Source organism: Rhopalosiphum padi, chromosome 1 (genome assembly GCF_020882245.1).
Source record: "Rhopalosiphum padi isolate XX-2018 chromosome 1, ASM2088224v1, whole genome shotgun sequence".
In the NCBI taxonomy this organism is placed as follows: Eukaryota; Metazoa; Arthropoda; class Insecta; order Hemiptera; family Aphididae; genus Rhopalosiphum; species Rhopalosiphum padi.
The window spans coordinates 68067871-68212049 of NC_083597.1; the positions used below are offsets into that span (position 1 = coordinate 68067871).

Consider the following 144179-nt stretch of genomic DNA (forward strand, 5'->3'; position numbering starts at 1 on the left):
CAAATTGTCGCTGGATTTACTCAACATAAACTCTGCTAAATGTAAACTAAAAACAAAATCGTATTTTTATTAGGTACATTAATTTTGGGCGGTTTTACCAAATATAAAATACAGATCTAAAAATATATTAAATTATAATAACCATTTTATTTTCTGTAAACAACAAGCAACCTTATAAAAAAAAAACAAAAAAATAAATTTTCTATGAATCAACAAATCCATGTATTCATCGCCTCTCTTTAAATCGCAAAATTTAAAAATTCGGCTTCGAGGTATACATCCTCGTGTACCTACTGTATCAAATTTTGAACTACGCGCGAGTGCAATAGACTTGACTGTGTTTATTAATATAGAAAAATGAGACTATATTCGTCGAGTTTATAAATCAAAAATATTCAAATTAAAATCCGTACGTAGAAACGTATAAAATTATAATCTTTGATGGGTATAACAAAAGATAAATTTTCAATTACGACGGATTATTTACAATTGACTTTTAAAGAATAACGCGGAATCTAATTTGAATTTCCACCGTCAATGAGTTTTCCATCGAGTTCAATAAGTAGAGGAAATGAAGTAGTGTCTGTATTCTCGCATGCAAGAATGCAGTTTTGCATAATCCGTCTTTAATATATGTACTATAGAGTGTAGACCCACACTCGTTTAAATTTCGTCTATTACAGCTCAGTCATCAATTCATTTTCTTTCCTTAACTTCGTCGACACGACATTAACGCCACACGTATTTCAGTACTTGGGATTATTGTTATGGTCATTTAGAAATTCTCCATGCACATTGCGTATAAATATATATATATATATATTATTATTTATTATTACGAGATAAAAACCACGTAACGATTATAATAATATTATAATTTATAATCGTATGATGAGTTTTGAGAATATCGATTTTAATTATGGTCGTTATGTATACACCACTGCAGTGATTAGAAATTAATATCAATAATTTATGCATTGCAAAGTGTTACAGTGATAAAGTATTTATGGTGTTTAGGTATATACAGTATAAACCTATAATATTTAGTGAAAATGTTTAAAAAAAAAAACTAAAACAGAGTACCTATTGATAGTGTTGTATTAAATAGTATTTCAGATCAATGTAAATAATTAGACCCAAAACCCGATGTTTGGTGTTTTTATTCAGAGCTTTCATTTGTACTAAAGAGAAAAATACCTATTTAATAATATACAAACTTTAAACGTATGATTTCAAATAACAATTTCAGATGTCTTTTAATTGTGCATCTAAAACCAAATTATTTAGATTATTATTTAATTTGTAATTCTTAAATTCTTTCAACACATTTCCACAAATGTTACCATTTTATGAGGAATTAAAAATGTTATAACTCGTCTGTAATACTAACGGAAATCCAAATATTTTATAGGCAATGAGTAAATGACAATCATAAGTCTCCAAGGTTGTAATATACATTAAACATTAAGTCATCAAAGAAGTGACACATAATAATTGTAGACAAACGAAAAATATGAATACTATGTATTTTATTGTTATTTTTTATATTTATATTTTATTATATTGTATTAAAACATCGTTGAAGTAAAAATAGCCTATAGGTAAGTACCTATATTAAAACATACTAGCCAGTGGGTAACTGTAAGTAAATATTTTATTTTTAATTCATATTTTTTATTTTTAAATATATTTCGTAGAAAATTACTTGCGATTAAAATCTAAGAATTTATCAAATAACATAACGATGTTTTGTGCATTTATTATATTATTTTTATAAAAAAATAACGAGTTTAAAGGAGTAACGTGATTTTATATTTTTTCTGACTTTCGTGTTAAAATTTTTAAAATTATTAGTTAGCTTATTTTTCTGAGAAATAATAATATTTTTTTACACACGATTTTTTGCCACAAAGTAATTATTACATTTAATATTTTATATTAATATCGCAGATATTGCTCGTTTGAAGTAAATAATAAGGTGTATTGATTTATAGACTTTCAATAAATGGATATATAATGTGCAGCATATCAATATAATATTATGATTAATGATTAAATCTGTGTACAAACTGTAAATCTGTAAAATATAATTGACTTTAAGACTATAGCTGTTAAACAATTTAAAAAAAAAATCACAATCTTCTGCTTCGTATACGCTTAACGTACCTATACTGTACCAATATCATTATATTATTATTTATTATATTTCAACACATCAAATAATTATCTCTGATAAAATTGTTATTACATGTAACCAATACGTATATACATAGATTTAGTACATTTGTGTATTGCATGTATTTTATTATCGGAATATTTTATAAGATTAACATATATTTCAGGGTAGTTTTAATTTAATTTAAATCTCTATTGTTCATTTAACGATTATTATTTCGTAACGCTTTTTTTCTGGGTCAACGATGAGTATTATATTTCATTTATTTTTATGTTAATTTAATTTCTAATTATTTCGTGTATGCGTCGCTATTGTCCTGTACTCACCCTTACCCAAATATAATAAAAATAAATGCGACGAGGTGTAAAAAATTATAAAGTTATAAAAAAAAAGTTTCAGATAAAAACTCGTAAACGAGATATAAACTTCTGTTACTGTTCAATTAACTAAATTACCTATTATTACCGTACTAGGGGTAATAAATGATAATTAGGTATACACCAAACCATATAAATCGTTAACACGTAATATTTTTAATATTTTTTTTTTCATCAAAATCCAAGTCAAATTTAACCCTGGTGTTTAATTAGCGTTCATGGTTTTTAAATTAGAAACGAAACAAAATTAATTGGCCAAATGAAACTAAGAAATACAATATGTTTTAAACACATTTACTGAGTTTTAATAATTTTTGGTCGAGTAATAAGTAATCATATTGCATAAACATTAGTAATAGAATGAATACAAATTCACTATTATTATTATTAACCGATACTAAGATCAATAAGTTAAATTACAATCGGATCAAAATTTTAAATTGGACTTTGAAAATTATTTTACAATAGTTTAACTGCACCATTTACATTAAGAGTTTATAATTGACAGAACAGTCGATATTAGGGAATATCATAGATCAAACTATAGAAGCTATATATGTATGAAAGATAAAAATTGAAAACAATAATCTGTAATACTCGTGTGTTATTTAGCACTATTATATGCATTCATTCAGACATTCAGTCGAATCCTTGTTAAAATGTTAACACCGACAAAAATAGCAAAAATATAGTTTATAATTACTTCAAATATTGTAAAAAACATATCTTCAATTACGTTTAATTTTTTTAGAATATTAGTGTTTACTCACCTGGTCATGAGGTGTACCACGCGGAGGATTTGGGAATTTCCCAAAATAATTAAACTGTCAAGCCTTCCAGATAGGTTCCTTGGATCTAAATATAGGGCTTCGTTCGGGGGTCGTGGCTTCTTTTCTAAAACGTTTTCTCCAAAAACAACATATAAATTTGTGTGACCATTTATCGTTTTTACTCATCATCCGACGCGTTGTGGACAGCAGACGCGCTGTAGGTATAGAATACCTTTGCTACACACGCACTTCTCTATATTATATTGTTTATGGTACATTATAGATACATGTGAGCTATAACTATAGTGCGTATATATATATATAAATGTATATGGCTGTATACTGTATAGGTATGTATATATATATATATATATACACATTGCACACCGTCGTCGTTTTCTAGAAAGTAGAAAGACAAATTGGGAAATCCAATTACTCGTGTGCTTTATTGCTTCCTGCACGGAGAGCTTGGCAACGTCCATTTGTCACTCTGTCACACACGCCATGTATACAATATAGTATATACATATACATGTCGTATATATACCATATACCGCACGGCACAGCAAGTATATTTTGTCGTCGAACTTCGGTTCACATACCCATCTATATTCCAAGTCACCCTGCACAATATCTTAAGTCATTACAGTATATACTACATATATTCTACGAGTATATACCTGCGCATACTTAATAGGTATGGGGAGTTTTTAATTTGCACCATTCCATATATGTAGTTCCAAAATGTATTCTATGCATTCGATTATCAAGTATATAGTTTTTTTCACTGCCTTTTATGGTGAAAATTACATACATTTATTTTTGTGTAAATTACAAACGCATTTTAAAAATATTAGTGCAAATAACACATGTTGTACATATTTTGTTGTAAATTGGCTCCAGTCAAATTATACTTGGCTTTGTTCGGTTTTTTTTGTCCCATTTGACATTATATAATAATTAATTAATAATATAAAAGCATTTAAATGTCTGATTACTAATCAATTATTATGTACATCGTGTTTAATTGCTATAAACATACCAAAAGACTAGTGAGCAAGAAATTATCTATAGTTACATATTTTAAACGAATAGTCATTTCGTTTAATAAAATAAACGCAACCTGCTATGCATCTGGCGTAAAGACACGTGAACACGTGGATATAGATATTTCATTCAACTTCCTTTTATGTAATATATGTCTATATACAATATACCTAATAATAAAATATTATAATTTTATCGGAAATCGCAGTTACTCATCGGCGACTGCAGTTTAATATGCAATTTGTGTAAAGAAAAAATATAGATATAAAATTCTGAACGCATAAGTGCGCCTATTTATAACCGGTGCATCCATGATCTACGTATTTCATTGCTAATCGCCAAAATTTCGAAGTGAGAATTTATCTGAAGTGATGAATGTTTTTTGGGGCACGAACCTCTACGAGAAAAGTCCTTTCCCATTATAATAATACGAACGACTCCATCACAATATACTGTTCTGATCTAAATATTATATTAGATGATCGATGATCGATGAACGAATGTGTCTGTTACTCTAATTAAATGTACTACATTTAAAGAAACTATACTTTTATTTTGAAATCAACAAAAAATCAATAAAAAAAATCATTTTACGCTAAGAGTAAAATAGTAAATATACGTGTACATATTATAGATAATGTGTATATTGTGTATAATGTGTATTATTTATGTGTAATGAAAGTAATTAGGTATTTAAAATTAAAATAATTCTAAGAGCGTAAAACGTTAGCCTTGTAGTACGTATTATGTATATCATCTAAAAAGTGATAACTTTAAAAATCATAAGGGGTACTTATAATAATTTAATTTTATAAATTTAGGAATAATTACTAATTACATGAATTGTTACCTTAATAAGATTATGTTTACGTTGAGACTTGAGACTTCAAAGAATCGGAAATTCATTACTAGACAATTTCTGTAAATTATAATCAATGTGGTCAGTGCCATGCATGTATAACAATGTTTAGAAACAGAAAAGATTTGAATTGTCATAATCATAATTCATAATATAGACAATAAAGTGGACGAATCATATAAGCTTGTCCAAGGGGGGTGCGGTGCATTCACCCTGCGATTTCAGATGGCACCATGAACTAAGGAAAATTGTTCAAAAGGGGGGGGGGGGCTAAAGCCACTTAGCCCCCCGAGTACGCACCAGGTTGCTCGCTCTGCTTCAAAGGTCTGGACCCGCCTATGAGACGAATACATATCGAAATCGAACGTTTGGTCAAATGATTTGCAAATTACGTCTGAAATCTGAAACAACACAATGATTTATCTACCTTAGTGACGGGACTATTATATAGGTACGGTATATTTATATAAGACATATAGTGTCTAAATAGAATAGGTACGTTCATTTTTGATGATACAATAATATATTATAATTTATAATAATTGTAAAATACATAATAATAAACAGAGCTTGCGCTAAAGAAATATTAAAGCTGAACACCCTGCTTGTTTTTCAGAAGTGAAAAAATTTGATGCTCGCTTCTCTCGCGTATACTACATAACACATATTATCATAAATATTATGTAATATATTATACATCATAATGTATAAATATTGTCAGTTTAAATAACAAAATTCCTTAAATTATATTTTGTAAGAGCGCGGCGCTCACTCGATTTATATTTTAGCCACTACTGACTTGAATTTAATTTTAATATTGTTGATATCTATTTAAACCTTATGTTATCATACCTCGGAATTTTTCTATAAACAATATAACCCAATCCAAAGTCTTGTGTTGAAATAACGATGGATTAAAAATTTAAAATGGCCATTCCCGACAAAAGTGAGTGCCACGCTATATGTGCTATAATGTAAATCCCGTCAATCGGGTTCAGAAACAAAATCAGATTCAGAATAAATAACTGTAACTGATCTGTGCCTATATATTGGAATTTTTTAATAATAAATAATCATAGTGATCCTAATTAATTATTCATACTGAAATGTTCGCTTACACTTCAAATAACCACTTTTAATAGTAAAAATAGGAGAAGTGAGCACCTAATCATGTTACTAATACTAACGCGTCTATTGACGGGTTTTAATAACAATTAATATTAATCTAGTTTTAAAATGTTTTTTCTTTTTTATGACAACCTATTCATCAATAACACTATTTTCAATTTGTTGATGGTTATTAATTTGAGCACAATCACAATATTTGGCGGCATAACGAAATGGTCATGACCACGGTTTATCTTAAAGAACATAGATTTAATCTCTTGATATTCATAGATAAATTATCAATGTTTCAATCATAATTTCTAATAAATTCAGAAAACAAAATAATGTCAAATTATATCTATGTTATATGCACATAGACATATAGGACTAATTATTAAAAATTCAAAACATATTAATTTTTATGAACTTCACATTTTATGCACAACTGCACGTTAGCGCAAGCTCTGGAGGGCAATATATATAGATATCGTTAAATAATTAATGGGACGTCAAACTCAAAACAGTGCAACACACCTATTTAAATTTAACTATAATAATTATTCAAATTATATAATATAAATATATTTAACATAATTATTTTCCATTGCAGTACTAAGTTTCTCAATAATACTCTTGAGTCTATGGCTATATACTAATACACTATACGTCACTACCTGTGTACAATTACAATACAAGTGTATGGTACTTGTGGAATGTAAAATATAGATATTCCTACACTATATTATACACTATATGCTTATATACATTACACATAGTGGGCCGCCATGTTTTCTTGTTCCATATATAGCTATAACACATAAAAAGGGAAAACCTAGTGGCCCACTCTGCAACCTGTAGATAATAATTTATGATTATTATGGTAAATTTGTATATAACATTTTGTATAATTGATAATGCCCATACAAGTAAAATAAAGTGTCTTTGATCTCTGAACATTTTATAACAATAACTGATACGCACGTTTCGTTTTCGTGGATTTTTCGTGACAAAATAAATACAAAATATACATAAACACAATAATTAATAATGATTATGAATATTAATACATATTATATACACATATATAAGAAAATTATGCGCGAAGTGAAATGTCCGCGTGGAATGCAAATGTTCGTATTATTAAATTGCAAATTATTTAATAAATATTTATGCAGTAGCAGTACAATCTATTTAAAGGTGCATGTAATTAAAACCGAATAGCTTCTGCGGACGGGATAACGACGAATCATTGCTATCATTGTAACAAATATAATAGTAATTAATTATCAATACGATTAATTATTATTTATTATTTTCGTCTAAAAAACAAACGACAGAATATTTTTTCTATAATATATCATTACTATTTTAGATACTGTTATTACTTGAAGTATAGTGACTTACAATATAGTTACAATTCTAAAACAGGCACAGACACTGAATAAGAGTGTAGCATACTGTATAATATAGTGATATAGTGCACCACTTGTCGAGTAGTTTAATGTTTGTGATCGAAAAATAAAAAAGGAATCGCGCCTGCCCGGATGACTGACAGCAGTATAATTATGTATCATGTATATATATATATATATATATATATTAGTAAATTTATTATTATTTATTAGAGTTTTTAAGTTTTGATTAGAAAAGTTGACCTTACGTACTTCGATTACGTTTAAGACGTAAAAAGTGTTTTAAAACATTATTTACATTTTAAAGTGATGTTTGCGTAGGTATAATATTATCGACGAGGAAATCTGTCGACGATTGATTCGAAATTAAAAAAAATAAATAAATAACCTGCGACCCACGTACACGCGTATATCGAAACACCGGGGTGATAGGTATCTACGTAGGACGCATTTTAAAATTCCGGACGACCCTTTTTTTATACGCTACTGCTGCGAAAATCGTCTTGTAAATCTGCTCGTATATAAATGAAAAATCCGAAGGGAAACCTAATGCGCGCCCACAAAGTCCACGAACTTGTCGATGTCGCGTGCATGCGTATATCATATTATATCAATTCTCTTCACAAACACTATTAATGATTATCCTTCGCATTCTAAAGCCCTTCTGTTTGCTGATGACATTAAAATTTATTTTCGTATCTCTTCGCTTTCTGACTGGCTCCAATTACTATCTGATCTCGACTCTTTCTGTGAGTGGACTCGACGTGTTGGTCTAACCCTCGTCCCTCAACCTTGATAAATGCCACATTATAAGCTTAAGTAGGGAGCGAGTTCCAATTATTCAGCACCTGTACTCGTTTAATGGTCCTTCACCTAAGCGTGTACTCGTTGGTGTTAAAGATCTAGGATTCTATACCTTACTCCAACTCTTTTTTTTGATTACCATATCAACACAACTATTGGTAAAGCATTGTAATAGTGCGGAACTTTATAAAACGCAATACTAGACTTTATACATCCATCTTCTGCCTTCGTTCACTCTGTTACCTAACTTTATAATTTTATAATTTTCATATATTATAATTACCAAATATCTTTTGTTATTAGGTACTTCAGTTCAATTTTCCACATTCTACGTTTAGCTTATCTCCGTACCTATATATTTGTCATAATAATACCTATTCGTAAGAATATTGTTTTATTATAATTTTTTTCTTTTTAAATATTATTTACTATTATATCTTTCTATATACCAGAGTACTGTGCACTCTTATTAAAATTATGTTCTATAACTTGTATATATTACCTGATTTTGTAATTGCTACCTAACATTAATTAGTCAAATAAAATAAAATATTAAATTATCATTATTATGATATTATGAAAGTCATGCACGCGTATATAAGGCGTAATGAGTGTATTTAGTAATTTTAGACACGCGACAGTGCTCAAAATAATAAAAAATTGACTTTGAGCTTAAAAAAAGGAGACCGAAAAATTATTTATTTCATCATCTTTAACAGACTATAATTTAGAAAATATCTCTACAAGATTGTGCCGGACGAAATTGACATCCTCTAAGTTGAGAATTTAACTAAATTTTTAACTGCACGTATGTATATGTAAGCATAACTTCCGAAAAATATATTACCTAAATAATCTGGTCAAAACTCAAAAAGCATTATCGAGTAGTATAAATTAAATGTTGAATTTCACTTAGATTGAAAATAAATAATAGTCCTAACTGTAGATGGGTCTGAGAAATTCTGCCAATGCAGGCTATAATCGATTAATTTAATATAAATCTTGGTTGATAAAAGTTTCATTACATTTCTGTCACATGAACATTATTATCATATTTTCTATTATGAGGTTTTAAATTTGGCATTTATATGATAATATTATTCACACGTGATTCCCTAGAGCTAGTGCCATAAGTTAATAACAAAAATAAAAAATGGTGAATATTAATCACGGTAAATTAATGAAGTATGAATTAAGAATATCACGATTTTACTACGATTATTAAGAGTAAAAACTAAGTACTAAAAACATAAAACTAAAATTAAATTAATACTTAATAGGCAAAGCGGCAAAAGTATTTACTATAAACATCGTTGGTTCATTGGTTGTATCAAGAGAATTATGTTGATTATTATTGATTGTTGATTTTATAATAAAAATATACTCATATATATTAAAATCGCTGATCTAATATCATAAATTATAATATATTGTACACACAAAAAATAAACTTTTATTTCTCATAAATTGAAAACGAATTTTTTTATTATTATTTATTATGGTAAAAATGTTTTGACATATTGCATGTCCTTAAAAGTTTGATACATTTTTAATATATGTATATATAAGCTATTAACTACCTATTTGTAAACAACGTGTGATATGTTTTAGATATTGAAAAATAATGCTTGTGTAAAAACTGCCTGCGGTTTGATATGTAGTCCAAAAAAAATCATCAAAATAAAAAAAATCACACAATTTGTAAATTATAATTTTATTTCTATCACTGCTATCCGTTGTTATACTCCCACTTCCTCATCACTAGGCACGTTCGTTAGTTTAACGTAACGTAACGTGTAGATACCAACTCTATTATGTGGCCTTACAAAAAAAAAAAAAGAACTTAAAAGGTTGAAAATTAATGGATATATTATGATTACGTAGGTTCGTAGGTAAAATGGCCTTTTTCACTATTACGATTGCGTAACTGATTACGATTATACCCGAACACAGTATAGGCAGCGTTGCTTAAAAGCATGACAATTTCTTTTATTAAAATAACTAATTTTGTAACGAACATCATTTCTATGCTTTAATAAAGTTTGATTAACGTTTTTGTGACTATTATTTCCAGTTCAATACTTTTCGATACAAGAGAAACCTGTCGATTTCTATACAGGATTTCCCGACGTGCCGCGCTTCGGCATTGTGATATTTTATTAGTATATAAGATACAACCGTCTGATGTTAAATAACTGATTTTTATTAGTGAATCAAATGGTTTAAAATATTTCTATAATATGGCTCGGTATTAGTGGCAATAATTAAATTGTAATGTCTAAACTCGAGAAAGAATATTAATTATGGTTATTGTATTCATAAACATCGACCGATTGTAGTTAAAATACTTAAGGCTCTAACAAAAGTTGCAACGCCATCATTTTAACGGGTATCAAAAACTCCCTAGTCAGTGCGACATTTGAACATTAAGTTCAAAAAATAATTTGTAAAGAAAAGCTAGCGATTCAATTTAAATTCGACAAATAAAAGTTATACACACTATTTTTAAATACCTATTTTTTACTACCTTCAAAGATATATAATGGTTAAAAAAAAGTTAAGTTATATATTATAATTAATAACAATAAATAAGCTGGTAATTGGAGTATTGCATAATATGTTTTTATATTTTTAATAATTTTTATTAACTTCATCGCCATAACAACCAATAGTCCAGAGAGCAAGTTTCCACAGAACGCTCAATTTTATAACGCTTATCCATTAATATATTTTGTCTATATAAATTTAAATTTAAATTAATATTAAAATATCCACCATGAAAAAAACTATAACTAATGCTATTTCAGTTAAAGATATTCAAAAATTCACCATCCAAATTCAATAAAACTAAAATAATATACGACCAATTTGAAATAAGCAATAATTTATTAAACAATTTTCATAAGGGACTGGTTATCAATACCAAGGTTTTAAAAGTTTTAATTTATAAAAACTTGTACTTGTTTGTGTATTTATATTGAGTATCTACTTTTATTTCATTTTTATTTCTTTATTTTTAATTAACTTTTTATCATTGGTTTTATTTAAATTAGTTTTAATTCTATGCGTTATAAATATTTCAATTATATTACCTATAAATATTATTTATTATCGTGCATATATATATAAATTAATAAAATAAACATAAGCACGTACATTTAACGTCTTGACAGATAAATTACAAAAATATTTTATTTACAGTAAATGCTAAATTCTAATTAATGCATGTGTTGACAGTATAGGTACACTTATTTTCTTACGCAATCGTAATATCACATATCGCCGGTATGAATGATTGTTATTATTATACGCGGTTTTACGTAATCTATTGTTTTTGGAAATAGTACCTACCAAAGTGGCAAAGTATGTCTATATCTTAGCGATAACGAATACGAGGATGCAAGTTCAATTGCAATTCACTTTCAGCAACTTACGTCTCAAAAATTATAATAAAATATGTTTTTAAAATAAAAATAATATTAATGATCGTTAATGAATTTATTTATTACAATTTTCATCATAATTCAATAACCTATTAACTTAAAAAGTGATCTATGCTCATCACATTTGATATACAGATTTTTTAAATACATCCACAAAAACAGGTTTTACAATAAAATTCTTATAAGTATCTCTACAATTGAAATTATGATATAATTTATAAACATACAGGTACCTATAATTTATATTATAAACTATATATTGTCTTAGATATTAACATTAATTTTATAGTTATAACTTTATGTCTTTATAATTTTATAAGACATAAGTTGAAAAATTTGGTGACCATTTGGTGACCCATGTCATCATAGACCATACTACCATAGTATAATATGGTATATGAATACTTATTAATTTGTTATTAGTTATGGGTCGTTCCTTCAAAATTCAGTATTGTACCTACTTGCATTCATATGTAATATCATTTAAATCTATATTACTTACTAAAAAAACTTATATACTTACTTCGGCAGCCGTGAAAACATTACAGTTGGGCGTTGAATTCCGTGTCTATAAAAACTGATGTTTTTAACTAAACTAAAATTGTTGCGGAGATCTGTTCTTCTTGCATTGTCGTATACAGTCTTTGCAGTAGCAACCGCGTCAACCGCGGACGTTTAATATATATTATACATAATTCTACGCGCTATTGGTTTTCCTCGTCAAGCTCAAAGAGGTTCTAAGAAGGACTACTATAGTTCGATTTTGAAACTAAGAGGACAATTAGGGCCGTCCTCATAATTTAGAAGTCTCTCCCCCCATAAAAGGGTTTAGGGACGCTATTGAGAACAACATGGATATATCCATCATGTAGGTTCAATCATACCAGAATAATCACTTGTTTATTTCCAATTAGATACAGTGTTCTTGTATTAATGATACAAGAAAAAAAGTCATATAAAGTTATATTTTTCCTGGATGTACTAAATGCAAATGTTTTATTTTAACGACATTATATTAAGCTTCAATATTCATGATAGTATGAAACATTTAAAAAGTTTAGAACATTTCAGCTCTATTTCGTCTAAATTAATTAGAGTTACTACATATAGACCTACCACCTACGTCCTACTTAATGACTAATGAGCTCCAATTTTTCAGATACTAGATGATAAATAGATGACCTATATAATATAATGACGTTTCTAAATGTTTAATTACAAACATTTTACCCTATACTTGTAGATCTTTATATAACAACAAATACTTTACTCCATACATCTAAACGTCCTATAATGTAATAATATTATTAATAATGTCTGTGCCTGCTTTTACGTGTATTATATATTAATTATATTATTCGTCGCATTATTATACATGCGCGCGCGCACACACACACACACACACACACACACACATAAATTTACGCCCACGAATCACTTAACAATATGCGCTTTTGAAAAGGATTCCTTTAAGTAAAAAAAAAAACCCTGATGAAAAATTCGAGGAAACCAATCACCACGGCGTGGCGTACTTATAGAGAGTGGGTCGTTATTTATAAACGCGAGTATTATGTATTATAATATATTATATATAGGTATATTAAATTATATAATGTACGAGGGCGTTCGATATATTATTTCTTCGAATAGCCACAGAGCGGCAAAAATTTTTTATTTATTTTTTTTTAATTTGTAGTATTATATACTGCAACACGTATAAATATATTACCAATGCACGCGTACACGCGCGCACATTGATATAAAACTGTAAAAGGTACGGTGAGTGGATTTACCCGGAATTCAAATTAATATCCAAGGGACTGCATGTTTCGTAAGTCGTATATTATTATTTTTAATTCTTTGAATTTGCATTATTATTTATTATTATATCTGCGACAGAGTGGTTCGGCTGCTGCGAGAGTAAATAGCTGTCGTTATTATCGCGGTATGTACCTACCTATATACCTACACTATACAGTGTGTATATGATGACGTACCTATAGAAATATTATTCGAAGGTAATTATTTTACAGAAATGTCAAGTTTCTCGTTTTGAAGGTTTCAATTTGTCGATTTCGCGAAACGGTAATTTTAAAGTATAAATAATAAATTAAGTTTTAATAAATCTATTACGTTCAGTAATATAAATAGCAGCGAAAGAAATTCTGTTATAGTGTTGGGTGAATATTAGTTATCTGTAGTCATCAGTTATCAATCGAGCATCTGTGAAGAGAGAAAAAAATATTACATTCTCAAAATGTATTCTACATACATTATAACCTGACATTAGCGAGATAAAAGTATAAATAGAGCAATTTAATGATTGAGCGAAAATCACGTACAATTTTTTTGGAACACAATTCCTACTAACTAGTAACTATAGATTCTAGTAACTAGCTGAAGAACCATCATTGTTTGTAGGTAAGTACCTCAAAAATCTGAAAATAGAAAAATATTTGCAACATAATCATCATAATATTAATTTAATATTATTATTATTTTGTATGCATTAACTTGTCTAAATTTTATTAAATGTTTACAAATACCTATAAAATGGTGTCTCGTTGTCCTTGTGGCTTGTACATACCCATCACTCACCAATACTGGATAGACGCAGTGCGCAGACAAAACCGAATTAAGTATCAGAGCCGCCCTAGAACAATATATATTTGACATTTGGTACTCCGCTACTCCTTATCAATAAAGAGTTATTGAAACGATGTATTATATTTTATGTATACTAATAAATGAATGTCACCCTACAGCAAAATTCACCTTTTCACTTACATTAATCCGATCCTGGACGTAGAACTATTATTATAAGTAGATATAAACTAGTCTTGACTATAAAAATTGTATATTATTTATTATTACACAATCTATAAATATTTTAATACTTTTAATATTTATTATTTAATTTTTAAAATATTAATATAAATTAACTCCAATAGGTATTTGGAATTTGGAAAGCTTTATCAATTTAGAATTAGGAATTTGGAAACCGCAAATTTAAAATTCAGATACACCAACGATATGACACCTACTTATAAATTAATGGTTTTCTAAAATCATTTTATTAAATAGAAAACAATTATTATATAAACATGATGAAACATCTGCTTTTTCCATAAATAATGATGAAATTCTGATTTTAGAATATTTAAGTTTAATAACGTCTTTAAGACCATATTTTCAGTTGCCTACTTTGATTATTAATATTATAAATTAAAAACTTCTTGCAAACTTCTTTTTTTAAATAATAACAAGAACCATTCTTTTTTCTGTAAAATTTTAATTAAATGATAATTTTTTTTTATGAGAAGTTTAACACATTTAAATCGAAATTAGTATTAGTATTTTCTGAGTTATTAAGCTTTATATATTATACCAGGGGTGGCCAACTTTAATTGACTTGTGATCGACCTCCAAGATTTTTTAGGTTGTCGCGATCGACCAAAAAAAAAAAAAAGGTTGTCAATATAGGTTGTGTATAATCTCGTTTTTAATAGTTATATTTATTGCTTTTTTCTAAATATAATTTTTATATTCGTAGGATATATACAAATATGTATATACTATATAGGTACAAATTTACAAAAAAAAAAAAAATATTTTAATTGTTTAAAAATTTAAGAAAATGCGAAAGGATGTCGCGATCGACTGGTTGGCTACCGCTGTATTATACAAACCACAAGGATAATTTATTGTCCTTAATAACGATTAACGACTATACATTGACATACAATATAAAAGAAGTAAGCAAAGGCCAAGTGAGTACTTCTCTGCTGTACATTAGATGTCGATTGGGTCAGCATTGTGGGTATATATGTTCAATTTGAATTCAATGATATACGAAATTTACAAAAATTGTATACGAAAAACGATTCTGAGCGCCGAGTGGAGACAGTATTTTCCAAAAATATTACATTTATTATATTATTAATATTTATTTATAATTATAATATATTATATTTATACCATATTACGTATATCAACTTACCTATATAACTTAAAATGTAATAACATCTTTCTATAAATACCGTATAACAGTAAAAATAGGTTCATAGTATAAATAGATAATATATAAAAGAAATCGAAACTGCCATTACGTATAGTAAAATTCATAATAATATAATGTAGGTACATAAAAGTTTTAAGCTTTTACGAATAATATTTTTAAATTATAACAGAATAATTAACATTGTTATTTATCTTTAAAAATTAGTAATTTCGTCCAAATTAGAACTTAAAATGTCTGTAAAAGAAAATTGAACCACTCATCATGTGGGACCTTGTTTTGAATATTCAAGTGTTTTTACCCAATGAATAATTTTTAATTGACATTTCTTGAAAAATTCTTAAATTGATAATTTCTCGTAATTATAAATAGCTGAAAAATGACAGAAATATTTTGAAAATGTTATAGTAAATAAAAAACGATGATTTAAACATTTGGTGAGAATATCAAGTATCTACGGTTGTTCGCTTTTTAGTAACATCAAAAAAAAAATAAATAAATAAATAAAATTGTATCTCCGTTCATTCTAATTTTTTTGTTTTTCATGATTATAAAATTTACTTATGACTCCCATAATATATCCGATTTGGCGCTGAAACATTATTAAAGAAAAAATGTTGGCGATGGGCACACTTGGTGAATTTGTAGAGGGAATACGATTTACGAAACCGTATATAATTTTTTATTATATATTGTGAAATATATGAATATGATAAAAGCTTTTTTAAATAATATTTTAAACAATCATTTTATGGGGATACAAAAAAAAAGAAAGATACCTACCATTACACATGTGACTAAACCGGCCCTATTGCAGAAGCTCGGCCGTCCGATATATATTACACGTCATATGATATTATATTATAATGCAATGGTCCGGGTTCTTGCGTATATATGTATAATAATAATATAATAATACGTTTAGCGTCGGGAGCTCTGTCGGGGTTAGAATCGTTAAGTGGTGGTGAAGGACGGGCAGGAGGGGGGTGGGGGGTAGAGGTCGCGAATTCTTCAGTGGGTGGACGAGTTTTCCGGAGAAGAAAATAATCCACTGCGGTCGTACTTACTGCACGTATATATGCGTAATACGCATTTATTATTCGCTGCCGAGTGCACACGCGCGTATATGTATATGGTGTACAATATATAGATGTGTGTGCGTATTATATGCCCGATTTTTTATGTTATTCGCGTCTGAGCGGTGGAATGCGCGGGCCCAGTCGAAAATTGTTCGGGACGACCGAAAAGATAATATAATAATATAATTAAGACGCGAGCGTTCCGGCCCGGGGTGCGGAAGTTCTCCGAAAGGGGATATATTGTTTTACACGCACACAAACACACGCGTCTCACGTCCGTGCAGCAGCAGCAGCAGTAGTGTGTGTGTGTATTGTATATAGTTGGAAAAGCTTTGGCTCCGGCAGTCGGCGGACTTGATTGCGTACAAAGAATCTTGAGTGTATATATACGGCACGGTTGCGTCCTACGTAATAATAAAGACGCATAATATGTATATAATATTATTAAGCGATTAACTGCAGCTGTAGCGGCGGATCGTATAGTCGTAAATGTATCCCGCCGCCCGGAACCGAAGATTTTGTTAACGCGCACACACGGACACGGATATATGTATATGAAATCTAGAAATCTACACACGCGGAAGACGACGACGGTTTCCTAGTATGTTGTATTGACAATTAATATGACATCATGTGTGTAATCATGCACATAAGATACGACTGTGTTGTGTATGGAATCCTCATATATTTTTTTTGCAATGCGAACAGTCGTAAGTCGTAGACAGTTTATCACGGTCAATTTTCTTTTTCAAATGAAAAAACTTCTCATACCACCCAACAGAACAGTACCCATAGCGAAACTGATTTTTTTTATTTTTTTTTTTTTAGGTACTTCTTAGCACACCAGATGGGTATAATATTATTCTTGCATTTCGATTATAGGTACCTAAATATAATTTGCTCACTGACTGTAATTGATTTTTTTAACATTGTACATAATATTATGTGATATGCGAGTCCAGTGTTCTGTCAGTAAAAATTTGTTTTTGTTTTCGTCGGAACTATTTCGCTGTTTTATTACATTCATCAAATATACTATTTACCTCATGCAATCTGTACTCTCTGCAGGTCTGACAGCATTGTTAATCTTGTTCTGCAGCTTATTGAACTGTTGAATTCCTATTATTTATCAAAGCTTTATGTTAATTTAATGATAAAATTGACTAATGCATTGATTATTCTATTGGAAGACAAAAAATTAAATAAATATTTAAAAAAAAACTTTGACTAGGAAAATACTAATTTACTTTTTCGAATGGGATGATAAAACATTTTTAAAGATTAATTTGATATTGTGAAAGGATATCGGTGAATGTTTTGATTTGCAAAATTGTAAAACCATAATATTTATGGTAATAATCAGTTCATATTATTTAATATAGGTAAACAATACTATAGTAGAGATAATATATGATTGTACAAAAATAATCAAATTAAACGTATGTGTAAAAATAAATGATTAATAATAACAATAATTTATCATAAAATATAATAGAAAGGTTAAAAAAAAAAAGATAATAATAAACAATATTGTAATAAAGGTATCTAAAATTATTAAATGGATTTAAATGAAATTAAATAATGAATACAATAATAAACGAGTACCTGAAATTAATTAAATATTTTAAAGCCTTATTGGATAATTATTTAGAGTATAAAACTGAAAAGTAAAATATTGAATTGAACTTTAGGTCACATTTGGAATATTGTAATAATACACCAAAATGATCAAATTGGTGTGGTCACAATGCGTATAGATTTCACTCAGTATTCTTTAACCGCCTTGTAACACTTGGAAACAAGACACACACACTCTAACTGCTTTTACTAGCCCATACTTTATGATAGGAACTTCTTGACTGGAGCATTTGCTACATAACAATCTACCACAGTGACGGCTAGGCAATAATAATAAAAAAAAATTTATCAGTTTATGAAAGAAAATAAATGAAATGTACTTCATTATTTCTTTAGTTACTTACCAATGATGCTTACGCATTGTAAAACCGAATTTCAATCCACATTCTTGACACACTTCACATCCATCCACCCATGGCGGCTCTTTTGTCAAACTATCAAGCAATCTAACAAAAACAAAAAGTGAATAACAATGATCGTCTTAATAACAAAAAAAAAAAAATAATTTTATACCTAAACAACAATTGAGAAGTTGCCATTTGACAGTTAAATATTGTGATACCGTCGTTATTCATCGCTCCAACACAAGCACCAGCTTTTACTAAAGTTCTACATAAATTTCCATTACCTTTTATATATGCCAATAGTAATGCTGCAAAATTTAAATTTTTTAAAGCATTAATATTTAAACATTATTTTAATTTTCTTTATCAAATAATATTTTTATACCTGTGTTTCCCTCAGCATCTTGTACCTCAAGAGGATATTTTGGCATGTACTCTAGAAATACTTCACATATGGCTGCTGAACTCTCTTTGCTGTACTTGGCGAGTTCATGAAGTGGATTCCGACCCTTCAATGTCAAAGCTTCAGCATTGATTTCAGATTCGCCCAGTAAAGTTTGCACCACTTGTAAATGACCCTCCCGGCAAGCAATATGCAATGCATTTTGACCTATGGCAATAAACAATCTCAATAAATATATAATATTAACAACATTCAAATTTAAACGTAAAATGTATAAACATTTTAACAAAACACTTGATACTTATTGTAAGTAATGCGTGTTAACTGACCTTCACAATCAACTGCATCAAAATTTGCATTATTATTCAACAGCGCGACCACAATTGAAGCATGTCCAGCTTCACTAACTACATGCAATGCTGTTCTCTTCATTGTATCCTGATCATTTACCTAATGTACGCAAATAGTTATAGTAAATAAATATAATCAATAGTTTTAGGTATAAGTAATGAATAGGATGAATAATGAATATTTACCCTGGCACCGGCTAAAATGATACTGCGCACTAACATTTCATTGCCCGTAGCGACTGCTAAATGAAGCGGGGTAGTCTGTAATTCGTTTTGAACTCTTGAGTTGACGTCGACACTGACAGACAACAAGAACAAGACACTTTCAATGTCACCTTTTTGGATAGCCATGTGCAAAAAGTTGCACCCTTTATTATCAAACTTAAAATACAATCATAATTAAAACATTTGTTACAGATTTTATTGTTTATAAAGTTTACTTGTTCTGCAGCTGCTGGTAACTTATCCAATATTGATCGAGCAGCTTTGTCATTACGACATGTCAAAGCGGCTGCAAATGGAGTCAGACCAGTGCGATCTCTCTTAGTAAGATCGATGGACGGATGACAGAGTAGTAATGTTATAATGCCTGCATGCTGGTTTTTAATTGCCACATGAAGTGGAGTTTTGTGTTCAGCATCCTATAAATCAATGTACATGTAATGACATACATAAATTAATAATTTACCCTATTATTTAAATTTAACGTAGAATCCTTAGTTAAATCTAAAGAACTACAAAAACTGGAAATCATAATTGTTTTACAATTTTAATGTTAAATTTAAATTAGTAATTACACAAATTAATTTGTAACTGTAAATAAAAAGCTTAAAAAAATTTGAAAAGTACTAAGTAAAAACTAAAACTTAATACATTTAGTTTAAATCATAAAATATGTTTCTTCATTTATTAAATATCAAAAACAGTATATTCTATAATATAATACAGTAATATCATTAATTATTAGCTTAAAAGGATGTCAGTGTAGTATTTGTTATTTTTCTCTAACTATGCGCAACATAGCAAATTTTACGTTCACAATAATGACATAACCAGTGTAACCATATTAATTTCTCAAATTAGAGTGAAATGACCTATTATAAAATTAAAAGTTAAAAACATTATCTATGGTATCTCATAAGCATTTTACTATATTTTAATTTTAAGATGTATAAAATTTACAATTTTAAAATACTCATAACTAGCTTAAAGATTAAAATATGATAAAACGCTTATGAGATGTCCTAGATAATGTTGTTAACTCTAAATTTTATAAGAGGTCATTTCCTCTAATTTGAGAAATTAATATGGTTAGTCATTATTGTGAACATAAAATTTGCTATTTTGTGCGTGGGTCAGAGAGAGAAAAAAAATAGTGCGCAGACATCCTCTTAAATAATGCTTAAATGCTTTTTAGTATTTAGCACTGGTAAATTAATAATTATAAATTAACTTTGGTAAAATAAACGTTTAACAAATAAATGTATAATACAAAAAAGTAAAAAAAAAAAATTGAGTTATTTGTTTATACTATATTTTATTATTTGATTAAGAATGATGCACATGTACCAATATAGACACATTTTAAATGTTGAAAAATATAATGTATTTTTTACATTTTTAGTTAAAATGAATTTGTTTATAATAAAAATATAATTCATCTATATATTATGCTTTTAATTTATTAAAAATATATTTTTGATGTAAAAAATATTTGAAATGTCGGTATAGTCCCCCAACATATTTTATATTTTAGAATTGTTATATTTTTTATTTTAATTGAATTACTTGGACTAAGCCTAAATACTTCTTATTAAGTTACAATGTGCAAAAATATGTAAATTAAATTAAATCAGACATACAATTAAAAATTATATTGTTCATTTTTAGTATTATGTATAATATATTTATAATTATACATATATAATAAAAATATTAATTTAAATTTATACAAGGAATTTCAGTTTCATTATAAAAAAAAACAATTGAGTGTAAAGAATATTTCAATGAGAATGAAATATAAATCAAGTTGTTTGAATTTTAGATTTGTAGAAAGTTTGAATTTCTAAATTATAACAATAATAGTTGAGATTTACTTTATTCTCGTGTAAATATCAATTGTTTGATTTATAAACTACTATTTCAGTAATGCATTTATTATTTACCCAAGCATTGACATTAGCTCCATGTTCTAACAATGTTTGAACTACACTTTGCAGGCTCCATTGACAGCATAAATGTAATGGAGATGATTGATCCTTAGACTCATCTCCACCACGACCCCCTGGTCCAGGCTTACGCGGACTGTTAATATCACAGCCACTGTACAAATTTGAAAAATATATCAATATTGTAAATTATAAATTAACACAAAATTATAATATGATTTTACCTTCGAATAAGAAAACGAGCAGCACTTTCAGAATTTTCATCAATTGCCCGATGTAGAAGGGTTTGTAGACATCCCTCTGGACCTTCACTCCACGAGTCTGTGTCAACACCATACCTTAAACCAATAAGAATGTTACATATAATTATGTTCAAATTCGATTATCAAATACTAAATGACTTACTTAACAAGTGTAGAAGCAATATCTTCTTGGTTGGAAGTCAAAGCAAGCCATAGTATAGGATCACCACTTGATGATGGGACTGCCATATCAACACCGCGCTTGCATAATTCTTCAACCACAATATTTTGGCCATTTATCGTGGCTAGTTCCAATGGGGTTTGATCATCTTGAGTTCTACAATAATGATTATGTAATTAATAATCTTACCATAGTATTTATATTATAAAGTATAATACTTGACTTACTTAGCATCAAAGTTTGATCCTTGCTTCACTAAATATAAAGCAGTTTTTTCATCACCCTTCAATATTGCTTGATGCAAAAGTGTCATTCCTTCACCATTTCTCATGTCGATATCAGCACCACCTGTTATGCAATGATAGTTATAATAATGACTGAATAGTGAATGTACAAAATGTAATGTGCATTAAGCTTACCAGCAATGAGATCGGGCACAATGTGTTGCATATCAGACTTTAATGCCAGCGATAAGGGTGTATCTCCTAGTGAATCGCGTAGATTCAAATTGACCGCGGACAATCCATCTTTGGGTTCAGCAGTGATAGTATCTAAAATTTAAGCCATATTTGATAATGCGTTGTATTCAGGGGATGAAAAAAAAAAAAAAAAAAAACGATTAACTCACTGTGGTGGTGTAACATGGCGTTAACGGCACCTTCCTGTTTGTTAATTATGGCCATATGTAATGGCGAAAGTCTATACGAAGTCTGAAGACCATCATCCGTGCTCAATAAAACACCATCGGGTGGTAATGTTTGTAGGTTCGGGTTTGCACGAAACTCGAGTAAACGTCTAACGAGACGTGATAGTCCTCTTTTGCATGCGATATGTAACGCGCTTTCTCCCTAAAAGCATAACACAATCGAATGTTTTTAACACATAACATGAAAATACAATAATAAAAAAAAAAATTAATTTCATTACTAGTTTATTTGTGTAGTTTATGTTATTGCAACGAGCCGTAATGAAGAGAGCTGCTTCTTCGAGGCTCTCATCGGAGACGATGTGTAACATAGAATTAGACGTCTTCTTGTAAATCTAAATAATAAATGAGGGAAACGAATATAATATATGTTTAATTTCTCATGTCGAGAATACGGCGACATGACAACTACTTACGGGATTGGGATTAGCTCCTGCGGTCACCAAACGGTTGGCGAAGCTGTCGTCGGTGTCAAGCTTGAGAGTGTTGATCAGCGCATAGTACAGCGGTGTGTGGTCGTCGACCGTCTGAGCGTTCAAATCAATCTTGCCCGACCGGGTGTGTTCGTCCAACAAGAGCGTGAGTATGTCGTCGTTGTGCACCAAGACGGCCAAATGTAAAGGCGTGCTGAAACAAAATATGAAAATCAATGACGTGATAATTGGACACGTGCTACAGATATCGAATGTCGTATATGATTCATCATAGACGATGATCGAAGGGTGCTTGGGAAGGCTATAGTCTCTCACCCCAATTTTTTTTTTTTAATAATTTCTACTTTCCAGACACGAAATATAAAAAATGTATCTTACATAAAATCGTCAAATATTTCAAAGCGTAACACATTTTTTTATTAATAAATAATAATTTTTTAAATCAATATTCAGTTGTAGACGACTGTAACCAGAAACAGTATTATATAATAGAAAAGTGAAAACGGCCGATAATTAAATAAATTGTATTTTAAACTATATACATAAACTAAAAATATAATTTTTAACTAATTTTAACATGTACAAGTATGAAGTGCAAAAGTAGTTTCTCAAATATTATGCACAAAATCAGGTTTATAAAAAATATATGAATTTATTGAAAATCAATGAAATGCAAATGTATATAAAAAAAAAAATAGTATAGACACATATTCATTTAAATATAGATATTATATTAAAAAGGTTTTTTTATATAATGATATTCATGAAATCTATATTTGTTAAAAAAAGGGGACAACTGATCTCATTTGAAAAAAAGAAATCAAATATAAGTATATGCATTGCACATTCTATTACAATAGGTTACTACAAAACTGGGTACACTCACAATCCCTGACTGTTGGGCAGGTTTGGATCCAGACCAGAGTCGAGTAGCGACCGGGCTACGGCCGTCATGGCAGCGGCGGCGGCGACGGCTGTCGTCGGTTCGTCTGGCGTTCCGTAATGTTGCGGCGTCGAGCTGGCGATCAAGTGCAGCGCCGTGTCGCCTTGATCCGGCGTTACCGAACTTACGGATGCGCCGTGCTCCAACAGGAAGTTGGCCGCGTACGAGTCACCCCTTTGCACGGCCAAGTGGAGCAAAGTGTGTCCGGTCCGGTCGCGCGCATCTGGGTCCGCCTCGTTCTCGCACAGCATCTCCGCGATACTAGTCTGGTGGTCGCGTAGCGCCAGGTCCAGCGCCAACTCGCCTTTGTTGTCCCGCTCGTTGATCTTGACGCTCAACTACAACGAAAACAATAAAAAGTTATTATTATATCGTATGAGTCGAAATCATGTGCGGTGATCCATTCAACGTAAAAAACTTATTACCTACGAAAACGCAAACGTTTTTGAAAAAAAATTAATTTTTAATATTCTTTAATGTTTTCATTTTTTTGAATAAAAACACGTTACGTTTTAAATTTCATATTCCAACGCAGAATATTATTCGGAATATTTCGATTTATAAAAATCAAATATGAGACAAGTATAGTTTATTAGTTATAATAGACTTTAAAAATTAAAATCAACTATATTTAACTATACTTTAAATACTTATTATACTAAAATATAACTTACATGACTCATAAACTAAAAGCTCAAAATTCGTGTATAGAAGTATTTCAAAAAAATTTTGCTTGGAATATGGAGTTAAAAATGCATGTTGTCATAATTTTTTTTAGAAAAATGTTTAATTTATACGACACACAATGTAAATTAAATTTAAATATTTTCAAAAACTATTAACGTTTTTGAAATTATAAGTGTCTTATGTTAAATAGATCATTCAGTATATATATATACATGTGTGTAATACATAATTATAAGCGATATAAAAACGATGGCGCGAATATGTTGGGGACGAGGTTGAAAGAGAATAGTCAAGTGCCGCTAGGAAAAAAATATTGAAGTCATAGGACGACATCATGGGAAGTTGTACAAATCTGCACTCTGAGCTACAATTAACATGTTCAGTGTGCGTGGTAAGGTGTGTTTATTAGGAATACACTTTTCTGTTAAATATAATGTTGAAAAAAATTATAATAATATTATTAATTCGATTTGTTTAACATTTATCGTAACAGTGGGCGACTATGACTTTTTTGTGCCATAAAATGTTAATCCCGCGGACTTGAAATCTGTTGACAGCACTGCTAAGGAAGCTTAAGACTAAGTTCACCCTCCACATCTAAAATGTATTGTTCATATTCGCGCCACTATTATAGAAAGACAATACCGAAATATATACAAACAGATCGTCCGAACATAATATCGTTCAATGATTTTTCAAAAACAAAACGCGCGACAGCGTAAACACATCTCACGGTATACTGAATAGAATTGCAACTTTACACTGTATAGTGTATAATGTATATACATATATATTATATATGTAGATATGCATGTATATTATGTATACTGTATACATCGGGTGAATAATATTACAGTACCTACAGTATTTATATTGTACGTCATCGCAATAATTACGATGCAATAATAATATACATTTCTAAATACGCGCACCTACTTAAACACGTCTGCGCCAAGTCAATAACGAAACGATGTCACGATGAAATACTGTTTTGTTTTAAAACAGATATCGTTTGTTGTAAAATAATAATAATATATTATAGGTATACTATAACATACACACGGTTATATAAAAAAAAATACTCAAATGACAAGTTTATACACTAATAGACTCGTTGATTTTATTTTTTACATCAGTTTATGTTTTTTATTCGACCTTCGAAATCGTATAATAGTGCCAAAAACAACTATATAGTTCGCTGCTTTATTCATTCCGGGGTTAGATTAGTAAAATACTATAGTTAGTAATATTTATGATGGGGGTCGTAACTCGTCATTACGATTAGTGAAGACTTTATTTAATAAATGACAAAAAAAAAAAAAATTGTCTCGTTGCACCCAAATTATAATAATTATATGGTTTTATCTTAATTTTTAGTTCTAAAATTATTTACAAATTTAAATAAACATCAACAAATAAAACAGCTACAATATAATTAGTGAGATAAAAAAAGAAAGAGAAATTATAAACTTAATTTTAAATAAGCGGTTTTGATTCCATTGAATTGGTTAAATAAAACATATATCAATAACTTTATTAATATTATTAAATGATATAGAAAGATTAATTTTTTTTTTATTTAATAATTATTTTATTTAAAGAATTGATTTAGTTCTCGTATTAGTATAAAGCAGGATGTAAGGTTGATAAAAGGTTTTATTAGACAATTTGTCATTTAACCTTGACTAAATTTCAACTTAAAATTATATCAAGCTATAATAAATATCTATTTTGTAGTCGTTTACCTATCTATTTAATTTTAGAATAAACGATTTTGTCAATATTTTCAAAAAATTATTCAATTTAGAAATGAAAAAGTGAGTTCTCATTTTAAAAATAGAACTTTGCTTTCACGTGTCATTCTATTAATATTAAGTAAATAAAGTAGTACAAAAAAATTTCAAGAAACTATATTTTGAATAACTAAATTATTGAACAAAAATAGGGGATGAGCTATATATACTATAAATGAGTAAATGACTCATGCAATCGAACGCAAATCATGTATAATATAATATACAATACATGAGTTTCTCATAGCGAACTCATTGGACGAATCATAATATATTATATTTCATCAATTAATTTTTATACAACGTGATAATTTTATAACAGCGTTGTTAATATTCATTATATTTCGAAAAGTGATTTTTCTAAAAAACTTGTTGACGACACATTTAGGATAAACGCTACTGTTTTAACGATTTACCTACATAATGTTTTAAACACAATCAACAAAATTGATTTTTTTAAACAGCGATTTTATTTATAAATTGTAAAGAATCTGAAAAAGAAAGAACAAATAGGCAAGCATTTAGATAATGTAATTTTAGATGAGTGAGGTGGAATGCTGAACAATTTTGCGGGATACCACACCCCTTCTGTATAATTATAAGTAGCACAATAACGATCAACGGACCATAGAAAAGCATCATAGAAAGTTTATAATTATAAGTAAATGCATTGAAAATCCTAACCTAACCTAATTTAATAAAATACAATATATATATAACATCTCGTTCCGAATATTTGTCGAGATAATTATATTTACTACTCAACTATACGAGTATAATTCATCTTTAACGTGCATGTGGAAATATTATATCGTATATATGTATATTATATACAGTGAAACCTCTCCTACGGATACCTTCCAATAGCAGACGATTTCTTGGGACTGGGGGACATTTTCATTACTTTTCAATATAATTATAAAAAAAAAATAGGAATAATGTGAATTTTTATGCAAAACCAGTGTTTTACAAAATCGATTTTTTTTTTTTTTAATTGTACTCAAAAATGAATAATTATTAATTATTAATTAAAATTTTCACAAATTATTTATGTTAACATTTCACAAATATATATGAAATAATTTTATAAATATTTTCTTTTTTAGCTATTTACATTATTTACATATTATAGACATTTGGGATTTTCAATATTTTTTTTCTATAGATGTTGATAATACTTTTTTTGGCTCAGGATACTTGAAAATGTAATATAAGTTTCTTTATAAGTTGTTCATTTCAATTTCATATAAAATGATATAATAATGAATTTCACAACACATCCATTACAATGGTTCACTTAACACTTTCCCATCTTTTTTGTCTTTTGATTTCTTTAAAAGAAAACTGGGTATTTTATTGATATTATATTTTAAACATTAACAGTGATATTCGTTTATATTTTATTTTACTAATTTGTCAATTGTTAAAACATTATAATTAAATTTAACATACCTAGTGTATATTTTTTCATATAAAAATTTACTTTTTATGAATTTCAAAAATGTACCACTTCTGAATAGCGGTTAAACTTCACCGACCGTGAATGTCCGTTATACAGAGGTTTCACGGTATATAATATATATTATAAAATAAATAATTTCAGATTAAATCAAGATAATAAATATTTCGATTTTGTAATCAAATGCGGTAAAATTAAAGTTGCGCATTTAAAACAAATCGATTACCGTGGATCTCATAGATAACATTCAACTATACACATATTATGTACACTACGATCAAAAACATTGGCGTGTTTTATAATGTATTTTTTTATTTTATACTTTAAATTCGATAAAACTGCATTTAAAAAATTATTATTCGTTGATCTGAATTAGGTAAAACGAACAATTATATCGATAATTTAATTTAAAATATAAAAAAAAATCTATTCACTTTCCTAAAATTTTTCCCCAGAGACAATACATATTTATTATTATTTTTACAATATATATTATTTGTACATTTGAAAAATTTTAATTATATAAAAATAATACGTCAATACTTATCACCAAAACATAATGCTCATTTAATTGAATTGGATTTGCATATCTCATTATAATTAAAATTTAAAAAAATAAAATTGATAAAGTCACAACATTAAAATACCATATGATTATAAAATGTACACCACCTATGAAGATTTTATATTCTTATCGTCACAGGAAGTACATATTTATTATAATTTATCATAATATAACATACGTATTATGACGACACACCCATAATTTATTTGAAAAAACAGTTTAGCACAAAAAAAAATAGTTCATTACAGTCATAACTCATAATTAAATCAAATCTATGCATGATATAGAAGATACGATTGTAGTTTTATTTATAAGATTTAATTAAAATATATAAAAAGTTATAATAGGGACCTATAGGAGTTTTCATATTTTCTAATGTCCGTTCAAGTATAGCTTGATTATATAGAAATCTATTTCATAATATCAGAAGTCCAAGGCAATTTTTTTGTTGCATATCTTATTTTTTTTCACGTATTACTGCATATATTACATATATTTTTAAATTAATAATTAATTTTATTTAAATTGGTAAAAAAAAAACTACTATAACTATACCTAAAAGAATATTCAAAGAAATTAGAATCATATTTTACACATCCGCGCGACTATTTATAATCGAAAATTAATCAAAGAAAAATAGATATAAAATCGATAAAAAGAATCTTCGTATTTTTTCAAATAAGCTTGAAAAGAGCTGAAGTCTAAAGAAAAAAATGTAGTTTTACATAGACTTAATAAATGTATTTAATTTTTGTAGAACGTACTTATTATATATATATTACAAATTAAATTAATTATATTACCAATACAAATATTTTTCTAATATATAGCGTTGTCAAAATATTTCGGTTTTTAAGGAATAAATAAATGCATATTTTAAGTTTTTTAAGGGCATAAAGTCCTTAGACCTAGTCAATAGCCTTAGTTATAAAAATTATTAAAACTTATATAATTTTTATTTTTATATTTGTATAAAATTTAAATAAGTACCTAACCGTTTTTACATTAATATACTTGTTGTTACACAACAACCAACAATGATTATGAGAGTAGAAGAACGCAAACTGCACTTGTAAGTTAATTACAAGAATTATTTATAATATTTGAACATATTATTTGAAATTTAAAACTAAATTTTCCCATAAATTTTTATCAAAATGTCATTAAAATTGCCTACATAAAACGCCTTAATATGTTATTGTGTATGACAGCCTCTTAATTTTAAGGCATAAAGTATGCAAGTTGAATTTTATAAACTTAACATTTTACAGTTAATTCAGTTAATATTCACAGAAGTGTAAATAGTGTAATACTTACAATATTTTTTTTAAGGAAATACGGTAGCAAAATGTTTTTAGGCGAATTTACGTAAGTGTAATACATTAATAATATGTTTTTAAGGAAATTTACAATATTTTAGAAGAATTAAAATTTACCTGTACAAATGTATATTATTATAACAACTGTTGAGATTAAAATGTATACAAGCAAAAAAGTGTATTTTACTATATTTAGAGGAAAGATATACCAAAAAACGCATTAACAATAACAGACACGAATTTACGTCTTATGTTTTAAAATTCTATCAAAAAGTGAGTATATATTAATGTACAATACGCCTAAATGCAATCTTCAAATTACGAGAGAAAAAATTATGTATATAATATAGACTCTATATAGTAATATACTATAATATATATATATATATGCTGATTTTTTGAAAACATCTTTATAATTTAATCAAACGTCGAAATTGTTTATTTTTAGTAATTGCTAATAACTACAGATTTACAGTTCAGAAGAGCAAACGTAATCGTTTTTTGATCCAATCAAGTATCTTTATGATAAATATAAGCTCAAGCTCATATTTATAAATTTATAGTATATATGTGCGAATTATATAAACTTAAATAATCCATTTTTCTTTCCAAAAATATAAAATAACGGACAAAAAATAAGCGACGCGTTTATTCGTCCAAAAAATAATCACATGTATAGTTATAGTACCTATATCAGCTATTTGGTACTGCACATATTACGTCACACCCCCAAGAAACATAATATTATGTCATGTGATCCAAAACACGCCGCGAGATACATCACGTTACAAATTAGATCCTCATTGAACAGCATCCTGTTTCAGAACCGTTTACATTGTCATACACATTATTTTCATTCACAATATATGGGCCCTATAGTCGATTTTGTAAATGTATATAGTATGTTATAAATTATAATAGATAATTATAAACGTTGAAGCGACAACAACCTATGTATAGTATAGTATATATATATTATAGGTAAGTGTGATCTTCGTTTATCATATTCTATAACTGATTTTTTAATTCAAAACCATATTACAGTGAATTCTTGATAAGTCGAACGGCGCTTATCTCGAATCTTTTGTTATCTCCAACTGAATTTAAATCCCCTTGAAACTATCATTATAATCAATAGCGTTATAACTCGATATGTAATGAATCGTTTTACGTTATCTCAAGTACAGAAATATTATTTTTATTGCGATAAGAACATGAATAAATAAGGAAATTTTATCGAAAATCTCAGCCAGAACGAAGACGAACTACAAAATGAGAAATAAGTCACAGTAGTTACAATTCAATAAGCTAAACACGCTTTAAAAATATTTTGTTGAGACTAACAGTATACACTATACAGGTAAGGAAGATTGAAGGTTGCGTTTTTTTTTGCAATTTGAAAAGCATCATAGCAGAACTAATAAAAAATAAATTTTAATGACAGATTTAAAAAAAAAATGTTTTATTGAATATTTTATTATAATTGTATTATTTTTATAGAACATTTGATAAAAACTCGATTTTCTGATCCCTTTGAGATTTGACATAAGAAAAATTTACTGCATTATGTAATTATAAAATATATACAAGATGGTTTTTTTTAAAGGCAAACACTTAGTGTTTGAAAAAGTATAACATTTACAGGCAATTTTTTCAGATAATTCAGATTTCAGACTTACATTTTATTTTTTCTTTATCATTTTTAATTATTTTGAATTACAGCATACATATTTAATTTCAATGCAGAATATTTTACTAAGAATTTCAATACATATATTAATTCTTGGAAAATTATTCTGCTATACATAATAAGAAATTAAAAATGTGTGCCGTCGTTCAAAAAGTAAAATAATTTAAAATAGTAAATACTTTTGTTTTATAATGACTTTAAATTATCATTTAAAAAAATATTTCCAAAACCGTTAAAACATTTTCAGAAAATAAGAGTTTACCTTTAAAAGAATCATTCTGTATATTATATTATGAATTATGAATACTGTAGTATAATAATTTACGAGTTTCATCAATACGGCAATATATGTACATTTCACCCTGCAGTACTTGGAGAAATTGCTATTTTTTTGAACTACGGAAATCGATTTTCACTTTTCAGACAATCATTTTGTTTCACGGAAGAATATTTAAAGTTAAAATCACAATATAGGTCATCTCACCAATTAAAAATATAACAAAACCTAAAAAATCACTGTCGCGTATCATTGGCCGGTAAGATAAGATTCAAATAATTATGAACAATTGGTCGACTGCGCGAATTCGGAAAATAACTTTATCGTCGGCACGCTGCATTAAGCAATGTTCTAATAGTTTATAAAAAATGATTTGTTTTGCAAACGGTCCAGTATAATAACCATGATCCGCCACTGTACGACAATCATGGAAAGGAGCATATACTATTGCATGTTATAACACTCTTACATATTCACATATACATCGATCCGGTGAAAACGAAGAAGAAACCATAAAATAGATTTAGCCTTTAATGCACAACAATATGGCCGAGAAAATGATTCACGTCGTTTTTTGTCCAGCTAAGTATTTTATAATGAGCCCAGACCACGAATATACACGATTTCCCTTTACACATAGTATATACAACTAAATAACATTTCGAGCAAGACAAACAATTTTAAACGTCTTATAGAACCTGCCTGTTTAAAAAAAATAAATCAGTAATCGTATTCACTTAATATCTCTGTACAAGATCATGGCTGGTCTGCAACAATAAAATCATTGCTGTATACATATTATATGAGGTGATGTTACACCGCAGTTTGTATTATAATTTATAGGTAGACATTACGCTGAACTAACACGACAACAGTGTATAGTAAATCGACGCATTTCAACGCGCGTGCCAAATGTACGATTCGACGACGACAAAAATTCAAAACGAAAACAAATTTTATACATGCCAGTGGTTATAATAATATTATATTGAACGGTACGTGATTTTTCAAGAGTATAAACGAAGAACACGAAAACTTTAGAAGATCGAATTTCCATTTGCCGTCTCGCGAATTTTCTAACATAAATACAACGATAATATTCGTACATAATCGTCATATTGTAATATTATATTATCTTAGATATGACTCTCGGTGAGAGGTCTTAACTTGAAAATAAAACAACATGCCCGGGCTCACAACAGGTGGTAACCACGCACGATCTCAAAATATACTATATATTAACAATAATGACTAGGCATATAAAAAACCTATAAGCACGGACGATATTTCGATTGTTATGTTATTATAGGTGAACGCGCAGTAAATTATTATAGTAAAATTATTATGATATTATTATTATAAAATAGTCTGCATTGATGACCCCTTCGCGTTGAAAAAAACAATCGAATTTAACGATTATTATTTCGCGGCTGGGTTCAACGACAGTAAACATGCACAATCAACATAATTTTTTTTTTACATAACATCATCTTATGGTATGAACGATAAGCGAAATACTGTGGCTGATAAGTGTAAAATTATCAATTCTATATAATATAATAATTCACGATCGTAACCTCGAAATAGTTTAGTATTTTTCCTCTTTTCATTTATTTTATTACAATTTACAACAAATGATGAAATATAAAATGAGTGAATAAATGATACAATAATCAAATAAATAATTCACAATCATCGTTTTTTAACGACGACGACGAGTGACATTGGGGGACGCGTGTGTGTACGTCAAAATAATACAATTAAAAGACGACAACAATAATAATAAGAGATATGATGTATTAAATATGATAATACAGTGAATACACCTAAAAAAAGACTACAAGGACGTCAGCGTTAGAATGCACTTCATGTGCATTTCCGACGTGAGTTCCAGCGGTCGGTACATGAAAGCGATGATTGCAATATTTTTATACTATATTATTGCCTGGCCGGAGAATAACAACGGCAACGAAAGTATAATATATTAGACACTACATAAAAATATTTGTCGGAACACGCGATGGAAAAATCGCCGTTTAACCTATATAATATACAATAATTATACGCGTAGTAATGTACTATTACTATTGTACGTCATGTATAATATATAAAATTACTATAAAATGACGATGACAAAAGAAAAACATATAAAAAGCGTAGTGGGCCAGCACTGCATAGTGGGGGATGACCGACAAAACGGATGTTTTCTACGCGTGGTCCGGATCGGTGCGCGTTGTAGGCGTCACGCCGTTTTACATTTAATGTTTTATTTTAAACACACAAAACTTCGTTAATATAATATACCTAATACAATAGTATATAACCACAATATTTGTAATATATATACAGATACGGGTAAAATGACGAGTCAACTTTCGGTAAAGAGGAGAAAACGAACAAATTTTCCACTCGTGACTCGACTATAAGTACAAAATACCATCAAAGCACTAGAAGACCGTCTAGAAGTCTAGAGTTGTCAAAAGCGTCAATTCTACATTACGGAAAGCACTAGCAATATGAATAAACCATGTTTCCGTCTAATTATAGAATTTTACCTATAAGACATTTTTGTTTGATGAAAGATTATATAGCTAATTTATTTAATAACTATACTAATAACATTTAGGAAGACAGCGGGAATAGTAGATACGAGATCGTATAAAAAAATGTTCATAATGAATTATAAGGATTATATACGAAGAATTTTCGACTTTTCATATTATATATTTCTTAGAGTGGTACAATTTGTCTGCAAGTCTCTCATCTCAAATGAGGCACGTGGACTAGTCGCTCGACTCGTTATAAGACAGTCTTTGTTTGAAAATTATGAACCAGTCTGTAGACCAAAAGATGATATTATGCGCGTTTACAAAAAAAAAAAAAAAATCGACAGCGATGCGAATACGATCGTAGTGTTATAGTATACGATTATAATTATTGTTGAAATAAGCAAGTGACGTTTTCTACATATCATAATATTATTATATTGTTATCATCTGCACATCACGACGGTTTATAGAGAACAAACAGAAACGATTTATATTTGATTTATACGCCGCAAATATAATAATAAACCTAATGGGAATATTTTTTTGAAAAGACACACTTAAAACATTGCAGCATAATGTGTAACTATCTGAACGAACACGTACATATTATAATACGGAATGGCGAATTGGAAATATTGCGAGATCAAAAAATTTACGTAATCGCAAGTCTCGGCCGGTGCGGAAAACAGTCCGATAAAAATGCGTATACATTTTATGTTATTATCATGTATACGCGTAGTGATGAGGTGTGTATAATAATATAACTAACGTACGCAAAATCATGCTAACCGTGGAGAAAATTCAAATCGAACAAAGAAAACAGGTAAAAAAATTATTTAATAAAAAAAGTTAGATATACACGCTATTATATGACAACTGTGCGGAAAACGTATTACGTTATAATACAGCTGCAGCAGATATCAATAACAGGTAGACCGTATTTATAATAATATAATGTAAAACAAAAATCTTACTATTATTAGAATACTTAACTCATATAATATATAAATACCGATCAAAAAACGCCAAACTATGCATATATATAATACTAATTTTATATGTAAATCACGAATAATTATATATTAATAATATAAAACACTTAAAAACAAACTATTCGTGTGTTCTATACTAGGCGTTTTCTGTCATTGGCCTTGGTACCTCCTGCACTGTTTACGCATTATACATACATACACATAAAATCAGTTGTATCGGAGAGTAATATAATATGATTCGTACCATAATCGACTGATCGTTTTCGATAGTACGACGTCACAACTATTTATAATATTATAATAAATTATATAATATATACTTATAACATTATAATATAATCATATCCTATGTCTACAGGGAATAGGCATCAAACAACTAGTTCGAAATCGTAACTATCGCTTTAGGCTAGTCCAGCTTCGTTAGATTCTATATGTGGAATGACAATGGTGTCAATGGTTTCGTTTACTCGACGCGATAGAAGAGACTGACCGAAACACAGCTGTGAGACGATTTTTTCGGATTACTGCACCCATTACAGCATCAGGACTCTTTGGATTGGGAATAAATCCCCATCCCCGTTATGTTTAAAGAGTAATAAGCGTTTTATATATTTGCATATAAATATTTACATTTTATTTTACTAACTTAACAAACAGTATGGGTGTATGCCGTATGCATACACCTGTATGCGTTGTATGTATAGAGGAACGCGGAGTAAACAAAAAAAAATTTGGCGCGCTTAAATAGGACAATCATTTATCATCGTCGACTGCGGACTGAGATCTGATATTATTTAAAAACAACCCAGCAATATCAGTATGTTGGTACCTGTTTTTTCCACTAGATAAACTTTATCTTGATCATAATACATGGCTGTTGTATTTTAAGTGATAGTAGGTATATATACCAATAATAAATCTAATTTTCATCTGATTAATTAACAATTGCTGTTGAAATAAGTATTCAAATTTATAAACAAACAATAATTTTGCAGATGAATTCTCACAACATCGTCAACATGACGACAATAAAAACATCACAAAACTAGGGGCCCACATGACCACAAAAAAAAAATATATTTAACTGAGGATAGCAACCGTAGTTCGAAGTAATTAGACAAATAAGCGATAATCTACTTAAATATTTTAATCTTAACTATACATAGCCGGGTGATACTGCTAACTGCTTAGTGCCTGCCGACAAATATTAATCTCCTATCACTAAGTATCTCACCTATTAACTAACGTGTTCGTAGACTTAAAATTAAGATTCACGAAGTCAAACTTTACAATTCAAAACTCTCTATTAAATTACGAATGCCTCTTACTTTGTCACAAACTAAACCATTCATTCTAATATATAAACATCCATATTCGAATTAACAACCATAAGTTGATATACACTATAGATACTGCTGTTCAATCCAAAATCATCCCAATCGTCTAATCAAAAAATAAGTTGCTAGAATAATAATAAAAACTGTTACAATAAAGAGTATGTAGAAGTGTCTTCTCCATGGGAGAATTGACTTGAAATTATGGTTAACAAATGGCTTTTTTTTTAACTATACATTTTTATAGTTATATAGTTGTATAAATTGTATAGTTTAAATAATATTTAAAAACACATTAAGTTAACCTAAGTATTAATTTATGGACGACTGTATATCACGAACAATATATATATATAAATGCAAATTATTGTAGCTATTATACAATATACATCATGTCATTTATCAATTAATACACTCTTGGTCAAAGTAAAAATACTGTAAGCTTTCAAATTTCACTATCGTCCACCGGGGAAAAACATCCTCGTTGTAAAATGGCACCTAGTCAAATCTACATACACCAGATTTTTACACCAGTACTATATATATGTACTTTTCACTCGTACTATTAACAAGTAGTTATATTTATCGAAGGTATACAATTATTAAAAAATATAGATTTACATAGTTTGATATATCGATAGAATCAGAATAAATATGTGATCATATGGGTCCATTGAAATGGCTGCTGTCGTCTTATAATAAATTATTATCGAGATTAGACACATTATTGCGTAGGAACATACAGCGTTTCTCCATATACAGGCCTACCCAGGTGTACACTTTACAACACCTCTTATTTATGGTATTAACCGGAAACAGGAAACACTATAAATATGTAGTATTTTATGCATATTTTTTAATTGGGTCTACAGAACGTGATAATAAACTATAATGTCCCATTAATTATTATTTGGCTTACAATATTTCAAAACATGAAATGTATCAATAAATATATTCTAAATCAAAACTTGACTAAATAAGAGAGCTAGCTCAAATTGGGGGTTTGGTTTGTACGATGCAGGCCAAATTTTCGAAAAAAAAAGTTATCGCTAATAATAAAAATAAAAAATAATTTTTTTATTAATAACTCAGGTCAAATTGGTTAAGTGCATTAAAAATATTTTAATTTAAATATAATAAAGCAAATTGTTTTAATTTTAAATTACTCCCATTTAGTAAGTTTGTTATTAGAATACTAGTTAGTACATCAAAATGGATTTATAAAATGAACCAATCCAGGTACACATTATTAAAAAAAAGGGTTTTCTTTAAAAATATATGTTGCAAATACATAGAATACATAAGTTAAAAATATTGGAAATAAAAGATATTGGTGGCCCATCATAGTCTATAGTTTAAGTAAACCGAATTCATAAATATTCTTAAGATACAGAGATCTGAGTTATCTATAGCATTTATGTTTGATGATTCTGTGTATATACATTATATATTAATACATATATAGCTATATGAAATACCAAGCTATCAACATTCAACACAACACATCACGCAAATATTATAATGGACTTCCTAATTCCTATATTATGTTCTACACGTTTCAAGGTTTTTCATTTGGTATGAGCCGAATTAATTGTTTTTTACATAAGAAAAAAATATTTAATGATATAATATAGCTGTCCTATACTCGATGATACGCGCGCGAAGTCCTAGACCAACTCAAGCGGAGTGTTTCAGCTGTTTGAGGGGTAGTTATTATCCTCCTTACCTATTTGATAACTTGGTTCATTCCGTTAAATATGTAAATATTAAAAAATAATATTATTTATGGTAATTATTAATAGTAAATAGGTATTATAAAATCCGTAAGATAATTTTTAAAAACATGTATACAATAAAATCGCTTGGACGATCTTTCGTAAAAGAATGAAAATCATTATTTTTGCATATTGATTGTACCATGACACTAAATTCCTTCCCCCTCGAAGTTTTATCAGAACCAATCTACCCAAAGTTCGTTAAGACGACGATTTAATGGATCAACATATGTTATAGTAAATATTAGTACCTATGTCCTATATATATACATTATACATATATACTATATAGTTTATATTTAAACAATAAAACGTAATTTGTTTATACACATATCAGTGGCGGCGTGAATAGCTATTTTATGCAAAAATGAGAATGCGTATCCCAATGATTCCAGTCTCTAGGACTTAGACGGCTAGACTATAGTCTATATATCATAGACTCTATAATTTATACTCCCATAGTCACACCTAACGACATACCTAGGTATACCTAAGTAAATATTAGGTATCCCACGTTATGGTTATTTTATTGAGAAATCGTTTAAAATATGAGAAAAAATTAGTGGATAGTTAGTGAAAAAATTTCACACCACCACTGTAGATACATTTATAGTCATTATGCAGTTACGCAAATCCTATAGAATATTGGTCAGTTTAGTTAAATTAACAAAATTATAAAATTATTCTCGTCATCTATTTGTGTGTGTGTGTATATATATTTTAAATCACGTACGAAAATAATATGATACACGCATAACACATAAGTATTATATGTTTTTAACGTACTACCAATATAAAAGCTACAAGGAATCTTAAACACTGTAAGTAATAATAGGAATTAGGAATTATATGTACGTATAAAAGATAGAATTATCATAACGAGCTATTATTATACTATATAAATAATTTTTCCAAGGAGATATCGTTCTAACTCGACTTGCTCGTGTAAAATACGTTATAGCAGAGCGTTGTAAATAATATTACCTATTTTATAAGTTGGCATTAGGTCTCGTCTGAATTAATAGATAATTTATAACTATTTATTATACCATTAATATACGTAGATAAATCAAATTGTACATGCAGAGCATAAAATAATTTTTTAAAAGTAATTAACAACAAAAGTATTTTATGTAGGTAATTATATAAATTCTAAACAGATCATTATTCTGGATTTCAGACATTTTTACACAGATCGATGCAAATGAGCAACTATAGGTTAGGTTAGCTAACTATATAAACATATTGATACATATAAGATACATAATCACATAGTTTGTAAAGGCATGTAGAGTTTAAATTAATTAATATGAATACACATATGGACGATTACTAGCTATTGTTTTCTTTGGAATCATAGACCTTCAATGTCCCGACAATTTAAATTAAACAACAAAAACGACATAAATTATATTACATAAAGCAATAAAGCAATAAGGGGACAAGTCAACTCTGTAATATAAAAATTCTTATATATTATAAAATTGAAAAACAAATATATTAGTAGGTATATATAACTATAAAATCATATATAACCAACTTACATCATCATAGAGTGTAATAATGATAATAACAAAATATTATTCTTTTGTTTTAATGCAACTTGTCTTATATTTATATTTTAATAGCAATAATTAGACCTTTGAATACTTTATCTTATATAATTTACATACATTTCAAAATTATAAATTGATTTACTGTTATCTCATTAATTTCTAAATAATTCATACAATTCGTCTAAACTAAAAATAATAATATTTGCCTAAATGGCTAAATTGTTAATGATTACTAAATAATAAATTAAAAAAATATTTTACTTACATTAAGAACCATATTTATTATGGCGGTAGGGAAATTATATACATATATAAATATTAATAGATATTAATGATAAACATAATTAATAAAAAAAACGCAAGGAAAAAGATAGATATTATATACCATTGTGCAGCGTTTATTCGGATTCTGATTTTTGGAATTTTCAATAACTTTAGATAATATGATCTTTAATCTTCAAAAAAATATTTTCAGGTAGCCAAAGTACTCAAGTATGATATAAACTTATATTTTTTAAATCAGAACTTTAATTAGAAATGAAAAAGAAAACGATTTAAAAATATTACGGTAGTTAACATTAATCTAATAATATTTTATTATTTGTAACCATTGAATACAAAATAAGTACAATATTTTCAAAATAATCTAATTCTTAACAATATAGGTACAATAAAAAATTGGTGGTGCTCATTTGAAATAAGTAGTTATTGTAACACCAAAAAATAATACTTAACTTCATAAAAACTATGAAAAAAATAAGAATTTGAAAATATGGTCTTTAAAGATACTTAATTCCAAAAATTAAAATTTGAATAAATGTATTATTAAAATAAGACAAGGGAATCAGTATTGATTAGTAAATTTCTCGGTATGAAAAATAAAAGTAGACAGACAATATGGCAAAATACTATATAGTTGATTGTCTCAAATCCGTTATACGATTGAGAATGTATAAAAAAACAAAACTAAATATTATAACATACATTAATACCCACGACTATAAAAAATAAAGGTATCCTTTACACAAAACAGAGAATTAAACGTAGGTTATTTCCCTGTACTGTGTATAATACTTGATAAAAGACATAATAGTAAACAATGGGATAAGAGTATACGATGGGGCACGAGTTCAACAGAATTACCGTTGGAATATGTTTATTTGCTGGCATTGCTAAAAAAATACCGTTTTGGGTATACAGATATAATTTATAAATATTATTTACGAGTAGATACACACGTAAACTAGCTGTATATATACACATAATATTCTTCCTATTCAATTCAATATCGACGAACAACTCGAGTGCAAGGACATAATATCTTTGAGAATAATCTTGACCTCGTTTTGGTACTCCGAGATCATTAAACCTACAGAGAGTTCTTTCATTTCTTTGGGAGAAAGTAGACATGGATAGAATAGCAGCAATCCGGTTCGAATAGCGGTGCATTTATTTTTAAAGTTTTCTAATTTTCGAGAGAAAAAAATTACAATTTGTTTTCAACTTCAGTATACTATACGCACAATGACATCAAAATTTAATCCCGCCGTCTAAATATAGTTCTATATACTACCTTCGGGTCTGTATATTATTATATTATACACGTGAATACAAATAAATACAATTATATATTACAACAATTGACAAATAGATGTAAATTTAAAACCATTAATATTTCAATGGATATCGTGAATAAACTGTACAATAATATTTAACTGACATTTTCGACATTTAATGAATTTAAATTTGCACTTAGTAGTACGAAATTATTATCACACACAAACTTTTAATATTACACAAATCTTTGTTACGCATTCGCGTTGTCGGTGAACATGTTTAATGTTTATATATAAGTACTAAACTTTTCTATAATAATAATAGGTCGATGAGGACTTTACTATTATAGTATAATAAATATGTCGTATTTAAATAAATTAAAATAGATATTATCCGTTGTGGCGTTGTATATTATATAAAAATACATAGGATTGATTTATAAAAAAAAAAATTGTGAACATATCCATTCCGTGTACCTACAAAGTATAGCTATAAGAATAATGTAATTAAGAGGACGCTAAACCTCCATGTGCCTTTCAAATGTAAAACATATCAAAAATTGTTTTGCGCGAGAAAGAACCGAGTAGTGGCTATAGTAATAAACTAATAACTAAGAAACGAAATTTTCACCACATATATAAAAAGGAAAACTTTGGCTATGAATTTAAATGAATTTATATGTCGTTTATATTTTTAGATATCGTACCTAACTAAAAAAAAGTTATTCAAGTTCAAAAATAATGGATTTTAAAACAATCAGAAATTTTTTCGTACAGGTGATATCAAAAAAATAAAAACGATATTTCACAGATATGTTCTTAAGTACAATTTGGAGTCTAAATTAACACTACAACCTGAATGGTTTTATGCCGCGCAAAACAGCTTTTGCCATGTTTTACATGTATAAGACGGAAACAACACATGCGGGTGTAGCGTTTTATAAATGATAATGATATTCAATTATATTTTTCGTATACAAATGATACTTGTTTTAAATGCGTATAAAAATTAATTATAACGGTATAAAAGATTCCTTTATCTTTGTATATAATACTGTGATAGACGATAGTATGGAAATAGGTAAGGTACATTGAACCGTATGGCCATACAGATTGCAGGGAGACCACTTTTCGATCAATTTACCCCGTGCATGATCAGAAAACATATTTGTATATCAAATTTTAAATTGGAATTGCAGTACATAACATTTATTTGTTGTATGAATTAAACTAGAATATTTTATAAAATGTTTTTAATTAATGATGTATAAGTGTACGACAAAAGTTGTAGATGTAGGACCTTGTATGTAGTTATGATATGATTTTAATTTAACCGAGGGCTACTATATTAAAACATACTATATTGTGGACGTGAAAATATTAAAATATTTCAACTAGATACACGAATTACAGCATTACTATAAGTAAATATTATATATTATAAGTATATATTTAAACATTGTTATTAGAATTTTAATTTTTTTTTTTTTCTGTGAGCGAGTAAAACAGGTTTTTTTTAAAATGTGCTTTAAGAATTCACCGAGCCCTTTCCACTTCTTTATAAAAATAAATACGTCTATTACCTATAACTTGTAACCGTCGGAAAGACAAAACGACAAAACCTGTTTTAAATATTCAACGTTGAATTAAAAAAAAAAACTAATAAAAATTGCGATACAGTCATTACTCATTATAGACTATAGTACATTGTGTTTATGTATATAAATATAGAGTGATTTACCAAGCAGGCGTACTTACATTATTGTTTTTTTTTTTAATAATATATTTATTCAAATTCTAATGTTAGGAATTTTCAAACATACTTAAAGACTATATTTATTTGGATTTGTATACTATTTGAGTAAAAAGTGATTTGTGATAAATAAATATATACATTTTAATAACTAAAAAACTATACACGTTCAAATTTTGATTTAGATACGTAAACATTTAATGTAAATTTACACTTAAAATTTGTAAATACATTTTTAAATAAAATTTCTCTGTAGCCACAAACAAAACATTCCTTAGATGTATAAAAAATCAGCATTATTAAAATTAGTCTTTATAAGTATACTTATACAAGATTTAACATCATTAAACTCCAGACATCCGTGGCACATGCAATAACCCGTCTCAACACCAGTATCTAACTTTATTCTTTACTTTCGAAGAGCTTTCAAAGCATTATATCGCGGTGTTTTAAAGAAATAGTTTTTCATCTTTCATTTACTAATCAGGCATCAATATTAAATCAAAACATATATAGCATATACAAGTCTGAAATTATTCTATAAGCTAAGAAAAATGTTGACCACGTTTTAAAAAATTTTAAATCCTCACAGATATGAAATAAAAAAATAATAATAAATAATCCAGAATGCTGAACAATATTATATACATATGTGATAAAACTACGTCACTCAGTGGTCGAACAACTCCCACCAGCCACGAGACATACTACTACAGCTGCGTCGTCGTCGATCCAACGGTTTTCATGTAGCGGTAGCGGCGGGAACCACGCGTTATAATAATATGAATGTATCATTGAAGAATGAAGTTAAGCTAGCCAGTCGGCGGCCGGCGGTTCAGTTGGTTCATTAAACTTACCGAACGGCGTTGTAATATTAATATCGTATATAATAGACATCGCGTGTGGCGTGTACAATAAAATTAAAATTATATCATACTTGTTCGAGTGTCGGTCGGAGTGTCGTACATTTATTAATAACACCCGCGCGTAAAAGTCGTATGTACCTGCGTATAAGTGCTGTGTACATAGTCAGTGTCATCGAATAATACAAAAATGCTATTTTATTAGCTTTCGTCAACTTTCCACGATAACCCGCTGGATACAATATAATAATAACATTGAAGTTAATGAAAATAAATTCGATTTTAGTCGACAAATGATGATCCCTCATCTATCATTCCAGACTAGTTTGATTTTCGCTACCGCCGTCATTTACGTATTGATTTCCCTGGTGTCCAGTAAGTAGTACAGCTCATAGATATTATTGTATATCGATTTTTGATTTATACATAAAGAATTTATAAGTATGATATATTAATATTTCATGTGAAACATAATACGTTACCAATATTTTAGTCGCTGCGAGTAAAAAAATCTTATGTTGTAACTTATATATTATTTCTAGATCAGGGTCACGCGGTCAAAATAATACATGCGCGCAAATATAAATGCATTATATTATACAATAGATACAGCAACAAAAGGCATTTTAAAATTTTAAAATAATTAATTATTTACAAATGAAAGGTACAGACGCACACATATTTCATAAAATATAATGTTAAAATTAGATTTTTTTGAAGTTAGACAGTTTTTGGTATGACCCACAATATGAATCATAATAATTGTCAGATCAATTTTTTTTTTTTTATAATGACTAATTATGACTAATTTACCATACCTACATTATAATAACGAATGATAGAAAATTCTTGGATATTTTAGTTTTATTAAATAAACCGACAAGGAAAACAATATAACCAGAAAAACATAGATTACTGCAACTATATATAATATATTCAGTAACGCGTGCAAAGTATTTCGTAATTGCGTCCTCTGTTTATAATATAATTATTATAGTAGCAGAGTAAGGACCATATTATAATAATAATTAAAAATATTGTCTAATGTTCACGGGTAAACGCATAAACATAAATAAATATTGAATACAATAATATATATTATTATGATTCGCGAATAACAGTGTATAATGAGATAATAATATCATTCATGGATAAAATATGTACATTATTATATTGGTAATGTTTACAATTTAGTCGACGAAATTTTCCAATTTAAAACACTTAAAATGAACAAAAATATCAATATTGACTTAACATACAAATAAATTGTCATGGTTTATTAGAAAAAAATGTTATAATTTTAAACATTGAAAAGGAAATATCCGAAGACCTATGTCTATCGCTGGCAATGTTAGATCGCGGACCGCAGTGGTCTTATCATAATAATTATTATATACATCCTTTGTATAGTATGCCAAATCGTATCGTCGATGATAATTATTTCATAAGATAATTTCAAACTTGTATGTTTTTCACAGTATTATATAATGTAGTACCTAAGTGAATTACTTTAAAGTTTAAGATATGATTGGTACTGTATAATTTTCTTAGCGTATCGGAACTGGATACTGCAGAGCAGAAAACGAAATTGCCAAATTAGAAGAAATACTGTAAAACACTTAAAAATTCAAAAAATAATTTAATTCTGACTATTATAATAACGCCTATCAATGTTCTTTTAGATATATACATTAGGTACACTATATATCATTTCTACGCGAAATTTACGCGAGGTTAGATACCGAACTACTCTTATTATTGACCGGACATTTTTGACTGTAACTCTTTGTTGGTAACATTAATATACTAATATACACATTGTATATTATAGAGTTGAGATGAATTTCATGTTAAAATAATTCTAAACAAATACTTCAAAACAATTATGTGCTAAGTACATTATAATTTTAACTTTGGAATTAAAAAATATATAGGTAATTCATTTATAACCCCTCTAGGGTTTATTGCTAAATAATTTTTTTCTTATCTGTGAAATGTTTGAGTTGTTATTCTTATAATGAACAGAAATAATTCTTAACTACTGTAACACTTAAATACAAAAAAAAGGTATGCTTAGAAGAATTTCAAAGTCAAGGGCGAACGAAGAATTAATAATTAATGCAAGTATATATAAAACATAAACCACAAACTATTATGTCTCATGACATGTAACCTGCAGATAACAATGCACACACATAATAACATTGTTATAAACTAATTCCAACAACGATCAACGTTTAGATAAAATATTTTTTTTTTTAATGACAATACAAGACATTGCAATTTAGTTAGGGATTTGACGTGATAATTGATCGCAATAATAGCAGTTATGACCTGTCACAATTATTGTAATTGCAAATTTAAACAAAAATAACGAATGTCCAACACAAATTTCACCAAGGTCTAACCACACGAAGTATAACGATTTGACAAATTAAATATTTATGATATACGAAAAAAACTAAAAGAAAACTAAACAACAAGGAAACATAACGATATATATATAAAAAAACTCGGAAGCGGTCTTGACAAAACTTTGAAGGAAATGGAAAGGGACAAATTTAGTACCATGGTACAAAACGATTGTTTTCATTATTTTTTCGATACTGTCCAAATGTATTTAAGTTTTATTCTTATCATATTTTAAAACCTAATATATTAACCAATATATTAAAAATTATATTTATTATTAAAGATTATTATTTAATATTGATATAACTAATATATATTAAAATAAATTAACTAAGTACCAAGGGGGATTGATCATCACTATGCCCCCATCAATCAAACCCACTAATACTGATAGTACTATATATAATAAACTTCAAATGAATTATAAATCATAATAATATACACACAAACACACACACAATAATAGGTAATAATTAGTATTAAAACGTATTACACGTAATACGTAAATAATAAGTAGGTAACGTAAAAGCCCTTGTATAGAGTGAGTTTTTATTATTTCAATAACATTAAAGTATAGTATAATATAACAAATAATACACCTATAACTGTCTAGAATATAACCTAAACAGTGAGCTTAAACCTTAAACAATCACAAATTTCTTTGTGAAAAAGTGTCCTATATTTGAAAAAATCGTAGAAAGCGAAAATAGTATCTAGTGTGGAACAAAAAGACTGTCAATACTATAAAGATGTAATAATCTAAGCAATAAGGAATTTAAATATGTTTAATTCCGTTGAATACGCGTAATAATAATAGTATAAATAATCGAAAACATAATAATATATATTATATAATTATTATCTCACAACGACTAGTGCTAAGAGAGACAATGATCTATATACAGTTGTTTTAAATATTTTATTTTTTTAAAGATGCTAATGGTCAAATAAATTGCTATGAGTGTACAGTACATGCACCAGAACAGTACATGAACCGAACGGCCAGACTGTGTTCGAAGTTTGATGGATCCGATCATTACAAAGTACACTGTCCAAATTCTACATATTGCATGAAAAAATCGTTTCAACTCGAACTACAGGCCGGAAGTACGTACATATATATTAAATATATAATACAGAAAATAATAATAATACCTGATCGAATTGATTGTGAATTGAATACACTTAAAACAAGCATGCATTTTTACACTGAAAATAAAATATAAGCATTCAAAAATATGCGAAAATAAATCATTTAATTAAAAATCACAATTTCTATTATAATAAAATATTTAAAATTATTAATAAGCAATTATAAAAATGTATAAATATATACATACTTTGAAATGCCATTTTTAAAAACAAATAATAATATACTCTTTGTGAATTTCGATGGTATCATATAAATTGTTGAAAAAAAATATACTTAAATTGAAATATTTTAAGAAAACACACACTAATACACATAAAAATACTAAAATATACTGAAAAAATAAAATAAAATGCCATGCATGCATGCAAGTATAATAATAAATTAATAACAAATGATGATTAAACTTAATTATATTCCTTTTATAAATAAAGAATCCAAAAAAAACATACAAATATATTCAATTCACAACCCTGGCTTTACTTATTATTCATAATTGATTAATACGCGTCGTTTATAATATGTACAGAAATCGTAAAAGGAAATGTGAGGGGGTGTGCGCCGCAAAAATACGATTATCAAGTTTACAAAAACGGGTCGTGGAAAGTCGAGTCAGCCATCGAATACGATTCGTTTAAAAAAGGATGCTATTCCGGCAACGATGACCAACTAAGGACAGCGGAAACGCAGTTCTGCTACTGTGACGATAACCTTTGCAACAACGCCAAACAGACGACGAACTTTTCCAGTCACACGGATACGATTGCCGTGATCATCATTTACAACATCATGAGGTTTCTAAAAACCCACACGCAACCGGCGTAACGTAGCTTTCGTATACATCGTGCGACGTCTAGAAATCTTGGTCAACGGTACAAAGACTAAATTAATAATAAATGAAAAAACAAAAAATGCTAAAAACAACATTTAACGCGAGTGTGAATATTGGCATATTTTGGTTTTTTAATATATTTATTGGAACGACGTCCAAAATGTATACTGTTATCTTATCGTTATAATATAATAATAATTTATCTTTTTTTCGTTCAAATCTAGAATTACCTATACCTATATCTAATGTACCTACTATAATAGAGTTATCATCGAATGTACTACGTATAAGTGTATAGCGAAAAAAAACTTATTAAGTTGGTACAATATGGTATTAAATTTATCTATATTTGATCATTGACTAGAAGAAATAAAATTATTATAACAGAATATTATAACGGAAATCTACGATAAAACAAAATTATAAGAATGATTTAATTAGTTTTAAACAAGACTTGGCTGTGTTTATTTGTATGTTAAGAATACACGTTAAATATGTAATTTTTTTTTTATCCTAATGATATAATACCTCTACTGTACTGTAAATTGCAATGTACACTTTATTCAATAAAATATAATGTAATTAACGAAAAACGAGTATTTCAACATTGTTTAACACAATAGTATATAGGTATTCAGGGTATTCAATACAGATTAATTAGGTAACCTGTCTAGATCTAAAACCCATATAAACAACGTATCATATTAGTTATAGGTATAATTGGAGTTAAGTAAATTACCAACATGATATGACATTTTTAACAAACCGATATAATTGTTTATTATAGGTAAGTACTATTATACAGTAGAATAACTTTAAAATTTAAACAGGGCAACAACAATATTCGGAATCTACTTATTGAAGTACTAAAGCAGTAAAGCATATTATTATAAATAATGAGAACAAGAAAGAGTTCCCAATTATTAAGAAATCATATCCATTGGTCCTTTCTCGGTATAAATAACCTACTTAAGAGACTTTTAATGAAAAAAAAAGTGGGCAAGTTGGTAACCGTTTTGCTGTACAATTAGAGTCAACTGTACCTCGTATTGAGTAGGTCACTATAATGGATGTGTTAAATTTAAATTCAATGTTAAAACATTACATACGAAAAACAACAGAAACGATCTGTTGGCCAAAATAATTAAGTTCATTTTATATATAATATGAGATATAATTTTATTTGTATATAGGTATATGAGATATTATTTTATATAAATTATATAAAATTCCCCACAATTTTTTTTTAATTGCATGCAGCAAATTGACTAAAAAATATATTCTTTGTTTGAATAGGTATCTAATTTGGTCGACATTTTAACTTTAATTGCTTAATATAAAAAAATTATACTAATTGAATTTAAAATTTTTTTTAAACTTTTGTTAGATCTTATTTTACATTTATTCAAATAATCAATTTTTTTACTGCGCGTACATCTTTTTATAGAATAGCATTAAAAAAAAATTTCAATTTTAAAATTCTATAAATAGCTCAAGTCAAAATATTTTGATAATTTTATCATGACACGCTGTGGTGCAACTAAGGGGGAGGGGTATTTTTGATGTCTGGACAACCCCCCCACACAAAATCGTAGTTTTAGAAATAATAAGGTATATTAAATAGTGTTCATCTGAAATAGGGGGAACTACTGTATACGCTACTGGCGGACACCCCCCTTGAAATATCCTAGTTGCGCCACACATGACACGTATGCAAAGTATAGAAAATGCTAATATAAACAAATGCTGAAAATTTCAAACATCTATGGTTATTCGTATTTAAATTACAACAAAATAACAAAACCAATTTTTTTTTTAACTGATTATTACTAAATATTTCAATTTTACTGTATTTTTTTTTACCAATTATTAAGAAAAGTCCAATTTTTTTTTTGCTCCTAAAGTAACAACTAGATTACTGAATCAATTTCCAATCAGAAAAAAATCTAAAACAAGAATGTCATTGTTATTTTTAAAAAAGTAAGTTGTGTTGCATTGCTTACCAAAAGTTTAAAAAATTTTTATATAAATACTTCCTAATTTGAGTCTTTCAAGTTAAGAGTAGATCAGTAGTTTGAAAAAAAAATATGTTCAGCCTAGTACCTTTTGCACATTTGTATATTTAGTACCTAATAAATTAATGTATATTTCAATTGGAACCAACTTACACCTACATAATTAAAAGTGTACTTCAATTCCAACAGTTTTAATTTTTCTAGCTATAATTTATTTACTACAGTTTATAATACAAGAAAAAAAATAATATATACATACCTGGGAACTATGCTCAACTACATATAAGAATACAACATCTTCTCTTCTAAGCCTAACGGCTGAGTGAAGAGGATATTTGGTCTTGCTCTTAAACATGTGGTATAAAAATTGTGCTGACATATGTGCAAAATCATCACTAGTAAAATCATCCTATAAATATTTATTAAATAAAATTATTAAAATTAATTCAAAGAAAATAATTAAAAAACTACTAAAAACCAGAATTGTCAAATTTGCTTACCATAAGCATTATTCTAGAAAATTATTTATTTATAAAAATACTCAATCTATTAAATATTTTATAGCTTATAATTTAGTTAAATTAAAAAAAAAAAAAGAAATTCCTTTTAAAAAAAAATAATAATTAGAGTGATATTAGTCATCATTAAACACGGGATTTAGCTGTTTATACAACATACATTTTAATTATTTTATATCATTTATTGTATTGTGATCATTAGTATTATGATTATTATTATTATTATTTAGTTAATTTTAATGTAGAATTAACGTCCAAGTTAAAATTGATTATTTTTATCAGTTGATTAACAATATATCTGATAGTTAAATTATTAATTATTATTTATAATAATCAATATTATCATTTATATATTAAAAAAAAGATAAATATAAAGGCACAATGTATTTATGAGCAAATAAACCTTATTGAGCATAAGATTATTTTTATGAACATATTAAAATATTTAATAAATGCGTTTAATTATTATACTTTGAAGTTTGAAATAATAATTATTTGTTCTTTTTTTACATAACACTTACCCAATGAGCTGATATTAAACTTGAACAATGTTCTTTTAATGTATGAGCTCCGATTTCATCAGCAGTGGTATAAAACTTTACACAATTCTTTACATTTACAGAGGCCATAAGTGCTTTTTCACATCTATAACAAAGAAGAAATAATAATTAATTATAAAAAAAAAAGTTAAAAATTATAATAATTTAAAAAATAGCATTTAAGTATCATAGTTAATAATTTGTAATTGTTTTTTGCTTCAAAATATATAGCTCATTAATATTAGAAATTGTACACACGTGATGCATTAAACAGCTCTAATTAACAATATTAGATTATGTAAAATGCTTATTGAAAAGTTTCATAATTTAAGCTGGAAAATGCACTATGTAATGATAACTAATATTATATAGACTAGATTTAGTATTAATAAATTTACATGAAAATCATTGATATTATATATTTATAAAACTAATACTAACTTTCAGTAATTTATTTTACTGATAATAATTTAAAATAATATCTAATTTATTTTATTAACTTTATATCCACATAAAATTATAAATAACAGTCATTCTTACTCATTATATATTATTGACCAGATACAAAATGTATAGCTTTTTGAATTAATAATTATTTAACTATTTAATAGTTATAAGTTATTATTATTAGCATATGCTGATGATCTAGTGATTATAACAGAAAATGAGGAGAGTCTAAAACAATCCACAAAAGAGCTAATAAGAGCAGGGAAAGAAATAGGTCTTAACATAAATGAAGATAAAACAAAATACTTAATACTATCCAGACAACATCAAACGGCAAGACAATTAGAAATAGAAGGTTTCTCATTTGAAAGAATAGAACATTTCAAATACCTAGGAGCTTGGGTGAATGAAAACGCAAATAGTCAGGAAGAAATAAAAGAAAGATTGATAGCATCAAACAGATGTTATTTTGGATTATCAACACTATTCAAATCAAAATTACTTTCAAGAAGATCAAAGACAACACTGTATAAAGTTTTAATTAGACCTATAGCATTATACGCGTGTGAGACGTGGGCAACCACAAAAATGGATGAGAAGAAATTGGGTGTTTTGGAAAGGAAAATACTTCGGAAAATTTTTGGACTAAAAAAGAATGAAGGAGGTGAATTTGAAATTAGAACAAATGAGGAGTTTCTTTTGGAGAAGCCGATATTATAGGAATTATGAAGAGTAGCAGAATAAGATGGGCCGGGCATGTTTGGAGATCTGAAGGAGTACTGGGAAGCATAACAAAATAGAGACCAAACACAAAACGGTCTCGAGGAAGACCCAGACAACGGTGGGCTGATAGAGTCAAGGATGACCTCGGGATGATTGGAGTGGAAAATACGGAGGAAATGTCAAGAGACAGGGAAAAGTGAAAGGAAGTTGTTGTTGCAGCAATGGACCTAAATGGTCTTTAAGACGCCTTAGAAGAAGAAGAATAATTATTATATATTTATTTATAAACTATAAAATAAACTTTTCATTATTACTATACTTTATTTTACATATTCTACATAGAGGTAATATCTAGTCATATTACATTGAGTTCTTTTTTCTTTTACTTATAATTACCATAGTGATTATAACAATTTAACACACTGTAAAATCTTTACTTGAATCATTAATTTATTTTAATTGCATGCAATTTGTAAATATTTATGTACTAAATAAGTTAATAATCAAAATTTATAAATAATAAGTTAATATGAGTAATGTTATTAAATTAATCAGATCATGATAAAAAAAAAATGGTTTTTTAATTGTATTAATGTATTTATAATTGCATAGTATTAAATCTGGTCTTAATTATCATACATTTTAAAAGTGCATTAAACACTATTAACCATTTACTAAAATGTCTTTTTGTTGGCTACCCATTACTTTGATAGATTAAATCCATCATTATTGGCAGGAAGAAATTTGTCAAAGTACATAGCAGGTATCATATCTTGTGTAATTTGAGTATGCCGTTTGGAGTCCTTTAAGGCAAACATCTCAGATTTTTACTGTTTTCCTTTTTTAGTCACTTTCTCTCAGAATCTTAGCAGGGCCAACTTTATTCATTTCGCTGATTACATCAAAATTCTTTTAAATATATCAATTGATTTTATTGTTTTATTTATCTTTTATTTTATTTTGGATTATTTATTTAGTACTTGCTCTCAAAATATGGATAAATGCCATTTAAATAGCTTGATCTTGGTAACCCTTTTTTTATGTAAGCATGCATTGACTTCAAGTTAGCATGTGCTTTCATAGTTCTTAGATTTATTAAGCATAACAATAAGTTCTTGATCTCAATTAATTACATTTATTTCTTTATCTTCACTATTTTGCTATCAATTTTTGAATAGACATCTACGAAATGCAAGAAACCAACCAAGTCTGGAGCGATTAAAAATTGGATACCCCCTTTTAGCATTTAAGCTCGGTGCTTTACTACTTTATCTTCCTTCTATCTGGAGTGCTATAGATGATAACTTTTTATCTGTATCTCCTTGACAGCTCTTTAGATGTTTCCAAAATTACTTTTTCATGGCTAATTTAAAGTTCTAACTTATGCCACACTAAACCTAGTTCAATTTATAAATATCATGTAATAATATAGACAATAATTATAACTAACCTACAACATACAATGATACATAATACTAATTATAGTATGATTCAATTCAAAGCTCAACCTATTCACTTATCATACAGTTAGCTAATACTTTATGTAACTTTGTCAATTACTATATTCATATTCTTCTAAATTTTAAAAAAACTTCTTCAATAAGTTATTCAAAAACATAATAATTTTAAATCAAATTTCAAAATCCTTGCTGAATGAAATTCTTAAATAATTTAAAAAAATAAAAAGAATAAAAATGAACATGGAACAATTTAATACTTTTGCTTAACACTAAATACTACAGACAAACAAACAGAAATTGAAGAAAACTCATTTTTTGTGGGGTTGTTATTATGCAGCGGAATTGAAGGTATTTTAAAATGACCTGCGTTCATATTATAATTCAAAGATTTTCAAGAATTTTTATCAATTGTAGATTTAATTTATTTCTTGTTACATGTAAAACAAAGTATATCAGATATCGGTATGTGATTCATGGTTTTAGCCAAAAATGATAATTTTTAATGAACATTATAGTATTTATTAAATGAACGGATATCAGTAAAAATATTATTTGCTCATTCCTAGTGATAAACCATTCAAATAATTATTGTCTATTAGGTTTCTAAAGACAACCAAAATTAAGATAAATGGTAATTTATCTCATAAAATTATATATTTAATATACTTTTTAAAGAAAATTTTAAGAATAAACTATACATTTAAAATTCTACTATAATTACAATACTTACTTATTAACTAAATCATCTAAAACAAATGTATCCGCTGTTTTCATTAAGCTTAAAATGAAACCATCACCTTTAGAGAAATCTACTTGATCCGTATAAATCCATTTTAGTAATGCTTTTCCAACATCCAAGGGCAACGCGCTCCAATCTAAATCATGAAAAAAATTAATAAGACATTTGTTATAAATTGCTATGCATTCTAAATAATATTTACCTAAGTAAATAACTTCAGTTAAGTCAGGAACACCCCATTTATCACTTCTTGATGATAATACAAACTTATGAGCTGGAACATCGCCATTTGCCAGTGTTATATTTAAGTCACTGAAAATATAAATTAGTATATAGGTAAATGTAAAACGTAAAAATAAACACTTAAAAGTGTACCTGTAAAGTGTGTTGTTATACAATGTAGTTACTGTTTTCAAAAGTCTGGAGACAAAACTTTTGTCATTACAGTCGCCATATGTTGCTGCCAATGCGGCATGTTTTTTTTCCAATTCATTGCAATAAGCTTGGAGTTTGACATATTCATCTTTCAACAAAGAAAGATGTTGTTGCTGTTTATGTTTTTCGGAGTCTCCAGACGTTCCTTAATTATCAGCAACAGACAAAATAGACAAAATATAATTTGAATCCTTACAGTTCAATATATATTATATTAATAAACAGAAACCTTAAAATTAAATTATATTATTTTTATAATTTTTAAAATACTTAAGAGGTAAATTACTTAAAAATTATTTTAGTATTGAGCGAGACATGTATACACTAACCAGATAACCTACAAGTAGGCTTAAAAACAAAGACTGTGTAGAGACCTTAATTTTAACTAATAATATTTTTTTTTAAGTATCCCTACCAAGACATTTTGTTCTATAGCATCTATTTATGTCAAAATATCATAATTATTCACCATAAATTCACTAACTGTACTTTTCTAAAACAAAGGTTTTTTAAAAAAATTTCACAAGTGAAACAAATATGCGTTATTATTTTATTTTTCTAATTAATTATTTATAAATATTTCTTATATGATTTAAAGAGGGGTAATAAGGTGGGATCAATAACGTTAAATAAGTAATGGGGACGCTCTTTTTTTAAAAGTAATCAGAGTCCCCCTACTTTAGTTTGGCCAAGTCGAGCACTGAGTATAATCATCGTTGAAACTTGATGACACCTGGGCTCATAAGAAGTGGGAGATATTAAGTAATGATATTATTATTTTACTTAAGACTAATATCGTAAACAGTTTGAAAATGAACTTTTCAAGGCTTTATTTGATTAAAAAAAATAATAACCTAATTTTTAATGCCATGATAAAAATATAGTGACTACCAAACACGGATGTACCTAAGTAAGGAAGGCAGCCTAAAATAATATGCAAAGATTGCACTATTTCGTTGTTTTAGATTTGGAAATAAATAAAAATAAGAAGTTTCAACAGGTACTTATTTGAACATTTTTTATGTATTTACATTATGATAAGTGCCCAATATAATTAAAATTATGTATAAAAAATGAATTTAAATGGACAAGTGCCAAGTCATTATATTTTAAGGAGTAAAATTCAAAATACAAACATAAAAACATTTATGTTACACCTAATTGTAAATTAAAATCAACGGTGTGAAGCTTGTTTAATATAAGCAGAAACTCCCACTCATCACCAATATACGCATGCACGTCAAACGTAGATCAAATGAATGAAATCCAGACACGTATTTTGATTAAATTCGACATTTCTAAGCAACAGGGTTATCAAAATAAGGTGGTAAAATTAAACAGGAAATGTGATGGATGGTAAGTGAATTGAATATCATTCGTAGAGCAAAATTGAAAAATGTAGTAACAAACTCGGCGAAACGAATACCACCGGAAACTAACCTTCTCTGAACAGTTCGGCGGCTGGCATTATCGACGATGTATTAAGAACGATTACATCGGTTTCGAAAAAACTTCGTTAACGCAATGGTAAGGTCCAAGGCGAACTCCTGGGCCCAATTCCGATCTACTGGACGATACACTGCAAAAGTGCAAAGTGTAAACGCCGATCGGCTATCAGCACTCACCAGCTATTCACTATTCAGCATTGAACTATTGCTTATTGAAGCTAAACAGCGAACATATAGATATACAATGTTGTATCAATGGGTTTGCATTAAGTAAGTAAAAAAATCACCGATTGATAACGCATTATATACCAGTGGTTAGTATAAAAACGTAACCACCGGTGGAGGCTGATAATATGACGTGCGTGCACCGACGAGTCGTGGTTATCATTGTACAACTGTGTTTCCATCACGATCATAGGACATCCAACCCAATCATAGACAATAGCCAATAACCAGAGAATAGATTAACTAATAATTTATTATTCTTGGTTTCATAATAATTACTTTTCTAAGAACGAGCTTAGTCTGTTTGATGATACCAAAATCCATAACATTTTGAAAATTAGTATCAGTGTAGGTGAAAACTATCACTGACATAAAATTCGTCGACAAAAATGAAACCAGAAGTACACATCATAATCTAAAATCTTAGAACTGACCTTATAAGATCTAAAACTACAATATAAGCAAGCCTGCGAGAGGAACACATCTCATTCACGAAGGGAAAACTTTCGACGGCAATAATTGGACAATACTACTTGGGCATTACCGTCCAGTAAAATACCAATGTGTAAAAAAGCAGGTTCTAATTTTCTCAACATCAATGGTAATATATTAACCAAGTTATACACTAATCAAGAATCTATTGGATTGTATAAATTAATGTTTACTCAACTCGAGGCTTCAAATTAAATCACAACCCCCAACACCAAATTATCTTCAGTTTTGTAAACGCTTACAAGCTATCCAATATATACTTTTTAATAAAGAAGTTTATCAATTATAAGTTATAACCATAATATTATATTGTCAGGCATCACAAAATATAAAACTCTTATATTACAAATATATAGATACCAAGTAGTACTGTACAAAATTGACTTAATTTTAGAAAGCTTAAGACTATGTACATTTATACTACATATAATGAACTCATTGATTCTCATTTAGAACCATAAAGAATTTATTCTTAGGATTGGAAAATTAAATTAGTAACTGATACAAGGTTTGACTTTTTAGGTTTTTATTATAATTGTCAAATAATAAAATTGTACAATTATTTTGCAGCTGCAGTAGCCTTTTCTTCTTCTCGAATCCTGTCCTTCTTTAATGGACCCATGAAAGCTGCCTTGTCGGCAACAGTCTGGAAACGTCCATGACCGAATTTGGATGAGGTATCGATGAATTTCAAGTTGATACTTTCCAAAGCAGCACGTTTTGTGTGTACCAACAAAGACTATAAAAAAAAGAATAAAATTAGATTTAAACATGAAAAACCAATTTAGAATGCATTAATATTAAGTGTCTTAAGAAACAATTTTACAAATTATGACCTCAGTCCTATCAATGCGTTAAACATACAATCATTGAATAATTCATGAAAAATGGCTCTGGGTTGTTATGCATCATTGGTCATACTTTGAAAATCATTATCATTAAGAAATTACAATTTAAATAAGACCTCGGTCCTATCAATGCGATAAAAAAAATACACGTGGAGTTCATCAAAAAAATGGCTCTAAAAAATATACTCGTCATTGGTCATGGTAACATATACATAAACAGTAAAAACAAAATGAATAGATGTCGGTGAATAGAATGACGTTTATGTAGTATTAACAGTTGTTAATTGGAATGATTTAGAATAATTAAAAAATTCTTTGGAAAAATCAATACACAAAAACCTTACTATTAAACATAATCATTTTCACACAAACATACAAAATACAATCATAAACAATCCTATTAATTATCATTGAATAGTAATAATATTATGAATAAAAAACTAATATTTAAGAAAAATATCATTCTTAATATGTGCAATTTAAACATAGTTTAATTTTTAAATACGCATTCCGAAGTCTGCAGCACATGAGAGTCTACTAAAAATATTTTAAAGCTTGTCGTGAAAAAACCTCAGATAATTGGGATAAAGCATTTAGTTCACAGACATTCATAGGATTGGCTCTGGTTTTTCATCATAGGTTTTTTCACAAGTCCAAAATTATTTTTGAAAAAAAACTTACTTTACGAAGAGTAATGACTCGCTTCTTAGGACCAACACAACATCCCTTGATCATGAGGAAATCATTGTTAACTTCACCATAATGTGGGAAACCTCCCATGGGAGTAATTGTCTTCTCAGTCAAATCATACTCAGTTGATGCATTGTTTTTAATAACCTATAAAACAAATAAGGTATTTAATTAATTACAATTTTAAAACACTCCATAATAGTAATATTAATAATTCCTAATGTGTATAGCATGGTCTACTAGTAAGTCATAGTCCGATGGACTCGTAAAAGTTACGGAATAATGCTAATCTTTAACTCACATCTAAACACTAGAGGATTAAATTAATTTAAAGACCCTTATTCTATCAAAATAATTAAATCTACTCCATCATTTTAAAGTTAAGTCTTGTTAAGTCAGTAGGAAGGCAGCATGGTGGTATCTTCATAAAAAATATCAAGAATGCAAACATCATGTGTAATCATCATTCAATACAAGACGACAATTTATAAAAACAAAATGTGCTAGGCATGGTCTACTAGTAAGTCACTGCCCGATGGACTCTTACACGTTTTGGAATAATGCCAACCATTAACACCAATCTAAACACAAGGTTTAGCGGATTAATTTTATGTTTGATGTGATAGCCTATACACCTCGATTATATTCAAGATCCTTATTCTATCTAAATAGTTTAACTATTTCATCAGTGTTGGATAAGTAAAATTCTTAAGTCTTGGTTTGTCAGTAGGAAGGCAGCATGGTGGTATCTTCATAAAATTTCAAGAATGCAAACATCATGTATTATCATCATTCAACCCAAGACAATTAAAATACGTAAATAAAATGTGCCAGGCATGGTCTACTAGCAAGTCACTGCCCGATGGGCTCTTGCACGTTACGGAATAATGCCCAACTTCAGCTTCAAATCCAAACTCGAAAGTTTGGAGAGCTAAATTACTTTATGATGTATACGGTATATACGTTGCAATTCAAACAACACTTTCACCGTTCGATTACCAAAGATAATCCATCAATAAGATGACTTACTAAACAAAAATAGTACAAACATGCAAATTACCTTTCCATCCTTAGTATGAATTCCAAGACCAATACGGTATATCTTCTTATTGATTTCAGTTCGATGATGGTAACCTTTTTGACCAGCACGAGCAACAGTGAACTGGACACGACTGGGATGCCATGCTCCAATACAAGCAACCTTACGAAGACCTTTATGGGTCTTGCGTGGCAATTTCTTTGTATGCCAACGAGATGTAACACCTTAATGATACATCATACATGAATTTCAATAAAAGAACAAAATGTAAATAAAAAAAACACTATACCTTTGTATCCACGACCCTTAGTTACACCAATACAATCAATCATCTCATCTGGAGCGAAAACATGAGAAACAGGTACTGGCTTCTCAAAATGTTCTTTAGCCCATTGCACTTTTTCAGCAACTGTACCTCCATTAACTTGGATTTCCATAATGTGAGCTTTCTTTTGACGTTTCTTCAACAATTTCATCTATACATGCAAATATAAAACATTAAATTAAGAAAAAATGATGAAAAATGGTTACATATAAAACAGTTATTTATAAGTAGTAACCTCAGACCGCCCTAGGGGTTGACATCAATTAAATTCAGTGTCTAACTGTATTAATATTATTCATCATCGGTGAAATATAGAAAATAAAAACTAAATAAAACTAATAAAATATTACCTGAGTATGTGCAACGACACGGATAACTTTGGAGTATTTGGCAATTTTACCAAGATCTTTGGCAATTTGTCTTTTGCCGTTTTCATCTTGCCACTTCCTCGAGTATTTGACAAAAGCCTTCTTCTTTGATTTGTACCTAAAGGTAGAACATATAAATGAAGAGCGGCCTCATCATAGACAATGTCTAGATTGGAGACACAACTAACTTCTTGCCATCATTCAAAATCATTTGAAACCATTGGCAATAGGTACGACTCTCATCCGCTAGCGGAGAGGAGAGATAAATGGTTAATTATTTACACAGAAACAATAAATCGTTGATCTGAGTATATAAAAAAAAATTATAATAAAAGTAGCCTCAGACCGCCCTAGTAAAGTGACATCATAATATTCAGTAAATCTAACTGTAAACATTTTTTAAACTAAATCATCATCGGCTATAACCAAATAATTTTGTTTGAAACATACCAGTTCTTGTAGAAACGTCTGCGGCAATCTTCAGACAAATGTTCAGCGAACACTGTCTTCAAAGGTTTAAGACCATAGGGAGTCTCAACATAACCTACAACGCCAACAATGATCATGGGTGGAGCTTCCAAAATGGTAACGGGCTCTACAATTTCCTTCTTGTTGAGTTCTTAAACAAACAAATAAATCAGTTAAAAAAAATCAGATAGAAGTTAACTGAAGTCTTACTTGATCCTGGACGGTCAGCTTCACGAACAACGTGGGTCATACCAGCTTTGTATGCAATGAAAGCAGTTAAATGGATTGGTTTGCTCGGGTCATCTTTAGGGAAAGACTTTACTCTACCACGATGACGACGTGCGCGCTTCTTTGGGTAGAAACCCATAGAACCATGACGAGGAGCACTAAATTTACGATGAGACTGTAAAATGTACAAGATCAAATGAATAAAAATAAACACGTGGCAGCAAAGTAAATACAAAGGCATTCAACATCATTAACTAGTCTACATAATGTATCCTGTTTAGAATATTGGGTACAATTAACCACGTGGATTCAAAATAAAAGAATTCAGAAAAACTTCGGCCACTTCAGGTGTAATAGATTTAATGTGTAAACCGAATATATCGATGATAAAATGTGATGCACTCATCATAATATTTTGAACACAAGTACAAGTGTACTTATAAAACAAAGTTTTGAGAAAAATTCCAATAGTTAAATTAAGTGTTCAACACATAGATGTATATTTATATATATATAATCCGTCTGTTTACAAATAAATATGTACATTAACGCAAGACGAATAAGACAGACGCGTTTCCTAACCTTAAATTCGTAAACAAGATGTGTTATGAAAAATCGAAATTGGGTATTAACTATTAAGTGTACAAAGAAGATGAAAGAATAGAAACCAAGAAAACTAACAAAAACTAGTGTAAAAGAATAAAGAGACAACACGGTGAAATCTGTTGAACGACAGCATATTTCGGCCGCCGAGTGCATGGTGCGCACGGTTAACCTAATGGCGGAAACGAAAACGCTATATTTCCTAAGAAACTTGACCAGAATAATACATGGAAACATTATTACGAAAAGTAACTACAAACAAATACTTACCATTGCGAATGTTTCAGTCGATTGAAGTGGATGAAAAAAAAATAAAAATACTTGATGACAGTGGATGTGCGGAGGACGCGACAACCACCGGAGTAGTAATGAGTACGATGATCCCAAACGAAATGAACGATTGTACTGATGGCGGTAACGCAGTACCCACTACCCGATCCAGTTTTCTATTATACGGCGGGACGGGTAGAGGGTACGTGAAAGCGTTTCGTGGCGGCAGCCGCGCACAGTGCCGCCAACTGCGGCAATTGACAAACGTCCAAGGAGAACAAAAAACGGCAGAGAATTATTTTTTAAGGTTATGTCCGTACTTGACCACTCCCGAATCAGTTGGAAAACAGTAATTTCTGATTGTGCGCTACCATCACCACCACAATAACAATAATAATAACAATAATAAACGGACGAGATAAATGATAATTGATAATTGTCTGAACTCTGAATTCCGAACGCCCGAGAGGTGGGCTATAATTGGAACTTGGAAAGAATATTTGGATTAGCCGACTCAAGTAAACTGCTGCTGCTGAACTGTTTTCGGGAATCATCGTTATCAGATTTTTGAAACTTTTAAAGGTCAACAGGTCCATTGATTATAAACGCCGAGTAATAAAAAGTCGATAGCAATACCCGATTCGTTTGCTGCCGCGTCTAAACATTGCCTGTGTCTATTTTCGAATCATTTTTATTGCTTACGGCCTGCGGGTTTGTCCGAACCGAAATAGAGCCGAATCCACCATCATAGATCACCGTACCCCGTGATCTACATAGTCAGAGTTCTGTCAAGTGCTAATGCTATTACACGTCGTCGATTCTGCAAAAATGGATAACTATAAGTGTTCACTGTCTGTTGTCGACGTCTATGATATGGCACAGGACATCGGTCGAGAGTTCGAGTCCATCATAGACACATATGGCACTGATGCTATAACTGGACTGATGCCCAAGGTGGTATCCGCCCTAGAGCAGATGGAATTATTGGCCATGAAGAACGAACGAGAAAACACTACTGTGGACGACTTGCGATCAGCGATACAACAATTGGAAATGGATAAACAGGAACGGACCGAGGACAGGATGAAATATGAGAAAGTAAATCAGTTGTGAAATATTATGTTACATTCTCATATGCACAGAACATATGTTAACTTATTGTGTTTAACTGTAACGTAGGAGATGGAACAAATTGAAGATAAGTGGCGCGAAGACTATAACGAATTGTTGACTACTGTTTCTAGACTTCAAGATGATAATCGTAAATTGACTGAGTCTTTGCAAGCTGCCGAAAAGGATAAGATTGTTGATTCAAAATGTACCACTTAAAAAAAAATTATAATTTTATGACATTTTTTAACTTGTTATTAACTTTTAGCACAAGTTTTAAGTCCAGATGTTGATACTGTTGCTCTTCAACGTCTACGCCATACTGTTGATCAAATGCGTGATAGTATTAGAAGCTATGAACATCAATTAAATTCAAAGAGTAATGAAGTAGATTCTGTAAGTTGACATTGTATTAATTATAATGTACAATTTTATTTTTAATGTAAATTAATTTATTTTCTATTAATTATATTGTTATACAGTTGACCGTTCAAATGGATAGGCTACAAACTACTTTGAAAGACTTAAGACGCAAGCATCGTTTTGCACAGCTACAATGTCGTAGTTTAGTTGAAGAAAGGGCAGATATTCTTTCTCAACTTGTAAAGCAACAAAAAGAATTTATATCACTTAGACAAAGGTTTGGTATTGCTCAAAAAGAAAATGAGGACCTTTCAAAATATAGAGTTAGTAAACCGTCTTAGTATTTTTATTCGTTTAATAATTTAATTTTTATTATAAATATGTGTTGATATTTATTTTTCTTATATTTAGGATGATTTGCCTGATTTGAAAAATAAAGCCATTTATGATTTAGACGATCCAGATAGACCAAAGTTTACAACCAATGAACTGAAAGATATTTTGACTGAACGTAATGAACTAAAATCTCGTGTTAATGATCTTGAAGATGAACTTTCACAGTTTAAGCCTGTTGAACAGTTGACAATATCGTAAGTAACAACATTGATTATAAATACTTTTATCTATTGGCTATTTATAATCAGTGGTAAAATTAAATTTTTTATCAATAAACAGCTTTTACACAACATTCTGCTTAACAATCATAATTATTATAAATTAAATACCAAGAAAAATAACTGAACATTTTGCTGGTACCAATGTAATTCAATTTTTACTTTACTAATGTATTATTTACACCTTTCAATTTATTCGTAAAAAAAATTTATACCTCACTAAATAAGCACGTTTTTATTTTTCCATTTGCACGCTTGGTACGCATATGCTTACTACAATTTGCTTGGTTTACTACAAATCTACCACTTTGTGCATGTAAACTTGTACATTAGCCAGGAAAGGGATGAAATCCAAGAAACGCGGGTACGAAGAATTTTGTTACGAAACTGTACCACCAGAACTGACGGTCACCGAAAAAATCTTGACACCGCTCCGGTCAATAAGGAAGGCTCGCAAGTGTCAATCATCACCCCAGAAAGTTCACCAGATGTAACATCCCCAACCAGGTAAGTTTCACTACTCATGTTTGACACATAGGTAATGACTTCTAAGTAGCAAAATGCTTACATTGTCTCATTTTAGTTGCTCTTTTACAATTATTGCTGTGGTAAAATTTTTTTATTTCATAACTATGCATGGTGGTAGAATATTGATTAATTCATTTTTCTCAAAGACAAAAACAACAACTTCAATATGCAAGACTAAATTGACTATATAAATACTGAAAAAAAATGTTTCAATATCTGAAAGTATGCTAGCGTTTAAATATTATAAATAATTTGTTAATGTAAATTTATAAATATTCTTTACTTTGTCCAGCAAGAAAACATGTAATTCTGCATAATATGATTTTTTTGCTGGACTGCAGTGTATTCTCTTGCTGTACAGAGTATAGTTGAATTAAATCTATAGACTGTTGATAGTTTATTCATTGTTCTATTCTAAATTTTATAGTTTGATTATTTTTTTTCTTATCCAGGTCCGATGATGAACAGGAAGAAGGCCCTGTTCAAGGACCATTACCTTTAGAACCTGATGATGCACCATGGAAACGAAACCCAGAATCTGGCATTCGTAAACTGTAAGCGTATTATATTGTGAATTATTTTTATCAATAGTTGATGAATTATTTATTTTATTTTAATTTTTTTTTTCTGATTACAGTTTTCGTAAAATGTTTGCTGAAACTAACAACTCTTTATTTTCTAAGACTAGTCCTAAACATCCTAAGTTATCATTATCCAAAATGGCTGTATCCATTGGTCATTCGTCTATTATGGGACCATCTGAAGTGTAATAAATAAAACATTGATCTCAATTTTAATTATTGTTTATTAATGTTTACAAGTATTATTAAGGCATATGCATAGCTAAATTATGAGGGATCAGTTAACATAAGTAACTACAAATCAAATGAAATTAGTTGTTAAATTTTTTTTTTTTTTTTGCATATATATTTTACAATATTTTTATCGTGATTATTTATTATTAGTTCTTAAAATGGCTTGGGCATAGCTCATACAAATTGATTATTGAATTGAATTTTTATTATTATTTATTTAACATAATTGAATGCTTATTTATAAATACAAACAAATATCTACCTTTTCCATGTTAGATTTTTAATCATAGTTTTTATGTTAGTGCTAATTATTTTGAAACATAATGCCATGTCAAAATATTATAAATTTAATAAGTCCTATTCTAATTTAAACGACGTTTTGTATGTGATTATTGCATTCAGATAATTTTTTTTTATTATTATTCATTATTTACATACAAAAAAATATGCTATTACTTTGGTTAATTAACTTTTGTATCAAGTTAAAGAAGAAAATGCTCATAATATTTTGTTTTTAATGACCCCCTTATCAATTGTATTACAATATAGTACAATAATATTTAGGGCAAATGCTTTTGACGTAACTCATCTAGTCAAGTTGATAATTATATAAAATTGTTATATTTTTTTTTTCGTTGTTTTGTGTACGTACTTAAATCAAAGTGAAGTATATTTTTATAGTGATTTATAATCAAATATTTAACTATTTTTAAATAGTATTAAATTTATAATTGTATTTATATTGTATTGTACTGCCCATTGCTTATTAATGTATAGAGCAACGTTTTGTTGAAGAAAAAGCATACTTCCAAAATATTTATTTTAATTGGCTATTTTTTTGTAAATCATAATTATTTGTAAAGATAGTAATATATTATTTTGAATTAGACAATATTTTTATCAAAATTTGCTTTTTTTTATGCTTAGGTATTAAAATCTTTTGACTATCACCCCAATACAATTTTGTTTTCTATTTATTTATACAACTCTAAATTTGTAAGCTTGTCGGCAGATTTAACAATTTTATCGAAATTGATTTATTGTTAACTTCTCATATGCAATGTGAAAAGTTGTATTGATATTCAAAATGAGATTGTTTTAAAATTTAATTTTAATTGTTTGTAGTATCATTGTTAATTATAAATCTATGAATTAAGACGCAATTTAATTTTTTCACGAATAAGGATTACCTCTAAAACTCTATGGCCTATATCAGTGGTTTTCAACCTTTTTGGGTCCACGGCTCCTTTTGATTTTGGAATCAAATATACGAATAATGATAATAATAAAAACATATTGTTTACAATTTTATTCTTTGTTTATATTACGGACGCGGCTCCTTTAATAATAACCAGACGCCCCTGGGAGCCGCGACGCACAGGTTGAAAACTACTGGCCTATATAATGTACATGAAAACATGGTTATATATTCAAAGATATATGAATAATGACATAAATCATTGCATATTAGTATTGATGTATTTATTATTTTTTAAATAAATTCAACTTTTAGGTTTTTCTTATGTATTTGCAAACCAAAACAAGTTTGATATTTTATTAATAGAATTAAAAAATTATACATTTAAAATTTTAAGTACTACATAATAATATAATATTCCACATATTGAACAATATTATAAAAACAAATATAAAATACAATTTTCATGAATAGTGTACCTATTCTTTATAACAGTTTGAATTAGGTACCTAGCATTAAAGTTACCAAAACTAAACAATTTTACCATAATAGTATGCTGTATTTTTTTAAATAAAAATTTCTTTCATTCGTTCAATTGATTTCAAAATTGTTTTTTTCTTCATATTACAAATAAATAACTCTTAAAAAAGCTATTTTCAAATTTAAAAAAAAAAATTTAAGTGGTTTTTGACTTTTGGAAAAGGTAGGCTAATTACTCTATTAGTCATATATAGAGCCCAGAGTTGATGACCTTAAAAACATTCAAAAATGACCTCAAAAAATTGTAAACATTTGTTTTAAATTAATAAAAATATATTTTTTTTTATATATTGTACTCTATTTTACTATAAAATCCTATATATATTTATCAAAGCTTACAAATTACTCAAAAATATGACATAAAAATAACAAAAAAATGTCCTTAAAAATGAAATAAAAATTTTTTCTACATTTCGAAAATATTACTAAAAATAATAAAATTTAGGTAAGTATACAATATTCACTACAACACGATAATGACGACTGTAATTGGTGAGATAAAATCGGATAGGTACTAATTTTAGTCCGTGCCTCCGTGGTAATTTCAAAGTTCTAAGTAAGTTATCGACATAATGATAAGAAGTGAACTAATGTGAAATCAGTAAAAAAGACTAAAAATATGGAAAAATGACCTAAAAATGTCAAAAAATGACTTAAAAGTAATAAATACCAAAAAATGCAAAATAAAAATTAGTTGTTCAGATTCACATAGGTACCTACTAATGAAACACATTTGTGGCCAGGAGAGCATCGTCTAAACAGTTCCAAAAAAAAATTGTAAAATACATCAACTTCCGAGCCCTAGTCATATATTACATAGAAAAAAACTGCATTAGAATATCTGCATTATTTTTTAAATTACAGTTTTTGACTTTCCAATTTATTTGAACACTACTAAAAATTGCTTGGGTGTAGTGAGTGAAATATTGTATCTCTATGCGGGTTACGACTAATACAACGATACAAGGCTGATTATCGCATGTATAAGAAATTACCTATAAAATGTTCCTTAAAAACTAATAGTATGGAGGTCCCTTAAACTGTTGAAATACATAATTGAATGAACTTTTTGACCCATTTCCTTTTCAACTGTACTAATGAGCTAAATTCATAATCAGTTCCTCCCAACATTTCGAGATCACACTTTTTATTAACACATTACCATATATAAGAGTCTAAGTATTTAACATACTTACGCTTATTATAATTTTAATTTATTAATATTAATTGATTTTTCCGTTCACTAATATCTAACAATTTAAAAATTCTTTTTTAAATGGTTTCACACAAGACGCGTAGGTATAAGGCTGTCACTAAGCTTTAGATGTAGATTATTTGGACAAGGAACATATTCAACAATAGTCAATATTTAAGATTAAAATCGATAAGACTTGTACTTCTTTCTAATAATACCAATTTACCATGTACCTATACCTACATGTAATAAAATACGTATCTTATCTCTTTACGATACAACTTTTTTGTAGATTATATTGATTATGATATATGAAAACCGATGCGATAATATGCGATCAATTTGGATAATTCAAAGTTCAAGTTATATGTTCATGTTCTATGGTAAATATGATAATAATTTACTTCAGCAATGTAATTTTGTTACAAGTAAACTGCATATTAATTATATATCAACGATTAATATAAACATTTGAATTTTACATTTCGTTATTATTTAAAATAAATAATTTAGTATTTACAAGTATACAGTGGATTGATAAACCGGCAGAATCAATTTAATATAAAAAAATTCAGTGGAATCAATACTCAATAGGTAAAAAATTTCGGTGGAGTTGATACGCTGAACAATCAACATACGCCCCTACTGGTTATGGTCGTGTACCTACTCTCAAAACCTAACCTAACTCACTTGAGCGACTTGAGGATATTACACTTACCATACCGGCTATACGTATAATGATGGTATGGTTATAAACTTATAACTGCATTTTTTACGACTACAACATTGCTTATATTGCTTATAATGTAGCATAATTACGAAGCTTAGAATATTATACCCATATTAGTTATAGTAGGTATGTACAATATACATAAAATATAAAATATAATATTTTATAGTATAAATGTATAATAATAATATAAAAATAAAACTAGTATCCTAATCAACTCAAGGTAAATTACAAGGAGAATCCTAGTAAGTATAGGTAATAAATTATTACCTTGGGTTAGAAAAACTTATTAGTTATTACTTATTACTAGGGCTCGGAAGTTGTAGGAGCTAAAAAAGGCAAAATATGCTTTAAAAAATATTCAATATGCAAAAAAATTATTCTAAATTCCCAGAATAAAATACATCAAATGTTGCTAAATGCTAGTAAATTAATAATATATACATAAAACTATTTAAAATTTAAAAAAAAATTATATCTGGTTGGCATTTTGACATTTTATTGTCTATTGAGCTGAAAATAAAATCAAAAATATTTTTTCAGTATTCTTATTAAATTACGAAAAAAATAAATGTTTTCTAATACCTGTTAAGTTTAATTTAATATAAATTTTAATATACAGGTTAAGAAAAAAAAATCAATTTTTTTATTTTTAAATTTATCTAGTTGATACTTTGGGGAGTCAAAAGTATTTTGCCATATTGTCAAACCTACGTGTATTCCTACGTGACCAAACAATGTAAATAGTTTAGTAGTCAGTGATTAATGTTGTTTTTTGTATTTTATCTGCGTGCGACAACTTTACCGTTATTTATTTTATAGAATAAATAATATACAATCATGATATGTGAGTATATCAACATTACAATATTATACCCAAAACATCTTTAGCAATATTTTACAGAAAATATATGGTATAAACAAATTTCGCAGGTATCGCCCCTCTCATTAAAAAAAATATCTGGCTCCACCACTGCGCAAACGATTAACATGAACAACGAAAAAATATTCATTGAAATGTCATTATTATAGGTACTCATAACTCATAGAGTACTATTCGATATCTATGATTTATTTTTATTTTTATTTATTTATTTAACTTAAGGATTGACTTATAATATACTTAATATTTTTACTTTAACTAATATTTGGAATTTTAAAGTAAAATGCATTTTACATTTTTTACATTGTCGTTTTTTTCCTAGGGTTATCATATTTTCAGGAAAGCATTGCTAAAAATGTGTTGGTTATAATATGTTATATTTCTAAATAAATAATTAACAAATATACCAAGTTAATTATTATCACAAATGTACTACAGTAAAAATGTTCTCTGTTTTCTCTAATAATAATTTACAATTTATTTATTTACAAAAAGTACCTAAATAATGCACGTATGCACGGATTGCCTGGATGGGTTTTACGAATTCATAATAAAATATTATCAATTTTGTGGATACCTATTGCCTATTGGCTATTACTATTACTCACGGACTAATGTATAAATTAAGAATTAAGATATATCTTATTCCGATCAATTACTTACTGGTTTCTAGGTTGAAGTACCTACTATAATAGTCTGTGAATTCTAATATCCTAGCATCTTGTGGTTGTATAGCACTATAGCAGGTTCTACTGTTCTACAGTAAGTTGTAGTGCGATAATAGCAAAAATAGTTCCTAACGAGTAACGGATTTTCCATCGGACGCAATTAAAGTATACATCATATACAATATTGAATATATATACACGACAGAAACACGGCCCGCAACTTAGTATACACCTACCTGAGAAATACGGACCACAACTTACGTATGTTATCGAATATCAGGATCTCTTTATGCAACTAATATTTACCGAGCTTCTTGTAGGAAGTAGGTACATTCCTATTAGTTTTGAATAGTTTTGATTCTATAGAAGTAATAATTTATATATATTTATATTACCGTTGCAGTTACTCGATTGTATCCATGACATTATAATAGTTTACTATATCATGGATTGTATAATATTACATATCTGTCCCCCGGTTCCCGCGCACTTCGCTGTGCGGATCACGATGGCGTCAGGTAATAATTAATAAGTAGTTTTTGAGATTTTTGTCGCCAAACAAACGCCACTGTCTTTTTATAAAATAAGTGAGATTGTATCTATATTGTCACATTCGTGATTGGGATTGAATCCTCAGAACCCTGTAGTAGTGTAGTGCAGTGTTTCTCAACCTGGGGGTCGCCAACTTATTATTTAGGGTCGCAATCGAATGATTTAAATCAAAGCGAGTATGTAAAAATATATATGTAGGGGTCGCTAAAAAATTTAAATTTAAAAAAGGGGTCGCCACAGTAAAAAGGTTGAGAAACACTGGTGTAGTGTACTATTGACTCTTAAAACCATTTGATATTTATTAGTGTTACCATAGCTTACGGTGTCGACACTGCAGTGTTGACCTGTTATATTTAAATTTATGAATGTCTGACCGTTGTCTGGTTTAAATGGTTCACAAGTGAGGTAATACGTATTCAGGACTTAGAGAACTATGTTCTTTTTCTATGGTTCTGAGTTCTGACCTACAAACAGTACAAAACTACAAACACGTGTCGATTTCAAAGCCGAGTGTGGTGGTGGTATCTATTTGCCTGGGAGTGGTGTGGATGGGGATGCGTCACGTACAAAAATATTCGGTTTTCAAATTTGTGACATTTGTGTTTCAGAGATACGTACAGATGTTTCAGTAATCAGTGATTAGTGATTAGTGATTATAATCAGTATTTTTATGTTATGAGTTTATGACTGTTATCTACTTACTACTTTACTAATTTACCTATAACAGTATAAACGTTTGACGTTTTTGCACATTGCACTATACATATACCTAGTTATTTTATTTTAATTAAATCGTATGGTACCTATTGAACAAATAACAAAATTTTGATTTTTTAATGTTTTATCAATATAAAATAGTACTATTTTGTAGAATATCAGATCCGTTTTAGTGTAATTACAGTCGTCGAATTGTTGTTAACTAGAACAAAGGTAAGAAAATACTCCTGTTACCTATTATTATACTATAAACGAATACTGGTGAAAAAATAGTTTAAAAATAAATTAAAACATACTGTTTAAGGCAACAATAATAAACCATGATATAATAGGTGTATACCTATATATTATATATTTTTGATGAAATGGCTTCAACATCAAATGTTTTAAGGCTACGTCATTAACTAATTAATTAGAAATGGATATTGATACATTTTACCAGTGGCGGCATTTGAGTTTTATAATAGGGGTGCCAAAATTTAATGCAGCTACTTGTACAAATTAATGATGTTTTATTTTGAGAGAAAAAAGTAATCTTTTTATTACAACAAATTATATTTAATATTTAAATATAATATTAAAATTTAAAATCAATACTAATATTTAATATTTTAACTGACTGCAGATTTTAAGTTATCTGTATACTAAACTACTAGATGCGGTACCCCCACCATAATGTTCTAGTTTGGTTAATCTGTTATATATAATATTGGTAATATTGGTGCCGTATCCAGAATTTTTTGGTACAGTAGCAGTAGTAGCACATACTTGTTTTGCTCTAATTTGTGGTAATTTATTATGTTAAGATAACCTATTAATCATCTATTACTTTATGGACTTCATGTTTAGTATACATTTAATATAACAAATAACAATAGATATTTATTTATTAAAATAGTCTTACTGCAACTATAACTATTGTAATGGTATGCTCACTTATCATTGTATAACAAGGAAGTTTAAAAATAATAAATTAATAAATAACGGTGAGAATTTCGCACACATATAACAGGAACCCCCAACATAAATCTTCATCACTGATGAAAAGGACAATTTGTGTACAGTGTACTTGGTCAAATTACTTTTATGATATTACACTATTATAAAATCCATTTTATAATATAATCCGAGCCATAGCTGACCATATACTATGGCCCGCTGTAAATGGTAGTACTACCTATATCTGTGCTATATACAGATGGAATAAATTAAAGCAAAAGAGATTATAATGAAATAAATTAAAAAATTTAAATAAATAAAAACATAAAAAATTATAATTTTGTAGACTTGTGGGATAATATACATGTATTTTTTAATCTTAAGTCTGTACTTAGTGCTTACCATTACTATTTTATATTTATGAATATAGTGATTTGAGATGTTACGAATGATGACACAAATTAAAGATTATTTATCATATATTTACTTTGTATTAATATATTATTAAAAAACTACAATCTATTATTAGTTTAAGTTATTTTAGATATTTTTTATGTAAAACCAAAGTCTCTAAAATGTTATATTATTAACTTAATCATGTATACATTTTGATTTTTGTTATATAGATAATGAAGATCTTTAGTAACTTCATTGACAATTTAAATTACACTATCTATGGAAAAGAAAACTTTGTAAGTAATACTAAGTTCACTATTTATGAAGAGAGCCACGTAAAATATTTTTCATTTTTTAGGAATTTTTTTATTTTATAGTATAAATATTTAAACGTTCATAAAATATTAATTTTCTGATATACGTTGTTCGAAATATTGAATGATACTGCCAAAATAATAATAGTTTGAGAAAACACTATTCCTGCATATTATATTGTTATCTCTAACTTACACGTCATGCACAATAAAAAAAATGTACTTATCAAATCCTTACTATAGTTTATTTGAAATATAAATTTAATTAATTAATTAATTAATAAATTTAAAATTTACATATAATTGCATTTATACGAGAGAATAATATAAACTAGGCCCAAGTAATTTATTTATTTTGAAACGAGGGGGTAGTTAGTTAATTTATATAAATTATTTAATTATTAGTACCTATATTATTGATATTTATTGTTATCTTATTTTATTTAGTTACCTACCTATTAAATTATTTTTTTATATTATTTCAGTAATTTCAATTCATTTTAAACTAAAAAATTTAAAAAAGTTTAGTTTATGTTCTCTACAAATTCCAAAATTCAATAATATTTATATTTTCTATAGTATTAATTATAAATAATAAATAAACTGTAAAAATTGGCTGTGTAGATTTCCTATTTTAAACACATATTACGTATAAGATATAAAAGAGACAACTTAATATGGATGATGCGTTTTCTAAATGACACTAAAATTGATCATTAACGTACTTAGCATTATTTTAGGTACCATCTACAAGAATTGAAAACCAGAGCGACGAAAATGACAAAAAGAATAACAATGAAGATTTTATTGACGAAACAGTTAGCGTGGATAATTTGATAGAACCCGTACGTTTTTTATACTTTATATATTTAATAATACAATTAATCGATTTTTATTTTGCTTCAGATGCATAAAATCGATAATACCAAAAAATATCAAGGTATGAAACGAAATTTGAGAAACATACGAAAGAATGAAAATTTGCCATTGTTGTCAATTGACAATGATTTGGAATGTATACCAAAAAAGAAGAAACGGATTGAATTGACATCGACTTCAAATTTAACGTTAAATAATAAAGAAGATAATGTTAGAGTAAACGAGGGTATATCATCTAATATTAATAATAATAGTCCCAGTAGATATGATAAAAATAGGCCTCATTTTAATTACAATAGCAGTAGCGATGATGATGAAGATAATTTATTAAAAAAAGAATTAATAGAATTACACAGACTTCCTCCTCGCAAGAAAAGCGTTAATGTTGATGACGATATTTCAAAGAAATGTACATTTTTTATTAAGAATTTAACAAAATGTCAATCAACGGCCAATGTAGATACTAAACATATGCCGATTGATTTAGATTTATTGAACTATATCAAAAAAATGAAAGACCAATTTAAATCAGTATTATACAAGCCAAAACGGACAAAGTTTTATAAACAATTAGTTATAACACCAGAACATTTTGAAATTTTTAATCTCAAAGAAGGATATTTCAACATTACTGCCGACAAGGGTATGGTAAATTTGTATGACGCTTTAAAATCATTCGAGAAAAAACATCAATACTCTATAAAATTTGTAAAATCTAAATTGGGCGATGCACTTAAACGTTATACCGCTAATCGTGATATATGTTGGGATGTAGTTCATTTAGAATCAAATTCCGAAGAAGATTTGTTGAAATATAAATTATGTTATGGCGCTATTCCGGAAATTTATATTTTAGAATTGGAAATGATCGTTTGCCGACTTTTACTAAGTAAATTATATGACGAGAGTAAGATATCAACAGTTAATGTAAAACAATTGGAAAATAAGGATTACGATTTACTTGAAGGTGAATTGGAATTGCTTGTTTTCAATTATTGGAACAAATCGACGCGAGATTTGTTTGGGTATGATGAGCGCGTAAGACGCGATAAAAAAAAAAAAGTTTTTTATTATATGTACAAAAAATTAGAACATAATATTTTACACAATGATTTCGGTAAAAATGAAAATCGAAAACTCATATTTATAAATATATTGGACTTATATAAATCGTACGCTGCTTTTGAAAACCGTACAATATTGACGGCAGCTAGTTTAGCCTTTGTTAAAAATACGGCGAGTAAATTAATTTCGTTTATAGGAGAAGAATACGACTTGTGGTCAGTTTTTTTTAAGAAATTCAATATGCACAGTACGGCATTTGAGTTTACTATAAAAGCTTTGTTAGAAGATCGAGACGATACATTTCAATATCTTTTTACGCGGATATCGGAAATCGATCAATTTAATATCTCCGAATCTGCAAAAAGTTTATGGTATTATGGTTTACAGGAGAAGATGAACTCTTTTGTAAAAGTAGAGGATACTGTTATTACCAAAGTCGACGTCATGAATTGTTTAAGCTATTATTTCTCTAAACCTAAACATGTACCTCGAGCGCTTTGCGTAAAATTAGACAATTATTATTTTCTTTATATTCACTTATTTGTTACTTTTATAATAAATAATAATTTGTATAAATATCAAAAAAAATTGACGGTCGATAATTGTAAACAATTTTTCATTTTAAATGACCGAAGGTATCACAATTATTATTGGGAAAATTTTATTCCTACTTTTGAAACTAAACGTATGGTAACTGCGATGAAAAATCTGATCCACAATCAGCTGAACGCCCGTCTCGATGGTGATCTTTCATGGAAAATGAAGATAGACGCAAAAGTAACTTATATGTTTTTCGAATTAGTCCATCTGCATTTAAACTATACGCTGACACCCGCGATGCTGCGTGAAGGTCCAGCTCTCACGGATATACAGTGGGCAAGTATTTTTATATCAGATATAGATAAAATGGAAATGTTTTATCTAGAAGAGTTACGATGGGATGACAAACCGTGGATGTTGGGCGGTGCGCCTGATGATTTAGATTATGATCCGGAAACCGATGATTTTGATGACCCAATAAAACAACAGTTGTGTAATAAGTTTTTGTCTGGTGATGTAATTGACGACGAGGCGTACAGCTACGAATATAGTTCCAAATGCGAAGAATCAGCAGAAGAAGAGTCTGATTTCAATTCAGATGATAGCGAGGCTGAATTTTCCTTAATGAATAAAGTTTTAATGGAAAAAAAAATGAAACGTCTGAGGAAACAGCTAAGCTATCATCATAAAATATATCCAAAAAATAAACATGGTTGTATTCATAAACTTAAATATTTACATAAACAAATAAAACCAAAAATAACCTCTATCAAGAGGAAAAATCTTAGCCAACTCCAAGTCAAAGTCGAAAAACCTCCAGAAAAAAACTTAAAAGGTGTATCTACATTAAAAATAGAACGCGACATGATTAAGGGCGGTCTGTTGGACTTGTATGAATTAAAAAACAAAGAAACGCACATAACTACTCCGGAAGGATTCAAAATGTTTGGACTGTATTCTAGAAATAAAATTAAGTCTGGTAGTCGTTCTTTAATTGGTTGTACGCTCTGTCCTAATAGTAAAATTTGCTCTTATAATTTATTGGTTTCTGAAGATGTAACCGTGGCGTGTTGTCTGATGTGTGTAGAAGGTGTTAAAGATGTCATTAAGACATTTACATTTGAAGTATTACAAAGTGTATTAATAAACAGAATAAATTATAGGTTTATGTCTCCTTTATTGTTCGATGAAAATCGGAAGACTTTAACGAAAATTAATCCAATGTTGTCAATTAAAGATATGTACCGTTCTACGTTCAATAAATTTGATCCTAAATACGGCAGAAATTTACCTAAATTAGATGTCTTCAATAATTATTGTAAATTTGAAGATCAGGAAATGTCTACTACTCTTCATAAACAACTAGAAAAATAATAACAAATTCTGTTAAGTTACAAGGTACCTACTACCTTTATTTTTTAATTGTTAATAAAGTATATTAAAATGTAAGTACCTATTAATATTATTTACAATTTTTTTTAAATGTAGTAAATAATACATCAATTTTTTGTTGTTGTAATTTTAAGTGTATACAATATAAGTTAAACAAATGATTATACCATTAATAAGTATCATAAGAGGTAACTGAATAGAGATAAGCTCATCAATGACCAATAATATGTACAAATTTATATTTATTTTTATTGAATATGCACTTAATAAATAAAAAACTTACTCCTTTTTTTTTACTTTCTGTTTTTCTTTATTGTGTTTATTGTATACCTATTGTAAAATAATCAAATTAAATAATAGATCTCAATAATATTTACTATTAATTTAGCATATTATCGTATATTTTTATTTATAAAATATAAAAATTTTATAATAATATTATTATACATTTATCACTAAAGAATAAGACCTAAGTAATAAATCTTGAAAAAATTGTTTTATATTTATTTAAAATACTAGTAGATTCAACATAACTACTTACCTAAAATGTAAAATAAAATCAATCCTCTCAAAAAAAAATTCTACTTTTGAATATTATATTGAGTTAAAAATAAGGGTAAGCATTTGTTACAATGAAAAATGGCTTAAAGATATTATAAATATCCATGTTTAACAAAATTATTTTTTAAAATGAAGAAATTGTTATAAATATAATAATATGTAAATGTATTATAATTATTTATAATTATTTCTTCACATGAGTTGATTAATATGTGATAAATACTGGGAAGGTGAGTTAATTATATTCAAGATTATAATTTCAGTTTTGAATAATAGAAAATAGAAAATAAATATATGAGTTTATTAGAAAGATAGAGAGCATCAATTATTTACGCTTGTGATTTGTAGGTTCACTGCACATTTATTATGGAGCTGAAAGAATTAAATACATTTAGGAATACTTGTAAAGGTGTAAAGGTAAGTTCATGTATTAAGTATTTATAATTGACTAGATTATTGGCTTAAAGAAGAATTTTGTACAAAAATATTTGTATTTTATTTAACAAATGTTTATATTGAATTGGTTTACATTTAAATGTTACTCTATAAAACAATTTTTACAATACATAATATATATTATGTACTTACATTGATTATTGTTATATGGTAATATTTATCATATACTATTATATGCTAATATTGATTATTACTTTAAAAAAAAAAAATATATTATTAAATAGTTCTCTGCCATAGTCGTCATTTGGGGGGGGGGGCAACTTGGGCATTTGCCCTGTCTAACATTTATATCAACCTTAAGTTGGCACATTTAAAAATTATAAGAAGTCTTATTTTTAACTACTAAAGGCCATTGTTATAAATCATAATATTGAATATTGATATTTTATATGTAAAGATTTATCGTTAATTTTTTTGTTGTATTTACTATTTTTTAATAATAAGTATATTATATTATTAATCAAGATGTTTAGTATTTACATTATGTGACTGTAAATATTGCTACGTAACTACTTGTAAATCTGCAGTATTAAAAGGTTCCTATTATCTATTTATTTATACATTACTCAATTATTCTATATTTGATTTTCTAATTCTAATAAATATTTGACAAAATTGTTTGTATTTAATACTTCAAAATCCTGTGTGTGATGTTCATATACCTGAAATATAATATAATATCCTTTGCCCACCACCAACTATTACACTATTCTATGCGAACTGCGTGAAAAAAATTTGAGTCGGCAAATCAGTTAGTAGTTGCCCTAGTCTAACAAAAACTGAAATGACGCCACTGCATGCGCCATACCTGCATGTGTTGTCTCTGCCTTATTAAAATGTTCATCATAATAAATTTGCGTTCAGGAAAACACATTTTGTGATATTAGAGTAAATTTACCTATTATCAAATTTAAAGGTAAGAACATTATCTAGAAAATGACATATGCTTTTATTGATATTATCATTTTAAAGTGAGTTATAGCTATGTAAAATATTATAACTTTAAAATGTTCATAACTCACTTTAAAATGATAATATCAATAAAAGCATTTGTCATTTTCTAGATAATGTTCTTACCTTTAAATTTGATTTTAGGTAGGTAAATTTACTCTAGTATTAACGCTAACATCATAAAATGTGTTCTGATGAACGCAAATTTGTTATGATGTACGTTAGTAAGACAGAGACAATACATGCAAGTTGGGCGTCCTTTAATAGGGATAAAAAAAAAAAAAAAATTCATTGAAAATTTCTAATATGTCAGGATTATTGATTTTTAATTTATTTATTTACACATATTAGAAGCAATAATATTTTTAAATATCTTTGTTTTCATGAAATTAATTAAAAAGAATTTATCAAAGAATTTACAAGGAACACTTATTATTTAATTTGGTCCCAACACTATTTTTATAGGAAATTATCTATATAAATGTTTTCTAAATAATTAAATTATAAAAATTAACATGGGTACCTATACTATATCATTATGACATTATATAAGCATTGATCAAGGTACCTACTATTAATATAAGAACCAATATCATGGACATTAAAATCAACAACCTATACAATATATAGGTAATTTGAATTAATATTTCCATTTCTCTCATAAATAAAACATTTGACATTTAATTAATTAAACAAATATTACCACTATGTGCACAACTTCATTTTCTGCATGTAATGATCTTAGTGATATTCCATATTGTTTTTCATTCGAGTTTTTTGTGGTAGAACAAGCAGAGGCGTATTTACCATTATGGCGCTCTTTTCCCCCTAAAAAAACTTAAACCCTAAAAATTTAACTTCTAGCGCGGTGTCCTTTAAGAGACTTAAAATTGAACGCCCGGGTAGATTGCATCCTTTCGCCCCCTCTAAATACGCCACTGGGAACATGTAATTTTTCTTTTATTAGACATTATAAAAATTAAAAACAGTAAAATAGACAATAGTACAATAATTATTAAAATTTACAACAGACAGTAAATACTGTATGACGCGTTCTTGAAAAATTGAAAATGTTAAATAATTGTCTACAATACCTAAGTACTTCATTACTTCATTAGTGAAGTTTCTGCAAAAGTAACACCATCGGACAATCGCTAAAAATTTGCTAAATAAATTCATATTTTTTCAAATGGTCCAGGATGAATATTCTGAATTTTTCATTAGTTTAGCATATGACATGTCTTTATGCGAATCATCTAATAAATAAAAATCATTATTAGTTAAATTAATAGATAGTTATATACAGGGCTAGGATTTGTATATAATAAAAATTGTAAAATATGCATTTTATTTACCAAAATATGCAAAAATATGCATTTAAATTTGTATAAGATAAACACAAAAATATAGTTACAAAAAAAATATTTATTTATTGAAATACATCAGTGCGATTGGCTGTTTGTCTTAATATAATATAATTTAGAAATAAAATAAAATAAAATTTAAAATTCACGTTCAATAGTGATAATACGTGTGCTACATGCTACGACCACATATTTTTGAAATTGTAAAATTTAAAATAATCGGCGATTGGATCGATTTATCATTTATATTGACTGAAGCTCCGTTCAACGTCACATGATGTAGTTGGCGCATATTTAAATAAAGAAATTTGTCCTGGTGTTAAATTACAATTGAAATATTGTTCTCGTCCGATTCGCCATTTAATATTTTACAGCTTCATTATTAGATTAGACATATTTTGACTACAATTAGGCATAGACCGAAGGAATTGTTCTACATTTAACAACCTATTTGGCTGGTTTTTATATGTCTCAGTAAATAAATAATATTCTTAAACTTTAAAAAACGTGTTGTTTATTTACTTCAAACTTAACGCTACTGAAGTAGCTAAGACCTACGACAAAGTGGACTTCATCGTTAAATCGTGCTGAGCCTATCTTGACCAAGACCGGCTCACAACAGGTACCTACCATTATGCCTGACGACAGTGGTAGAAATTTAATCATCTTAACATTCTTAACTATAGATATATTGCACTCTTTTTAGAATTTACAACGGATTTATATCTACCCGGCTACCCCTTCTTTTACATGTCGTTTACTTTTATTAAATAATTTATCTGCCTAAGTTTGAAAAAGATTCATATCTTTAAGACCTTCTAGTTCGTTATTGTAATCAATTATCATGTTCTTCAAGCATGTGTTGTTTAGGTAGTTGTGTTGTATTATTTAGTGTCTACTTAATCTATGTATCATATACTATTATTGACTATTGTATCCATTTATGGTCAAGTTCTACGATACTTGTTGAAGCAGTATTAATCCAAGGTTTATTGATTTTAGAGTTTGCCTCATAATCACGTAAACAAAGCAATCTAATGTATTTGCATGGTCTGTTTTATAACAAAGTATATTTATTTGACAAGTTTAAACCTCTTATTTTGCGTTTTTATTTTTAAAAATCACTCACTATACAAAAAAAAAATGTTATAACTAAATTAGAAATTATAGTTTTTATTTAAAAATTGGTACTTTATAGTGGATAACTAGGAAATAGTTCAGGTACCACAATAAAAATATGCTTTTTCGTACTATACGTCGGGCCCGAGTGATAGCGATTAGTACCTAAAATGATAGGCAATGCATATACATTATACAAAGATTAATACACAGCCTAACCATGAATAAGTATATTTTTTTACTATTCATAACTACACATAGACGTTTAAATGTTGAATAGTAATTCTTAATTTCATTTATTAATCTTTTATCTGGACAGATACGAAAATACAATAAATTATTTACATCATTGGTTCTCAAACTTTTTTCATCCACCACCCACAGCGCCCCCTAAAAATGTTTAAGCTTACCACATCTGTAGTGTATTTTAAAAACAGTCATTATTGCAAATATTAGCAGTAAACAAGCAAGTCATCGTTGTTGAAAGATGCTGTTGTTAAATTAGGAAAGTTATCAAACTCACGTCTGCCGATATTTTTTTTGTATAATTCAGTGGCGCAACTTGATAATAATAAGGGGCCCATGTGAAAATTTCCGAACCGGGGCCCTTACCTACTAATAAAAATTAAAAACAGTTATACCTTATTATAACTTTAAAAAATATTGTTTTTTCACATGTAATAGTTAATATAATTATTAGTTAAATATATTTTTTTTATAAAATTAAACATAAAAATTAACTCTTCTTGTTTTTTAGTCATTAATGATTATTTGTTTGTATCCAGTTCATTATTATCAGATAGTAATACAACAATTATTGAATTATATATATATAGATAGTTTTTTGTGTCTTATTATCGTCAGACACATAATATAGTCACGAGTCATGACTTACACACTACACAGTACACACACCAACATAATTATTATTTATAATAATAAAAGAAGTTTAAAATTTTCAATTATTTTTATACGCTATACTCGCATTCTGGTACCTATATTGCTGTATTAGTATATTGTATGTGTTACGATACACTTAAGAGGATGTCATACACTGTTTGTTTTCTCTCTCTAGCCCACGCATAACATAGATAAAACGCATTTACGCAGTCTGAGTAGAACTCGCTCAATTTTGGTTCTATAAAATTTAATTTTGATAATATTTCTGAGTACAAGACGATGAGTTTTTTCCATTATTCCCAATACAACGTTAATTATATCGTTAAAAAATAGATATAAATTACAACATTTTTTTTATAACCTTTAAATTTTCAACATTTTAATTTTTTTTTAAAAAAACTTATCGTATTGTATTCAGAAATATTATCAAAATTTAATTTTATAATAGGTATATTTACTCTAAAACCAAAATTGAGTGAGTTCTACTCAGACTGTGTAAATGCGTTGTCTATGTTGCGCGTGGGCTAAAGAGAGAAAACAAACAGTGCGCTGACATCCTCTTAACTGGTTTTCCACATAGGTAATCATAATTTGAAATATTCTCTAAATTCAAAAGAGTAAAGACATAATTATTTATTATATTAAAACAAATAATATAATATTATGTGTATATAACAGATTATAGTAGGAATCTCGTACATGAAATTTTTAATCTAGGGGCCTGTTGCGCCGTCAGCACTTACATTAGCAGTTTGCTGAACGACTCGCGGATGTGTGGGAGCAAATGACAATAATCCAAATATAATGTCACAAAATATAATACATAATAATAAATACGACACTGTCGCAAAGTGTTACAAAACAAATATATTATTAGAGTAACACGGGGCCCCAAAATCATATAATAATAACAGATAAACAATTATAATAATAAATAATATAAAATATAAATTTCACAATAAATGACCTGATTCCGGTGGAGGTGCGATCCCACGATCCAAACTTTCCAAGCTGGCAATCTTCACTGGTATGAATGTATTGATGGAATATGACTGGACGATGTAGCAAATTTAATATTATTATAATATAAGTAACATAAGTACTAATGACGCGATAATGTGTAATAACATACGTGTGGTTTTGGTGTCACTGGACAATAACCAACCGGACACACACGTACACCATGTACAGCCGACACAATAACACAATAAATCGACGACCGTGACTTTATACGACGCGAACTTGCGTATAATAAAAAATGATACGTGGTACATTTACAAAAAAAGATGTCGAGCCTACCGCGGCAACAACATACGTCAACCGGTTTCGACGACCGTCAGAAAAAATGGCGTGGCAAAGTTGACGCGTCAACCGGGACGGCGGCGACAAGTTCGCGGCGATCACAGCTTGACCACTCGGGAGGGAGAATGGACAAGTGTGATGACCGGACTGTCACTTGCGTCGCGATGGCCTTTGACCCGGCTGAAGCGTGCCAAGAGGATCGGTGTTCGAACAGGGCCCTTCAAAACCTGGGGCTCCTGTGAATTGTCGACCCAACAATCCCGATAATTGCGCCACTAGTATAATTATGATAGCAGTTGGCTACCAAAGCAGCAACGACACTTTTTGTTTTAATCAAGTTCAAATCGTCGCCTTGAAGCTGGAGATTGACATTATTAAACAATTTATACAGGTCGGTCAAGTACGCAATATCATTCTTTAATGTGATGAGGTTGTTATGCAGTCCTGTTTCTTTGTTTGCTAGAAACTCTATTACGGAGTCGAACATATTGTAAGATCTAGTCAGACAAGTAACTTTTGACAGCCAACGCACTTCCGTGTGAAGCAGCAATCGGTTGAAATCTCCATCATTAGCAATGCAGAGTTGACTAAATAATCTGGTATTTAACGAGTTGCTTCTGATTTTATTAACTGCTTTTATGACATACTGCAGTGATGTATTCAGGCGTTCGCTTAGGTTTTTCGCAACTAAATGCTGACGATGGATAATGTACAGCAAGCACGCCTGGAACTTTATTTTTTAAGTAAGCTATGAAGTCTTTGTGATGCCCTATCATAGCAGAAGCGCCATCCATAGCAATTGACATATTATTTTTCAAGGGAATTTCCTTTTCATCACAAAATTTTTCCAGAGTATTAAATATGGTTTCTCCTTTTGTATCTGTCTTTAAATGTCTTGCAAATAATAGTTCTTGACATATTTTTCTATTTTTTTGTAAATCTCACATATGACAACAGCAGTGCTTCGTTAGTTGGTAAAGTGGACTCATCTAACTGAATTATAAATTGACAAATCTACAAATAATTGCATAGTGATTTTTCGACGTTTTCAGCCATCTCGTCAATTCGTCTTTGTACAGAACTATTGCTCAAAGGAATTTTTCGTATAATATCTTCTGTTGGTTAATGGAGCACAATGGTTATAGCTTCTTTTACTGTCGGTAAAATAAAATCTTCCCCAATACTGTGTGGTTTGCCTGATTTAGCAATTAACAAAGAGATATTTTACGACGCACGAAGATCGTCATAATCTTGCTTAGAAGCCACCAAAAATAGTTTTGATACTGTTGGCTGAGTTACGTACTCTAAATCTTCGTTTACTTCGTAAATCTGAAGAATTAAAATAATTGAAGTAAGTATTTAAATAAATAAAAATAAAATTGTGGTTCAAAACGAAATAACAGAAAACAAAGGAGATGAATTGCTAAATACAGAGAAAAACTATAAATAATATTGCTATACACGGAATAGGATTTAAAATTTTTGAACTAGAATAATTCTAACCCTGCAGCCTGCAGGACAGACTAAAGATAATTCGATATCTGCAATTGCAAATATTCAATGCGTAACAAAACTTGATCTTGGTTCAACAAAAATTGAAAACGTTATACATGAAATATAATCGAATGGTTCGTTCTAGGCCAAGAAAATTTCACTTTGGGATAAAATAAAAAATTTTCGATACTAAGCGCACACATTCAATACGTGACAGAACTCGATCTAAATACAAATAAACTGGAAACAGTTATGAACGGAAAAGAATCAGATTAGTGGTTTTGGAGATGGATAACCACGCTAGAACCAAATCTAGGCTAGCACAATCATATTTGTGAGTAATTCTACCAAGTTATGATGGGAATTGTGTGACAAAAAACTTGGCACTATCCTGTATACGAACAATAATGGGTGATACATTAGCGATTATCTATTCACACTATCAAAATATTATACCATCACAGCTACCTATAATATTTTACGTTATAACTTACAAGTATTTGTTAAATATTTATATCTGTCATCTGTATCTGTATGTTTTTTATTCAATTTCTATGGGTAAGTAAGTAATATTTTTTTTGTATAGCCTCCTAATGTTAACCACTGTACGTGAATGTAACGGTCGGTGGCCAGCCCAGTAATTTTTATATGTTTGTATTTTTAAACCAATAAAAGTGTTTCCAATCTAAAATTGTGTTGGTTTTCGAAACTGCATAAGCGCTAGATGTTGATAGTTGTTAAATTCAAATGTCATATGGTCTTAAAGAACCGGGCGTTAATTAACAAGCATATTGCATATACCATCATGCCTCGTATTAGTTGCATGAAGTTAAAAACGCTGGCTAATTTAATAAGAGTTTGGTCATTACTCATTACGGCTTAGAATACCAGAGAACCTATTGCTTTAATAGGGTAATACTCTCATAGGGAAGACGGTTGGAAGGGTAAAAATATATTATTTAAATATCTTTATAGATACAATACCTATCATTTAAGATTTTTTTGGTTTAATATAGGTATTATTCAAATCCAGACAATTTATAAATTATTTTGTATTTATAACTTCATTCCATTTTTAGTTTAAGTATTCAAGGTTTGGAAATGTAATGAAATTTTTCTCAGACATTGTTAATTATAATTGAAAAATATCGAATAGACGTGTACAATTTTATTCAATAAGCATAAATTGGCGCGTGTGTGTGTGTGATGCCATGGCTGAACAAGTTAATGATTTTTTTTAACTCAGTTAAGTTAAAAGTTAATATACATTTTTTTAAATCTTTTATTAAGTTAAAAAAGTAATTTTTTTATACATTAGCGTACTTTATTTTTTACCAACGCAAAACTAAATTTTAGACTATAATGCTTAAACTTCATATGACACAGTATTTTTCTATATACCCAGTATGTATTTTATTAGTTTTTCGTTTTTATAAAAAAAAAAAAAATAATAATAGTCATATAAATAATAATTAATAGGTGCCTAAAAGCTGAAAATAATTAATTTACATTAATAAAGCCTTGCATACAGATATTATTAGTGTGTTTGTAATATAAATATTGAAATACAAATGAACTAAACTTATTTCTTAAAATGAAAAATAAATTCGTTAACTTCGCGTTAATTAAAAATTAATTTTAGTTAAGTTAATGAAAATCCAAACGTAACAGTTAAGTTAATAAGTTAAAATAAATTAACTTTTTAACTTAACTTTAACTTTTTAACTCGTTAATGTCTAGCCTTGGATGTTGCTATAATTATAAACTGACCCACGTGGTTATATACCTGAAGCACCATATTACTAACTGTGAATATGTGATCGAACACTGTTCAAGACCAAGGGGTCAGCAAGTAATTTCTATTTGAATCCAGAAAATTAAAATAATAAATACTTATCTTTATAAGAAATCACAATTCGGTTTCCGTCGCAAACACAATATAATCCATCAAATTCATAGAATCACTGATAAAATCTCAGCCTCATTCGAGACAAAACAATACTGCCCCCCGGGGTATTTCGACCGTGTTTGGCACGACGGGCTTCTATTTAAACTAAAACACTTTCTTCCTTCACCATAATATTATTTGATAATCAAATCATATCTTGAAACAGGTCTTTTTCAGTTCGTCAGAAAAATAAATACTCAACTGTTCAGAATATTAAAGCTGGAGTTCCCCAACAAATGATATACCTACAACAAATTAAACTATTCTAGTTGATTACAGGGCAATATTTACATCAAATATTAATAATTGTGATATCGCATCTCGAAATTTACAACTACGCCTAAATAAAACAGAATCTTGGGCCAAAAACTGGAAAATTAAAATCAACGACGAAAAATCCACTCAGGTGAACTTTTCTCTAAACAAAATGGAATGCCCACCACTAAAATTCAATAACAAGCCAATTCCACTTCATCTGTCAACCAAATAACTAAGTATCACTATTGATAAATATTAACTTGGTCAAACTACACCAAATAAAAACGTAAACAATAACTCTCGCCTCCATCTACTTAGACTTAAATCAAAGTTGAGTTTCAAACACAAACTACTGCTGTACAAAGTAATCATCAGGCCAGTTTGGTCTTACGGCATACAAATTTGGAGCCCAAAAATCACTGTGGGCAAAAGCAGTTAATACAGTAGTGTTCTCATTAAATTATACTGATAATTCAGGGAAAGTATGTAAAACTCTATGAGTTGTGGTTTGATAAACTTCCTAAAATAGACAAGTTTGTAGAATTTGTAATAAATGCATATAGTTTAATTCCAAAACAACTGCGAAAGAAGTGGGATGCAAAAAGCCGAAAAGGATACTTAGTCGGATATTCAGAAACTTCAAAAGGGTATCGTATTTGGTATAAATGTTGTAAATGATCAATTTGTAGAATGTTCTAATAATTTAAATGATAGTAATAAGTAATAACATTGATGTTCTTAGCTTACACAAAGACGATCCATTAGAACACAGCAATAAATCAAAAGGAGATGAAGTCATGGATAATGAATTTGAATCAATAAGTGAAGATAACAATGAAGATCAAGAACACGAACAAGGAAATGGGTCAAATGTCAAAGTGTACAACTTGCGAGACAGAAGTAATATTAAGAAATCACTACGTTATGATAATTCAGCTTTTATCGTAGTCGAATCTGATCCAGTGAATTTCAAGGAAGCTGTGGGGTCACAAAATTTAGAAAAATGGATAGAAGCCATGAACAATGAAATGGATTCTCTTGTAAATTGTGGTTGGGTGTATAAAACAAAATACAATGTTCATGGACTGATCGATATAAGGCTAGGCTAGTAGCAAAAGGATATAGTCAACTATTAGGAATTGATTTTAATGAAACTTTTAGTCCTGTGGTAAAAATTGATTCAATTCGGTCCATATTAGCTATATCAGCATCAGAACAACTACAACTTCGATAATTTGACGTTAAAACAGCCTTTTTATAAGGAGATTTGAACGAAGAAATTTACATGAGACAACTAGAAGAGTTCAACGATGGTACTGAAAAGGTGTGCAGACTTCAACGTAGTTTATATGGTCTAAATCAGTCACCACGATGTTGGAACATAAAGTTCAAAACATTTCTTCTTAACTTTAGTCTATTAGAAACGAAAGCAGATCCCTGTGTTATTGTTAATAGAAAAAATAATAAAGTATTAATTGTCGCTATATTCGTTGATGATGGTCTAGTTGCAGCTACATCGAGTGAGAATTGAATCAGTTTTTAAGTACAGAAATTGAGCAAAAATCTGGTGGATCAATTGTAATGCACCAAGGGTTGTATTGTAAAAGAATATTGGAGAAGTTCAATATGACTGAAGCAAATCCAGTTAAAATACCAGCAGACCCTCAAAATTCATTAGATAACAAGCAACAAATTACTAATCTAACTAGTCTTCACAGTTATAAAGTACTATATCGTGAAGTAGTCGGAAGCTTATTATATCTCAGTCAGATTACAAGACCAGACATAAATTTTTCAGTAAATCTAGTCAGTAGATACATCGAGGATTCGGAGGAACAGCACTAGGCAGCAGTGAAACGAATTTTAAAATATTTAAAGGGTACTATTAACTTTGGATTGATATTTAGTTCTAGACAAAAACTTGTGTTAAAGGGATTAAAGGTAAAGTGTGGGAATTATAGATAAAACACCCTATATCATGTAGTGTATGAACTATAAGTAATATGTTCATACTGTAGTTCAGCAGACGCTGACTATACATTTTTATAATACTATAGCGTATATGTCTTGTGTAGTGTGTTGTAGGTAACACAGTTAGTAATTGATTTATATTACCCCTTATAACACTATTGTACATCGTTTAATTATACTTATTATTATATTATATATATCCGATCTTATAATTATTTACCTTCAGCTTCTGTTTATCTGTGTACTTCAAGTACTTCAACAGTATATAACAAATGCAGCCCTCCATAATGACCTAAAAATTCAAACAGTAAACGAGCTTGCAAAAAGCCACTACAAAATTTTCATTCCAAATTAACCAACCATACAAACCCCATTATTAAAAACATGTCCTCTCTAACATTACCACATATTACTCGTCGATTGAAAAGAAACTGGTCTAGAGACCTCCTAAAATAGGAAAAAAAATGCTGAGGTTCTGTTAGTGAATGATCTCTTCACGTGATCCATATTTGTATATACTCTTTTTTGTCTATGTAGAAATCTAGCATATGTGACTAATGGACGACAAATTTAGATATATCTATAATTCGATTGATGATTTATATATTTATATATTAATATTGATAAAGTTATTACTTATTAGTTATTAGTAATTTATTACCATCAATAGAATCAACTAAATCACATTGCGCATACTACGTACGTACATCATATTAATATTAATTGTTAAAGTGTACTATATTGAAAATCACAACTCAATAATTGAATAATATCAATAAAAATGTATTAGGAATAGAGTATATTTATGAGTTGTAATTTTCTTGGTACCTCAAAATTATATTTTCGTTCAAACTTACCGTCTATTTACGCACGTCGTGTGGTCCACACCGCGAGGGCGCGTTCGACGTACCAACCGTATCCCATTCGGATTAAATCGTTACTTTACGCGGTTCGATCCGTTAACGATGTGGAATACCGATCAACACCGGTCCGCGCACCCGTATCTGGCGCTCCGTCAAAATCACCAATCGCAGTTCGCCACGGCCATCACAAAGTCACGACCACTGCCGCGCTCGCGCGTCTCGTCTGACTCATCTTCTACGGTGGGGTGCCCGTTCCGTGCGCGATTTCGCTACTTGATATCGATTAAATGTGATTTAGTCGTTTGCAGTGGCCGTTTTTAGCAGACGCGATTGCGGTGCGCTCGTGTGCGTGGTATTTTAGTACAGTTCGTTTCCCCTCTGCCGTCCGCCCGTCAAGCATCTGACCAGTGAACACGAGTGGCCGCTGCGACCTTATCAGTCGGCCGCCAACGCTGTTTTCAACCACAGAATATATTTCAACGTTTATTGTGCGTTTGAGACTCGCAACCACGATTTAAGATATATTTATATATTAAACCATATTTTGGCCGACGCTTATTTTCCTATCTCTGTGTAAATATTATTATTATATTATCATCACCAAAATTCAATAATAAATAATTATATTTTAACATTACACTTCTTGCGTTCTAGGCTACCAACACTCGCAGTCGTCCGCAACTCCGAAACTGTAGCAACTAACAACTCTCAACGTCGAACGTTCGCAAGACGCCAGTTGTTAACTTTTTACAGCACCGCTCTCGAATTTCGGTTGTCAATAATTCTTAGGTACTAATTGATTTTTTTTTATTCGATAATATTTTACACTGGTGTGTAACAAGTGGTGCTCAGGCAATACCTTAAAGTTGTGTAGACTAATTAAGCACCTAATTAATTATTTATAGGAATATAGTATTATAATAGAAGACTTAGATAGTACCTAATTAAAATAGTAACCGTTTCCAATAGATCCGTTTTAAGTACTAAGAATAAAAACTTTATAGCTATAAAATTGCATTAAGCTCATTAAATAATATTCAATTAAACAATATTTATCGGTATAACAGTACATAATTGGTAGTATTATAAGGGGTTTATGACTTACTATTATTTGAACAACCAACATCAATTTGTTTTTATTATATGCCACTGAAATTTAGTGCGCTACACACTTGTGAATTGTCGGACGCCACAGCCAACCACACGTTATTACAGGAGCTTCGATGGTGCCTATCAATATTCACACAATTATTTATAAAATATTAACTACCTACTCTTTTTAATATATTTAAAAAGGTGTTATTTCCATAAAAAGATGAGTAATCATAATTTGCCACTCTCGAGTTCTCGAAAGCAAGTACAAAGATCCGGTGAACAATTTCCAAGTAGATATTATTATGTAATCAAGTATGCTCTTGCTCTATTGTTATGAGTGATGTTGGTTAGTGTAAACATGAATGTAATACATTTTTGTTTTTAGTCAAAAGGTGAATTGTGATGTGAAATTATTAACAGATGACGGGGCAGTAATATATGCACGTAAAATTGATTTAGCAGATGCTAGTGCTTATTTTGATGCAATGTTCAATAGATTTGACAAAATGGATAAAGATCATGTTGTCTTAAAAGACTTAGATTCCATGGCTTTAAGACTCATAGTAGATTATGTTTATACAGACGACATAACAATCACAGAAGAAAACGTAAAGGTATAAATACTATTTTTATTAGTTATGAACTTGCAAAAAAATTATTTGTTTGTATTATTATTGATTTCTTAAGGACTTGTTAGCTACGGCAAATTATTTAGGGTTCTTATTCATATTACATACATGTTGTGAGTTTTTACAAGACCATCTGAAACCATCAAATTGTCTTAGTACCAAAGCATTTGCCGATTTGCATGGTTGTTTGATATTGTTGTCAAGTTCTGAATCATACATCAAACATAACATATTGTATGATATTATATTATTTAATTTATTTTTCTGATTCAAATAATATTAATTATTATTGTAATTTCTAGAGAAGTGATCGAATGTGATGAGTTTTATTCTATATCCTCTGAAAGAGTAGAAGAATTAATAAAGCTGATCCACTATATTGAACATACTAATTCAAATGAAAAACAAGTTAGCATTGATCATTATTATACTTTGATATGGTGGATAGAAGATTAGATGAATTTACTTATATAATTCGATTGTGGAAAGCATTTTTTTTTTTTTTTGAGTAACTTAAATTACTCTTAACTTAAGTTTTGTTCAAAACAAAGAATGTTAATTGTTTCATTACATTTTCAACATAAAAATTAGTTGAAATTCATGTTACTTGGAAAAAATATGAATGTATTATGTCATTATTATCAACAATTTAAATATTTGTATCTAAAATAGTACAGGTTATATAACTTGGCCTTTCCACTATCAATTTTTAATATTATCTACTATGTTTTATCCATAGGATGTTTGATAATTTATTTATTTTTGCTAAAATATATAATATATATATATATATGTATCTTTTCATTTTTTTTCTTAAAGAGCCACTTGACTTTTGAGATTATTGAAAAGCATTGGCAGTTAAAATCTTTGGAAAATTTTAATATCAACTTGTTATTATTTGTTTATTGCAATAAGTACTATAATTATTTCTTATAATAAATTAAAATATAACATTACATTTATGCACTATTTATTATAATATCTTTTTAAATTGTAACAAAAAATTAAAAATTATTAATTACTTTTTTTTAATGTTATCATCTTTATTAAAAAAAAAAAAAAAACAATTAAATAGTAGATTTACAATACAAAGAATTTCATATTCTTGATTTATTTAATTACTACTTTTTTTTATCAAGAAAATATTATAATTTGTATTCATTAATACGATAAGTAAGTTTTTAGCACAAAATATAATATATATAATGCATGAATAACGTGAAGCCTAATGACAAAACTTCAAAAAATTGTATTTTATTTATTTTTTACAATTTTTATGGCTAAGTAGCTATAAAGATTTACTAAAAATCAGTAACAAAAACTGCTATTGATTTAAATTGATAACATGTTAATAAATATTCCAATATTAAATCTTAAATCAATTATACACACCACACATAAGACAAAGAAAGAGATTTTAAGAGAACTATTCTTTGATTTGATAAACATTATATTTATAGTTAAAATTGCATTGCAATCATTGTTTTTTTTTTTACATTAATTTATTTTGTATAATATAATTATCTCAATAAACTAAATATCTATTTAAATAATTTTTTGTAATTCAAATAATAAATAAAATATAAAACTGATATATAAAATATGTACAATATAAATCTATAATATTTATGATTAAAAAAAAAAAAAAGTATTAATAGTGTGCTGATATCCTAGAAAATTTAAAAATAAAAATAATCAATTTTGAACTCAAATCTATGTTATTATTTCATGGTTATTTACATATAAAAATAATAATAATAAAAAAAACCAAATTATTTTCAAAAGCTATTATTGGTTTCTGTCATATAAGTCTATGGTCAGCTGGCTCTTATGAAAAAATAGTTAAATGATTTATACTCTATTCGGAATGAGATGATACATCGGTGGTTACCCATTTTTGTTGGGTGGTAGTCAAACAACTTCCGTTTGTCAACCTTACCAAGCCAACTACCTGTTTGCCTGCTGTGTAGTAAAGTCACAACTATGCGTACCAAGTTGGCTGCTGAGGTCTCTTCTCATTCTGAATAGACTATACATTTATGAAATGAGCATGGGTTGTTTGGAAAAAGACTAAGTTCTCAAATGGCATACAACATATGTATAACATTTTTCTCTATTTTATTTTAATTGTATTTATTTGTAATTATAGGTAATTAAATGTATTATGAGTTGGATAAATCGTGAATGGAATTATAGAAAACATGATTTGTACAAATTATTGGAACATGTTAATTTGCCATTAACATCAAAAAAGTGCATAATAAAAGGAGTTGATGAGAGATCTAGTATGTGTTTTATTTATACATGCAATTATTTTGAATTCATTCTATTGTAATAATTTTAGGTGCAGATAATGTAATAGAAAACATAAAGTCAGAACAGTTAATTGCTGCCAACATAGATAAAGTATGAATCTATTATCTTATTTTACTTTATTTATATTTATCCATTTAATTCCAACAGGTGATTCTAGTTTTTGGTTGGTCTTCTGTGAGGGCAGAGTGTTTTATAGAATGGTATGATCCAGAGATCAAAGAATGGAATCTTGGACCAAAAATTAGTGGATATGATACAAGATCGAATTTAGTTGAACGGAATGGTGTTTTTGTGTATGCTGTTGGTAGTTTTTCTACTTCCAAGTCAGTTTATATGCTTGACCTGTCTTCACATTCACCTTCTTGGATTTCAAAAGAACCCATGTTTATTCAACGTAGTGAATTAGGAGTGGGTCTATTGAATGATTGGATATATGCTGTAAGTTATACCAATTTATCTATTATATTATGTACTATAAAATGTATATTTAAATATTTAATATAATATGTAAGGTTGGTGGATTTAATGGTAATCACAACTTAAATGAAGTAGAAGCTTTTAATGTCCATACTGAGGAATGGAAAATGGTATCTAGTATGTCTACTAGTAGAGGTGATGTTGGTGTTGGAGTACTCAATAATCTTTTATATGCGGTAAATTAATATTTTAGTTAATAATACTTAATATTATATATATATTTTATGTCTATAGATTATAATACATTAAATATAATTTGGTTGTATAGGTAGGAGGGTTTGATGAATTATCAGGGGAATATTTAAAATCAGTTGAACGTTATCACCCAAGTTTTGATCAATGGACACCAATAGCCGAAATGTCTACATGTCGTAGTGGTCATGGAGTAGGAGTTTTAAATGGTCTAATGTATATCATTGGTGGTCATGATGGGCCATTTTATCATAAAAGTGTGGAAGTTTATAATCCAGACACTGGACATTGGACTTCTACTACTGACATGCATGTTTGCCGAACAAATCCTGGTGACTTCAATAATTATTATTATACATTTTTATTTTAAGGTATTAAATCAAAATTTTATTTTAAATAGGTATGGGAGTTGTCGTATTACATGGATTATTGTATGTTTTGGGTGGAAGAAGTGCATTTTATGATAATGTTAGTTCTGTGGAAATTTACAATCCCAACACCAAAGCATGGGAATACATGGAAACAGCATCAAGTAATGTTGGTAAAATTTATGGCGGAGTAGTTGTAAATAAGTTTCCACATTTTATAACAAATTAGTATTAATGTCTCATTATTTTTAAATAATATATAATATATATATTAATTTTTGAATAAAAAAATAATAGATTATTCGTTTTAGATTTTTGTGAATGTTTGATAAAAAGTATATGTTATACATAAGTTGATATACCTTGTTATATCACAGACCAATGAATACATTTCATGCATCATTGCATCAATTGTATTTTTTTGTACCTTTGACAAAATATTATTTTATAAGTAAATGAATTAAATTAAACAGTCTGACAATTATAAGAATGATGGTAATATTTATTATTTTCTATCTTTAATATTTGCATACATGGATACATGTTCATTTAATACTTAATCATTATTTGTATGTTTGTAATACCTATTTTATTTATAAGTATAAATAATATTTAAATAAAAATTATTTGAAATAATATTATACATTTTTTTTATTTTAACTTTATTTTTAGATTCTGAGTGAAGTGATGTAGTTTTTAGTATTTTACAATGATGTATGTTTTTATATATTTTTTGTATATTATTATCATTGATTTTAGAATATTCTAAAATCAATGTTATTATTGTGCCTGAAGACACTTTATTTAGTAGAACAAATATTACAGTTATCAACTTTGATGGAGGTTTCTGGTAACAAATATAGAATCTAGCTTGATGGCCAAAAGTTGATATTTCTTAGTACTTTAAAAAAAGTTCTTTTCATTGTATATAATGTCGTTAAATAATATCGTTTATCATTGAATTTAAATTTTAATAAATTAATTATAGTGACTCACTCTATATCTAATGTACAGTTGAGTGGTATCCACCTTTTTTTGTACTGTTATTCCCAATAATTTTGAAGAAGTAGATCAACTCGTTAACACATTGCTGAGACTTACTGAAAGTTGTACAACAACGATTACCAACTTAATGGTTATTTTATGTGTTTATATACTTTAACAACCACAACACTAAAAATTTGTTAGGAAAAATCGATTTTAAGATACTTACCTAATACCTAAACCCTAGTTGTAATCATGTAAAGTGTATGTTTTTGTGTATATGCCTACTTAATTGGTTTATTAGTCATATTGTGATGAGTGATGACTGATAACATGAGATATGTATAATATAAAAAAAAGTTTTTTCGAAAGAACATTGAAAATGGACCCTATGGTTTAAAAAAGTGAACATTGCTATTATTTTTAATTTTGATTACATATTTTGAATTTTAGACTATATAATAATATAGGTAATACTTAATAGATGTAATCAATAGACTTTTTGGATATTTTAACATATGTTCGAAACAAAGTTAGTTACAATAAATATTGACATGGGCCTAAGGGTTTAATCGCTTGTTAATGAAAATTTTAAAATTTTTTTTTTGCATTTTCGTCGATAACGGATACACTCTGTTCACCAAGAAAATTGTACTATGCGGCGAACGAAAACTCGTCGTTTTTCACCGCTACATCACGAAACGCACTAAGCCCATTTACTTACCACCTGTTGCTATCGAATGGTGACAAGGTTTTACGCCCGTAATTGGCGTAATTTCCGTCAGTCGTATGCACGAAGTGATACTATTCACTCTGTGAACAGTATATAAATATTAATATTATTTACAAAGTGACATAATATTTGTCATTTTTAAATTAATTACATAATGCCCACCTCTCATATTTCCCTCACTGTAAAATTTACATTCAAAGGCAAATTATTCACACTATTCACGGATGAGGTAATTATTGATCAATGCGATACATCACCCAAATGTTTTTGCTTTTTTTAATATATATATATTATATACACATATCATTAGTACCTATATAAAAGTATAGAAATATAATAAACTTAGTTATAATTTTGCTTGTATTTAAATCCATAAAAAACAGTACCTATTTAAAAATTCATTTAAGTCGCGAGTCGCCTGGTGAACTGAAAATTTTTCAGAAGTAAAGAAAAATATATCAAGGACTTATCCAGTATTATAGACGTAAAATTCGTGGTGAGGAGGGGGGTAGTGGCTAATACAAATTAATATAATTAATACATAATAATAAATAATATAATACAACTAATTATATTTCAGATCAGTATTATTGACTACCTATCAAGTATCATATTACAATTTACAATTAGGGGACCCACCGATCATAACCCCCTACCCTCACCCCATTTAAAAAAATATTAGGCAATTTATTGATTCTGAAATTATACTTCACCGCGTTACTGAAGTATAAAATACTTAAACAATATAAATGGCTTTAGAGCCATTTCAACGTTTTTAGGGGTCAAGCCATCAGGGAAAATCTAAAGATAAGAACCCCCGAATCATCTTAATGTGATAATAATAATTATGATGAACAAATAATCATCGAGATTTGCAAAATATTAGCAAATGTGGCCAACCAGCAACCAAGGTTTGAATTCATGATATTAATGTTTACATCGCAGATTTTATCAAAACAAAATAGATAGCGCCACTTAGCTGTAAACATGTCACGCAGCAAATGGACCATTCGCCGTACTTTTAGAAATATACATGCCAATAATATTAAATAAATATAATGTATCAATGCGTTATTCTATAGTCGTATGGTGGATTAGTGGATAGATTTCGAATTTAGGGCGAGTAGTTTATGAGTTATAAGTATTTAAAGTTTAGATGCGCGGAATGGTGTGGAACGGAGTTACCCCGCAAAATGTAAGTCCACTACTCTGTTTGTCTAAACTTTAAATACGTATAACCATTGATTAAATATATATATATATAGTATATTTAATCAATGGTATAACTCATAAACTACTCGCCCCTAAATTCGATTTTTATGTTTCAAAATACTTAGAAAATTATTCTGCTTTGGAATATGGAATTAAAACTGTTGTCATTCAAAAAAGTAAAAAACTTAAAAAAATATAAGGATAAAAAATATTTAAAAATATAATTTTTTAATAAAAACGTTGTTTTTTAACAACTTGAAACTTTGTAAAAAATGTTTTCAAAAACATGAATACTTTTTGAAATGAGTAAAAGAATCACCCTGTATAATTGACGTTAATCGAAATTCATGTTTAATAACAATTTTTTGGACATAAGTTTGTGCCATTCCCCCATTGGCCATTAGGTCCCATTGCAGTGAAAAAATATAGTTGGGGTACGTAAAAATAAATAAAAATAGTAGAGGAGCTCTGATCCCCTGAGCACCCCCCTCCCAATTCAAGCAATGCTTAGGACTCAGCTTTTCTGTGACTGTCGACAAACGTTTATCTTTCACCAGAAATAGAAATATTTACTCCACATCAATAATTATATTAGATTCTGAACGAAGTGAGGAATGTATTGATTTTACAATGATGTATTTTTTTTTTTTCAATTTTTATGTCTGTCATCACGTTTTGGAGTAGAAATTTTGATTTTTGACTTCAGCCCCTCTTTGAAAAGGAAAATTCATCTAGCTGGTACTTTGGCGGCGGGGGGGGGATCATAAGGATCATAAGTAAAAAATGGACCGTAGTTTTCAAAAGCGTCAAGAAAAACCCTAAAAAAATAACAAAAAACGGCAATTTTTACGCATAATCAGTTTTCGACAAAATCGATTTTTTGATTTTGCTGTAACTCAAAAACGAATCATTGTAAACAGTAAACATTTAAAATTTTCACCAAATGTTTATATTAGCATTATCTATTTACGACTAAATTTTCAAAATATTTTGACCTTTTTTTAAGCTATTTATAGACAATTGAAATTTTCGATTTTTCTAAGTTTTTATTTTTGGAATGACTATAAAAAAAAATTGGCTGTCCAAAAAATCTTTAAAATTTAATAAAAGGTTTATTATAAGTTGTACTTATCGTAATAAAAAAATCAAAAATCGTTAGTCACAATTTTTGTTTATAAGCATTTAAAGTTCAATTGTTTACGAAATATATCAAAATCACGAAAATTTGAAAGGAATTTTGAAGTTGAAAATTCGTAAAATTTTTGTGATTTATACCTAAGATTAAAAAACCCAATACAAGGTTATCCATAAGTTTTTCCTCAAGTAACTGCAAAAAAAAATTCCAGCGTTAATATAGAAAAAATTTTATGAGCGTATGAAATTTAATTTTTTACGAAATCGCGTAAAGTAACGATATATTACAATTTAAAAGTAATAATATAATATATCTAACTAATTATCCTAGACTGACAAAGTGACAAATCATCTCCGTTCAGAATCGTTTTTCGTATACAATGGTACCTGTCATTGCATTCAAATTTAACACATCCATTATAGTGACCAGCACGGCAGCACGGTATAAACCGTGGTGACCAGTGACTCTCCATCTCTACTATACAGCAGAGCGATACCCACTTGTCCGCCTTTATTTAATTTATTTATACTATATAATAATTTAAAAAATAATATAGACATATTATAGTATATTATGTATCACCTAATATCAAAATAATAATTCCATTAATTTATATTTTATATTTTCATTGTATGATATATTATTATTATTTATTAGCAAATCGAATAAACGCGGGTAAGATAGCTTACGCATATTCTCCGTTAATTTATATCGGTAGATGGAGCTGCCGTTATAGTTTTTATATTTATCATTTTATTTTCAGATTTCCGATTCCGTTGGTGCACCGGTTAGGTGATGTTTCGTTTTTCCTTCGAGTACTCGAATCCAGTGGCAATGAGCCCAACGAGGATTTGAAGAATGTCTTATTAATTAGTACAATTATTGTTATTTTCTTGAAAACTATTTCATCTCCCACACCCACTTGTTTAAATTGTATTTTATAAAAAAAAAACCCACATTATCGACATGTAATTTATTCATTGAACGATTATTGCAAATAAAATAGTTTTAGTCTTAAATTATTTTAACAATGTTAATATTATTATTTATTATTAAATACCGTCTCCGTCCAGTGGTTGATTTAACATGAATACCTATTATTATTATCACTATTATAATATATAGGTATAATACCTATTAGGTATATTTTCATGATTTCAGCGAATTATATTACATTGTATATATTATAAACAACCAACATGGCAACATAGTAATACAGGCATATTAATTTAATAGAGAACTCCCAAGCTTCCCTAATTTTCGGCCATAGCCTACAGGGTTACAGTCAACCTGCTACCTACTATAGCTAGCCACTAGTCGTTGGCATATTATGTGCGACTTTACCCAGCTACAATTTGGTAGCTTCTAGCTATGTCCATTATACATTACACTATAAGTGATTTCACTCGCTATTAGAGAGTAAAATTGTCAACGAACAGTGACAGAAATAGGTAGTTCGCATAGTCGTCAACCGCAGTGGCAGTCTATGAAAAAATTCGTGGTTTGAAACTTATTTGGCCGGCCTTACATTTGATTGGATGTATTTAACGATTTTCTAGGATACAAATGCATGCTTATTTTGAAGTTTTATAGAACATGTTGTCTTCAAGTAAGTAATTACTGAACAAAATAACTCATAAAATGCAGAGTATAATATTGAATTTAAAAAAAAATGTACCTAATATTTATCTAATATAACTTTTATTTTTAATACCTAATTTCAATAATGATTTCAACATCAATATTATTTAATATATATAATTTTTTTTACAGTCTTAATCAGGATTGTCTTTAATAATTAATCATATGAACCGAATGAATGATGGCTGACCAGTCGTGACTCGTTGAAAGAAGTTATATCTCACTATCATAGTCCATCGCTATGGTTAACTTTATATTTCGCGGGCGAGCTGAAACTGCTGAAAGTGCAGGTGAGTAAGCTAGTGCGAGTCTGGTCTGAGACCAGTGGTCTCTGGTGGTCTATATAGTGGTATAGCTGTAAGTGAATTACTGAAATAGCGAAACGAGTATAACTATAACCTATGTCATTTTATTTTAGTTATACGTGATTTATTATTGCAAAATTGTAGGTACTTGATTATTGGTTTTTTATATTTTATGTAAGTACCTATAATAATTATATACAAAAATGAAACACAGAAAATACGGTAGTACAATCGAAAGATTTTATATAAATTAGGTACTATTACCTATATTTTTGTGCCATACAAGCATTTTAAAATTATTTATGTTTATTGCATTTTTTATTTGTGGTAACATTATTTTATACTTTATGTGTTTATTTTTAAAAGACACTGTTGATTGTAATTTATTTTTAAAAATTATAATAACAAATCATTTTGAAGTAATAAATTGTTTTAAAATATATTTCGTGTAATCGCATATTATAAAAGGGGGCTAAGTTTATTTTTCAAATTTGTACGTGGCGTCGAAGCCCATTAAAAACGACATTGCCAGGTGTCCCCCAATCACGTGTCAGATCGACTGCTCAAAAGTAGATATTGGTACCCTCTTCGATTTACTATATGCGTCCATATATTATCATATACATATATGCAGTGTACGTATAATGTACATCGGCTGCAGCAGGACCAAATCGAAAAAACACCGACGACATCCGCTCGTGGTCATACACGACGACAATGGAGAGATGTCGATCACATAATAATAATAATAATAATAATAATATATGTATCGGCCGGCCGGCGATCTGTATCGCTGGTGCGGAAAGGGTGCGGCGCGCGCGTTTACTTCCGGTCGATTGGTATTATCCGGAGTGCGCGAGCGTATATATACGCATTGTTCACGCGCGCCTTATCTGCGCTTCGGGACGCCGCCGTAATTTCGGTCTCTAGGGGCGGGGGTTGGGGATTTCCGTCGTCTCACGCACGCCGCAGCGTATATAATATGTGTACGCGCGTTTAAACTATGATATAACATTATATATATATATATAATATAATGCGTGTGCCCATAATATAATATATACGCGTTATCACGTATCGCATAAGATCTAAAGTATATATGCGATGGTCGTGCGGGCACAGCATCAATACATACATATATATATTATATTATATTGTCGGTTAGTGGGTGTTGTGCGGTAAGGGTGGTAGTGGGGCCAGCTAGAGCACTCCGCTGGGAATATGATGATGTATGACGAGCGCGTATATTATATTCGCCGTGTACGCGGCGACGGTCAACCGTACCGCGGCGGATTGGGTTTTCACGTCATCGCAGCGCTCGCGGTCCGCGGCGACTGCGAATACGCCACTCGATCATCTGCTGCAAACTCTCCCCCCGACTACGATATTCCGTGTGTTATACTCCGGCACGCCAGCAAGAGTGCAAAATAAATATTTTACGAAATGGCGAACGGCCGCGCGGCTGTCGTATTGTTGTATTTATAAATCAGCTATATAGGTATACGTATATATATATATAGCTATTATGCATAAATGCTATTATATAATTCGTGTATAGACAGTGACGACAGCGCTAGTCACTATAGTCGCTCATCGCGGTGTATAATATAAATAATATTATTAGGCCATAGATTTACCAATGTTCTTTTTGTATTACCTACTGTTTTGTTAATATACAGTAATAATAATATTACAAAACTATAAAAAAAATCCTCTTAAAAGTGGTTTTTAACGTATAGCTAATGTTTGATGAAAACGATTAAATTTATATTTTTATTGTTTGAATTTATACGCAATTTGGCGTTATCGCGATTGATGCAAGTCGTAAATGAAACAACGACCTATCCATAATATTATGTTATAGGTACCTACTCGTAACTACCTACGCGTGTCGTCGATATAATGTCGTTTATAGAACAGTTGCACAGCCGCCGCGGCTTTTATCTGGTACATAGGTCAAAACTTAATTATTATGTATTAAAAATTATATGACGAAACAAAATAAATAACACCTTTAGATGTTTTTTGATTTTTCGTGATGGTAAATTTTTAACAAATTTTATTGATTCTCATTAAATATACAAAACACGTACTAAGAAAAAAAGTTTAAATAAATGTGAATAATAAAAATAAATATACTAATATTATATGCCCTAAAAATTCAATAACAAAAGTTTCATTTTTAAGTTCTTTGATGTATAAAACGAATTTTGGGCTTAGAAAGTAATGTTGTGGGATATTCAGAAAATATTTAAATATGATATAATATTATAATATAAAACAAAATATGATTAAGTATATAATATATTGTAATATTAACACATGCAGAGTCATTTAAACGTGATGTCATATACTTATACATTTATAATGTGCTATATTGTATTTTAAATGTACACGTTCATGTGCTAAAGAAAATTTGAATTTCGAAGGTATAAATCTATTAAAGGGCAGTTGAGGGTTGAGTGTGTACCTTTTCTCTAAGCTGTGTTCGACACAAATGTATATATAGGCGCGAATGTAACAAACTATGGTATCGTCGAGATAAAACGTCGTGTAAAGGCACACCGCAAAGGTGATGTGAGTGTGTATTAAGTCCCGCATGTGTGGCATGACCGATAAATATAATATTCAGATATATGTTTAACCAACCTGTTACACAGTGGTTTAAAAGAAACTTCATTTTAAAGAAGGGAATTCCTATATTCCCATTGGCTATAAAAGAGAAAGTCTAACATCCTCTAAAAAATAAAAATAAACCAAGCCAAGTTATTTGGCCTTTTAGTTTGGCTGCCAAACTAACAGTTTTAAATAACGATCAACGATAATAGTGGAATAGTTGATTAGTGTCAAAAGAAAGTCAATATATTTCAAATTTTCTAATATAAAAATACAAAATTATAATTTTAAATATTCTTTGTGTACCTATTGCAGAATAAATTATAATGTATAAATATATAATACATTTAATGTGAATAGGCATTTCTTTTATTAAGTATTATTATATTAGAATGTCAGGTGCAGTTACTCGACGTCTACGAAAAATAACAAAATCTGAGAAATAATCTTAAAAAATATACATAGATAGGGGTAATTTATTGATTTATCTATTGAAATAATGTAATATTTCTGAAACACTTTCAATGACATATGATTTTTTATTGATATTATCATTTTAAAGTGAGTTATGAACATTTTAAAGTTGTTATATTTTACATAGCTGTAACTCACTTTAAAATAATAATATCATTAAAAGCATAATATGTCATTTTCTAGATAATATTCTTACCTTTAAATTTGATAATAGGTAAATGTTCTCTAATATTAATGCTAACATCACAAAATGTATTCTGCTGAACGAAAGTTTGTTATAATGTACGTCAGTAAGACTGAAACAACACAGCGGGTATGGCACTATGGCGTCCTCTTAAGTATTTTCTGAAATGAAAATAATAAGTATAAAGTATAATATTATAATGTAACACAAAATATATAGCAACAATTTCATTGTATTATGTATTATATATATATTTACATATCAATATATAGGTGCTTATTATACCATTATTACTTATATTAATACTTCTTTTAATAATATGGGCATTATCATTATTGTTCAGTGGTATTACTATTATATAAATATAGTATATTATCTCATAATATTATATTATTCTGTATGCTGTAACTCATATTTTAAATGTATTAACGAAATACTCGAAGAGTTGCGTATATACGATGGGTTTTTACAATTATATTTTTCATCATATCGTACAATCATAATAAGTAGGGGTAGAATTTTTATGCATAATTATTTTATAAAACAATGAAATATGCAAAAAAAAATATAATACACTGCTTATGTAGGTAACTAGTAAGTCACCAATAATTGTTTTTGTGGATTTTTTTCGTCAAAAAGAAAATCATTGAATAATTATTTAGGAGTTCCTATAATACATTATATTCAATAAAATTGAAATTATCTACGGAATATGGTACGGTATATCTACTTCGTATTATTTTCGTTTAAATTAATATAAATACCATAGAATACGAATTTTTATGTTATACTTGAAACATGGGAAATAAAAAATTAGATCACTTATTGTATAATTTATATGAGACGATTTGTGGACATCATTAATCATACATTAAAAAAACGCTGTAAACATAAAATGTATAGATATAATAATGTAACATAATATGTATACGAATTATAACTCTATATAATATTAAATATTATACTTATTGATAATAAGTCTATAAGACTGGGATTTCAATGCACTTTGGATTTTTTTATTAGAAATAGCTACAGTAGCTCTTTTCGGGCTTTCGGCTCAAATCTGTGTCTTGTTGAATTGATATATTATATCAAATTTTAATTTAAATATTTTTTGAATTTTCATTTCTTAAATTTTGAGGTCTTTTTCGAAAATTTTTTTCAAGATTTTATTTATTTTAACAAACTTATGTGAACATATTATATTATGTTATATTATAATATAGCAATGTAATTAATTATGCTATATGAAAATACAATGTTTTAAGTTGCTAATACTAAAAATTAGAAAAAAAAACCATAAAGATATGCCAGCAGTCAGCCTAGACTGCTTAGAGTTAAAGTATAATTTTAAACATTTGGGCAACTCTTTACATCCTCGGAGACACCGTGGTATTTATAATTTTATATTGTTATCATATATATATATATAGCCATATAGGTACTATTATATACATATAATATATATGAACGGACAAACGACCCAAAATAATAATATTATGATATAATGCACGCAATGGCTGTGCTAGGATTTGATTTTAAACTATATGATATTATAATGTACCTACCACACAACAAATTATATCTGATTCAAAAACGTGGCACAACCCCACAATTCATTCGTGGATTATTGTCGGTCTTAGGCGCGTATATTTTAGTGTATTGTTGTACGTATAACAATCCAATTTCAAACGAGTGGTCTATGCGTGTATATAATATACACACACACACACACATATATACGCATTATAATATTATACTCGTACGATCTATGTATGGTCGTTTAACGTATTATAAAGGAAGAGGGGAGCGCGCGCGCGCGTGAAGAGTAGCTCAGCCGCGTATTGTGTATATATATATATATATTATACACACTAGAGATTTTTTATCTTCCCGTTTTTATTATTGTCATTATTATTATTATTATTATTATTATTCATCGCTTGACTTGTAAACATTGAATGCCTTTTTGATCTCTACACGTTTTTATATAGATGATTTGGGGACGAACATTTTTTTTAACCAAAACAATAAATCCTTTGCATCGATTTTGTTTGCACCAATTTATTCGAACACATATATATATCTTAAAATTTATACGATTATACAAAATGGGGCCAGACTGTCAGAGTCGATTTGAGTATGCAATTTGTATTGCAAGTCACCACCGATAGGGACGGCGGTATAGGGTGGCGTATTTACAATGTACATAGGTGGAAATAGTCTACAACCAAAACGTTTAACGTTTCCCAGTATTAGGTCGATGATGATAATGTATGGATTTCATATATTTTTCGAATTGACAGTAGACACCTATATAATGTATTATTATTTTTGATTTTATATTAGATGATTACAGTGAATATACATTTTTACAATAATATAGCCTGTTTATTGAAAATTATAATTTTATTTGAAACAAGTCGAGCAGTATGCATGGTTTGGATGTGGCGAGAAAAGAAAAACGATAAACTATTTATAAGATCGGAAGAAAAATAGGTAGTTATTGTAAGGTATCTAAGCGCTTAAAAAAAGGGTATAGTTGTAACGATGGGAATACTAATTAACCTGTACTGTTTTGTCCAGAAAAGCGAATATCCCCCCAACTTCCAAGTTATATTAACTTTGACCTACATAAAGAGCCAAGTCAGCGAGGAAAGAAAAGTTGCATACGATTTTGAATCATTATACATTTGTTATTTATATATTACATATATATATTTATGTACAGGTCTGATAAACACGAAATTTCAAACATATATGTGTATTTATTTAATTATACAAAACATTATTCGAATATGTTTTCAAACATTATTAAATTCTAAAAGAATATACTAATCTCTGGCCAAGTACTTTAAAACGACTCGCAGTTTACTTAATTATGAATAAGTTACACAACTAACTATAGGTATAATTATACCTTTTTGACACGATAGCTTAGATAGTAGAACTGACAAACAAATGAAAGATAAAAAAAATAAGTCTGTATATTTAACTTAATCGTATTATAATACATTTATAATTTAAATGAGAACCCGGTTTAAACATTTTATCAAAACTAAATGAAACGTCAGAAAATTGTACGCAGAAAGAACGTTGATTTGATATTACTTATTAGTTATTATTAATATATTTTTGTTTCAAAAATCGTAAATGTCCACTGTATATCATTATTGATAAAAACTTGGCAATGGAGTGCCGTATTGTTTATATTCGTTTGGAGGGTGTGTATATATAATACTGACGGTGCAGCGTGCCTACGAAATCAAACCTTGTTTTGAATATTATAATATAATATAAACATTATATATCTATCTATATATATATTATATATACAATCGTTATTTTTTTCTTTCTTTTATCTGTTTTGAATAAAACAGCATGACAATAGTTACAATGGTCCATCAATACGCACATTATGCATATAAATTACGTTTTTCTCACGGTGAGTTTAGCATCTATTGTGTAATGTTTTGTATTTTTAAAAAAAAAATGCATTATACATACATATATACATATTATATAATATATATATATATATACAGTGTTTTCAATCGTTTTCATTTAAATCGGATACATGTTTATTACACACACAAACACACACACACACACACACACACACACACACACACACACACACACACACACACACACACACACACACACACACACATATTATAATGTTTAGCGTGCCACGTATGCGTACATGCATAAACCTATACCACAGGTAGGTACATAAACTTTCATGATATAATGCGTGTATGTGTAATGTTTATACATACACAACAATACATCGCATACACTATTATATATTTTATATTGGTTTTACAGAATGCATTTGTAATGAATAAATACCAGGAGTAAACGCTGCAAACAAAGCAAAAGCTCCAATTCGATAAAGTGTAGATATAAATGTTAAAAAATACAACGGTTTATAATATTGTATTTAATATACATACTTAGTATATAGTGCAGTATATCACGTGAGCGTGTGTATACAGAATATGATGATATTTTCATCTGCACAAAGTGAACGAAAATGTCTTTGAAGGTGATTGTGATACAACTATAATATCGACTGTTTACGTGCCCTATATCGATCGGTTGCAGTCTTATATACGTTTCTCGCCAGAAAACTTAAAGCTCAACCACAGTAATTTTGATAAATTTACTAAATTATATAATAATAACTTTTTTGTTTTCGAGATTAAAGCGTAGGTTACCACACATGTTCTATATAATAATATTATGTTATGTTTTGAAAGAAAACTTTTTTAAATCAAATCATACAGCCAAGAGCTATTCATAAAAACCTCTTTTATCAGCAAGTAGGAGGAGTCGTCCCGCTCCGGCATTTTTCCATACAGTTTTCTCTGTTAAGAGTTTCAGGTTAATAGTCATCATAAGTCATGTCATAAAAATAGTATAATATTGTGAATAGCGAATCATGATATAAATAGTAGGCTATCTGGCTATTCAAATCAAAATGCAGTTTATATACTTATATTATTTTTTGTAACATTTTTTTTTAACTAAGAAAGTTCACTTATGAGTGTAACTATATAGGAAAACTTTCGTTTTATTTTTATTAGGGAGTGGTATATAGCCTTCATATTATATGTTTATAATTCTGCGTGAACGTTTTTCCTACATCCCTTTACAAAGTTTATGTAATTGTAAATGGACAATAATAAATATAAATTAGCTTAATTAATATTTGTATTATACTATAATGCAGTTATAAAATTAAAATTATATTTTAATAAAAATATTCTTTTTAAATTATACGCCGTTATTCTTTAAGAAATTGACAACATGTCTTTTAATATATTTTTACGTTCGCTCGTTATCTGTACAATTTTTCTATTATAAAGTACCTGTACGTAAGTATTTATATATATATATATATATATATACTACATCGACTTGTACACAAACAGTTCGATCTAGTGGCGCAGAGAGAGTTGGACGAAAAATGAGAGTCAATATAAGGAATGTGTCGTATACTCGTGTATGATATTATACCTATATACGTCTTGCGTGTTACATGTTTCGTGTAAACTCGCGTGTATGAAATGACACGTTAAACTCGCGTACAACAAGATGAGTGGTACAAGAATTTGTTTTGTTCACAGGCCCTACGCAGAATAAGGGTATATAATATATATGCATTAGTATAATAGTATGTATCGTAGGAGCGAATATAATAATATTCGTCTGGTAGGTATAATATAAAGGTATACGTCAGCAGTGATTTCACGTCGACTTCGCCGAGTGAGCATAGTATTATAGGGACGACAACACGTTGTCAGCTGTTGTATATTCGTAGGTGGTATAGGGTAGATACGCGTTATATTATTATGTCGTAGAATAGTGTGATATGTTTACCCGCCTGAACACGTCGTCTGAACAGCGTTCTTAAATGCCGTTTGATATGCGTATAGATATTATTGTTGTTGTTGTTATTATAGGTACCTATATAATATTTAATCTGTCTGACCCTTTTCATCGCGCCTGCATAATATACGATAAACACGATACACGCCCAAACACGACGTCGATATACGTGCAGCAGCAGAAATAATCTACACGCGAATAATAGGTGCCCACCATCACTATATATCATATTGTATATTCATAATAATATAATATAGGCTTATGTTTATGATATAATATATGGCCAGTGACCACTGTCAGGTGGTTGAGTTGCAAATTTAAATTAATTCAAATCAAAAATTTAGAATTTTTTTTTTTTTTGAAGAAGTTCTGTTTTCTAATTTTCTCTATTTTTTCTAAAAATCCAGTGAATCGTCCATGAATAAGATTTGCAAAAAACTGCTTTTATAGACGTGCTTATATTGTGTTTGCACACATACATAAATATATTATATGAGCGCCGTTGTGACATATAAGTGTGGGTGGGCAAGTCACTCGATTATTGATGTAACTGGTCATTACACATTATACACTAAAGCTGTGTAAGCATCTAGTTACAAGATACAAGAATAAGATATTTTGGATATAATATAATGTAACGGGTTACAAGTTACTTAATTACATTTAAAATTATAAGTATATCTTACTTAGTTATTTTTATTAATATTTTCAAGAAAATAATGAAACTACTAAATAGTAAATAGTTGTTAACTTGTTTGTATAAAGGGCTCATGAGATTATTATTATTACCACAACGTTATCAATTTAATTTTATAAAATAGTTATAATTCGTTTGTATTAGCATACTTATGACTAAAATTCAAAAGTATTAACTCTGAAATCTATTAAAATTTATATGTTACAAAACATTACAAAAATGTAATAACGATTATAGTATTAAATTGTGGAAAACGTTGTACCGTCGATCGGGAAGTGTTCCCGAAGAGCAATAATAAATCGGTTTTTTAAGTTTTATTGACGGCGAGCGTCATATTATAGTATAGTCGCACACGCATGACTCCATAACTAGGACCATGTGGCCCACGTCCCCATTATTAGAGTTCGCGGGTCGCGTAATGACATTGTTATGCGCATGAAAGGGGCGGGAGGGCGGAATAATAATATAACTGATCTCGGGGGAGTAGATTTTGGCGAGCAAAAAAACTGTTCCCGTCTTGACGCACCCGAACCGCGTTGCTCGCGTACATATAATATTATAATATATCGACGCTGTACTACACGTGTAACGCGTATTGTTGTAGATAAATTATACATACAGGGTGTATTATACAGACAACAGTTTTTGAAATAATTCTTTTTTTTTACCACTGTTCTCGTAATTATTTCTGTTATCTATTGTTCTAGTATTGACGTGGTGATGCGATTCAAAATCAAGCAGCGTATTTAATTATCAGAGTGTCGAACGCCAGGGTATAGACAGTGTCATCGTTACAGGTGGGATTATACGCGTCGTGAAAATATATAACATAAGAAAGACGTTTCAAGGATTTTATCAAAATAACAGCCTTACCCTTCCTCTCCCACAAAAAATGGAGTCTTATTGGTGACATTATGTATATAGTGTTTCTCACGTCTTAAATTCCAACTCATAGTGAAACGGGATGATATGGTATGTCATATTTATATTTATGCATATTTTAATTAAATATAAAACCGCAATTAAAACTCAAAATTAAAGATCGCGTTCTTTGCGAATCACCCTGTATATACAGACATTATACCCCCAGTATAGCGTCAGTTGCCGCACCAGCAGTAGTAGCAGTAGACCGTGTAAAAAGAGCGGGCGAAACGATTTATCATCGACCACTATATAATATATTATATATAATATGTATATGTGTATACGCGTATGGAATGTACTCTCTCTCTATATATACATATGTATATATTATATAATATAAAGCGGCGGCTGTGTATTATGTGTATACTACGCGTCTGCTACAAGTACGACGACGGAACGGTCCTCGGGGAGTTTGCGGGCGTAACGGCGAGGGATGACGGCGATCACGAGGCGCTGCAGACGCGCGGCCGCGTGCGCTCGGCTCGGGTTCAAAACAAAAAAAAAAAAACCCAAAAAAGGGGTCATGTTCTTGCCCCCCCCCACTCACACGCCTCCCACCCCCAACGACGCTGCCGTTTAGTCGTCGACACCCCGCGCCCACCGTATTATAATCGTGTTTATTACCTATATATATATATACGGCTACTGCCACTATACTGCTGCAGTATTATTATATTATGTATACAATTATAAATATTGAACGCTCGTGCGTGTATTATATATTATATTGCCATTTAATCGTCGGACCAGCGGCGTGAGCGTCCGCGACTTTTCGGGGAGGAATAAAAATCCCGAGGAAACCGGTAGTCGCGGTAAATTATGACTGCATCAGACCGTCTCCGCCTCGTCGCGCCCGTTGCGCGCCGCGCGTGCCGTTCGCTACCCTCCAACGCCGTCGCCGGAACGAACCGACAAAAATAATACGAAAATATTGCACACACACACTCGGGCGTGATATAACGAGGCGAATTACATCGCACACGATACCCGTCCGTATACGCGCGTGCCGACTTACACGGTCCCGCGTGTTACCGATTTGTCTGTTCGTCGTCCGTTATATGTTTATTATAACGAAATACGCCGGACGACGGGGGTCGCGACTAATCGATCGACATTTCAGATCGGTCCGGGTCCGTAAATTATATTATTATAATAACCGTATAGTATGTATTATAAACGCGCGCGTGCCGTACGACGGAGGATCGATCATTTTATTAGGTGTGTGTTGATCATCACCTCTCGCGTGACGTGGACGGGGGTCGCAAAATATATATTTTGTATACGTTTCGTATTTACCGAGACCGATTTATATTATTATTATACATTTTATACGTGCAATAAACCATAATAATCATACAATACGCAGCGGTGGGCGCTAACGATCATTCATTTTCAGACGATTTTCCGATTCGATTTAATAGCTGGTAAAAGTACGTCTTCGGGTCTTCTGTAGGCGCGCTCGCGTATTAGATAAACAAAACGAAGTGCCTATCATCTGTTTCAGGAACAATTTTTAAATTTCAATACCTACCTAAATTAATTGTGTTTCTATTTGACCATGTTATCTTATAAAGTGACGGATAATACTAATTTTCTGTGAGAATTATATCATTGAATAATTGTTATGTGCAGTTGTAAAATTTGTATATATAAATTAATGAATTTTTTTTAAATTAAGTTGTTTTTATTTCTATATATTTGTATAGAAAATGTAAACTGGCTGAATTATACACCTTTTTCTACTACGTTGCTGTCTATTTCGTGTTACCTTTATATCTTGTTGGTTGTTCATATTTCTAAATAATATTTTTTTTAAATGTTTATAGATAATTATTATGGCAATTAATAAAATGAAATAATTTATGTGTCCCTATGCCCAACGCCCCTACATATACGATTTATATATTACACACCGCACCAGCGTTCTCGTAAAGCAACCTCACGTCGACATTGCTATAGTTCTAGGTTCTACATATTATGGATTACAAGAACACGGTGGTCCCTGATCCATTTATTACAGTATATAAATATATTGATAATACAAAAAGTGTACGTTTATTTAGTACATAAATGTGAATTGGACTGGAGGTGATATCTAAGTATTGAGATTTGAGAAGGAAGTAAAACCTACTGGCAGACTTATTGGAGAGAGATCATAGAGTTTAACCCTCCTTCCAATTATCAGCGTTGGAAATTTATTATACTAATCCGTTAAAGATAATGCGCAAATTTTAGAAGTTTTAAAGTTTAGTAAATGGGGGAGGAGTAGCCAAAATCCTGAATCTCCAAGATACTTATATACTATAAGATATTTAGAATTTAACAGGAAAAATTTAAAAAAGCTATATTTCCTAGTATATATTCATTAGGTGTATTATTGATTTATATAATAAATTAAACTCAATATTCTTTAAAGATCATAAGCGTGCTCAGGATATTCTATCTGGAGTAGATACTATATATTTATTTAAACTTATTTCTCTTATTATGGCATAGGATATAGCCATATAGGTAAAACTAGTGAAAGTTGCCCAAGGTAAAAATTACACATTCTTATTATATTTTTCAATTATACGATGTCACGATGAAGTAAAATGTCGTTTAGTATTGATATGTAAAAGTGGAATATGAATATCTAATGATGAGTAATTTACATGGTTAATATGTGATTTTTTTTCATTGTGTTATCGCAACTGAGGTGGGGAATACGTTAGGTGTAGTATATCTTCTTATGTCTGGTTATAGCTTAACTACGACGAGCACGTGCGGATCAGTATAAAGCTAATCCGATTTTATCATAGACTTATCGCATTGATAAATAATTTTATAATTTTTAATTTGATCAACCATCAAAATTTAATATTTATATTATTTTCATTTTATTTTAAATTCAATATTTTAAAAATTATTCGTACCCAAGTACTTACCCTATTAAAAAAAATATTCACTAACCCACTAAATCCAAAATAAATTGTCAAATTCAGTGAAAGTTCTATTCGCTAGAAGTAACTTTCGACATGACGTGCGTGCGCGGTATGTATATACCATATTTTCCTATAATACTTATGCGATTATAAACAAACCGCAAAGCGACAAATTTAAATTGTACAAAGGGAGGCCGTACAAATATATTATACTTACATGTTACATAGATTTATATCTACACGTTGAAAACCGATTTTCGCACCAGTCGTACATCATTATTGTATTGGAACGACGACATGCTGTCAAATATGGTAGGCATTTATATTTATTGAAAACTAAAGAGTATTACCTAGATTATGATTTAATTTTTTTTTCATATTTCTTTATTAATTTTTGACGACGACCACAGAAAGAAATTAAAAATCCCAAGGGTTTTCCCAGAACTCCTGGTGAACCAAGAAATCACCAGAAGGTAGTGTAAGTACTAAGTATGATATGGTTTTAGCTAAGATCTGGATGAATGACTAAATCGAATTTCAAATGAATTGGTAGTTCACGAAAACACTCGTTTCCATGAAAAAGCAAACACTCAATTTTATATTTTTATTACAGTGATACTATAAAGACGTCAAATATATTATAATACACTGTACCTATACCTAATAAGTAGGTAGTTAAAATAGTAATTTATGATTAAAAAATACCCACACATATTTAAATTTATAATAATATGTATTAACTTTTCTAATATTTTATATTTTTGCCATAATAAACCTCAGAGTGAAATGGTGTCACAATTTTCTAAATGACTAAAACTTATGTTATAACATTAATTTTACTACATAATTACTTATAAAAATTAAGTAGTTTCATCTGTTGTTTTTTTCCTATAATGTAGGTATATTGTTCTCATCTGAACAAACGGGTACGACACGATTGCGCGCGGTCCTTATCGGCGGTACGTTTTTAGGCGATATGTTTGCGCGCGCTATATAATTTTTAATTTTAAGCAACGTTGTCAAACATATAGGTTAACGCCTTAATGGTAAATCCGTTTACCAATTTCAAAGAAATAATCAAACCAAAATTGAAGGAAGAATTACAAAAAATTGAAAATTTGAATATTGTACACAAACATTATATACAAAATAGCACCATAAAATTTACTTAAGTATTTGGCCATATAATTGGTAATCGGTACGGGGCTTTAAAATTAAATTTAAATATTATATTAAAAGTATTATGTCCACTTTTTTGGATTATTAACTTTTTTTATTTTGTGTTATTTACATCAATTCAATGATATATTTTTAACGATAATTTTTTTTAAATAATAATTTTTTTTCTTTTATGACGGTATAATAACTTTTTTTAATGAGATCTGTAGATACCAAAATCTTAAAAATGTTATCAAGGCTAAATAGTAAATATGGATTAGATGTTACATTAGTTTGTAATAAAGGTGGGTTTGCACCAAATATTCTTGATAGCAAAGAATGTTTGCGTTTAATTGAAACAGCTATTAAAAACGCTAGATATATGGGAAAAATCAAAATTGGAATGGACGTTAATGCTTCTGAGTTTCAGTTATAAAGCAATTTATTTTGTTTAAATGTTTGTATAATAACTTTAATTATGTATAATATGATTTATAGTATGAATTCCAATAACTAATAATTGCAGTGATGGAAAGTACGATTTGGATTTCAAAAATAAGGTAAATACATACAGAAAAGACAAAAGTCAAATTATCTCAACTGAAGCTTTAACAGACTTTTACAAAGAAATCATTAAAGAATTTCCATTTTCCAATAGTATCAATTATTGAAGATCCATTTGATAAAGATCATTAGGAAGCATGGACTAATTTTACTGCATCCACTGACATCCAGGTATATTCATCCTTAATAACATTTTTTTAATATTATATCATTCTTAGTTTCTGAATAAATGTATTTGTATCTGCATATAACACGAAATTGTTTGAACATAAAAATAAAAAATAAACTTACCAAAAAAATGTTGCAAATGTAGTAAACACTAAATAAGTGCACAATTTTTATGTATAATGGTACTTATTAAAGTACTTTTTTAAATGGAATTATTCATAACATTTATTTGTTTTTACATATCACAAAGTTTTCAATTCTATAACGCCATTTGTGACGTTTCATATTAAATTCTATAAGAAATTCTTATAAATTTTCCCCGTTGTACTTTCTTTCAGACTGTCCAGCCATCCTCGTGGACCACGGTAAACTCGTTGTCATATTAACCAAAATAATGATAAATCTATTAATAAATATTCATTTCGTTTCTATACTTCATGCTTGTTGATTAAACGATATTGTTGTAAAAGATATTTTATTTTTACGAATAATTCGTAAACCACTATGAGTATACCTTATGAATTTCTACAACTTTGACAAAGACGTGGAAAATTTAAATCATCTTACGGTTTTGATAAATAAAACGGGATTAATATTTCAACTATTCTTATACTTCCATAATATTTTGAACTTATTAGAAACATAAAAATCCAACAATCTCGTACACATTATACATGGGTATAAAGTGAATAGCCACTGCAAACGTCAAAGATGACACTGTTATATTTTATTAAATAATGACTAGATATGTTAAAAATCGTAGTTTTATAATTAATTTAAAATTTGACACATAGGTAGTCGGGTCGTGCACAAGTTTATTCTGTCACTTTTATATTTCTGCTCTCGAGCCGTTCGCCAAGTATTTAGAATTGTTCCGAATTGAAGTCGTCGTGCTTATACCAAAATCGCGTCAACAGCCAGTTATAAGTGCCGCAAATTTTAGTATTTCTGCGGTACCGGTTATAACGTATTATAGTTCCCCGTCAGAAAGGTTTGGCAGGAATTCTGCCCGGCGATTTTATGTTCGTAAATTTATTACCGTATTGCTTGGGGATTCTGGTCGTTTCATAGATTCTATTCGGCGCAAAGATGACTGTGAAAAACTCCTCGAAGTTTTAGGGAATGATTCATGTACTATGCACATCGTTCACGGATACTGTTCGTCGAAAACCCGTCAAATAATTGGATAATGTCAAAGGGCTGAGTTCTCGACCGGTACCATTAACTGAACCGAATCTTTGACGATTTATAAAATCGTTAAAAATTCTCAAAGCTTATTGCAAGAGATATTTAAAAGAAGATGCAGCAAAATAGGTTCAACAATTAGTAGTAAGAAGTACGAACGCTTCTCTCAACCGTTCGATATTACAATAAACACAGATGTATAAATATAATACATATATTATGTGTCCAATGAACAGGAGATTGAAATTTAAATTAATCAGCCAGCTTATTACTTTTGGAACACGCCTAATAATAATTTCATAATATTATGTAGAAATAACAAGATTTAGAAAATCGTAGCCAAAGGTGTTGGAGTTAAAGACGATAAAACGTTTACTGTGTGCAGAGATGAATAGTAACATGTAATTCTAAAATTTCAATATATATACAATATACATATATAGGTATATTAATATATTATATTTATAATATATAAAAGTAGAAAAGTAGAAACACATAAGATATTATAAATTATAAAAATAAAATAATTATATTTTTTAAATGCAGTAGCATGCTGAACAATTTTCAGACCTGAGGGAAATTACCATTTAACCCCTTTGTACTCACAGCTTTTAATTTACTTTTTTTTTTTTACTTAATAGCGTAAATATTATTATCAAAAACTTTTTATTGCATTAAATCCATTGCTCCAAATCCACATACTCACCCACTTATTTTAGTCTTGAGGCAATTGCCTCAAAAAAGATTACTTTGGCACATCACTGTTTGATTTAATAGTACCTACCTACTATAGGTACTCATATTATTTATTATACGTATATATTTAACTTCTCTCAGGCGTTGTTTTATGTTCATAATATCCAAAGATGGTTAATCAAAAACTAATAAAAAAAAAATAACTTGTCTTAATTAAGTTAATGTAACTTATTATTTTTCAAATTGAATGGATAAAACTAAGTTGTAATAATGGATTCATTAACTAGTGAACTTATTAAGATAATTAGAAAATTAAATTATTAAGTTGAAAAGTTGAAAAACACAATTTTCTAACAATACTTAATGTCCAGCTTTGCATTTTTTTCATTGATCATTTTATCTTAAATAAAATGTACTTTCATTAACTATGATGACGTATAGACACAGTGTGGAACAGCAGACTAAATTAGATTAATTTCTTAAGTAAGTATACTAGGTAATTCTGAAAAAAGAGCACAGTTTTTCGCATTTATTGATATGTTAAATTGTATAATCTATACTGAATATCTAGGTAAACAATTTTTTAACAACCATTATTTCATAAGAGTATACTTTACGTGCGATAATATTGGTCAGATAAGAAAAAACAATTGCGGTTTCAACCTCTAGTGAAAATATTATCTCAAATTTATTATTATAATGATTTTTTTTTTGTAATTCCAGAACAATAGATATAATAATAATAAAAAGAACGAGGAAGTTCTTAAAATAAACAGTTATTATTATGAATAAAAATAACCATTACAACAAAAATTATAATTTTACTTTTGTTGTTTCTCTTTGGCCCTAACTCTTTTGTATAGAATCACCAAGAATAACCCTAAGCAATTTTTTTTTTATTTAAGTTCATGATTTAAACTCACTTTTATTTTAAACACTCCTATTTTTTCTTTTTTAAAATTCTTTACCATAATACAATGAACTTTATGTTTTGATTGGTAATGTTGTTATAAAAGCTGCATAACAATCTCAATTTTTGTAAAATGTTGCATACTGTAAGTTACAAATATATTTGAAATTACTATATAAGCTATAATTTATAAGTGTCTTATAATATGAATGTAATTGAAAAAAATGCTTCATTTTAAAATCAAAATTAATAATAAATAAAGTTGAAAAATATATACTATTAAAAATGTGTAGGTATAATCATACCTCATAATCATGTTATAAACATACTTAGGAAAAGTTGATGTCACATTTGAATTCATACTGCAGTGCTATTGTTTATACTACATAGTGACTAAATAAGTTGATGTAGGGGCGTTCGCGTTTTATTGAGCTCTGACACACCCTTTTTGCTGTCTCAAACATAAACGCACGTTTGTATAACAGACACTGCAATTGCAAATAAACTCATTCAAAATTAATATTCATAAACTAATATTCAAAACATATAGAAAATGATTAAAACTATACTAACCCAACGCAATGTATGTATTGTATACCTGTGGTGCGCTTTTATTCGATTGTTTGAAAAGTTTGTTTTTCAATTTATTTATATTATGTATGCACTCGACACGTTTCAAATGTTATACATACAAACGTATAGGTACAAAGGCGTTTAACCGTCCTGAAATGTTTTATCAATATAAAAGCGTTATTTATTTAAGTTTGATTAAGAATCGAGTGTGGTTGCTTGCACACACATACACACAACGTTCAGACATTAATTTGCCGAGTATAAAATCACAGCGGCGCGGCAAAAGGTGTTGATAATGGGACCATCGCGGTTTACCATAAGCCTGCAAGTCGTAAAAAACTACGATGACAGGTGGCGAAGAGGTCGAAATAGAAGGTCAGTGGTGTATCTTTATATACATATATGTATATAGGATTATAGGGACGAAAAAAATTACCGAAAAGTTATGTAATCCAAGGGTGAGAGTTCTCACGTGCCGCCGGACCTTTGATCCGAAACTGCTCAGAGCTATACCGTAATCCCTTTTGACGGGATTTAAATTTAAATTTGCATCTAAATAAAGCGCCTACCACACTGTAAGGCTATAAGTATAATATGTATATTATAATACATGCGCGCGCACTCATTGGAATACATACCTAAGGCTTCACCCGTGTGTTGTCTTGACCTAAATACTGAAAATAGATTATTTCGTTAATTTAAAAATGTAGCTGGGTAATAGAAAATTACTAAAATAAGTCAACCATTAAACCTATTAATAAAAATAAATAATAATATTATATGTTTTAATTTAATAAGTTTAAAAGTTTTGCGAAAAATATATGAGTATAAATATTTCAAAAAATCTTAAAAGCTCAGACAATCTGATCAACAATGTAAAAATCATTTAATTTTTAATTTCCCTTATTTGTTTCAAATAGAAAGAGTATACACTTATAATAATATTAGTAAACTTTTTTCTAAAATTAAATATATAGTACTATAAGTAATAAGTATATATAAATTGCATTGTTATTTCACCACTGCGTGTATGTTTGCATGAATTAATATTGAACCGGATATATACAGTTATATAGAAAAACATAAATCGGATATATTATTATTTATTATTTACCCACTAGCGAATAACCCGTATGTTGTTCAATGTTGTTGTGCAAATAAAACATCGGGTTTCCTCCACGTCCTGCAACGCAAACCATAATAATATGTGTATATACTATATAGTATATGATACAAGTGCAGATTGTCAAAATCAAAACCAAATAATATAATCGTCTATCGAAATCGTTAGTGCAAACGGCGCAGAGGCATTATTTCAAAATATAGTGCGGGGAATGCAAAAACATTAAACAATATTTTCTCAGATCAAAAAATAAGTCGTCACTTAGGTACTTACAGATTTAAAAAATTAATATTAAAAATGTCACCATTTTAATAATTTGTCGGTCTTTATTTTTTAATAAACATATTAAAATAAATTAATATACATGTATAATAAAAAAAATATTACTAATATTATTAAATTTTTTTTTCTATTAAAAATTATAAAGCAATAGGAAATCCAGAAGATTAATATTATCAATTATATTCTACATAGTTGATATTAAAAAGATAACTTTTTCATTAAAATATCTAAAACCAACTAAATGTTATTATTAATTGTGTTAGAAAAGCGTTTTTCGTTTATTTTTTAATAAAAAGTCTGCAAAATATAAAAATCATCTATGGAATAGAAATGCACATCTTTGTATCTCACAAATGATGCCCAGTATGACAGTAACAGTATTCTTAAATAATTACTGTAATACGTATGTGATAAGAGAATTTGTTAGTCGAAAACCTAAAAAACGGACTATCAAATAAATCTTTGATGTGCTATCGAAAAGTATGCGGTCAAAATTTACAACTTTTCCGTTTTCAGTAAGGTTTTTAAAAGTTTAAAAATCCTTTGTAAATCGGTTTTAAAATTCACTTTTTGCCATAAATTGATACCTTTCTCAACTTTAACTCAACTTACTTGCATAAAGAATCTAGTTTTTGAAATCTAATATAATAAGAGTTAAAATTTGCAGAATTCGACCAAAATCAGACGGAAGTTTTTTTGATCTCGCTTTCTCGCAACAAATAATTAAATACGTCATCGGATATATACGTATAACAATAAATAATAATAATATTATATCAGTAATACACAATACGAATATAGAGTAACAGTTTTATTTATATACTTATTAAAAATTTCAAAACATCCGACGTAAATAGGAATGCGTGATGGGATATAAGTGCAGGTGAAGTTTGCAGTGCGTTGCCATCATCGAAGAATGTCATCGACACACCCGAGGACGACAGCCGAAGAATATCTGCGTCCGACATTATCACGCAGCAACCGTGATTTTCGAAAAGTCGTGGTCGTCGTCAAGTACCCATGCCTGCAGGCTGCAGTACTCAATGAAATTTTTAATTAGATTTTGTCCCCCCCCCGGTTGCAATATAATAATACGTTATGTCAAATGGTCGATGAAAAAAAAGCAATGACCAATTGATTTAAAAAATATCGATTCCAGAAGTCCTGTAGGTAGAGTTTTAAAATAACTTATCTATTTCATCACTTACTATTTTTTACCTGTGGTCATCCTGCCTGGTGGTGGTCAGTCTTATACCAAAATATATCTAAATAATAATACAAATTGATTTTATCAATTATTTTGTCAAAAGTTAAATCATTTTCAGTTTTAAATACTAAAGAATATTATTTCTCATAGTGTGTGAATATTTAAAAGGAACATATTATTTTAAAATGTAAATACGTATTACTCAATTTATAATTGTTGAAAGACTTACTCAGTTTCCTTTGGAGTTCATTAGAAAAATATAAAAATAATGACAACTGTTAATCATAATATTATAAATATATATATACGAGTATAGTGTCTATATTAATTTAAAAACGATCGATGAAATAAATTATATGATTTATATTTCGTGCAGTGCTTATTTTTCTCATACTATCCTGGTATTTTGACGAGTTGGAAATGTTCTATTTTATGTTCTATAAGTTCTGTTTTTAGTCTATGAAAAATAATAGCTCGACCGCGAGTTACTTAGAACTCTTAATTAGTAGAATCGACGGGTTAATAAACTCTTCGTATTTTGAGGTAAAATTTATAAATCTTTACGCCCGAAGAAAAGATCTGCCCGATGAAATTTCCCGAAAAAAATTGCGGGAAACCATGGAAGGTAAACATATTGTATATAATAAAATACAAGTATAATATAATATATTATATAATACGCGGAACATTTTAGAGGTCAACAAACTTATTCTGAGATAATAATATACTGCAGTATTATATTATATACCTAGAAATAAATTGTTTTTTTTTTTTATATATATATATGAGAATATACAGCGAAGAAAAGTCGACTGCAGTATAGTGTAGGTAAGTGGATACCACTAAAAAGCTTTTCCAACCTACGCCTTGCGGGTACCTTGTTATGCATATATATATATTTAATATTATAATATATTGTGGGGCCTCGACAAACGAGCATTTATCAACTTGTACAGCTTCTTCTCTCGCCGCCGTCGCGGTTGCAGTGTGCAGTCATCGGTGCCGCGCTCGATTCTTTTGTCAAACTGCCGCTGCTATTTTCCTTTTATTTTTATTCCGTTTTCACCTCGCTCGCAGTTTATTAAAAGGGTTTTTTTTTTTGCTGTCGAACGTTTTACTCAACGACGGTGATTATAAATTATTCAAAGGCGTCGGCGATGGGTGGGTGATCGGTAGTGGTTGCGCGTTGATGAGGGGGAGCTGGGTAGTAGTCTAACGTATAGGATTTTTTTTTTTTTTTACAATGTAGTGTCAATTTGTTTATTTTTTGAAAGTCACTTTTTATTTATTTATTTATAGCGGACTTGCTCGCAAACAGATGTCACAAATAAGGAACACTCGATCCGCGTGTTTATTTATTTCCACGTCGTCGAAGACTATTGATCTTGTTGTCGTCGTCATCTGTCTGTCTGTCATGATGGCAAAAAAAAAAATCATTTCAAAAGCTATCCGTTCACGTAGTGTTTGAATAATATTCGATGCGAGCATCGCACGGCGGATAGAAATCGTTGAGTTGCTGAAATGTAACATAAATATTGTGACGATCGTCATTATAGTATATCTATCCTATTTTTCCTATACAACGTTTACCGACCACAATATGAAATTTAAAACTGTATCATGTATTAGGGATAGCTCAATAGCTGGAGGTATACTGAGAAAATATAAATTGAGGTATACATCACGGTATTTTTGAATTAATATACTATATTATTTACTCTCCCGGCTTATCGCTTAAATATATGTTTCAGAATAATATAATTTTTTTAAAACCAGACTGGCCTAACCCAAAACATAAAAATATTCACTAGATGGTATCAGAATTAATTTTTTTTTTTGCATTGGACAATTAATAATTAATTTCGGAATCAGATAGCAGCCTAACTCGAAGATAGTAGATTAAAGCATCTCTCTGTCATGGCCTTTATGTAACTGATTATTGTAGTTGAATAATTTATTGCAGAACCACAGTATTCCAATGGTTAGGTCATTTTTACCACTATGTATTATTTGAAATAACTATGTCTTAAAATAATTATTATAGTGGCATAATCACGGCCAAATAGTTTCTCAATTAAGAAACTAAATACAATTAAAAAAAAAATTAAAAAAAAAAAAAACATCATATTTAAATTATACTACAAGCTGCGTAATATTATTTCATAAGTAATAACAATAATACGCTTTTTATTATATAAAACAGTTTTGTATATTATTTGTTTTTTAAATGTTTTAAAAAGTACAGAAATTAAATTTAAATTTGCAAAGTGGAAGACTCTTGGGTCGTTGGAGCGAAGTTGATGAGCCAAGTAACCAGTGGGTAGAGCAATTTTAATTTTAAAAATAGAAAAATGTTAAAAATATCCGAAAACGATTAGTAGTTTTTCTCTTAAAATAATGGAATTATACTGGATAAGTTTTTCTGGCGCTATGTGTCTCATATCGATGAAAGCCTTTAAATTGTGGTGGTTTTGTTCTGGATTTGTGACGTATCATATAGGTACCTACCCCGCATAATACGTACGTTCGCCCGCGCACATATCGTGGCATTCCTACCACACGCATTGGGTTCTTATTGGATAGATAGTTGTTGTAGTACTCTATTACAATATAATATTATGCCACACGTGCGTTTATTATAACGCTGGCAAAATTTGAACTGCACACACACACACACACACACACATACATAATATAATACTGTATAATATACAGATATACGTAAAGGATAAATGTTATCGTTTCGTTTGGTGATTTATAAGGCGAAGGACTGTAGAAAAGGGCTGCGCTAGAGGACACGCGATATACTATATTATAATAGGACACATTGCGGAGGTTACGGTTGGCGTATAATATAATATGTAATAATAATAATAATAATAATAATAATTCCGAAATGTCCCCGTTGTCGTTTTTACTCCTCTCGAACGGCGGTCGACGGTCGCGTCCCTTTTCGCAACGGAACGCGCGTTATCTTTATGACGTATTGCGTGTATAATATTATATAACTTTATATAACGGTTATTTACGATCTCCTCCGGCCGCGGCGTTATCGAAAACTTTTTTCTCTGATCTCGTCAAAGAGACGTGAGCTCATCGTACATAAAATAATGATATGGACGAGAAAGAGACCTATAAAAACGTTAAATAATGATAAAATATAAAAGCAGCTGACAAACGCGTATTTTTGAAGGCGGCAAAAACTAACCGATTATATAGAGTGTGAGGAAGTGATGTGGAAAAAAATAAGGAAAAATTGAGAAGAAAAAAATATTATACAATATGTTATAAGTATATATTATATATATATATATATATTAATACGTGTTTACGACGATGAAATTGCGACGGGGTCACTTTTTTCCGTGAGAAAATTTGTAGGCTGTCGGCGACGTGACGCGTAATGGATACAGTTAAAGCCCTGATAGTCCGAGTGTGACGGGTCGGGGTCAAGCCTGTAAAAAATGACGTTGCCTCCGCCACGTCGCCGCTACTGCTGTAGTTTCCTAGACGAAATAATCCCTCTGCATCCCAAAACGGGGCATTTTTTTCTCATTCTCGTCCCTTCACCGCTGCTACGCACACCCCTCACGTTCGGTACATTTTCTCATTTTCCGCCTTTTTAGATTAAACGCTGCCGCTACCGCCGTATTCTTGTTAACGCCGGCAGCTGCTACACTAGAACGATCGCCCCAGCGTTGATCATATTACGCCACCGCGCACCGTTGAGTTCTTCGTTAATAATAATATATAGCTATGTCGACGTTCAGCTAGACGTTCGCTATAATATTTATGTATAATTATTTATTATAGATATAACGTTCAGTTTTTCATTCTTAAAATTCAATAATATCATACTGTATAAAATACAAACTATATATAGGTATGCATGTAAATAATATAATAAGTAGTTTAATGTAATCTTATTATAATATTATAATATTGTCATATTGATATACAATTTTTTTTTTATCAAATAGGTAGATGTGCCGTGAAATAGTTAAATAGTTTGATAATATAGGTAAATTCAATCTAAATAATATTAAAGTTAACAACACAAAGTTTGTTTGGAAAATTTGCTGTGTTGTGTAGTGTTTGTTACTTTGGATTGACGAGGAAAGGTACGCCGAAATTATACCTATATATAGGTACGTATATACACTATAAAATATTATACATATATAGCTAGGTTCCAGCTAGTAATGTTAAATGGAATTTTTGTTCAAAACACTCATCTAACAATATCAAAAACTAAAATAAAATCATACGTCTTTGTTAGGTATTCGAATGATACCATGTCATACGGATGCAGGCTATATACGTTCCAGTACTATACGGGTGTATATATGGGTGTATGTGATTGCATACACATAATATCAGATATATTTTTAAATGCGCGATATTTGTATAAGTTCTGTAACGAAAACGTCTGTTTAGATTTTATTTTTGAACTATATAATTCCAAAAATAAAGTATTTAGAATTTAACAACGTACGTATATGCCGCTGTATAATATATATAATATACGTAATATATACGTATACCTATAAGATATTGTGGTAGGTACCTACTGCGATTTACATCTGGTTAATAAGAGTATATGTTAGGCACGTCACCGTTTGTGAATTAACTAATTTAAATGACAAAGATATAAAAGGAGGAGAAGGATTAAGGCACCATATAGACACCCCCCCCGCCGAAATTGTTTTCACCCCCGACTGTCATATATTATTATTGTTATGTTATTGAATACAATATAAGGTTATAGAATAACGACAATAAGGTAGAATATTCGTATTATCATAATAATGTAGAAATAATATACGTATAGTATTATATAGGTACTGTATTTGCAAAGGCGCTCGCGACAGTAATATTATATAAACTTAAACGACGGTGCGTTATTATTATTCGCTGGTTTTGAATTCGATATGCTTAAGTTATATTAAGTAACATTTAATATAATAATAATAATAATAATATAGTATTGAACAATCGCGCTTTGTCGTCGTTTTTGGGCCGCAAAAGTCTCCTGCGCTTCGGGATACGCGGTAACGCTCACTGCAGAATCGCTTTGGTAACCGCGGTCGTCGCGTTTGCCACAATTGCTGTTTACTGCGCGTCGGATCGGTATCAAACGAACGCATAATATCTCGTTTATAATGTGTATGTGTGTGTGTGTGTGTGTGTGTGTGTGTATTCGCGCATGTACACGGTTCTACGTATACGCGCGTATATATGCAACGTGAATCATAAATACAAAGCTCGGATCGGCGTCTAGGGAATAGTGCACATGAAAATCGTTCGACCCTCCGTCGCTTCTAGTGGAATAGGTGGTTGTATGTGTGTGTGTGTGTGTGTGTGTGGCGGCGGTGCTGCTGCTGCAAACAGATAAGACCACCGCCGCCACCGCCGTCGTCCCACCCGGAGGGTCCGCGAACGTTTGACGGGCACCGCTGCCGGTGACGTTGATAAATACGCGATTCATTCATGTCGTGGGCGCGCGTGCGAGTGCACTACAAAGTATGACCCAGTCTTTTGCAACGCGTTTTTTTCTCTCCCCCTATACAATATCTATCTATAACTGCTCTCTGCCCGGCCATTGGAGTCGTTTTGTGCATCGTTTATATTATATTATATTATATTTACGTATAAATGCATGCAGACGTGCTCTGACACTCGAAGTCGACGTACCAAAATATTAAAATACAAAACAATATTTTTCACATTTATTCGCAATATACATTCGATCAGCCCCACTCATGTGTTGATCATGCTCATTTATGATGTATGTATTACACAATACTGATGTAGTGTGTACTAAACAAGTAAGATAAATAATAATATTTTGTGCGCAATACGTGCAGTACACAGCCGCCATTCCTCTAAAAACATTTCACGATCAGCACAATAATAAAGTTGTTATTAATATTATTGCGATTTTAATTGTTTGGTCGTAAAAACGACTAAATTATAACAACAAAACATTATTTTCCCAAAATGTATTGTATTCGATAAGTTAATGCCACACAAATTTTAAACTCTTCGAGTATAATTAGAACTTTTTAAAATATCTTTTAAATAAGAAGAAAATTTCTGTGTAATAATACGACGTTTAAAACTATTATGTATTAATTGTCAATATTTCAATTTGATGTTCAACTTTTTCTAAATAATGTTAAGTTTTTTGTCTTTCTATTAAAAATGTTTAAATTTGGATATGGGCCCTTATGCTGTGTTTACTAATTAGTTGTACAAAATAATTTTTACTAGTATTGAGTTTATGTATTAAAATTTAATCAATTGGATCTGTTGCTGGATCGGATACTGGTGTGTATGAATTTAAAAATAATATTTTAAACATTTGCTTCAATATTATGTATATTATTCTCATAAGTAACTAAGTTGATGGAAAAAATGTATTTATATTAGTTAAGTCAATGTTAGTATAGCGTTAACCATTATGAGCTATAATAATTAATCCGGAGAAAAATACTAACTTCACTTTGATAAAAAAGTTAATTAATTTTTTTTACTACTATACGGGTAACAAATTTAGTGATTGTGCATTAAAAATAAAATTTAAATATTTTGTGAAAAATGAATCCTATTTTATGAGATATTCCTTTTTATTGCACAATGCACACTATTATAGTACCTATAGTATCTTAGAGACAATGACACGTTTGTGTTAACTAAATATTATTGAATAAAAGAATATTTATAAATATATAGTATTATATTATACAATATAGTTGAAAAAATGTAATTAGTTTCAGTTACCTAGCTTAGTTTAGATTATAGATAATATGTATTAAGATGATTTTAACTTACTTAATGTATTATTTTTCAAATCAATTGAAATAATTAAGTTTTTACAATAGATTTTTTAACTAGTGAAGTTAAAAAGTCATAGAAAACTAAATTTTTAACTTAGATGTAATTTAAACTAGTTAACACTAGTTATTTGCTGATCAAAATCGTTAACTTTACTTGTTGTTAATAAATTATATTATACTAAATAGTCGTCAAGGGAGAAAAATATAGAAATATAAAATATATAACATTTTCCTTTTCGCAAATAAGTTATATTTTGATTTATTTTTTTAATACTAAAATTAGTGGTCAACATGACTGTTTTCCTGTATTAAATTCAAGTTAAATATATTAATTACAGTTTGATTTAACTTAATTTACTTTATAACTCACTAGCAAGTACATAACTGCGTACTAATGATTTCAATGTATATTACTGAAAGAAATTTGATTCGTATTTATCAATAATAGTTGTAAAGCGAAATGTCTCAAATAGTTGCTATAGTGACTTATTGAAATCATTTCGCGAATCTCCAAATAACCGGACCTCGTAGTACGGTAAACATCACATAAATGCTACCAAAGAGGGTTGTCCTTGTCACTTCTACATAATAAATTAATAATACACTGACCTCTGAAAACATGTAAATTTTAAACGGGTGTATATCGATATATATATAACGATGTGAACATGATGTTAAATGGCGTATTCTAGATTTTTTCATGTTTGTGAGAGAGAGGAGCTATAATTAAAATCTATAATTGTATAATTCTTAATAAATGTTAAAAAATATATAAATGATTTCTGCAGTTATAAAATATACAAAACTGACTACACATCAAGTAAAATTCTAATTAAATAGCTTGAAAATAACTGATTTTGAATGTATATTTTGATATATATAGTTATATATTATTATTAGAATTCTTCATTTTTATAAAATAGTTATATAAATTATTACATTGTTTCTCTAAAAAATAATTTTTGGAAATCTCCTTTACATTTTCCTTTCAATATCACTTATAAACGTCACAATTTAATTTGAAAAATCGGTAGTATAAGAGAGTTCAATTATGTAAACCTGTTTAAAAAAAACGAAAAAAATGACGCATTTTTTTTAAAAAAAAAAGAGAATATTTTATATTATGATAAAACAGAGGATAGTTCAGCGCGTTTCGTGTGTATTATACGACAACAATATACTGAAACGTCGACTAGTGTGGAGATATTATCTAATATCTATTATATAGATAATGACGAATTGACGAAAATACCGTTTAAAATAACCGCAGAGTATAAACTTACTTCGCGGATTCGCTCCCTAAATGAGTAGTGAAGAGATAAGGAGAGAGAGAGAAAAATGAAAGGGTGAGAGAAAAAGAGGAACCTTCCGGCTATTATGTTATATTCGTATGATAAAAATTATAATAGTGATTGGATAGCCATCATGTCCCGTCTGGTTCGGTCAACACCTTTCGCGCTCACAGCGGCTGTTTGAAAACACTATTTTCGACAGACTGGCAGTTGATGTATATTTTTTTTACTATCGTCAATCGTTATCGGTATAGACAATATCTATAGTCAATAATAATAGTATTAACACGTTTTGCGTATTTTTTATATAAATAAACGATGACGCGTATCGAATTTAGTAATATGAAAGCTAATCTAACCTATATATATATCTATTTGCAAGTAACCTCAAATTATAAATGTGATAGGTTGATAGGTACATAACATAGGCTGTCGATTGATGTACAGTCGGTTGAATGTGAATATTATGTATTATGTGTAATACGTATTAGGTATAATAGGTATATGATATTTAATATTAGACATATTTTTAATTTATCAAAAACATACCTCGCTACATTAATATTTGCTGCACTGCTGCTATATAGATTCCTGAATACCCCTTTATGCGCATTGCTTATATAGTTATATAATAGGTAAACGCAAATGAAAAAGCCCAAATAATACTTTAATGGCTTACAATTTTTTTTTAGCGTATAAGTAGGTAAAGCGAGATAGGGTAATTGCAAGAATCCCTCCGGGCCAGCGTGTATGCAAAATATATTTAAATTTTTCGTCCGCAATATAATATATAAAATAAAAAATAAAAATGTTATTTTACATATATACATATATAATATATATGTATTATTTTATCACCGTCCAAACCCGCTGGTCCCCAGCACCTCTACCCCTCGACCCGTCCTGTATGTATATTGTATAATATATATATATATATTATATACTAGCTATTATCGCCCGAGAAATTTACGGCTGTCCCGACGTTGTCAACTGCGAGCTTATCGGCGCCATAGATCCCCACTGCACGGGGCGCGGGGGAGAGTGAAAAAAATCTCCCCTCCCGATCTCGGTGAGCAGGAACGCGTATATCGTCTCTCTCGACCCCACCACTATTTCCCCGTCGTTTTATTCACCACCATAAATACGGAGTGTACGCACACGCATACACATACTCTCTCTCTATTGCATTCTCTCTATCCCTCTCTCTCTCTCGTATATCGTATATATAATACATAAACGACGCGACTTTTGCATAGAATCGAATTCCGGACGTTCGATGGTATCGCCAGCGGCGGCGGCGGCTGCTTCTGCTGTACAATCCCACGGGATGGTGCAGGGAAGTCGAGGGGTTTGTTATGTTCGCTATATGCGTACGACCCCTTCGCCGCCGGTCCCGCGTGTGTTATCACAATACGACCAGTTGCCACCCGCTCACGGATCGTCGTCGCGGCAGGCGATATTATACTTGTTTGCATATACTTTTCATTATGCGCGCGCGCGTCAATGAGTATGCCCCCGAAAAGCTTCTACTTGCAAACGTTGTTTGGGGTATTTTTGTTGTTGTTGTTTTTTTAGTTTATTTTATCACCTCACCACGCACTGCAGCCGGTGTGTCGGTTTTATTATTTCATCCTATTGCGTGCCGTATACACGCAGTATATGATGATGGCTCTGAAGGGTTCTAGGTCATTTTGTACAGCCGGGTAAAAATTTAAAAATTTACATTTCAGAACGCGGATACTTTGTACTATGATATACAAATAAACATACATATAGTATAAAAATATATACGAACCGTGAGAACTGCGGAGATTAGTAGTACGATTATTGTCGTTATTAATTTTATTGATATAAATATATTATACACATATATGTATATATAGGTAATATTTTCCAAGTGTGATGTCGAACTTAATCACACTATCGTTTATGTTTATCGTTGAAATTAATTATACTAACATGGTGACTACTATAATGATGGTATTTTATAAATATACATTTGTGGATACGTTGTTCTTCCAGACAAATTGGAAAATACTTATCAAGAAATGCTATTAAGTATCGTTATAGCATCTGTTAAAAATGAACTCCTCTTAAGCCTGAGCGAGTAATAATAGATTTTGAGTTAAGAGTAAATGTAATAAATCGAATTTTTAATGGAATGTTTAGATTTAAGGCAAAATAAAACTATATATATATATATATATATATATAAAACGAATGTATTTTTAAAGAGTGCAAAAGTGATTACTTCATTGGTATTTTTAATAATTCATGTCATTTTGGACGAAATAAGTCATATGTAAGTAAGTCATACTTTCCATTTCATACTTATATTAAGTTACATTAGGTATAACTTATATTTTTCTGTATTTATCATTTAAGCTGCAAAGCATATTTCCATTACATTATTTTTTGTATTTGTTATTAAGCCCCTTTCAATATATACAATTATGTAAAATTTATATTTCGCTCTTGCATCATAGTTGAGTTTAGTTAATTTTTTACACGCATCAGTAACCGATGTACCGTGTGACTAGTCACTAGTGTTATTTATAATATTGTTTTAAACAATAATAATACAATGGGCATAATACCATGGCATTACTGTCTATTAGTGTGCAGCAGCCTACATATAATTTTAAAATAAGACGGCCATGTATCTGTACAGTCTGTAAAGAATTCATTAGCCAGTGTTGCTGCATATTATGTATAATATTATTAATTATAGTTGTTACCCAATAGTAACATCAATAAATAATAATACACGAGTACAAGTCACGGTGGTGCACAAACAATAACTTACTATACATTTATGGTGCACGACGCAGTGTTGGTCTCCGAGCCCGTCGTTAATCAATTTATGATCGGCTTATCGTCTTGCTGTCTCGGGTCACTACGTCAACCAAAATCGTCATTGCTCTGCTAGCACAGTATTAATAAAACTATTACAAATAATAATATTTATTATTATTATTAGGGGTTATTATAATTTAACATAGAATTAATTAATTGACTTTATAGAGTAATTCTAAATTTATACATATTGCATAGGATAGGTATTATATTGAATTGAAAATGATTTTATAGCACAATAAAAATTGAACGTATCTTGTAGGTTAGAATTGAAGAAAACATAATGGTGTTGATGTTTTTCTTATAGTTGTGAAGCTATTATAGGTTAAACAACCTTGCTTCGAGCGAGTGAAGTAGCTTAACAAAGTTGAGCGTTTGGTGGAAAACTGACATATATTTAATTTTGCCACCGTAATAATGAGTGAATAGTATAATATTTGGTTGTTTATATTTAGTTTTATCGCTACGAATAACAGTCGGTAGTCGGTATATTTATAAGTCATTAAAAGGTGATATCGATCTAACCTTGACGTAAGACATTCATTATTTATAAAACTATTTACGGTTTTTATTTTTTTACATAATTTGAATATTTTTGGAAAAAAGCTTGTATTAGGTATTATTGTTATCATTTTTTCCATTCTGATAAATCGAACGAGTAGATACTATTAATATCTGAATCGGCACTTATTATATTATGTTATTTTTTTAAATATTATTTTAACTTTTAAGTAAAAGATTACAGAGTAAGTTTATACAGATTAATTTTCCAAAAATCACTGCATAGTATATAATATACTGAATCGTACCAACTATATAAAAACGTACACACCTACACTGAAATACGTTCCGCGATGCGTAATGTATTAGGTTTTACATGTCGTGTAGTAGTAGATGCATGTCGCCTAGAAAGTTAATGTGCGCCCCCTCGGCACTGGCGTACATGGGTGAAAGAGAACGGGGTAAACGTCTGGTGGAAAATAAGCAATCTATATGCACGGATATGTATGTAGGAAAAGTGGAGAGACGAGCCGTCGACTATATACCACTCTGATACCACAGTATATATTCCTATTATGTATGTATATTATGTATATATATGTAAGCCCTTTGCAGCCGACTCGACAGCCTCCGCAGATATTGTACCTATATAATATATACATATAGTGTTGCCGACGCTGCCCGGGACCCTCAAGAATCGCTAATCTCTGAGCTCTCTCTTCTCCGTGGCGGGTGCTCGTACGTTTTCACCCAGTCTGGCTGTGTATAACAATCACCCCTCGTGCGCGCAAATAAAACCTGTGAGGCCTCGTCGCCCCGTGTCGAAGGGTTTTCAATTATGTGTTTTTGGACACGCATGTAAACGCGTCCACGCTGAGTTAGGTTTCCGCGTTCACCGTGTACAACAATATAATATATATAATATAATCCCGTGCGCGCCGCGGTAAGCCTGTAATTTCTCTCGCGATATGTCCGAGCTTATGCTCGTGAGGAAAAACAACATCAGTGCACTACGTGTTTGTACAAATACAACAACGTATGATATGATATTATACGTGCGTGTAAGCTGCAGAGGACGACCTAGACAAACAACCACAAAGGCTGTCCATGATACATTTATATAACGTAAGTGTGTATGTGCGTCGACCAGCGTGGTTCATATTACTATGTTTCGTTTATCTCTTAAGCCCAACGAATTCGTTATTAGTGCGAAAAATATAGGACTGTGGCGTGTAATGTATAGTGTATACATATAAGGTTATGTGCTACTCAATATAGTATATATAGGTATAATGTTATATAATATTTTATTGTTACCTATTGAATATATTTCGAAAACGCGTCTTTTCTAAAAACAAATTACAAGATTATTATTTGTTTATCCGTGAACCTAATATTATGTAAATGGTGAATATTTTCAAAATTTTTGCGTGAATGTTCCCAATACTATTATTACTATGACGTATGTGACAAAAATGTATGTGATAAGAGATGTTCGAATTGAGATAATACAGCAATTGCTGCCCTTTATCGGTCTTATGTTGTTGTTTAGAATATTACTAACTGATCGAACAGTTAACGTTTACCAGAGGTAAAATTTCAGTCTCATTTTATAATTTATTTCTTGACACTACCATATATTTTTATTTGCAACGATCAACTTACTAAGCTTAATATTTTTAAAATAATAATATAGTAGCGAGAAGTGAACGTTAGACCATCGGGCATCACAGTAATGTCGTGTTGTCTTTGTACGTATTAATTTACTAGCCAAGTTTACCAAAAATTAAAAAGAAATTATACGATAGAACATTTAAGATTAATAAAATAAATATTATTTGAATATGATGAAGTATTAAAATAATATATATATATACATTTAAAAAAATAATAAGTAATAACACGATAGTAAATTATTCAAAAAATATACAACAAAATCGTTTTTATTACGATCCGACGTAAGAATATATACTTAGGAAATGTTATAGGCAAACGTTTAATGGCTACTGCACTAAAAAAAAATAGATAACGTCACAATTTTTGCTTTGATTTTATGGACCATTCGTTTTTTATTATAGCGTTAAAATATTTTTATATTAACGCTAACATTTTTGATAAAAAGATGAAATTTGTACCGCAGTCAAGCAGTATATCTATATGTATGATATTAAATATCACATGGTGACAGTATTATAATATAGTGCAGTACTGGGGTGTTATACATAATATTATAATATTATTACATCATTCACGGGAGATGCTATTCCGAGACTTATAAAGGTACGGAGAAAAATAAATTTTAATGTACTATTGAAATAATATCTATTCCAAAGGAGTAGAAAAAAACTCAAAGGAAATATAGACCTAAGGGAGTGATTTTACAAAATAGTTTCGGATTTCGATGCGTTAAGCATAAAACGGTCACGCGGGGGGGGGGGGGTGGAAGTATATTCAAGGATAAACAATAAACCCCCCCGAACCGTCGTCTGACCGGGTCATCTCGCGGTCGATGGTAGGAGGCTGTTCGGGTGTGTGTCGTAAGTGGGGGGTTGGAGAGTCGTAGAACTTTGTGTTTGTGTGTGTGTGCGTGTGTATATGTGAATATATATATATATATATCTATATATATGCGTAGACGGTTGACATCGTCGGCGGGAAATGTGGTACAGTCGGGAAAGTCGAGAGGAGACGAAGGGTTAAAGGGTGTAGGTAACTTCATGCATTTAGACGATCTCATTTCGCCCTTTAGGGTCTCGTCCCGCCACCACGTCCTCCTTTTCCACTACCACCGTTATATAATACGACCTGTTTGACCCGACAATTGCGACGACCGTCACAATCCAGGGGCCAAATGCACGTATATTTATATATATATATAGATAGATAGTTACACGGGTGTGCGGTAATAAACACCTATACTAGTATAGCCCTGAGGCCGACCTCCCGGCCCACATAACCTCTGTTGCCTCCACACGATATCATCCCCACCGCGGACGCGTAAATATATCGCTTTAACGCCTAGTCATACACACCCACACGAGCTTGTGTACCTGCTGTACATGTGTGGTATATACCTACTTGTGTTATATAATAACAATAAAATATAATTCGCGTGTCGTACTACGGGGTTTGAAACGGCGCAACCGACACGTATGCTGTTTGGATCGTCGAGCTCGGAGAAAATGTCGAAATTGGTTTCACGTGTTTGCAATAGCAGCATCACGGCGACGACGTCTTTTGGAATATTAAATAATCCGATTTCTTACAACCGCCTCCGCCGCGGACGACCCGCCGACTCGACATAGCATTATTGAACGTCTCGAGCTGCGCAGTGCACTGTAGGACATCTTATCTAGTCTTATCGTTTTACCGTTTTCCCATGCATTTTTTACCGGAGCGCGTTGCGTGCACATTACGTTATTGTATTACACTCCAACACATGTTATTATATAGGTACGAATATATATATATACTGCAATGAACCGGAATGAAAACATCCAATTTCCTTCGCGGCGGTTCGTAAAATACGATAATAAAATTTGTGTGTAAGATTGGGACAATATATATATGCACGATGTTGACAATTTAGTTGCGACCTATATACAGTACGTACGCAGTTGTCACTGTATACCTTTATGTATATATATATATATATATATATATATATAATATTATACCAACTGCAATCGTATATACGGAAAAACACAATGGAAAATGCCAAATGGTTTCTGGTAAGATTTGAAACGAATTCTGCAGCGCAGTATTGTAACGAGTGTTCAAATACGTACGTTTTAAAATAAAATCAACATACATATTATTATTATTGTTTCGGAACAAAACGTTCACTTTATATGCAACACAGTATATTAATGTATAAAATTAAGTAGGTGAAGGCACGACGAAGGGATTAAATTAAAAAAATGAATAAACGTCGTTTTTATATTTAAATAATATTATGTAGGTACAGGTATAAAAATATTTTGATGTTTCAAAAATTATTGGAATTCTAAGAACATAAGTTACCCGTCAATATGAAGGCTAATGTCATAACTTAAAGTGACTATAATAATCTAAATGAACCACTACTTTACTACTTTACCAATATACAGATAAATAAAATAGCAATAATTTAGGTATAATACTTGACTTCGAAATAGATTAGCGATATAGACTCAATAAAAGTCAAAAGATTTTACCTCAACCAATAAAAACAAAATTCAATTAAAACAACTCGTTTTTAAACAATAAAAGTCACGTAAAAAAGTTTATACAATGTATAAATACGTAAAATTGTAAATTAATCAACCTCGACAGTTTTAATGACTGACATTAGTTCATTCATTTCGGAAATGCGTTTGATTAATAGTTTTCATACACAACACGTATACATTTTATTCATTATAATATCTATGAGGGGTAGGTCGTGCTTTTAAAGTTCAACAAGTATCATTAATATAAATATGTTATTTTAAATGTATCACACTTTATGGGATTATTATTACAATATAAAATAATAATTTCATTAGAATAATTTAACGCTACGGGAATGAACTTTTATAGATTTCTAAAAGAAATTAATTGGCACTAAAAATGTGTTATACTGCTTAATATTAAAATATTAAATGGGCATTTTTTACCATTATATTCAAAATTGAATATTTTAACTAACTGATCTATATATGAATTGGTTCAAAAAAGCGTCTTTAGACATTGCACGTAAGATACAATCTATTATATTTTGTATAAATTTAGTATGCCAAACTTTAGTTCTTACTATTATAGCTCATTTGCTCATTAAATTTAAATTTATGTAAATTGTTTGATTTGTTTGGAATAGAGTTTAGTTGAAATAAAATACAAATCTTATAAGTTTATAAAATGTCAAATTAGATTATTCGATTATATATTCTTATAATAAAATCACTCATTTCCCATAGGTATTACAGAGAAATAACATTGGAACTTTACAGCTGTCAACCACAATCCTTGATGATTTGTTTATAAACATAATAATTATATATTTATATACACCAAATACTTCGTGAAGTGTGTACATATTATACTTGTGTCTGTGTGTCATCACAACGATTAGGTGACAGATGAATAATAAATCATAAGTACCGTTGACGTATCGTGGGTTCAAACAGGTGTGTGTATGTGTATATGCAGTGGAGGTGTGAAGAACACGACTCAACAACAGCTCCCCCAAAATTAAACGAGAGTCGATTTAATGATACGAATTTAAAGGGTTATACATCATTCGTATCGTGTGATTCGCGGGAACATCTGCGGACATGTTATTCAGTCACGTACGGAAAAACACGCGTATTACGCAAAAAGTGGTCGCGTAACTTATATTATATTATTATCGTACGTAAAAGAATAATATAATATACAAAATAGGATAGCTAAATTAGTATTTCTTATATTATGTAAACACGAATCAACAAAAATATCAGTTAAAATTGATCGTGGAAATTAGAGAGAAAGGGAAACAAATGAAAAAATTGATGGTATAGGTAATATTTTCTATAATATAAAACTTATTGTTCAAAATACCCGTAAAACAACATATTTGTTTATATATTTATTGAAAAGTGTGTGATGTGTCTTATGTTAAATGTTTTAGTAATATTTTTTGGTAAATAATTTTACTAAAAAAAATATTTACTTTTCCTTGAACTGCTTGCATAATAATATTCGTAACCATCTGATATTATTTAAAAGAAAAAATGATTTTACTTACCTATTTACTAAGTATTCCAGAGAAACTTTATAGGTTTCGAGTATACTTTCGTCATTGAACCATTTTGAGCGAAAGATATGAACAATATATAATTAACACTTTTAAAAAAAAATTGTGACTTTGGAACACAAAAATGTGTTTTTGAAATTTTTATAACAACTTATGTGGAATATTGTATTAAATATTTTAATGTTTATGCATTTTAAAGAAAATAATTAAAACATCCTAAAATTTCTAAAAATAAAATAAATAGGGGAATCATAAACAGTAATAATATTTTTAAACTAAAATTATAATTAGACAATAATGATTTTAATAAAATCGTTTTTGCGTAAATATTCCAGTTTTTTTTTTTATTAATTTTTAATTATTAAGAAAAGTTTTGGGTTCCTTATTTTTGATTAAACAAGATCAACATTTTTAACATAAATCATCTATAATATTAATGAAACGTGATAATAGACATAAAAAAATCATTATAAAATCAACACGTTTCTAGATATGGTCAGATTGTCAGAATTTAAAATAATAATAATTTGGCTGTGTTCGATCAGACATTTTTTTTCTCGAATAAAATTATATATCATTGAATACAAGTTTAACACATCCATTACAGTGACCCACTCAATACCTACTATACAGCAGAATGGTACTTGCCAACTTTTTTTAGTATTTGTTTTATATTGTTTTGATTTCTTAGATTTCTCGACTAGTACCCTATATACCTATACAATAAATTTGAAAATTGACCTTGCCATAGAATATAGATAATATTAAATTATCCAATATTCTCAAACTGTAAATCTACAAACTAATAAGTAAATATATATTATCTGATCTATAAATATATACTTATATTTTCTAATCTTATTCTTCGGACGTCCGCTATTGGGAGGTTCCACATAAAAATATAATATAATATTATTATGTCGATTGGAAATCGTTTTGACAGTGTGTGTAGTGGAAGGGGTGGCCTGCAGGAAGCCTCGCGTACCGGAAAGAAAGAAAAAGGAAAAGGACTCGCTGCGTGTATATATGTATATATACATATATTTTTCTATTCTCTTCTTATGAACCTAATATATATATATATATATATACACACACACACACCTATATACAGCTACCGTCTCGCGCAGGAAACGACGACTGAGGCGGTGTAGCGGGCGCGCGTATAACAGCGCACATACCGGTCGATATCTCATTTATAGCGAAATAATGGATACGGGTTGTCGATCGCAGGTGGTGGAAAAGTTAAAGGGGTTCGTTCTTCGCCCAGCCGCCACCGTCGCCGCCGACGACGACGACGGTGCTTTCGTCAGACCAAGACAATGCGGTTGTGGGTCCTTATGTACAAGGAGGAAAGCGCGCGTGTGACACGGTGGAGCGACGGTGAGTGGCAGTTATAAGGTGCCAGCGGGTGTGAGAGGGTAGAGGCAGCAGTGTGTGTCGGTGGAAGTAGCGGTCGGTAGTGTAAGGGTGGTGGCAGAGGGGCAAGGGTGAGAAAAACAATTTCGCGCAACGTTCCTTCTCGCCGCTTATCTTCAAACGCACCCCTGCTCGTCGACTGTTCTCCCGGCACCGCTGCCGTCACCGCCACAACTACCGGTGCGGCAGGCAGAGTCCTTTTGCTCGACGAGGTATCCGGAGGAGGCGAAAGAAAAAAAATACACCAACCGCCCTACTACCCCCGGCGTACGTATCAAAGCTGCTGCTGTTGCTGCCGCCGCGCGACACGACGCCGTCCGCCCGCTGCGTGTACGCCAGACGCAACCACCCCTGGCCACCGCTCTACACCTGTCGTAACCGAATATTTCCAAAAAACTACCCACCGCCCGTACACACACACTCACAATATATATATATATACTATACAACTATAGAAAATACACGTATTACGACTACACAACAATACAGCTATACATATATACTATTACAAATACTATATTGTGCACCGTCGCGCGTTGTCGTCGTGACTATACCTCGCGACGACAGTTTTCCAATTACTTTTTTTCTACGTTTGTCATTCTTTTTTCCTTTATATTTATTTATTCTACTCTTTGGAATATATGTGTGTATAAGAAGGGAGAAAAATGTCGTAATCCTTGCGGAAGTAAAGAATCCAAAAAATCCAAACGCGTAATAATAATATTATATACGTATTACAATATAATATTGAATACATAGGTACATATTAGTCGGCTTACTACACATAACTTATAAAATGGATTTTAAATTTCATGAAACAAATAAAAACCATGTAAATATCTTCGTATGTTTTTTATGTATTGAATAATAAGAATAGTAATTTTTGTATCAAATCCGTTTCGAAAACAGAATGTACGAAATAAAAATAGGTAGTATTTTTTGAAGCACTTATGATTATTTTGGGTTTGGAAGAAAATTATGCTACGGAAAGAGAGTGATGGTTGATATAACTTACTATAGGCTATAGCAGATGGTATATTTACATATTGTACATATATAAAAAGTAAATTAGTAAGTTTACATAAGTAAATACATTTTTTTATAATATATTATTGCATATTCGACATTAGAAATACCTGTACATTAAAAATAATATAACATGAACTTTTTAAGTTTTACTGGACTGAATAAATGTATATTATTATATATATATATATATATATAGAATATTACTTCACTGTATCAAAAAATTATATTTATATATTTATAAATATATTATGTAGACATGTAAGTAAACATATTATTTTTTTTTTAACAGATAATTATGTCATATACTTTTTTGTTACATTAACCATTCCTTACAAAATGAAAAACCAACGATTATATTCTATGAAATATCGTACAATATTGGCATTTATTATTAATAATGTAAAATGTAAAATAAAATATATGCTGATATTGGATTAAATATGCATTAAAAAATGTATTCTACATTTTTTTTTCGATTTTACGATTTATGATTATGAAAATATAATAATTATTAACTGATTAGAGACTAGCCTACAATTTACGTAATAATGATATAATACAATATACATAATAGTATATACGTACGTTTTTAAAAAATCTGTTTTTATTTCGTCGAAAAATATATCTCGTAGATATATATATTTGTGAACTTTAACTTGATACATCAAATAATAGCTAGTAATATCCAACTTATGATAGTGTCTTTTATTCTTTAAATTTCGTCTAATTGTCAAATTCGATTAATATAAAA

The 144179-nt window shown here is 29.2% G+C and overlaps 6 protein-coding genes across 12 annotated transcripts; 4 read left to right on the top strand and 2 right to left on the bottom strand.

The window, feature by feature from the left end:
* Positions 1 to 18438: 18438 nt before the first annotated feature.
* Positions 18439 to 57615, bottom strand: LOC132931840 (rabankyrin-5). The gene is made up of 22 exons (XM_060997879.1): positions 57380 to 57615; positions 55880 to 56084; positions 55707 to 55816; positions 55496 to 55640; positions 52118 to 52241; positions 51338 to 51487; positions 24445 to 24839; positions 23541 to 23751; positions 23346 to 23459; positions 23047 to 23266; positions 22838 to 22969; positions 22646 to 22766; positions 22401 to 22574; positions 22220 to 22333; positions 21993 to 22149; positions 20268 to 20468; positions 20014 to 20208; positions 19807 to 19927; positions 19460 to 19684; positions 19244 to 19382; positions 19075 to 19176; positions 18439 to 18990 (listed from the first exon to the last, which is right to left on the bottom strand). Exons 1-22 carry the CDS (start codon positions 57405 to 57407, stop codon positions 18867 to 18869), a joined length of 3507 nt encoding a protein of 1168 aa, XP_060853862.1. The 5' UTR covers positions 57408 to 57615; the 3' UTR covers positions 18439 to 18866.
* Positions 44590 to 49656, top strand: LOC132931844 (uncharacterized). Its single transcript, XM_060997885.1, has 3 exons — positions 44590 to 45044; positions 48015 to 48188; positions 48761 to 49656. Exons 1-3 carry the CDS (start codon positions 44963 to 44965, stop codon positions 49054 to 49056), a joined length of 552 nt encoding a protein of 183 aa, XP_060853868.1. The 5' UTR covers positions 44590 to 44962; the 3' UTR covers positions 49057 to 49656.
* A 998-nt stretch (positions 57616 to 58613) lies between the features above and the next one.
* Positions 58614 to 63106, bottom strand: LOC132931843 (large ribosomal subunit protein uL3). Its single transcript, XM_060997884.1, has 8 exons — positions 62944 to 63106; positions 62053 to 62245; positions 61825 to 61993; positions 61357 to 61492; positions 60971 to 61157; positions 60703 to 60905; positions 59634 to 59789; positions 58614 to 58843 (listed from the first exon to the last, which is right to left on the bottom strand). The coding sequence occupies exons 1-8, from the start codon at positions 62944 to 62946 to the stop codon at positions 58664 to 58666; spliced, it is 1227 nt and encodes a 408-aa protein (XP_060853867.1). The 5' UTR covers positions 62947 to 63106; the 3' UTR covers positions 58614 to 58663.
* A 202-nt stretch (positions 63107 to 63308) lies between these two features.
* LOC132931841 (RILP-like protein homolog) lies at positions 63309 to 67536 on the top strand. 5 transcript variants are annotated; one of them, XM_060997880.1, is made up of 8 exons: positions 63312 to 64041; positions 64123 to 64261; positions 64322 to 64449; positions 64536 to 64739; positions 64828 to 65006; positions 65364 to 65537; positions 66011 to 66112; positions 66196 to 67536. In XM_060997880.1, the coding sequence occupies exons 1-8, from the start codon at positions 63742 to 63744 to the stop codon at positions 66326 to 66328; spliced, it is 1359 nt and encodes a 452-aa protein (XP_060853863.1). In that variant the 5' UTR covers positions 63312 to 63741; the 3' UTR covers positions 66329 to 67536. The 5 variants fall into 5 exon arrangements, 4 of the variants coding, with proteins under 4 accessions (XP_060853864.1, XP_060853863.1, XP_060853865.1 ...); XR_009662781.1 differs by having other exon boundaries at positions 63314 to 64041; positions 65368 to 65537; positions 66196 to 66253; XM_060997881.1 differs by lacking the exon at positions 66196 to 67536 and having other exon boundaries at positions 63309 to 64041; positions 65614 to 66051.
* Positions 67537 to 72479: 4943 nt separating this feature from the next.
* Positions 72480 to 78677, top strand: LOC132917724 (uncharacterized). Its single transcript, XM_060978604.1, has 4 exons — positions 72480 to 73069; positions 74422 to 74487; positions 75246 to 75350; positions 75412 to 78677. Exons 2-4 carry the CDS (start codon positions 74425 to 74427, stop codon positions 78361 to 78363), a joined length of 3120 nt encoding a protein of 1039 aa, XP_060834587.1. The 5' UTR covers positions 72480 to 73069; positions 74422 to 74424; the 3' UTR covers positions 78364 to 78677.
* A 13252-nt stretch (positions 78678 to 91929) lies between these two features.
* LOC132918192 (kelch-like protein 2) lies at positions 91930 to 97133 on the top strand. 3 transcript variants are annotated; one of them, XM_060979319.1, is made up of 12 exons: positions 91930 to 92141; positions 92223 to 92357; positions 92865 to 92975; positions 93049 to 93277; positions 93351 to 93526; positions 93595 to 93700; positions 95442 to 95577; positions 95637 to 95698; positions 95756 to 96046; positions 96121 to 96261; positions 96354 to 96609; positions 96678 to 97132. In XM_060979319.1, the coding sequence occupies exons 3-12, from the start codon at positions 92884 to 92886 to the stop codon at positions 96872 to 96874; spliced, it is 1686 nt and encodes a 561-aa protein (XP_060835302.1). In that variant the 5' UTR covers positions 91930 to 92141; positions 92223 to 92357; positions 92865 to 92883; the 3' UTR covers positions 96875 to 97132. The 3 variants fall into 3 exon arrangements, with proteins under 3 accessions (XP_060835302.1, XP_060835299.1, XP_060835301.1); XM_060979316.1 differs by lacking the exon at positions 91930 to 92141 and having other exon boundaries at positions 92225 to 92357; positions 92729 to 92975; positions 96678 to 97133; XM_060979318.1 differs by lacking the exon at positions 91930 to 92141 and having other exon boundaries at positions 92225 to 92357; positions 92729 to 92967; positions 96678 to 97133.
* Positions 97134 to 144179: the final 47046 nt, after the last annotated feature.

What these genes read in the sequence shown, in the direction of transcription:
- LOC132931844 (XM_060997885.1), top strand. Translation starts at nt 44,963, where the DNA reads ATGATGATCCCTCATCTATCATTCCAGACTAGTTTGATTTTCGCTACC. An exon ending in ATTGATTTCCCTGGTGTCCA is followed by an intron (nt 45,045 to 48,014) that starts GTAAGTAGTACA and finishes ATTTTTTTAAAG; the next exon opens with ATGCTAATGGTCAAATAAAT. An exon ending in ACTCGAACTACAGGCCGGAA is followed by an intron (nt 48,189 to 48,760) that starts GTACGTACATAT and finishes TAATATGTACAG; the next exon opens with AAATCGTAAAAGGAAATGTG.
- LOC132931840 (XM_060997879.1), bottom strand. Translation starts at nt 57,407, where the DNA reads ATGCCAGCCGCCGAACTGTTCAGAGAAG. An exon ending in CTGCCCAACAGTCAGGGATT is followed by an intron (nt 23,752 to 24,444) that starts GTGAGTGTACCC and finishes ATTTTGTTTCAG; the next exon opens with CACGCCTTTACATTTGGCCG. An exon ending in AGATGCTGAGGGAAACACAG is followed by an intron (nt 19,383 to 19,459) that starts GTATAAAAATAT and finishes TAAATTTTGCAG; the next exon opens with CATTACTATTGGCATATATA.
- LOC132931843 (XM_060997884.1), bottom strand. An exon ending in AGACGTTTCTACAAGAACTG is followed by an intron (nt 61,493 to 61,824) that starts GTATGTTTCAAA and finishes TTCTACCTTTAG; the next exon opens with GTACAAATCAAAGAAGAAGG. An exon ending in TTCATACTAAGGATGGAAAG is followed by an intron (nt 59,790 to 60,702) that starts GTAATTTGCATG and finishes TTTGTTTTATAG; the next exon opens with GTTATTAAAAACAATGCATC.
- LOC132931841 (XM_060997880.1), top strand. Translation starts at nt 63,742, where the DNA reads ATGCTATTACACGTCGTCGATTCTGCAAAAATGGATAACTATAAGTGT. An exon ending in AGGACCTTTCAAAATATAGA is followed by an intron (nt 64,740 to 64,827) that starts GTTAGTAAACCG and finishes TCTTATATTTAG; the next exon opens with GATGATTTGCCTGATTTGAA. An exon ending in GAATCTGGCATTCGTAAACT is followed by an intron (nt 66,113 to 66,195) that starts GTAAGCGTATTA and finishes TTCTGATTACAG; the next exon opens with TTTTCGTAAAATGTTTGCTG.
- LOC132917724 (XM_060978604.1), top strand. Translation starts at nt 74,425, where the DNA reads ATGAAGATCTTTAGTAACTTCATTGACAATTTAAATTACACTATCTAT. An exon ending in TCTATGGAAAAGAAAACTTT is followed by an intron (nt 74,488 to 75,245) that starts GTAAGTAATACT and finishes GCATTATTTTAG; the next exon opens with GTACCATCTACAAGAATTGA. An exon ending in TGGATAATTTGATAGAACCC is followed by an intron (nt 75,351 to 75,411) that starts GTACGTTTTTTA and finishes ATTTTGCTTCAG; the next exon opens with ATGCATAAAATCGATAATAC.
- LOC132918192 (XM_060979319.1), top strand. Translation starts at nt 92,884, where the DNA reads ATGAGTAATCATAATTTGCCACTCTCGAGTTCTCGAAAGCAAGTACAA. An exon ending in AGGAGTTGATGAGAGATCTA is followed by an intron (nt 95,578 to 95,636) that starts GTATGTGTTTTA and finishes TAATAATTTTAG; the next exon opens with GTGCAGATAATGTAATAGAA. An exon ending in TGTTTGCCGAACAAATCCTG is followed by an intron (nt 96,610 to 96,677) that starts GTGACTTCAATA and finishes TATTTTAAATAG; the next exon opens with GTATGGGAGTTGTCGTATTA.